The sequence below is a fragment of the Bombina bombina genome, chromosome 6, assembly GCF_027579735.1.
Source record: "Bombina bombina isolate aBomBom1 chromosome 6, aBomBom1.pri, whole genome shotgun sequence".
Taxonomy (NCBI): domain Eukaryota; kingdom Metazoa; phylum Chordata; class Amphibia; order Anura; family Bombinatoridae; genus Bombina; species Bombina bombina.
In genome coordinates this window covers 326,644,011-326,788,189 of record NC_069504.1, presented here as the reverse complement: position 1 = coordinate 326,788,189, position 144,179 = coordinate 326,644,011, and positions in this window count along the sequence as shown.

Genomic DNA, 144,179 nt, shown 5'->3' with positions numbered 1-144,179 from the left:
GGCACCATGTTATACAGACATGCACAATATAGCAAGGACTATCATTTTTACTAATGTTTATTTCAGGGTGACATGAAATCAGTTTAAGTGAATTAACCTTAATTTTAAAACTGATAATCATCATTTTAAAACTGGTAATTGTTATATGAGGACTAGATTATTATTACACTTTATTTATAAAGCGCCAACACATTCTGCAGCACTGTCCATGGGTACAATTCATATAATTAAAAGAATGATACAATACTTGTAAGAGACAAGACAAAATTTGCCAAATAAATACTGGAGGAACTGAGGGTCCTATTCCTGTGGGAACTTACAATCTAGAGATCTGTCATTCCTCTGCTGGGAACACATTTGATACCATTGGATTAAAGGGACAGTCTAGTCAAAACTAAACTTTCATGATTCAGATAGGGCATGCAATTTTAAACAACTTTCCAATTTACTTTTATCATCAAATTTGCTTTGTTCCCTTGGTGGTATTTTTGAAAAGCTAAACCTAGCTAGGCTCAAACTGATTTCTAAACAGTTGAAAACCGCCTCCTAGCTCAGAGCATTTTGAAAGTTTTTCACAGTTAGACTGTGCTAGTTCACATGTGTCATATAGATAACATTGTGCTCACTCCCGTGAAGTTATTTAGGAGTCTTCACTGATTGACTACACTGCATGTCTGTCAAAGGCACTTAGATAAGGAGGCTGTCTGCAAATGCTTAGATACATGGTAATCACAGAGGTAAAAAGTATATTAATATAATAGTGTTGGTTATGCAAAAACGGGGAATGGGTAATAAAGGGATTATCTATCTTTATAAATAAGAAAAATTTTGGTGTAGACTGTCCCTTTAAGCACCTAAGTTGTAAGTGGATAAGCAGAATCTTCCAAAGAAAAGAACAAATTTAAATTAAACTTACAAGAAATTTGATTTGGAAGTATTAGCACATTATGGTACCAGCTATAAAGGGCTTTTAACAATAAAGTACATTTAATATAAAAGAAAATAGTTCTTCTGAAACTTACTGAGGTGAATGGCCTAGATGCATAGGCACTACTGAAGTTAGCAAGGGGGCTGTGAAGCTGTAATCATGGTCAAAATGAATTGAGTATAGATTTACCTATATTTTTTTACTGACTCATTAGTGGGTGCTTATACTATTAGTGTCCATAGCAATATGAGGCTCTAACCACATACAATTTCCCAAACTAAACTGGAGCCTTTTATAATGTGGAAAACAAGTGTATTCTCAAAAACTGTGGAAACACACCCAAATGAAAGGATGGCCGTAGGTGTTCTGTGGGGGTCAAGAGGTTTTTCCCTACACTAATGCAAATGATGTGGAAATCATAAAGAGTCTACTGCCCTTGTGAATTATATCTACTCACTGTTGTGTCTCACTACTGGAAAGCTGACACAGTTGCCTTATATGTTTTGTAAAGTTTTGATGATGTTTTCTTCGAGAAGTGGTGGGAACAAATTCTCTTCGAATTGTACAATGTTTCAATTTGCGAGGTTGTCTCCAGTTAAAGGGACAGTCTAGTATAAATTAAACTTTCATTATTCAGATAGGACTTTTAATTTTAATCAACTTTCCAATTTAATTTTATCATCAAATTTGCTTTGTTCTCTTGGTATTCTTAGTTTAAACAAAACATAGGTAGGCTCATATGCTAATTTCTAAGCCTTTGAGGGCTGCCTCTTATCACATGTTTTTAAATCTCTTTTCAACACAAAGAGACAGAAAGTACACGTGGGCCATATAGATAACACTGTGTTCAGGCACAGGGGGTTATTTAAGATTTAGCACACAACCATGCTAAATTTAAGACAATAGATAATAAACAGTCACAGTCATGTGATCAGGGGGCTGGAAGAAGGTTCCTAGATACAAGGTAATCACAGAGGTAAAAAGTACATTAATATAACAGTGTTGTTTATGCAAAACTGAGGAATGGGTAATAAAGGGATTATCTATCTTTTAAAACAATAACAATTCTATGGTAGACTGTTCATTTAAAGGGTAATTTTATACAAAAAATTACATGCTCTAATATGTTAGAGCATGCCATTTTAAGGCTATCAACCCTAGACTACTGTGTGTTTAACCCCCACAAAGGGGTTAAACAAACAGTAGATGTAACATCCTCTGTTCCTTTAAGACTCACTTACCTTTTTTCCATAAATATTAGGATTGCCCAGAATACTTTGCTTAGTATTCTGGGTACTTCCCACTTTTGTATCTAGCCGATCCTCATTCTTTGTTAAAGATTCCGCTGTGAAATCCTCACTTGTATTGTGCTTCAATTTCCTATAGCCATTTGTTGTGACTACGTCTTCCAGTTTACTATTTAGTAGTTTAGTTGTCCGAACTACTCCAGAGGCGTAACCTGTTACCAGCTTCTCTGAGTTTCTCTACATCGAAGCCAATGAGTCTCTTCGGTGACGTCACCGTCAGCTGCGCTCTAACTTCCTGGTTCTCCGGACAACGGACGAGCTCCACGAATTGCTTTGCGATTGCCACTTGACTCCTCTCTTTCATTACCGTCTCTCACAGTGAGTTTCCCTTTTCCATGCTCTGACTGTGTGCTGGTTTAATGCTTGCAATGCTAATTTTTATCATACATCAAAATCCATACAATATTATTTCTGAGAGCATTTTCCATGAATCTTGCAAATATGTTTTGTATTGAGAGTTGATAAGTACATACTTAAGGGATATCATCTATCTGAACACCACAGATTAAGTTGTTTAAATATAAATATTCTATATAAAAATACCTTACATATGTAACTGGGATATTTAGATATGATATAACAGAACATATATTAGAAAACACACTCATTTAACTACAACTTTGTATGTTCTAACTAAACTTGTTACAAATAATTAAACTGATAGATATCAAACTCATTAAACAAGTTTTAAGTAGAAGAATTAAACTTCTAACTCTGATACTTATTTGGGTTAATACAGTAGAAGTGCTGCTAGGGAATCCCAAAGCACTGCTGGTCCCGAGCATAAAACACCACTGATCTAATCAGCAGCGCTAGTTGCATGACTCAGATAAGGAGCTAGCGCTGCTGATTGGATCATCAGTGTTTTCCGCTCTGGACCATCAGTAGTCTGCGAGTCCTGAGTGTGTGTTAAAACATAAAATAGTCTAGGGTTGATAGTCTTAAAATTACATGGTATAATGGATTAGAGCATGTCATTTTTTTTCTATAAAGGCGTTTTAAGACCGTCATGTTTATGGGAGTATTTGTGCTTGTTTGAGATGAATGTGAGTGATGTATATGGCTGTATGGGTACTTATGGATAGATAAAGACCTTTAAATTGCCATCATTCTTGACAAGAGTTTGGGACTGCACTACAACTGCTTTTATACTTGCCACTGAAAATGATGCAAAATGTATTACAGATAATAATATTATACAAACTAAATATAATTAATAAGCTCAAATGTAAAAGAAAAAATATTGCATATACACTTTTAGTTAAGGTAATGATCCTAAGCATTCATGTCACCACCTCACTTTGTTGTCTTAACCTATTCTAGTTGTTGGCTTTTGTTATGACCTGCTTTAACAAAATGGACACATGCCTTCACCTTATATTAGATAAATGTTTTATTATGCTGTCCCTAACTTGCATGTGGAAGCTAAAACAAAGAACTCTTAACAAGGAAATGATCGTTTACAAAGGTAAGAGATTGAAAACAACCTGTAATTATTAACTGTGTGTTCAATAGATGATTCAATCAATTAGAGGGTTCAATGCATTAGTACCATAGCCTTGTGTATTCGTTAAAACACTAAATTATAAAACCAATATAACTGGAAAATCTGGTTTTCTTATACTGGCTGGGTGAACCTTTGGAAAACTTAGACAGTCTTTTGTGATAGTTTTCAAAGCAATTGTAAAAAGAAAACTAAACAGCCAATGTATTATTTAAAGACACTGGCTGCCTAGTGTACTTAAATTGAGTATTCTAAGTTAGCCAATAATATCTAGCATGGTAAACTGTACAAAGTGCCAGGCAAAAGTGGACCCTAATGCTGAGGTATGGATTTTATAGTATTCAACCTCTGGCTCTAGGTTAGTCTCTGGATAGTAGCAGTAGAAATAAGCAGTCACCTTATCGATATTCCAGTTAGGCAGAGTAGGCTATTATCTGTAACATATGTCAGCCTAACCACTGGAATATCTCTGGAGCCTGCAAACTCTCATAATCTAATATCAAAGTACACATAGGAACCAATAACAGAGCTTATGGCAAAGTTCAAACACAGTTATTAGTCCAAATGGTGTTATAGCAGGAGCAGGATCCGTAAGCAAAACACAGGGCAAGCAGAGGTCAAACATAAGAATCTGACAGAAAAGATTAAGTGCACCAGATGCATCAACAGTATGTGGGCAACCAACTGCAAAGATGCCTTAAATAAGAAACTAGGAATGAAAAAGACTACCAAGTCATGGATGACGCACAAGGACAAATTGCATAACTGTCACATCAAGATTTACATGACAACACAGGTGAAAAATAAAGATAAACAGAAAACTGTTGTAAACAAACTTAGCTGCATGAGCAAACCAAGAAATTATGTTGTGCACAGAATTTCACATCAATTTGAGTAAATTCTCTTATTTATATTTGGTAAATGTTTAAAACCTCAATTGAAAACATAAATGAACCTTTTGATATTCATATTTTAGCTGTGTACAAATTTAATATATTGTTATTATTATTAATAGGAAAATGAAGTCATACCACTTAAATGCCTCAAAAAACCTGCTTTCAAAATGAATGGTTACAAGCAATTTGGGCCTGATTCTCTAAAGCTCTGTTTTGGGAGAGATTATCTTATAAGATCCATCAGCACTGCAAGGTCACTCTGCTCAAATGAGATTATCTAAAATCATCCTCCAGCACTGATAAATACCTCCCAAGATTTTAGAAAGGCAAATTCTGCCCTATGTCTCAAAGCACCCAATTCTCTAAAGCTCTCCAATGTTCTCTGTCGGCCAACATTTTTTTAATAGCTGTGTATCTGGCTGAAAGGCATAACCTGAAGTTACCTAAAAATGAAGTTAGACCACCTAAATAAATGGGTAAAAGATAATTACTTTTTAGAGCACTTAACAACTTAACAACACACAACCAATTTGCTTCAAATTTTCAACATATTCAGTTACTGAGAGCACCCACTAAACTGATAAATTTCACAGAAATTTGCTCACTCGATGTAATGACACAAACACCTATAGATAAATGACTTATCTGGGATTATTTTTAGGGGGGTCACTGTTTGTTTTCAAAAAGCCCATCTTTGATTTTTTTATTTAAACACACAAGATAATTAAATTATTGCTGCCACTGTGACTGCATAGTGTGCTCATGCAGGCACAGAATTGCATGATCGCTGCTTTAATTCTTAGGGCTGTAGCGTATCATGTCCGCCAGACATCGCTGAATGCCGACAGCATACACTGTCTGCATTTAACATTGCACAAGCAGTTCTAGCGAACTGCTTGTGCATTGCAGCCCCCTCGAGATTTGTGGCCAATCGGCTGCTAGCAGGGGTGTCAAGCAACCCGATCGTATGCGATAGGTTGGCTTAATATCTGCAGCCTTAGAGGCGGTGGATGAGTTAAAGAGTAGCGGTCTTAAGGCCCGCATGGAAACAGGCGTATTCAGGGCCATTCGGCCCTTGGTAATTCGGCCACCTAGTATTGAGACACATGTGTTATTCAGGTTGACCAGTAGGTGGTGCTGTTCTGTTTATTTCACATTTAGTGTTGCAACAAAATCATTTTAGTACCATTTTAATTTTTCATATTGCATAACTTCATCAAAAGCAAGTGCTTTCTACACAGCAGCATTTATTAACTCCTGCATCACCTCACCACTGACATCTCCTGTCTTCTGACAACCACATTTACCCTCTACACACACCTCACTCCTCCTGCACAAAATGCTGCAGGCTCTCACTCAGTTGTTTCCTGTTATGTTGTGCACCAAACTCCACCCTTCCCTCAGCACATCTAAAACAGTAGACTCCAGTTACTAAACTACTAGTACTGCTCCATTCTGTGGCTCTGCTCACACTGATTCTACAACTTTCTCTTGACTCCTCAGTGTACCATTACATCCTGGCAATCAAGTAAGTCACCTAAGTACACTTTGTACAAGCCAGCAGTCACACACAGCAGTTCTTTAAATAACCCTATAACTGCCAACAGCTCAAATTATTCATCTCATTTTAAATTTTTATACTTTTCAGTGATGATTTTCACTAACTGAACCTGTATGATTTCTGCATTTTTAATAAACCTTTATGTCACACTCAAATTACCATGCAGTATTTTCAGCCCTATAGCAGCAAAAAGAATTATATTTCCTTACCCTGGAGGTTCTCTGAGAGTCAAATCTCTACATAAAGACCCCCTGTCCTTATGGCCCCACTGAAATCCACAAACCACATGAGACTAGTGATTAGACTCCTGGCCTTGCATTTCCTGTTAGTCATATGCACACAAGAGACCTCAGATCAGACCTTATTGCACTGAAAACCACATGACAATAGTTAAAAACCTAACATGTTTACATATTCTTAACCTGATGGTTAGCACAGCACAAGGTGGATATAACAATAGAGTAAGACAATGACAATCAAAGGGAAGAGTGTTTTAACATTAGCTGCCCTTTTATTATATGTACTAGTGTAATATGCACTCAAGCATCGCTGCCTACAGTTTGAATTTGACAAATCTTGCCAAATAGATCTAATAAAATGGATATCCCCAAGACAGCATTTTGGCATGTAATTACTCAAAATACCTTCATGGAAATTAATTTTTAAGGACAAATACTTCTTTTAATCAATGCATATAAATGAATGACAAAATAATATTTTTTAATGACGGAGTCCATTTAAAGGGACATTTAACGCTTAATAAATGTTAAATAGAATGATATATACAAAGCAAAGATTAGCCTGTCAATAGTATTAGTTGTTTATTTTAAAAAATAAATGTAAAGTTTTACTGTCCACAAAGCAATGTATTATGTATGCCACAATGGTGTAACCTAGATTTCCATCTCTGCTGAGACCAATTAGGGAACGTTATAAATCAGTCACTAGAGTATGCAAGGTATGATTATGTACGATATAGCATTGTAAAGTCTGTAGCCTGCATTTCCCCTTCTATCAGGAATTGTAAAGCCCACAGTTGTAAGAATTGAATTGTATCATTGTATCAGGACTTCTTTACTTGAAGAAAATATTCAAGATTACAGCATGGGATAATCCCTTTTTAAGTATTCAGTATGTTTTCAATATGAAACCATTTTATTTGTAATTTAAAATATATGGTGAATATTTAGACACGAGAAGTATGATCTATCTAATGTATAATCATTTAACTGATAGTAAAAAAAGATTGGTCATTTAACTGTGTCGCTGTTTATATACTCATGTCTGTTTGACATTTTTCCCATTTCTTAATGACTTATTTCTAAGTGTTCAGAATTACTTTCCCGTTCTCATTGTTTTTGTTTATTATCTTTTACTATTTCAATTTGAGTGTGAAAATATTCTCATCAAATGTAACTTCTGTCTGTGAAATTTTGTTGTCCAATTACAGAAATAATTTATTAATGTCATGGTGAAGCAGTATTTTCCCGCATGAATAAATTTGCCATTTAGTGCAGTCATGTGAAACTCAGCAACTTGTAATTGGAATCACTGCTTGCCCTGACATAGCTGCCAGTTTTGGCAACATAAATTAAAGTTTTGACTAATATTCACCCAAAGGAAAGCAAATCAAATCATAAAATGACAGTATTTGAGTAACACATGTATTTATCTTGGTACTGTGTACATTTTTGCAAATAAGAAAGCCATACATATGTAAGTCAATCTGTTTCTCCAAAGAATGTTTTTTTTTTAATTCTTACATCTTTAAGAAACTATCAACCAGATTACGCGTTTTGAGTGCTATAGGGAAATTAACGACCGCAGCATTTTCGGTATTTCACTCCCTATAGCGCTTGTATTATGAGTTTAAAAAAAGCCGGCGTTTGCGGGCGATATGGCAGCGTTGTGCTGCATACCGCACACAAATACCAGGGCTGCTTTGAGCTGCTGTTATGAGCTCGTGCATTATTTCCCCATAAACAACAATGGGGAAAGCCGGCTAAAAAAAAGCCTAACACCTGCAATCACGGAGCGTAAAGCTCCGTAACGCTGCTCCATTGATGTCTATGGGGATTTTTTCTTTATGTTTAAACCTAACACCCTAACATAAACCCAGAGTCTAAACACCCCTAATCTGCTGCCCCCTAAATCACTGCAACCTAAATTACAGTTATTAACCTCTAATCTGCTTCCCCCAATGTCACCGCCACTATACTAAAGTTATTAACCCCTAAACCTAACCCTAAGTCTAAACCTAACCCTCACAAAACCCTAACACCCACTAACTTTAGCATAATTAAATTAATTCCAAATAAAAATTACAATTAATACCTAAATCATTCCTATTTAAAACTAAATAAATACATACCTGTAAAATAAAAACTAAGCTAGCTACAATATAACTAATAACTAATAGTTTTATATTGTATCTAGCTTATGTTTTATTTTTATTTCACAGATAAGTTTGCATTTATTTTAACTAGGTAGACTAGCTAGTAAATAGTTATTAACTATTTATTAACTACCTAGTTAAAATAAATACAAATTTACCTGTAAAATAAAACCTAACCTGTCTTACAGTAAAACCTAACATTACACTAAAATTAAATAAATTATATTAATCAAATACAATTAACTAAATCACACAAAAAAATAAACACTAAATTACACAAAATAAAAAAGAAATTATCAAATATTTAAACTAATTACTCCTAATCTAAGAGCCCTATTAAAATAAAAAAAGTCCCCCAAAATAATAAAACCCCTAGCCTAAACTAAACTGCCAATAGCCCTTAAAAGGGCCTTTTGCGGAGCATTGCCCCAAAGATATCAGCAATTTTACCTGGCAAATAAAATACAAACATCCCCTCCAACGGTAAAAACAGCAATTCTATCTAAAAAACCTTAGCTACCCATTGTATTTGGATAGGCATTGCCATTAAAAGGGCATTCAGCTCAAGGGGGGCGCAGGAACATGGCTGACTAAACCCTGGCTCCTAAGCCCCACACCAGATGCTCACTAAAATTGGAGGATTCAGACTGCCCAAAATATGCACTAAACCTCGGGTAATAACTTGTGGAGACACCCGGGATAACTTAGGAGAGCAACAAGAATTTTTTTACTGCGCCAAACGATTGCCGAACACTGCGACGTGCCTGATCACATGGGGCCTTTGGGTCCGGAACTCTCTGACGGACTACTAAGGTAATCGAGGCCCCTGGGGATTTGTTGTTCCACCCAGGCCACAGCGGAGAAAGGAGAATTGGGGACTGGTACCCCAGCAGAACCTGGCGGTAAGAGGATGCCACAGAAGCCGATCACCACAAGCGGGCCATCCGCTTTCGCGGTTAGTCACTGCCACAAGTTCTCAACAGGCGCAACTACCTGAGGCTGCTCTCAGCTAACAGCGGAGCACCAGAGGGCACACGAGCAGAGCGGCCAGGAGAGGGGATAGGCCGAGTACCGCACTCTGGGGAACTACACCAGGTAATTACCGCATATCAGAGGCCTACGCCTCGTGGGGATACTGCAAATACAAACTTGCCTACCTGTGTGGGACCGCTGTGATCACTGCACTTGCCGGTTTGCTCAGGCTGCTGGCTGCATATATCTTGCCCTATACTGCATGAAAATTAAAAGGGGGAAAAAAAAAAGAAGCAGGATAGATCATTTGGAACTGAAAATTACTTTATTACTAGCATCAGTGCCAACACAAACTGAGACAAGAAAGAATGAGCACAGAGGTGACATATTAGAGTGGTTGGGTTACATGTTCACACAACAGGATACCTCTTAGATACCAGTACACATTTTGAAGGGGGGTTATAATTATCTGTGGTCTGTTGATCAGAACAAAGACACTGTCCCTTGAAGGCATCCGGTTTATAGAATCTGCAAACAGTCATTAATAGGTGAAATACCTTTATTACAAGCATGTCTAATAGGAAAAACACTAAAGGAGATAAAGGCCCAAAAAGTGCTGACCTTGCTAACTACATCAAAATGGTTAACTCGGGGCTTGACATTGGTGGTTCAGACTCTTCCACTTTAGACCCAAAACCTGACCTAGCGGGCTCTGTGTCTGGCACTCTGACCCAAGAACCTTTAAAAAGGGGGGATCTTAACATTATCTCTTATAAAGCGGATATAAACATGGTTCTGTTGGAAATGAGATCTATGTTTGGGGATCTGAAAAAAGACTTTCACCAGATAAGCCAGCAAGTGCAGACACTTGAGAAGCAACAGGAAACTCTGCAAACCCAGGTGACATCTAATTCCCAGCACTCCTGTGAACAGGAGGAGGATATACAATTCCTGTTGTCTAGAGTAGAGGACTTAGACAACAGAGGGAGAAGGAACAACTTGAGAATTCGAGGAGTCCCAGAGATGGTCAACAATACTGCCTTAGAGGGCTATTTACAAGATTTATTCCGCACCATTAAGGGCACACCAAGTTCAGCTGACATCCCATTAGAGAGAGCACACCGAGCCCTCCGCCCGAAACCCTCCTCTAAAGCGCCCCCAAGAGATATCATCATCAAATTTCTCAGTTACATGGACAAGGACACAATCTCACAGAAAGCAAGGGCTATCAAGGATCTCACTCACGCGGGCATCCCTATACAAGTCTTCTCAGACCTGAGCCAGGTTACTCTTCAGAAGCGGAGGGATCTCCGATTCATCACCAGCCATCTTCAAGCACATAGGATTCAATACAAATGGGGATTCCCCGTGTGTATAATTGCCTCCCGAAATGGTAAACAAGCCATATATAGAATACAAGGAGATCTGAGAGATTTTTGCAGAACTCTAGAGATTGATATGCCATCTTCTGCTGAGGGAGCTGTCCCTTCATGGGATCAAAATATCCAAGAAATTGCATCCGACAGATAAACAATACAGTATACATTTAAAGGATAATATGAGAATTCTGGGTTGCTGTGGGAGGCTATCCCAAATGACATTTGAGGAATCAGATAAGTGTTATGCCTTCCAACTGTGTTATTCTGTTTTATGTTTCTCTGAAGCATTTTATTCTTGTAACTATATGCAAAAGTTGTTATTCATAAAGTGATTTGGCGGGACTAGCGGGCTGCATGGGAACCAGACCCGATAGAGGTCCCCAAGAGTATAGGTAATCATGATAACACATGTAAGAAATAAGGATTGGTACCTGGGGAAGCTAAAACTTATATCAGGTAAAACTGCAAGTTAAGATTACAAATAATTCATTAGATAAAACCACTGCCCCCATACATTCATTAGCCACCGGTACTGGGAAATGTGTGGAGCTGGCCATATGTTGAGTAGAAGGCACATAGGCCCAGACTTCATTATAAACTCCGGCTCCTCATTATTTTCACTAATACTTCGAGGCTCCTGATAGCATTACCGACTTAGCATAGACATGCTATTTACACATAGCCAACCCATAACATACTCTATTAATACCACCCGCACTTGTTAAAACACTTACGGCTAGATTTAGAGTTTTGTCGGTAAGGACCCGCGTAGCTAACGCCAGCTTTTTTCTGGCCGCACCATAAAAATAACTCTGGTATTGAGAGTCCACAGAATGGCTGCGTTAGGCTCCAAAAAAGGAGCATAGAGCATTTTTAACGCCACTCCAACTCTCGATACCAGAGTTGCTTACGGACGCGGCCAGCCTCAAAAACGTGCTCGTGCACGATTCCCCCATAGGAAACAATGGGGCTGTTTGAGCTGAAAAAAAACCTAACACCTGCAAAAAAGCCGCGTTCAGCTCCTAACGCAGCCCCATTGTTTGCTATGCGTAAACACTTCCTAAGTCTGCACCTAACACCCTAACATGTACCCCGAGTCTAAACACCCCTAACCTTACACTTATTAACCCCTAATCTGCTGCCCCCGCTATCGCTGACCCCTGCATATTTTTTTTAACCCCTAATCTGCCGCTCCGTAAACCGCCGCTACTTACATTATCCTTATGTACCCCTAATCTGCTGCCCCTAACACCGCCGACCCCTATATTATATTTATTAACCCCTAATCTGCCTCCCACAACGTCGCCTCCACCTGCCTACACTTATTAACCCCTAATCTGCCGAGCGGACCGCACCACTACTATAATAAAGTTATTAACCCCTAATCCGCCTCACTAACCCTATAATAAATAGTATTAACCCCTAATCTGCCCTCCCTAACATCGCCGACACCTAACTTCAATTATTAACCCCTAATCTGCCGACTGGAGCTCACCGCTATTCTAATAAATGTATTAACCCCTAAAGCTAAGTCTAACACTAACACCCCCCTAAGTTAAATATAATTTTAATCTAACGAAATAAATTAACTCTTATTAAATAAATTATTCCTATTTAAAGCTAAATACTTACCTGTAAAATAAACCCTAATATAGCTACAATATAAATTATAATTACATTGTAGCTATTTTAGGATTAATATTTATTTTACAGGCAACTTTGTAATTATTTTAACCAGGTACAATAGCTATTAAATAGTTAAGAACTATTTAATAGTTACCTAGTTAAAATAATAACAAAATTACCTGTAAAATAAATCCTAACCTAAGTTACAATTAAACCAAACACTACACTATCAATACATTAATTAAATACAATACCTACAATTACCTACAATTAAACCTAACACTACGCTATCAATACATTAATTAAATACAATATCTACAAATTACTACAATGAAATAAACTAACTAAAGTACAAAAAATAAAAATGAACTAAGTTACAAAAAATAAAAAAATATTTACAAACATAAGAAAAATATTACAACAATTTTAAACTAATTACACCTACTCTAAGCCCCCTAATAAAATAACAAAGCCCCCCAAAATAAAAAATGCCCTACCCTATTCTAAATTACTAAAGTTAAAAGCTCTTTTACCTTACCAGCCCTGAACAGGGCCCTTTGCGGGGCATGCCCCAAGAAGTTCAGCTCTTTCGCCTGTAAAAAAAAACATACAATACCCCCCCCAACATTACAACCCACCACCCACATACCCCTAATCTAACCCAAACCCCTCTTAAATAAACCTAACACTAAGCCACTGAAGATCTTCCTACCTTGTCTTCACCATACCAGGTTCACCGATCGGTCCAGAAGAGCTCCTCCGATGTCCTGATCCAAGCCCAAGCGGGGGGCTGAAGATGTCCATGATCCGGTAGAAGTCTTCATCCAAGCGGGGCAGAAGAGGTCTTCCATCCGATTGAAGTCTTCATCCAAGCGGGGCAGAAGAGGTCTTCCATCCGATTGAAGTCTTCATCCAGGCGGCATCTTCTATCGACATCCATCTGGAGCGGAGCGGCAGCATCCTGAAGACCTCCGATGCGGAACATCCATCCTGGCCGATGACTGAACGACGAATGACGGTTCCTTTAAATGACGTCATCCAAGATGGCGTCCCTCGAATTCTGATTGGCTGATAGGATTCTATCAGCCAATCGGAATTAAGGTAGGAATATTCTGATTGGCTGATGGAATCAGCCAATCAGAATCCAAGTTCAATCTGATTGGCTGATCCAATCAGCCAATCAGATTGAGCTCGCATTCTATTGGCTGATCGGAACAGCCAATAGAATGCGAGCTCAATCTGATTGGCTGATTGGATCAGCCAATCGGATTGAACTTGATTCTGATTGGCTGATTCCATCAGCCAATCAGAATATTTTTTTATTTTTTGTACTTTAGTTAGTTTATTTCATTGTAGTAATTTGTAGATATTGTATTTAATTAATGTATTGATAGTGTAGTGTTAGGTTTAATTGTAACTTAGGTTAGGATTTATTTTACAGGTAATTTTCTAATTATTTTAACTAGGTAACTATTAAATAGTTCTTAACTATTTAATAGCTATTGTACCTGGTTAAAATAATTACAAAGTTGCCTGTAAAATAAATATTAATCCTAAAATAGCTACAATGTAATTATAATTTATATTGTAGCTATATTAGGGTTTATTTTACAGGTAAGTATTTAGCTTTAAATAGGAATAATTTATTTAATAAAAGTTAATTTATTTCGTTAGATTAAAATTATATTTAACTTAGGGGGTGTTAGTGTTAGACTTAGCTTTAGGGGTTAATACATTTATTAGAATAGCGGTGAGCTCCGGTCGGCAGATTAGGGGTTAATAATTGAAGTTAGGTGTCAGCGATGTTAGGGAGGGCAGATTAGGGGTTAATACTATTTATTATAGGGTTAGTGAGGCGGATTAGGGGTTAATAACTTTATTATAGTAGTGGTGCGGTCCGCTCGGCAGATTAGGGGTTAATAAGTGTAGGCAGGTGGAGGCGAGGTTGAGGAGGGCAGATTAGGGGTTAATAAATATAATATAGGGGTCGGCGGTGTTAGGGGCAGCAGATTAGGGGTACATAGCTATAATGTAGGTGGCGGCGCTTTGCGGTCGGCAGATTAGGGGTTAATTATTGTAGGTAGCTGACGGCGACGTTGTGGGGGCAGATTAGGGGTTAATAAATATAATACAGGGGTCGGCGGTGTTAGGGGCAGCAGATTAGGGGTACATAAGTATAACGTAGGTGGCGGTCGGCAGATTAAGGGTTAAAAAAATTTAGTCGAGTGGCGGCGATGTGGGGGGACCTCGGTTTAGGGGTACATAGGTAGTTTATGGGTGTTAGTGTACTTTAGAGTACAGTATTTAGGAGCTTTATAAACCGGCGTTAGCCCAGAAAGCTCTTAACTACTGAGTTTTTTCTGCGGCTGGAGTTTTGTCGTTAGATTTCTAACGCTCACTTCAGACATGACTCTAAATACCGGAGTTAGAAAAATCCCATTGAAAAGATAGGATACACAAATGAAAAAGTATGGAAAAGTCGCGGCTGAAAAGTGAGCGTTAGACCCTTTTTTGAGTGACTCCAAATGCCGGAGTTAGCCTAAAACCAGCGTTAGGAGCCTCTAATGCTGGTTTTCACGGCTAACGCCAAACTCCAAATCTAGGCCTTAATGTTATACGAAACAACCGGATCGGTATGTAAAAAGTCCTTTTGTTATTGCATGGGGTCTCTCATTAAGTTAACTGCTGTGGTTGTTGTTTTTGTTTCCTAAATGTGGTCAATCTGAAGAGAGTAAATGTCACAATGCTAAGGAAAGTTATATTAACCAGACAAATGTTATTCCTTCCAACTGTGTTATTTTGTTGTATGCTCCATTATATCTTAAGCACCTTACTCTTATCACTGTATGCAAAATTGTTACTAATAATGTGATTTGGAGGGTTCCGTGGGCCACAAAGGAACCTGACCCGGTTGATGACCCCTAGTTTACAGGCAATTAGATTAAACATAATTAAGGGGTAAGGGCTGGTACAGCTACCAATATGGGGTGTAGTCTAGAGCTGGTCACATGTTAGGTAGAAAGCACAATGGTCTAGATTTTGGTATAAACCCCAGCTCCCCATTAGCTTGACTACTACCATAAGGCCCCTGACAGCATAACAGACTGAAATAGCAGTGCTACTCACATAGACGCTATCAACAACATGCTCTACTAATCCCACCCGCACTTACTACCGCACTTATGGGAATAGGACACAACCGGGTCTGGGTGTAAAAGTTCCTTTTTTTGGTATTGCCTGCGGACCTTTATTATGTCTTCTTTTGAGTTAAATAATGTTGTCAATGTTCTTGTTTCCTAGATGTGGTTAATATTAAGAGTGTAAATTCCACAATGTTAGAGAAAGTTATAATACAGAACAATTTTACCCTCTACTGCTACACCTATTAGCAGGCCTGTCTGGATTCTTGTCCTATTTGGGTAACACTGATACCTCCTTACTAACTATAATAACTTTATTTTCTATTTACTAACGGCATCTGGTGTGGGGATACTGATCCCACATTAATACACCTTTTCTATCTTTTCCTTTCTGCTGACCTCGCAGCAGGTCACCTATAGCTTCGACTTTACTAACTGACACCTATACTAGACACCGTAGTCGCTTATAGCAGGTACTAAATATCTTACTCCCGGTCAGGAAATATTATTTTTTGGACTAGGTGTCTAGAACCTACTCTTTAACATATTCTCTCCTTTCCTTTGCTTTTTTTTCTCTTCTCTCCTCTTCCCTCCCCACTCCATTATGTCTACAAATAGAGCACATGGTTTGTCACTGATAACTATTAACGCAAAAGGGTTGAATATCCCTCAAAAAAGAACATGATTAGGGACGCCATTAGAACACAATGTGATGTGCTGTTTATACAAGAGACACACTTCCGCAGGGGCAAAGAACCAACTTGGCCCACCCCCAAATTTCCGACCTCTTATTTCGCATCAGGACCCACAAAGAAAAATGGAGTGGGTATTATGTTCAAACATTCATCCCCATTTGCCCTTACACACATGGAAAAAGACCCAGATGGTCAGTATTTGATTTTGGTGGGCACCCTGTTCCACAGAGTGGTCACTTTGGTAAATGCCTATTTCCCAAACCAAAGACAGAATAAATTCATGTCCATTCTCACTAATAAAATTTTAGAACTACGTAAAGGCGCTTTAATCTTAGGAGGGGACTTCAACCTACCCCTCGACCCCATACTAGACACATCCAGAGCACTGAATTCTATTCCCAAAAAAGTTATCAGACAATGCAACTCTAGACTGGAGGAGCTGGCGGTACATGACACATGGCACATTCTGCACCCTCTTAGACGAGATTATACATTTTTCTCACACCCTCATGACACTTTCTCCAGAATAGACTATTTCTTTACAGACCAAATTACCTTAGCGGGACTCATGAGCACCCAGATACTCCCAGTGACGTGGTCAGACCACCCCCCAGTGATTTGCAAACTGAACTGGCCTTCTAGGCCAGATTGCCCATTTATCTGGAGGTTTGATGAGTTCATGATTAAAAATCAAGTCATCAAAAATAGCATAGAGAAAACATTAACAGAATATTTCCAACATAACGAGACAGGGGAAGTACCAGACCAGGTGGTGTGGGAGGCGCACAAATGTGTGCTCAGGGGAGAGTTAATCAAACAAAAGGCCCTTCAATCAAAACAAATCAGACTCAGGTACACATCACTTCTAACCAAGATAGAAACAGCTTAGGAAACAGATACAGGACATGCACACCACAGACCATCAAAAAGCAGCTCTAAAACTGCAACAGAAGGACTTTGAGTTTTGGGACAAACCAGGTAAATTGCTAGCGAGAGCTCTGAAAAGAAAATAGTTAAAATCCCATATTCATTCTATGCTCAACCAAAATAACCAGACATGTACAGACAGCCCTTCGATAGCTCAGGTTCTGAGATCATACTATCAATCCCTTTATAATTTACAAGATAAGGAAGCATCTCCCCAAGGACATGACAAGGACACAACACAAACTAAAATCGACCAATACTTAAATTCTCTTACACTCCCCAGACTATCTGATGATGAGAGACAGGGCTTAGAAGCATGCATATCAGTTGAAGAGGTGACCAAAACTATAGATAGCTTACCAGCCGGTAAGAGCCCTGGCCCTGATGGCTTTAGCGCTAAGTATTACAAAATATTTAAAGAAATACATCCTTGTTTAACTCTATTGGAGATACCCAGGGATTCCCCTCTTCCATGCTCCTTGCGCATGTCACCACTATTCCTAAACCAGGAAAGACAACTGATCGCCCGGAGAACTTTAGACCAATTTCTCTCCTTAACGTGGATCTGAAGATCTTCGCAAAAATACTTTCCACAAGATTGAATAAATATTTGCCGCAACTAATATCTCCTGATCAGGTGGGAATACCATAAAAGCTGCCCTACTGGTGAATTACGCAAAACAAAATAATATTCCATCCATATTGATCTCCACAGATGCCGAGAAGGCTTTTGATAGGGTCAATTGGGCCTTTCTTAAAGCAGTACTGTCAAAAATGAACTTTGGTCATTCCTTTATTCATAGGGTTTTTTCCCTCTACACAGAACCCACAGCACAGGTTAAAATTAACAACCTACTATCTGACCCCTTTAAAATAATAAACGGTACACGGCAGGGATGTCCCCTGTCGCCCTTGCTGTTCACCCTTATGATAGAAACACTAGCACAAAAAATTTGTGACAATCAAAAAATTTCAGGGATAAAAATAGGCACACAAGAGCATAAATTATCGCTATATGCAGATGACGTCCTTCTCTCAGTGACAAACCCTTTAGTTTCACTTTCTGAAATTCTTAGGGAGTTTGAGGATTATGGTAGGGTGTCTAACTTTCATCTAAACCAAACGAAGTCAGAAATACTGAACATAAATTTACCTCAGAAGGTTCTAAGCCAAATACCAGATATACGTATTAAGACTAGCACACTTAAATATCTAGGGATCCACCTAACACCAAAAATAAACAACCTCTATGAAGCAAACTATACACATTTACTAGCGTCAATATCAGGAGATTTGTCCTCCTGGAAGAATAAAAAAAATCTCCTGGTTGGGCAGGATTGGATTTGTAAAAATGAATATCCTTCCCGTATTCTATACTTTTTACAAACTCTACCCATCCCATTTCCTGCTCAATACCTCTTAAAGCTCCAGGGACTCATGGAAGAATATATCTGGGGGGGAACACGACCCCAAGTTTCAAAAAAGACTTTATACCTGTCTAAGGATAAGGGAGGGCTGGGTATTCCAAACCTCATAATGTACAAGAAGGCTATCAACCTACAACATCAAATAGAGTGGAGTACCAACTCACAGGATAAAACATGGGTTCAAGTGGGTAACTCAATTTTGGGGGTACAGAACATGGGCTCTCTAGGTTGGATCTCAAACAAAAATAGGCCTAGCACAGTCAGCCAATACCCTTTCCTACGGGAATTCTTCCAACAATGGGACAAGACTCTAGTTGAACATATATTTCCACCTTCCCTTCCCCTTTAATGCCATTTGCACAAAACCCAGATATTCTGTTCACTAAGGCCCAACAGATGAATGTGAACAAAGCACAAATAGATCAAACTATGTTCCATAGACTCCTGACAAGTAAGAAACTTAAAACCCTAGAGGAACTGAACAGCTCAGGCTTGAATATCTCATGGTATTTTCATAGACAGCTGCAGCACTATCTCGTAACACATAAAAGAGTAGAAAACATAACCAGACAGCTAACTTATCTAGAAATGCTTTGTTTGTTACCCAACTCCCCGAAACATTTAATCTCAATCCTATATAGACTCTTAACATCCCACAAAGAGACTTGCACGCCCACATTTCTACGACAGTGGCACCATGAACTGGACCAGACTTTCACTGACGTAGAGTGGCAAAAAATATTTAGAAACCACAGCAAAGCATCCATTTCAGCGAGAATTCTGGAAACCAATTACAAGTTTCTGTCACGCTGGTATTTAACACCTGTTAAAAAAAATCTACAAGAAAACAGATGGGAAGTGTTGGAGGGGATGTGGTGAGCCTGGCACGGCCCTACATATATGGTGGTCTTGCAACTTAATAAGGACATTCTGGCAATCTATATTAGAGACTATGGACTCTAAACTAAACATCACCTTAAATAGGCACCCTACCCTTTTGCTCTTCCATGGCCTACTTAAATTAGTAGAAAAACCAAAACAATATCTACTTTATGTCATGCTTAATACCGCTAAGTCCCTTATCCCTAATAACTGGAAATCGGTTAAAATCCCTCAGGCAGCGGATTGGGAAAGTCAGGTAGATAGATACTTGTCTCTGGAAAGATACAGATACCTAACAGATGATAAAATAGAAATACATGAATATATGCTAGAATACTGGAAGCCCCTGACTAGGTGATAGATGTGCTCTTTATCTTTAACAATACCAAAATTCGAATGGAGAACATCCAAATTGCCCCTCCCCTTCCCTCCTCCTCACACCCCCCCCCTTTTTTTTTTCTTCTTTTCCTCTCTCTACTTACTTCTACTTACTTCTAGATCTTGCTTTCTCCTCTGTATTCTTTTCTTTTTCTCTCTTTAATTATAGCTGGCACGCGCCAATGGTTCTGGTGCATGCCAATATTTAAACCTTACTTGGGTGTACGTTAACACACCCAAAATTGTCTAATTTTGATGGTTTAATGGTTAAGTATTAAGTTCTAGATTTAACATGAAGCTATAAACGAAACAATTTCAGGGGAATTATTGGACAATAGGAGTAAGCACTGTGGTTGTGAAATCCAAACATATGGACATATTTGTACCCACATGTACTTTGCTTATAACACTACGGACTAATGCTACCTCGGTTATCTTGCGAGGGCAGGCAGAAGAGTAATGTACATTCCCTGTATAACATCAATAACTATGTACTTCTGTTGTTTATGTATTTTCTTTGAATAACCCAATAAAGCTTTTAAAATTAAAAAAAAAAAAAAAAAAAAAAGGGCATTCAGCCCTTTTACATTGCCCAAACCCTAAGCTAAAAATAAAACCCACCCAATAAACCCTTAATAAAACCTAACACTAACCCCCGAAGATCTACTTACAGTTTTGGAAGACCGGACATCCATCCTCATCCAGCCGGCAAAGTCCTCATCCAAGCGTCAAGAAGTCCTCAACGAAGCCGAGAGAAGTCTTCAGTCAAGCGGCAAGAAGTCACCATCCATGCGGGCAGAAATCTTCATCCAGATGGCATCTTCTATCTTCATCCTTCCAGGGCGGAGCGGGTGCATCTTCAAGACATCCGGCACGGAGCATCCTCTTCATACGGTCCCAGCCGTACACTGAAGGTTCCCTTTAAGGGACGTCATCCAACATGGCATCCCTTGAATTCAGATTGGCTGATAAAATTCTATCAGCCAATAGGAATTAAAGGGTAAAAAATCCTACTGATACAAAAACAACAAAGTCCGGAGCTGCAGTTAAAATTTCTGTTTCTTTATTTGATCATTTAAAAGCACTTATATGCACAGGTACATAGCATGCCCTTAGTGTACAAAGAAACAGAAATTTTAACTGCAGCTCCGGACTTTGTTGTTTTGTATCTGTGGGCCATTTCCTTTGCAGCTTTGGCAGTTTGGTGCATCTCTGGAGGCCGGACACACTGTGTTTTAAGTGTTGGAGAAAAGGTGCAAGGTATTCCCATAGTACCCACTACTGCTGTTGTGATTGCATTACCTGGAAACGTTTCCCCCTCGGAAGCCGGCCACGTCCTCTGACGTCATTCAGAGCCCTTGAGTGTGAGGTGGATGCCTGTGCTGCGCAAAGCAGCTACTAGCTTGTGGGAGTGGTGCGGCTCCAAGCAAAGGGACGGCGGACCGCTTTGAGCCTAGGAGAGAGGTCTCCCGAACGGCTCTACACACATCGGGTGTCTGCAGGAAGGCCGTGAAGAGAGGGTAAGTCCCCTTAGGGATAAGAAAGAGCAGTGGGGTTTTGGAGTTAATCACCTTGCATGTTGAACATTGAGTGCACTTGGCACAAGGTTCCCGTATCTACTCCACAGGAGGGACTTTTTGCATCTCTAAAGGGTCTCCCCTTCATTGGGGTTACTGTTTGTTTTAAAAAATCCTACTGGCTGATGCAATCAGCCAATAGGATTGAGCTTCAATCCTATTGGCTGACCCAATCAGCCAATGGGATTGAGCTCACATTCTATTGGCTGTTTCAATCAGGATTGGATCAGCCAATAGGATTTTTTACCCTTTAATTCCTATCAGCCAATCGGAATTCAAGGGACACCATCTTGGATGATGTCCCTTAATGGGAACCTGCAGTGTACTGCAGTGTACGGCTGGGACCAAATGAAGAGGATGCTCTGCGCCGGATGTCTTGAAGATGGACCCGCTTCACGCCAGAAGGATGAAGATAGAAGATGCTGTCTGGATGATGACTTCTTGCCGCTTGGATGAGGACTTCGCCGGCTGGATGAAAAAGGATGTCCGGTCTTCCAAAACTGTAAGTGGATCTTCAGTGGTAAGTGTTAAGTTTTATTAAGGGTTTATTGGGTGGGTTTTATTTTTAGCTTAGGGTTTGGGCAATGTAAAAGAGCTGAATGCCCTTTAAAGGACAATGCCCATCCAAAGGCCCTTTTCAGGGCAATGGGTAGCTTAGGTTTTTTAGATAGAATTTTATTTGGGGGGTTGGTTGTGTGGGTGGTGGGTTTTACTGTTGGGGGGTGTTTGTATTTTTATTTGCCAGGTAAAAGAGCTGATATCTTTGGGGCAATGCCCCACAAAAGGCCCTTTTAAGGGCCATTGGCAGTTTCGTTTAGGCTAGAGGTTTTATTATTTTGGGGGGGGGGGGGGCTTTTTTATTTTAATAGGGCTATTACATTAGGAGTAATTAGTTTTAATATTTGATCATTTCTTTTTTATTTTGTGTAATTTAGTGGGGTTTTTTTTGGAATTTAGTTAGTTGTATTTGATTAATGTAATTTATTTAATTTTAGTGTAATGTTAGGTTTTACTGTAAGACAGGTTAGGTTTTATTTCACAGGTAAATTTGTATTTATTTTAACTAGGTAGCTAGTAACTATTTAATAACTAATCTACCTAGTTAAATAAATACAAACATACCTGTGAAATAAAAATAAAACATAAGCTATATACAATATAACTATTAGTTATTTTGTAGCTAGCTTAGGTTTTATTACAGGTAATAAGTATGTATTTAGTTTTAAATAGGAATTTAAAATGAATTGTAATTTTTATTTGGAATTATTTTAATTATGTTAAAGTTAGTGGGTGTTAGGGTTACTTTAGGGTTAGGGTTAGACTTAGAGTTAGGGTTAGACTTAGGGTTAGGTTTAGGGATTTATAACTTTAGTATAGTGGCGGTGACATTGGGGCAGCAGATTATTGGTTAATAAGTGTAGTTAGGGGGCAGCAATTTTGGGGGCAGCAGATTAGGGGCTAATAACAGTAATGTAGGTTGTGGCAATGTTAGGGCCAGCAGATTAGGGGTTAATAAGTGTATGTAGGTGGCGACGACATTGGGGGAAGCAGATTAGGGGTTAATAATATTTAACTAGTGTTTGGGATGCGGGACTGTGGCGGTTTATGGGTTAATTGGTTTATTAAAGTGGCAGCGATGTCCGGAGTGGCAGATTAGGGGTCAATAATTTTATTTTAGTGTTTGCGATTCGAGAGGGCCTCTGTTTAGGGGTTAATAGGTAGTTTATGGGTGTTAGTATACTTTGTAACACTTTAGTTATGAGTTTTATGCTACAGCTTTGTAAGGTAAAACTCATAACTACTGACTCTAAGGTGGTGGTACAGATCTTGTAGTTATAGGCTGTACTCGCAATACCGGCGCTGTGGAAGTCCCATTGAAAAAGGACTTTTTAAAAAGTGCGGTACTTACGTTGTGTGACGGCCAAAAAGGTGTGCGGTACAGCTATACCTGCAACACCTGTAATACCAGCGGTAGTGAAAAAGAGCCATAAGGATGCTTTTTCACTCATAACGCACAACTCGTAATCTAGCTGACTGTACTTTATAGCCCTTTTAATAGATCAGATATTGTCATCTTTCTTGGTTGTTAAACTGTCAGTTGCTCAACTATTTTAAAATGTATATGTGGTTTATTTAAATTTATATTTATGTGCATTACACAGTATTTTGAAAAACTTAAGAAAAGTAGAATGTTGAGGCTTTTACTGTAAAAATAACATAGACACCATTTATGAAGTAGTAGGAAGGGAGGAGATTCCCAACCAGGAAACCTGTCTGCCCACATTTAAGGCATCTGCCAACTGCATTTACCATTGCACAAGTAAGTGCTTGTGTAACCACTCCCACTGCTAACAGAGCTTGCCAATCAGCCCAGATTAGTCAGAAATGATTTAATTCCTCCACCTAAGAAACCATAAATCTTCTGGTATTTTATATTGAGGTTGCAGCCTTGCATGAGTAACTTGGAAGCTTCATAAATGGAACGCTACGAGGGGGGGCGTGTCCGACTACCGACTGAGATGGCTGCTTACTAACTAGGACTCAACAGAGGAGCGTTTAAAACCACGTTTTTTTACTCTTATATACCATATACCAAACTTAATTTAAGATAATTAGTGTTTGTGGAGCAGTTTTGTGTATTATTTGCTGTTTGATTTCAGCCCAGCAGACCAGAATGTATGAGGTACGCAGCGGAGGCCTGTTGACGGCCTGGAACCTCATCCACCCCTCCATAGTTCTGATGCTATCAGATATTACCAACCAGTTGTGCTGAAGAATGGACCGCACTATCTACACCACCCTTTCACACGGGTAAGAAGACAATTTGAGGCCAGATCAAACCTGCGATAAACTGTATACAACAGTGCATCTATAAATTTTGCAAAGTACAGTCCTCATACCATCACGTCCTAAGCCCATTTGAGAATAAGATGGTGGCGGTAAATAATTGGCAAGAGTCGATGATCCAACTACTTGACAGACGCTTTGTCGAACTACATGAGAAGAATCCCCTTTACTTACCTGCGGTTACTTGGGTGAGACAATTGCCTTGTTTTTTGGTTTAGGATGGAGGGGATGCGGCCGGCCCCTTGCAAGAGGTCATGGAGTCTCTGCCTGCATTTAAGGGGTATCCTACTATGGGAACGGCAAAACAACCAATCTTACAGCATGTCAATTTCCCACCTGAAGATGTGTTATGCTTTGCTGTGAGACACTGGAGACACTTACTGCAGCTGTCGGTAAACTCCTTCAACAGCCCAGGAGTTGGCTAAATCTATAACTTTAAAGTTTGATAGAGACACGAGTCCTATGGTTTGCTTTGTTTTTTTGTGTGCTTTTTTTCCAAGATATTTGACTCTCAAAATATGTTTATATAGCCTATAGTTGTGTATGCCTGGCTTTAATAGTGATAGTTATCTCTCTGATAATAGTCTAGCCTGTGTTTAATAGAAAGTTATCTTTATCTGTTAGAGGGATGGAAAATTTTCTTTACATAGCAGAAGAGGTCTGCAGTAATACATAAAGGCCTATTTATTAAAGGTCTTGTGGACCTGATCTGACAGTGTGGATCAGGTCCACAAGACCTCGCTGAATGTGGAGAGCAATACGCTCTCCACATTTAACATTGCACCAACAGCTCACAAGAGCTGCTGGTGCAACGCCGCCCCCTGCTGACTCGCGGCCAATCGGCCACCAGCAGGGAGTTGTCAATCAACCCGATCGTACTCGATCGGGTTGATTTCCGGTGATTCCTGTCCGCCTCATCAGAGTAGGCAGACAGGGTTATGAAGCAGCGGTCTTTAGACTGCTGCTTCCTAACTGGTGTTTCTTGTGAGTCTGAAGACTCGCCAGAAACACGGGCCCACAAGCTCCATTCGGAGCTTGATAAATGGGCCCCATAGCATCATTAGTGTATATATGATGAGTAGGGTTTACTCTGTATTTCCTCTTTTACAAATGACAAGCTACAAATGTATATATGAAAATTTTCAGATTTAAAGTTTGAGACCTATAAGGGGCGATAGTAACTTTACAGGGGCTATATTTTCTTTTAGGTACAGTTTTTTTAGTTATGTATAGTTTTCTGTTTATATTCTGCCAATGTTTTTGATCATATTATATGTAGGTGTGACATGCTTTTAGACATCAGCAGAACATTGTGTGTCACTTAATATTTTCTTAAGATGAAGATAGGTTTAAAACTTTATAGACAGAATCCTTCTATCTAGATAGTTTATATTATTTAATCGCTCCATGATACTACTACAATATGCACTGGGGTATACACCAGCTTCTAGGATTGTACTAAAGACTGAATATCAGGTTATAGTAGTTATTTATTTCTTACCCTCAATATAGTACACTCATATATTTTCAAGGGTCCAAGAAAGTTTTGGGGCTCCTTTATAAAATTTATACTTGAAGTTCTCTATTACCCCTGTATTTATGTTATAAGCTATAGCAGGTAGTGACAACCCTTTTCTTTTTTACTAAGATAATATTACATGGAGAACTTAGAGCTATTTTGTTAACCAGCATTTAATTATATCCCTACATAGTTAGATTTATTAATCTGGCCACATCAGTTATTTTTTATTAGCTAATATACCCTATAGACATTAGCTCCAAGAGTGAATGTTTTTAGTTTTAAAGGGTCAGTAAACATAGAAAATAATGTTATATAATTGTGCACATAGTGCAGAATTATATAACATTATATTATTGCTAGATTTATATAACCTAATATTGCCTGCAAAGTTTTATTAAAAAATACTGTTTTCCAGACCCGCTCTCTGTGCTCTTCTGAGCGGGTCTGTTTTTTACACAGAGCGCATCTGGCCTGCTGTCTAGTCACAGCCGGCCCGACCGCGCCATTACATTTAGTAAAGTTCGTTCCTGCTCTGTCTGACAGCGGGAGCGAGCTGCACTGAGTGTAATGGCGTGGTCAGGCCGGGCTGTGACTAGACCACTGGCCAGATGCGCTCTGTGTAATAAACAGACCCGCTCAGAAGAGCACAGAGAGCGGGTCTGGAAAACAGTATTTTTTAATAAAACTTTGCTTTTTAAGCCTAACGCAAAACTCGTAATCTAGCCGATAGTATTTACATGATGATTACAAATTTTACTTGTTCTGAGTTGGCAGAGGTGGGGGTACTCAGTACCAGTGAGTACTCCCACAAAAAAGCCCTGGATATATCAGAACTAAATGGATTCAGGTTTTAAAGGAACAGTGTACCCAAATTTTTTCTTTCGTGATCCAGATAGAGCATGCAATTTTAAACAACTTTCTAATTTATTCCTATTATCAAATTTTCTTCGTTCTCTTGCTATCTTTATTTGAAAAGAAGGCATCTAAGCTTTTTTTTGGTAGAGACTCTGGATAGAACTTTTTTTATTGGTGGATGAATTTATCCACCAATCAGCAAGGACAACCCAGGTTGTTCACCAAAAATAGGCTGGCATCTAAACTTACATTCTTGCATTTCAAATAAAGATACCAAGAGAATGAAAAAAAATTGATAGTAGGAGTAAATTAGAAAGTTGCTTAAAATGTCATGCTCTATCTAAATCACAAAAGAAACATTTTGGGTTCAGTGTCCCTTTAAGTGTTTTTCCATTTGCAAATTATGGGCCAGATTACGAGTGGAGTGCAAACATTTGCACGCAAGTGATAAGGGGCTTATCGCGGTGTTTGCTCTTGCCACGTTTAGCAATCTAATTATGAGTTTAAAGTAAACCCGATTACTTGAGCTCAATCACAATTTATGCTAAAATGATTACTGGGACTTTAGAGCTCTGGTAAACTGTTTTGCAAAAGTAATAAGTTGCACGAAACACATAAAAAATACATTGCAAAGTATAGTTACACTCATAATAACACTATCTAACAAACAACTTTATTTCTAGTAAGTGCAATTTATCTTGTGTGCAAACTCTTTTAATAAAATCTACACTTGAGTCTTTTATGCGCTCTCTCTTTTTATCTTTCCATGTATAATATATTTAATTATAGTGTAGTGTTAGGTGTAATTGTAACCTAGGTTAGGTTTTATTTTACAGGTACTTTTGTATTTATTTTAGCTAGGTAGTTATTAAATAGTTAATAACTATTTAGTAACTATTCTACCTAGTTAAAATAAATACAAACTTGCCTGTAAAATAAAAATAAATCCTAAACTAGCTACAATGTAACTATCAGTTATAGTGTAGCTATCTTAGGGTTTATTTTACAGGTAAGTACAGGGAGTGCAGAATTATTAGGCAAGTTGTATTTTTGAGGATTAATTTTATTATTGAACAACAACCATGTTCTAAATGAACCCAAAAACTAATTAATATCAAAGCTGAATAGTTTTGGAAGTAGTTTTTAGTTTGTTTTTAGTTATAGCTATTTTAGGGGGATATCTGTGTGTGCAGGTGACTATTACTGTGCATAATTATTAGGCAACTTAACAAAAAATAAATAGATACCCATTTCAATTATTTATTTTTACCAGTGAAACCAATATAACATCTCAACATTCACAAATATACATTTCTTACATTCAAAAACAAAACAAAAACAAATCAGTGACCAATATAGCCACCTTTCTTTGCAAGGACACTCAAAAGCCTGCCATCCATGGATTCTGTCAGTGTTTTGATCTGTTCACCATCAACATTGCGTGCAGCAGCAACCACAGCCTCCCAGACACTGTTCAGAGAGGTGTACTGTTTTCCCTCCTTGTAAATCTCACATTTGATGATGGACCACAGGTTCTCAATGGGGTTCAGATCAGGTGAACAAGGAGGCCATGTCATTAGATTTTCTTCTTTTATACCCTTTCTTGCCAGCCACGCTGTGGAGTACTTGGACGCGTGTGATGGAGCATTGTCCTGCATGAAAATCATGTTTTTCTTGAAGGATGCAGACTTCTTCCTGTACCACTGCTTGAAGAAGGTGTCTTCCAGAAACTGGCAGTAGGACTGGGAGTTGAGCTTGACTCCATCCTCAACCCGAAAAGGCCCCACAAGCTCATCTTTGATGATACCAGCCCAAACTAGTACTCCACCTCCACCTTGCTGGTGTCTGAGTCGGACTGGAGCTCTCTGCCCTTTACCAATCCAGCCACGGGCCCATCCATCTGGCCCATCAAGACTCACTCTCATTTCATCAGTCCATAAAACCTTAGAAAAATCAGTCTTGAGATATTTCTTGGCCCAGTCTTGACGTTTCAGCTTGTGTGTCTTGTTCAGTGGTGGTCGTCTTTCAGCCTTTCTTACCTTGGCCATGTCTCTGAGTATTGCACACCTTGTGCTTTTGGGCACTCCAGTGATGTTGCAGCTCTGAAATATGGCCAAACTGGTGGCAAGTGGCAACTTGGCAGCTGCACGCTTGACTTTTCTCAGTTCATGGGCAGTTATTTTGCGCCTTGGTTTTTCCACACGCTTCTTGCGACCCTGTTGACTATTTTGAATGAAATGCTTAACCCCTTAAGGACCAGCGACGTACCCTGTATGTCGCTGGCCTTTTTTTGGGACTTGATTTTTTTAAAGCGCGGTCTTTCCACCAGCATTGAGACTGCTCTATTCCACAAAGCCTGCTGGAGGGAGGGCATTAATATTGTGTTCTTGCTAGACTTGTGCTATTATGTCCTGAAAAAACCCTTAACAACCAGTGACATACAGAGTACATTGTGGTCATTAAGGGGTTAATTGTTCGATGATCACTCTTCAGAAGCTTTGCAATTTTAAGAGTGCTGCATCCCTCTGCAAGATATCTCACTATTTTTGACTTTTCTGAGCCTGTCAAGTCCTTCTTTTGACCCATTTTGCCAAAGGAAAGGAAGTTGCCTAATAATTATGCACACCTGATATAGGGTGTTGATGTCATTAGACCACACCCCTTCTCATTACAGAGATGCACATCACCTAATATGCTTAATTGGTAGTAGGCTTTCGAGCCTATACAGCTTGGAGTAAGACAACATGCATAAAGAGGATGATGTGGTTAAAATACTCATTTGCCTAATAATTCTGCACTCCCTGTATTTAGTTTTAAATAGGAATAATTTAGTTTATGATAGAAATTTTATTTTGATTTATTTAAATTATATTTAAGTTAGGGGGTGTTAGGGTTAGGGTTAGACTTAGGTTTAGGGGTTAATAACTCTAGTATAGTGGTGGCGACATTGGGGTTGGCAGATTAGGGGTTAATAAGTGTAGGTAGGTGGCAGCGACATTGGGGATGGCAGATTAGGGGTTAATAAATATAATGTAGGTGGCGGCGATGTTGGGGGCAGCAGATTAGGGGTTCATAAGAATAATGTAGGTGTTGGCGGTGTCCAGAGCGGCAGATTAGGGGTTAATAATATAATGCATGTGTCGGCGATGTCGGGGGCGGCAGATTAGGGGTTAATAAGTGTAAGATTAGGGGTGTTTAGACTCAGGATTCATGTTAGGGTGTTAGGTGTAAACATACATTTTATTTCCCCATAGGAATCAATGGGGCTGCGTTAGGGAGTTTTACCCTGCTTTTTGGCAGGTGTTAGACTTTTTTCAGCCTGCTCTCCCCGTTGATTCCTATGGCGAAATCGTGCACAAGCACGTTACACCAGCTCAACGCTGACTTAAGTAGCGCTGGTATTGGAGTGCGGTAATGAGCAAAATTTTGCTGAACGCTCACTTCTTGTCTTTTAACGACGGGTTTGTAAGAATCTGTAATACCAGCGCTGTAGGTAAGTGAGCGGTGAGGGAAAACTGCTCGTTAGCACCGCACAGCCTCTAACGCAAAACTCATAATCTAGGTGTATAGTTTTTATCAATAAACTAAGACTGTATTAATTATCAAACAAATAGGTTGATCAAAATCTGGCACATTTTTTTCCATATAACAATTTATGAACATTGGCCGATATTGGCCTACACTACAATTGGAGTGTAAGAATATGGTGCTAATGAGGGCTAACATGGCTCAAGTGAAATCAATAGCGCTGCTATTCTAGCATACATATTACAATTGGGAAGTACACCATATTTGCTGTGAAAGCCTCAGCCATGCTGGCATCTGGAGGTCAGATAGCATGTGTTACTGCTCTAACTTCCTTTCCCTTTATGGCTTCTATAGGGGGTGCGCTACAAAAGCATGTTCTTGCTTTTTTGTTCGCACGCTAACCTGAAAAGTTTGCTAGGCCAAGTGCGCTAGAGCCAGAGGTGCATTAAGAAATACTTTAAATAGTATTTTTCTTCACTCTGAAAATGTTCACAGCTTATTGAGTTTAAATATAATTTTGAGAGAATTGTCCTTGTATTTAAAATGTTCAACAAAGTTTGTCAATTAAAGTGTCTGGAGGGTCCCTTGAGGGAATCTATTAACATTAGGTGACCTCAATCAGATGAGGTTATCAAATAATGATGGAGCTCTATTAGCCCTATATAAAGCAATGCCGGCTGACCTACATGAGCCGAATATTAATCACCATAAAAGATATTATATAATATTATTCTGCCCGAAATTACTAAATCAGTGCTATTTTGTTTTTGTCCTTAAAGGAACAACTACAAATTTAGTAGATATTCCTACACTTTTGTAAATACTCTTTTGTTTACTAAGTGTGAGGTATTTCAACAGCGTGGATCAGAAGATATTAATTAAATAAAGGTTTGTATAAAGTAACCTGTTGCTTCCTTTTTGTAAGTGTGAGGCCAGCTTGCAATATTGATAAAATATAAATATACCGTTCAAAACTTCAAAAGATTCTCTAAAATCAAGTCTATGAAGTGAACAGAAAATGTTCAGTATATACCTTATGCGTTTCGAAAGATATGTTTGCCTTCTTCATCAGAGGAAATTTAATTTATGGATACTACTAGCGTTGGCTTAAGATGGGGGCTGCAGACCAATGGGGAAAAAACTGTCTGATCGTGTCTACCGTTTAGTTAAAAGTCTGATTGGGCAGTAGCGGGTCACATGATGTATTGGCCTGTATGTATAAAAAAATGTGTAAGAAGCAATTTACTGATACTTAGTAGCAAAATGTACACGTGTATAAATGTTTATATACTGGTGTGCATCGGGTCATGTGTTACGAAGTACCTTATGTGTGAACGAGATAGAAAAGATGCAATATGTGAATTTCCCGAAATTGTAATGATAGAAATAGCGGCATGGCCATACCTTTAAATATTTGTAAAAAAAAGAGAAAATGTCTGATATGCTATCTCTTTAGGCTTTTGTCAGTGTAATCTTTAATGCCTTGGGCTAAGCAGTGTATATCATGCTACTTTTGTAATGAAGAGTCTCTCACAAGCAGCTATCAGTCTTTCTTTGTCAAGTATACAATATGTGTCGAAGTAGAGCTACTGTGGCTATTTTCAAAATGGGTCTCTTATATATTTCTATATTGACTCTGTATCCTTTCCCTGAGTATTATGGCAAGATTTCTTTCATGTAGCTGACTAGCAAGGAAATAGAAACGCTCACTCACCATATCATCCGTTGTATATGGACACTGTCCAGATTAATGATCTGAAGTCAAATTTCCCAGCTCTCTGAGCTTATGGCTACCTATGCCTGTATGAATGTTTGGCTCCTTGGTGCCGTATGTGGTAAACTCCTTGATTGCGATCCAAAAATTGCAGGAGAGTGTATTCTGCCTTATTTTTCATCCGGCAGTCTGGGCATGAGTGTGTCAAGAAGCAGAGTGAGGGAATCCTACCGCAGTTACAAAAGGCAGCAGGTGAGAGGGATTGGAGGAGAGCAAGATAAGGAAAGCAGGAGGGCGTGTTAGCTGAGAGGGCATATAAGGAAGGGGACAGGAGTAAGGCTCATAATAATTTTGTTTTCTCTATTTCAGGTAGAACGTTTTTCTGAAGATGTCTGCAAGAAACAGGAAGATGCCAAAGAAGTTCCTCAACGCCATTGACACCATATGGCAGACTAGAACAAGCCAGGCCCACAGGAAGCTGAAGAAACTGGAGAAGGAAAACAGCAAGGAAGCACAGGCGGAACAAGTAGCAGGGATCAGTGAGGTACTCTGTGCTGTGGTCGGACTGCAAGCGGTAACAGGAGGGGGAGCAGAAAAAAACAAGGTAAGCAACACGGTGGGCACAGCAGAGCGACCAGGGAAGTCAGGTAGGCAAGTTGCACCGGATGGTGCTTGCAGCGACGTACCCCTATTTTCGGAGGATTCTGATAGCAGCATGGGGGTCCCCGAGTTATTTAGGGTCAGGGGTAGCAATAAGGGTGCTCAGGAGGGACAGCGTGCGGCGACAGAGCCCCAGATTATGCCCAGTAGCAGTGGTGGGAGGGCAGAGGCCAGGTGTGGCAATAGCATCCCCATGAAAGGTGGGCGGTCAGATCACATGCGGGGGCGTGGCCTACACACGAGAGGGACGAATATCGGGTGGCAGCGGCGGCCATCTTGGGACTCAAGCGATGAGCAGGGGGGACCTCAGCTACACTGCAGCAGAGAAAGGCCTGACAGTGTGGGAGAGTGGAAGGTAGGTAGCGACTGGGAGTGCAATGATGCAAATGGGGTAGGGGACAGGGGAGAGGCGAGGGAAAAAAGAGACAGGAGAAAAAATAGTTGCGGTCCTGGTTAGCCGAGCTGTTATGAGAAAAAACGGCAAGCAGAGTCGGGACATGAATCTGAGGGGGAGGAACCAATAGAGGGTAGCGAGGAGGAGATAGATATGGAGGGTAGAGGCAAGGGAGGACAGAAGAGAAGCAGAAAGTTATACATATATAAATGTATATAATAGAAAAGAAGGGGGCACAAGAGTGCAAAAAAGGCTAAGGACTGTAGAGGATGTAAGCAAGACCCCCAGAATACTCAGGGACACAGAAGGGAACACATATGTTTTAGAAGAAAAGTAAAAAGGGATAGACAAAGGGGGATATGCAAATAAGGCGAGAACCAGGGTAAGGAAGGAACAGTACGTGATAACCAGGGGAAAAGAGTCAAATAAAAATGCAGATTATTACCATAATAATGACAAAATAATTTTGTTACAGAAAAGCAAAGCAACAAAGGATAGAGAAGCCACACCGGAGCGGAGGCCTGCAGAAAGGGGCGCGGAAGGAGGCAGCAGCAGGGGAGCACAAGTCGCAAGTGGAAGTTGTGGCAAGCAGCATGGGGAGGAGAGCAGGATGCAACCGAAACAAGGTATGAGAATTATGTACTGTAGAAGCAATGGGTTGGATAGTTCATCAGAGTGGGATTCGGAGGATGACATAATTCAGGGCGAGGGTAACAGGAGAATATTAAAGTTTGTAAAGAAAATATACGCCAAACAAGGAAAGAAAGGAGAAAGGGACATAGCAGGGGCAGGTGATTATAACGAAAGTGAGTTCAATGCAGACAATGAGGTATCAGGGACAAAATTGATGCCCTTAACTACACATTTAACAGCAAAGATAATAGTAAGGGCACAGAAAGGAAAATATGTGGATGTATTTGACATCACAATGGAGGCAATAGCTTTAAAATCAAGGAGCAAGGAGGGTAAAAACAGGAAAATGAAGCTGTCATTTCCTGAATGGGTAAAAGGGGATCCCCATATACAGTGTTACATTACAGAAAATCCCGAAAAAGTTAAGGACATGTTAAGATACATACATTTTATAGCAGAATGCTATACCACATACGGGGGGTTTATATGGAAAGACTATGATTGGGAGTTTAGAAGGGGTAACATACAGTTGGGTGATAAAGGGAGAAAAGATTTTGGTGTAAAAATATTGGATATGTGGACAAGATTGGTCAAACCTATGGATACACAAATGCAGAGTAGGAGTGTGCCAGTAGTGCAAGGAAGGACACCAAGGAATGGGGGAAAGGAATGTTGGGCTTACAATGAAAAATGTTGTGACAGGGGGAACATGTGTAAATTTAAGCATTTGTGTAGATACTGTGGCGGCATGCATGCGGGGTAGATTTTAGAAGAAATAACAATGGAAATGCAAGCAAAATGTTTTTTCGTGGCCAAAGGGGAAATAGTTTTGGGGGATCAATGGGGAATGGCCAGAACGCCATTGAGGGTAAATAGACTGTTGAGGGAATTAGAGGCGTATGAGATTGAAGAGGACAGAATAATGCTAGAAAAAGGTTTAAAAGAGGGTGTTATGGGGGGCGGAGCCGGAAGCTGCCATGAGTGCAGTGTAAATCCGGAGCTCCGTGCACTATGCCCAGAATAAATGATAAGAATTTGGTGATCGCTGATTAATATATATAACAAAGGGCAGATATGGACGTCTGAATCTTTACTGACGAGGCAGAAGCTGCTTGCGATGCAGAGGAGATAGCAGAACTGCATTTACAGACCTTGGTGTTCCGCACCTCACATAACTACGCCATTGCTGTCACCGGAAGTGAGGCTGAAGGGCTGTCGCCGTTATCTAAGCAGGGACTATGGTGGTAATTTGCCAGAGGATACCGGGTAGCCCAGCTCAATATCGCATCAGCCGCACACTGTATTAGCCCTACCGAACCTGTGCAGATACTGGGCTATTGGATGTAAGACGGGCTACACTAATAGAACAAGGTGAGATCACGCTGTGGGGCAGAAGTCTCTCTGTTAACTGTGAGATACTGATTCATTTGTCTGTCAATCTGGCAAGGCTGAACAGCAAGCATATAGCATAGAATCAGCACCGGAATAGTTGAGCTGGGATAGGAGCAAGTTTGATCACTGTATGGAGGCATTGCTTTATTATTGACTTTGCTACTATTACCTACTAACAAATAGACATAATTTGCACAATTGCATGTCAAAGGGAGAAGGAAATAAGCTGCTTGTAGCAACACAGGTTGTTGAACTGTTTAACCCCTTATATACCAAGAGAAACTCACAGCACAAGCGGGGTTAACTCCCTTAACTACTGTCCAAATCACTGAAATACGCTTGCGCTCAACATGGCCGCTAGACGTGTGGTTAGAGCTGAGAAGTCAGTTAAACAAACACCCATCAAAACACTTCCTATGACTTCTTTCCTGCAAAATGCTGACTCAAGGGAGAACTCTCACACAGATATCAACCAGGGGGAACAATCTCCAAACCACAATACACAGCTTAGCAAGATGCCTCTAACCCCAGAATCACAACTCCCTGCTGCCTTGCTCAGAAATCTACCTTCAAAACAAGATATTACGGACATAGTCCGCACCTGTATAAGAGAAGAGCTGGCGGTAATGTCACAAGACATCCATGCACTGGGATTCCAGGTAGAATCGCTAGAGAATAACCAGAACAACTTAAGGAGGAGGTTTCTACCCTGACTGAGCAAGTAACATCACAGCAAGAAGTCATTAATGGCCTTCAAGAGAAACTTGAGGACTTGGAGAACCGCAGTAGGCGGAAGAACCTGAGAATCAGAGGAGTCGCTGAAGATCTCCTGCCATATGATTTTCCAGTCTATCTACCTGCTCTGTTCCAGCATGTGAAAGAAACGTCACATACAACAGATATACAGTGGGTAAGGGCGCATAGAGCCCTTCGCCCGCGGCCTCCGGATAATGCCCCACCTAGGGATATCATCATTAGATCCAAGAACTTTCTAGAGAAGGAAATGATCCTGAATCAATCCCACAAGAATCAGCCGATAAGATTTAGAGGGATGGTTCTTCAATTCTACCAGGATCTATCATATGAAACTCTTCAAAGGCGAAAGGAATTTTCACCGTTGACCACAACACTCAGGAACAAAAAGATCCCCTATAGATGGGGCTTCCCAGTGCAAATTTGGGATGTAATAAATAATTCTAGATTGATTTGCAGAACCCCAGATGACATTCCTGACTTCTGCTCAACACTAGGACTCGATCCTATAGAACCAGTGGTGGCAACCAACACCAAGCAGCCCTCCACAAAGAGACCAAGCGGACAGACATCGGCTTGGCACACGGCTACCTCCAAAAAAGGGAAAGCTAATGTTGCCTCACCAGCAGGCCTGAAGGTTCCTGACCAGCTTAGCTCCACCAACATCACCTGAGTTATAGGACTTCAGTCTAGGTTTTAGACCTGCAGCTTTAATGCAAGTTTTAATGCAAGTTTTTTTTATTGCTTATTCATATCTGTAATACATGTGGTTTAAGATTTACTTTTTATATCAGCAGCAAATTTAGCTTTACCAAGGCCCTTACTTTTTGAAGGGTGATTTTGCCGACATGGAATCTTCAGCCAAACTGTAAGCCACCCCTTTAGTCATAATTATAGCAGCGAATTTATATATTAATCTAGGATCTTTATGATTTAGATTAGCACCCTTCTTTACCTTCTTTATATCAATTCCACATGGTACTGATGACACCAGTAAGCTATTTTTCTTACTAATTCTATTTACCGAAGTAGATGACTTTCTAAAAGAAAACTTTTTGGGCTAGTAACCAGCATCCCCAATAGTTCACTCTCGATATGCCCTACATTAGGACGAGAGGCTTTTATGTTTATGTTTGTTCAACAACAGTTATTTTATCTTGTTTTCTTAGTTGCAATCTGTTTTTGTTTGCACTGTTTGTAATGTTGAAATTTAGTTTTACAGGAAATGAAACCCGCAGTATGACCAATTCAAGATTTTGCACCAGGAACCAGGCCGCATTCCTCAATACTCTGGTACTCAAGTAGGTAAAATGACACAACCTAAACGTAGCTACACATACTATTTGACCCTAGTGACGCAAAATGCCAAGGGCTTAAACTCACCAGCCAAACGCTCTAAAGCAATGCTGGATCTTGCAAAACGACATGCAGATATTGTGTTTCTGCAGGAGACACATTTTAGACATAAAAGGGAACCCAAATTCTATGGGAAATCATATACTACACATTTTCACAGCTCGGGTCCTAGTAAAAAAGCGGTAGTTAGCATACTAATTAGAAAGGACCTTCCTTTCTCATTAACTCAGGTGGACAGGGATAGAGAAGGCAGATTCCTAGGCATTACAGGGCTACTATATGGCCACCCTATAACCTTAGTGAACGTGTATGCTCCAAATAACAATCAGATCCCTTTTTTTCGTAGTGCGTTTAGGAGAATACTTGACTTAGCAGTTGGGCCGATATATTTAGCAGGTGATTTTAACTTCCCTTTACAACCCGCAAAAGATAGCTCTAACCCCAACATTACAGTGTCAAGAAAGACTTCCACATACTTGTGGAAAAATTTAAGAGACCTTAATCTGTATGATGTCTGGCGCCTAATCCACAATGACAAAAGAGACTATACTTTTTTTTTCCCATCCAAACAAAACGCACAGTAGGCTAGATTACATATTCACTAACCAGAAAGGTCTCCCCTATGTTCACAAGTGTGAACTTTCACCTACCTCATGGTCTGACCACTCAGCAGTTAAATTAAAATTCTCATGGCCAGAGACACCATCTGAACCATACATGTGGAAATTAGATGAAACCCATTTACATGACCCAAAACACGTAGATACCCTTACCACACTCATATCGGAATATTTTAAATTCAATACTAACGCCATAGCAGATAACTATAAAATTTGGGAGGCACATAAATGTGTTGTTCGTGGAGAATTAATAAAAAAGAAAGCGCAGGCACGGCAACATGCTCGTTCATTGTATAGGGAATTATCTGAAACCTTTTTAAGACTTGATCATACATTCAAATTAAATCCGACTGACCCCATAATAACACAAGAATATAACTCGGCACGAGCAGCTCTAGATAAATTTTTAGATATAGAACATCAAACACTTCGTAGGAAAACGAACAGTCTATTCCATTATGAAAGCAACAGAACAGGTAAGCTCTTAGCTCGCGCATTAAAAAAGTAACGATTCAAGTCATTTATTTAGGAAATTCAGGACCCCCAACATAAACCTACAGTAGTCACCACCAAGGACATCCTACAGACCTTTCAGGGGTATTATGCCAATCTTTACAACATAACTGACACACATCCTTCTGTGGAACACTTATCAAACCTTACTTCCTATATTGCGCACAGCCAGATCCCTAAAATCACTAAAGACCAACTAAAAGATTTAAATCTACCAATCTCATTGCAAGAGTTAAAATGTGCAATTACCTCATTACCCAAGGGGAAAAGCCCGGGCCCTGATGGTTTCTCATCTAAGTATTATAAAACCTTCTCTTCAATCCTAGTCCCAGTTCTCACTTCCCTCTTTAATGAAGTCTCTGAGAGCAATCCTTTTCCTCCCTCAATGCTGGAAGCCCAAATCTCTATACTCCCCAAGCCGGGTAAGCCCCCGACAATACCGGCAAACTTTAGGCCGATTTCTCTACTTAATGTAGATATCAAATTTAATGCTAAAATCATTGCGACCCGAATTAACATCCTTCTACCTTCCATAATCCATATAAACCAAGCTGGTTTCATACCAACGCGTGAAACTAGAGACAACACCTCCAAAATTCTGACTTTAATGGAATATGCACACAGACAGCAGGCCCCCTCCGTGTTCATATCTATGGATGCGGAGAAGGCCTTTGACAGGCTGGATTGGCTCTTTCTAAAACAAGCCTTATTTGGGTTTGGATTCGATCAGGAAATGGTGGGAAAGATTTTTGCCCTTTATAATAAACCACAAGCTAAAATTAAGTTAAACGACACTATCTCTGACACATTACAGATTTCAAATGGGACCAGGCAAGGCTGCCCACTCTCACCGCTACTTTTTGTACTTTCAATGGAGATACTAGCCTCTTATGTGAGAAATAATGCAGACATTACGGGCCACACTATAGGGAACACCGAATATAAAATAACACTATATGAGGATGACGTATTCGTCACCCTCACAAACCCTAACTCATCTATCCCTGCTTTCATGCAACTATTACGAACATACGGACACTATTCTAACCTGCGAATTAATGTCGCAAAGTCGGAATTGCTGAGTGTTCATTTAGAGCCTGTGGCAATAAAAGATATTCAAAAGCAGTTCCACTTTAGAATCCAGGAGAAAGCAATAAAATATCTTGGTGTTTACCTGTCCCCAGTCCTGCAGGAAATGTTAACATTGAATTATGAAGCCCTTTCAACGCATATTACCTCCATGTTTAGAGCGTGGAGTGATACATTTTTATCATGGCTCGGCAGACTTAATGCAATTAAAATGATAATTTTGCCCAAAATATTGTACCTCCTACAGACCCTGCCGATACCCCTCCCAGACCGTATGATATATCGTCTTCAGAAGATGTTAAACTCCTTTATATGGTCGCATAAGCGACCACGAATTGCTACGGCCACAATATACCGCCCCAAAGAGTTGGGAGGATTAGGAGCCCCAAATATATTACACTATAGGTTTGCGACTTTCCTAGCTAGAATAGTGGACTGGTGCACACATGCAGCCAGTAAAGAGTGGGTTCAGCTGGAACATCACTTAACTACCAATACTACCTTAAGTGGCCAATGCTGGCTTCCTTCCAATCATAGAATAATATTAAGTACGACCCCAACAATCACAAGAGAAACCTACAAAATTTGGGATACAACCATAAAGAAACACAAACATATTTCTACAACACACTCAGCCTTAACCCCGATGTTAGGGAACCCCACGTGTCCAATACAACTTAAGGCTCTTGGTCAAGATATTGTGGGGATTGGCGAAGCATTGCCAGCCTATAAATTTTTTCAAGGTGAGAAAGTTAGAACACAGACCGAGATTATCTCTGACTGTGGAGATATCTTTCAAAACTGGCTAGCGCATTCTCAGATCCATCATTTTCTATCTACGCACCCTTTCAAAACACAACTGACACGTGCTTTAACCCCTTTTGAAAACTTATGTACGGTACCGCTACCTAGCAGGGGCATTCTCTCTCTCGCACATAAACAAATAGTAACAACTTACTCTAATTCCATGCCCACTTATGTGGCTAAATGGGAAAAAGAGACAAGAGACACTCTACCTACACAAACATGGTTATCCATATTCTCCCACATGAGTAAATCCTCCTCATCTATATCCACACTGGAAATTAACTTGAAATTAATGTATAGGTGGTATTACACCCCAGCGCGCTTGCACCAACTCTTTCCTAACACCCCAGCACTATGTTGGAGAGGCTGCCAAGACATAGGGACACAATTCCATATATGGTGGCATTGCTCAATAGCGAGGGAATATTGGGAAAGAAATTCAAAAAGTGTTAAAAATCCCCTTGGCTCATAATATTTGGATCTTCCTTTTTAATCATTTCCCCAAAATCAAGTGCAAGCTTAGACTCGCATTATTAACGTTAATGATAAACTCAGCTAAAAAACTAATACCCCTTAATTGGAAAAAGAAGGAGCTCCCAACAATCATGATATGGAAAGATACGGTAACACATAACCTACACCTAGAGAGATACCACTATGGACAACAAACCGATTAGACGATTACTCTTCTATTGGTTTTATATGGGAGGAATACTTGAATGCTGGAATGACTGACTCCCAAACGACGTAGAATATGGGCATGACTGGGGGGGGTGGTAGGCTGCTCTGACTCTAATTAAGGTCACAGGGCCCACTTGATTCTCCTACTTGGTAGCTTTATAGATTCTTAGGACTTAACAGGAACGCTTGATCCTAAGACTTTAAGGTAGCCACTTTTCCATGACGGCTGGTATCCTGGTGCAGTATTACTAATATTGGTAGAACATCAATACCAATATTGTTAGCGATATTATGGTCACTATTATGATGGTCACTGTTGTTATTTTCTTTTCTATTATTATTATCATCATCAAGGTATTCTCATTTACTGTTTACCTTCATATTTACTTTGTTATTGCACTTTACCCTGCAAAGAAGGGCATTATACTTTGTTTATTCGAATACGGAGAACTGAAAAAATTACAGATCTAGAGATTAACACTTTCTTTGACTACAAATGCAAAAGGGACCTTGGAAAGGGTCCTCAGCCTAAGGAGGCATATATCTCTTACTCTTGAATGACTATATTTTCAATGTAAAGTGACATTTTGCTTCTGTACCTGAACTTGCAAGGATTGTGGCAATGTGTGCTCACACCTATGCTCTGTATCTTTCTATTTTTCTTTAATAAAGCTTGTTTTGACAAGTTAAAAAAAAAAAAAAGAGCGTGTTATGGTACTGGTAACAACAGAGGTCACAGACAAAACAGTGTACAGCTCCAAGGTAAATTTAGGAAACCGAAGTCAGCAATAGAATTCCCAGAAATACTGCAAGAAAAATTAAAAAAGGAAGTAGAATTGGGGCGAATGGCAGGGCTATTTAAAGAAATGCATATTAAGGGATTAGTGGTATCTCCATTAGGGGTGGTCCCTAAGAAGGAGGAAGGGGAATTCAGGATGATGCAGCACCTGTCTTACCCCAAAGGAAAGTCTGTGAACAATGCCATAGATAAATTGGATTCATCAGTGACATATCGATCCTTTGACACAGCGATAAAGCTGGTCAGAGAAACAGGAAATGGCGCGTTAATGGAAAAAATAGACATAGAAGCAGCATTTAGATTACTTCCATTGAACCCATAAATCTTTAGGCTCATGGGATGTAAATTTAACGGTCAGTTTTATGTTTTATGTTGATAAATGCCTACCAATGGGCTGTGCAGTATCATGCGCTATATTTAAAAAATTCTGTAAGTTTTTGCATTTGTTGTTAGCAGCAAGGACAGAGTCAGACAGTATAATACACTATTTGGATGACTTTATGGTAGTCGGTCCGGCTGGATCTAGATTGTGTGAAAAATTGAAGGAAGCATTACTGGATATGTTGGAGGAACTAGGGGTACCAAATGCAAAAGAAAGATCAGAGGGCCCCACAACTAGATTGACTTTCCTGGGCATAGCAATTAATATGATAAAAAAACAATCGGCTAGATTACGAATATTGCGTTAGGCTTAAAAAGCAGCGTTGGCCGGTCCCAACGCTGCTTTTTAACGCCCGCTGGTATTATGAGTCTTGCAGGTACAGGTTTAACGCTCACTTTTTTGGCCAGACTCGGAAATACTGCAAATCCACTAACGTCAATTGCGTATCCTATATTTTCAATGGGACTTGCATAACGTCGGTATTACGAGTCTGACCAAAAGTGAGCGGTAGACCCTCTCCTGTCAAGACTGGTACCACATTTAAAAGTCAGTAGTTAAGAGTTTTACACTACAACGCCGTAGTATAAAACTCTTAACTAAAGTGCTAAAAAGTACACTAACACCCATAAACTACATATTAACCCCTAAACCGAGGCCCTCCCACATCGCAAACACTAAAATAAATATTTTAACCCCTAATCTGCTGAACTGGACATCGCCACAACTATAATAAATATATTAACCCCTAAACCGCCGCACTCCAGCATCACAAACACTATTTAAATATTATTAACCCCCTAATCTGCCGCCCCAATGTCGCCGCCACTATAATAAAGTTATTAACCCCTAAACCTAAGTCTAACCCTAACACCCCCTAACTTAAATATAATTTAAATAAATCTAAATAAAATTACTACAATTAACTAAATTATTCCTATTTAAAACTAAATACTTACCTATAAAATAAATCCTAAGCTAGTGTAAAGATCTCAATAAATTGAGGATATGTCAATACTTCCCCAAATTAGGTTAAAGCAGACTTGCAGGTTAAAAGCAATCCCTATACAATGAGGTAAAATTATGATGTTGTCTCTTAAAGGTAACCAAGGTATGTGTAGAGGTCACCCCTGTGAGATTAGTATATGCCTTGTGTGCATAACACTTATATAATGAGGGTTAGCATAACCTTATCACATGCGGCAGGTTTCATCAAATATCAGCACATGATGTAGGAGGTTAACAGCTTATGAGTAAAGTTCAATACGGCTAGTACATAAGAGATATGAACTGATAACAAAGGATAAGGCTTGGAATCGTAGGCAGGATAATGGAAAGCTTTAACCTTGTCCTTGGAGTCCGGTGAGTTATCACAGTGAAGCGGTGTGTCTGCGTCTGTGAGCAGGGAGGCTGTGAGCGTCTGAAGCACAGCGTGGAGCAGCAGGCGATATCTGATGATGTAATGGCTCCTCCGGATCTCTGGTTACAGCTGATGCCTTCAGAGCATAGACGAATGGTGAGACAGCACGGAGGATTCCTTGCTGCACAGCAATAGAGCTGGATAAAAAGCGGACAGTTTCTTGAGAGTTAGGTAACACAAGACAAAAGGTGAGAAATAGCTGAGGCGTGTAGCTTGAGTATTCAGGAACAAATGCAGAAGTATTCTCAATCAACCAGCAATGAGGGCTGGGAGGAGATTGTATAAATAGGCAAGTCAATTAAAGAGGCAGGACCCTAATCCACATCACAGGCAGTTAACCCTTACAGCTAGCTACAATATAACTAATAGTTACATTGTATCTAGCTTAGGGTTTATTTTTATTTTACAGGTAACTTTGTATTTATTTTAACTAGGTACAATAGTTATTAAATAGTTATTAACTATTTAATAACTACCTAGTTAAAACAAATTTACCTGTAAAATAAAACCTAACCTAAGTTACTAACACTGCACTAAAATAAAATGAATTACAATTAAATAAAATTATCTAAAGTACAAAAAAAAACAGACACTAAATGACAGAAAATAATAAAGAAATTACAAGATTTTTAAACTAATTACACCTAATCTAATCCCCCTAACAAAATAAAAAAGCCCCCCCAAATAAAAAAGCCCTACCCTACACTAAATTACAAATAGCCCTTAAAAGGGGCTTTTGCGGGGCATTGCCCCAAAGTAATCAGCTCTTTTACCTGTAAAAAAGATTACAAATCCCCCCAACATTAAAACCCACCACCCACACAACCAATCCTACTCTAAAACCCACCCAATCCCCCCTTAAAAAAAAACTAACACTGACCCCCTGAAGATCATCTTACCGGGAGACATCTTCACCCAACCGGGCCGAAGTCCTCAACAAAGCCGGGAGAAGTCTTCATCCAAGTCGGGCGAAGTGGTCCTCCAGACGGGCAGAAGTCTTCATCCAGACGGCATCTTCTATCTTCATGCATCCGGCGCGGAGTGGGTCCATCTTAAAGACATCCAACGTGGAGCATCCCCTTCTTCTGACGGCTAAACACAGAATTAAGGTTCCTTTAAATGACGTCATCCAAGAGGGTGTCCCTTCAATTCCGATTGGCTGATAGAATTCTATCAGTCAATCGGAATTAAGGTAGAAAAAATCCTATTGGCTGATCCAATCAGCCAATAGGATTGAGCTTGCATTCTGTTGACTGAGTGGAACAGCCAATAGAATGCGAGCTCAATCCTATTGGCTGATTGCATCAGCCAATAGGATTTTTTCTACCTTAATTCCGATTGGCTGATAGAATTCTATCAGCCAATCGGAATTGAATGGATGTCATCTCTGATGACGTCATTTAAAAAAATCTTCATTCTGTGTTTAGCCGTCGGAAGAAGAGGATGCTCCGCGTCGGATGTCTTGAAGATGCACCCGCTCCGCGCCGGATGGATGAAGATAGAAGATGCCATCTGGATGAAGACTTCTGCCTGTCTGGAGGATCACTTCGCCGGCTTGGATGAAGACTTCTCCCGGCTTTGTTGAGGACTTTGGCCCGGTTGGGTGAAGACGTTGTCAGGATAGGTAAAGTCCAGAGTTAGACCCAAATGCTATAATGAGGTTAATAACACCCTAGCACAGTGAGTATATACCAGGACCTGACCCTGCGACAGCTGTAGTATAATATACTCACAGTAATAGACTGGAAGATGGCACAGCAGGGTCAGGAGAAGAAACTTCGTGTAGATAGGATTAATCAATAGAGTAATCAGGCAAGCGATGTTCAGCAACGTGTAATCAGACAGGTAAGGTTAACCAATAGAATAGTCAGGCAAGCAATATCCAGTAACGTGTAATCAGGCAGGTAGGGGTTAACCAGTAGAGTAATCAAGCAAGCAATATCCAGCAACGTGTAATCAGGCAGATAGGGATTAACCAATAGAGTAGTCAGGTAAGCAATGTCCAGCAACGTGTAATCAGGCAGATATGAGTTAACCAATAGAGTAGTCAGGTAAGCAGTGTCCAGCAACGTATAATCAGGCAGGTATGGATTAACCAATAGAGTAGTCAGGTAAGCAATGTCCAGCAACGTGTAATCAGGCAGGTATGGGTTAACCAATAGAGTAGTCAGGTAAGCAGTGTCCAGCAACGTGTAATCAGGCAGGTAGGGGTTCAGAGTTCAGAATAAGGAGGCACAGGTTCAGAATAACACAGGTATAACTTGTACTCACTTAGCCAACGAGTGAAAACAAACAGGCACTGATGAGAGGAAACGCCGGAATAAGAAGGCCTCCTGACGTCATCAGAAGTGCCGACAGGAACAGGGTTGCTAAGCAACCAAGAAAGCGCTACCGCGCTGAGACAGAGGCAGAAGAAAGCGGTCAGCAGCTGAGCGATCGCGACAGTGCCCCCACCTCAAGGACCCCTCCGGGGAACACGAACAGGCTTTGAAGGATTCTGGGCGTGAAACTGTTTGATCAAGGCAGAGGCACGGACATGAGAAGCAGGTTCCCAAGAACGTTCAGTGATGGGATATCCCTTCCAATGGACCAAATAGTATAGACGGTTACCCCTTAATCTGGAATCAAGAATTTGACTGATCTCAAATTCTGAAGTACCATCCACAAGGAACGGAGAGGGAACTCTACATTTGGTGGAAAACCGGTTAGAGACTGCTGGTTTAAGAAGAGATACGTGAAAGACAGGGTGAATCTTCAAGTTGTCTGGTAAAGCCACCCTGTAGGCAGTAGAACATACCTTGGAAACAATCCTGAATGGTCCGATGAATTTGGGGCCCAATTTAGCACAGGGTTGTTTGAGTCGGATGAATCTGGTGGAAATCCAAACCTTGTCTCCAGTCCGAAAAGAGGGCGCCTTCCGGCGTCTGCGATCAGCAAATCGTTTATACTTTCGAGTAGAGAGAAGAAGAATTTCCCGAATCTTCTTCCAGTGTTTACAAAGACTTCTCACTGTACGATCTGCTCCAGGAACTCCAGAACCTCCCGAAGACATAGGAAAAGTTCTAGGTTCGAATCCATAGGCTGCCTTGAAAGGAGAAGTCTGTAAAGAAGAGTTGAAGCGGGAATTGTAAGCCAGTTCTGCTAAAGGAAGAAGTTGAGACCAATTGGAGTGCTGATGATTAACATAGTGCCTGAGATAGGACTCAAGAGATTGATTTACCCGCTCAGTTTGACCGTTGGACTGAGGATGATGAGCAGTAGAAAGAGATATGGTAACTCCAAACTGTTTGCACAGGGATTTCCAAAATCTTGAGACAAATTGAACTCCTCGATCAGAAACGATGTCCAAAGGAAAACCATGTAATCTGGTGATATGGAGAATAAACAATTCAGCGAGTTTCTGGGCCGATGGTAATCCAGTTAATGGAACAAAATGAGCTGCTTTGGAAAACCTATCTACCACCACCCATATGGTCTTGTTTCCAACAGAATTAGGAAGATCTGTAATAAAGTCCGTGGAAACATGAGACCAGGGATAATACGGAACAGGCAGAGGTTGTAAGAGACCAAGAGGTAAAGATGAAGACTGTTTATTTGAGGTACAGGAATGACAAGCTGCAACATAATCCTTGACATCTTTGCTCATCGAAGGCCACCAGACATGTTGTTTGAGTCTCCACAAAGTATTACGCACTCCAGGATGTCCAGACAGAACATTATTATGAGCCCAACGAAGAAGTTTTAGGCGGAATTCAGTAGGTACAAACAAGATCCCAGGAGGTATGTTATAAGATGAAAAAACAGAAGCTTGAGCAGACTGTAATGCTTGTAAAGGAAACATAGATAACTGAGCCAGAACTTTAGCAGGGCGGAGAATGGGTTCAGAATCCAGAAATGTAGAATCAGAAGCCAGAAATTGTCTAGACAAAGCGTCTGCTTTCGTATTCTTAGAGCCAGGAATATAAGAGAGGACAAAATTAAATCTGGAGAAGAACAGAGCCCATCGGGCTTGACGTGAGTTGAGGCGTTTGGCAGTATGAAGATACAGAAGATTTTTATGGTCTGTGAGTATAAGAAATGGTTGAACAGTGCCTTCCAGCAGATGTCTCCATTCTTCCAAAGCCATTTTAATAGCTAACAGTTCTTTGTTACCAACGTCATAATTCAGTTCGGAAGTATTGAACTTCTTGGAGAAAAATCCCACAGGAAGGATCTTGCTAGAAACAGGATTCTGCTGAGAAAGTACTGCCCCAGCAGCAATCAGAGAAGCATCCACTTCAAGAATGAATTGGAGAGTCGGAACAGGATGGCAAAGAATGGGAGCCGAAGTAAATGCAGACTTTAGAGATTCAAATGCCTGTAAGGCTTGATCAGACCAATGCTTGCAATCCTGACCCTTTTTAGTAAGAGCAGTAAGGGGTGCCGAGATGTTAGCAAAGTCCTTTATGAACTTACGATAGTAATTGGCAAACCCCAGGAACCTTTGAAGAGATTTTAAGGAGGTAGGTCTAGGCCAATCTAGAATAGCCGACAGTTTGTCAGACTCCATCTTGAATCCAGACAGTGAAATAATGTAACCCAGGAAAGGAATAGATTCTTGATGAAAAGAACACTTTTCAAGCTTGGCAAAGAGAAAATTTTCACGTAATCTCTGGAGTACTAATGTAACATGATGAATGTGATCCTGTACAGTCCGGGAATAAATCAGAATATCATCAAGATAGATAATAACAAATTGATTAAGATAGTCTCTAAATATTTCATTAACAAAATGTTGAAAAACTGCAGGGGCATTGCATAACCCAAAAGGCATAACTAAATATTGTCCAAACCTAGTGTTGAAGGCAGTTTTCGACTCGTCCCCTTTACAAATTCTGACCAAATTATATGCCCCACAAAGATCCAATTTGGTAAAGATGGAAGCACCCTGGAGACGATCAAATAATTCGGGAATGAGAGGGAGTGGATAACAATTCTTGATTGTAATTTAATCAATGCAAGGACGAAGACCTCCATCTTTCTTTTCCACAAAGAAAAAACCTGCCCCTACTGGAGAAGAAGAAGGACAGATAAAACCTCGGGCCAAATTATCCTTGATATATTCCTCAAGTGAAACATTTTCTTGACGAGAAAGTGGGTAAGTTTTACCCTTAGGTAGAGGTGCTCCTGGTAATAAGTCAATGGGACAATCAAAGGTCCGGTGAGGAGGTAATACTTCAGCATCTTTTTTAGAAAAGACATCACAAAAGAGAATGATATTGTTCAGGCAAAGAATCAGGAATGTCTAAAACTGCCACAACAGTACTAGAAGTTTTGGGAGCATTCTGTAGACACTGTGTGAAACAAGAAGATCCCCAAGCAACAAGCTCTCCTTTAGACCAGGAAAAAACTGGATCATGTAGTTGAAGCCAAGGAAGTCCCAGAATGAGAGGAAACTGTGGGGAAGAGATGATGTCAAAGCAAATGGTTTCGGAATGAAGTACTCCTACAGACATGAGAAGTGGAATGGTAGAATGTCGAATGAAACCAGAGCCTAAAGGTTGACCACTGACAGTAGTGACCTTAATTATTTGGCTCTTGGAAAGCAAAGGAATACGTAAAGCATTGACAAACTCCGAATCCATAAACATTCCTGCAGCTCCAGGGTCGATGAGTGCTTGAGCCTGAAATTTGGTGTTGCCAAAGCGGACAGTAACTGGAACAAACAGCTTGGGATTGAGGGAAGAAAAAGAACTTCGGCTTAACTCAGTCCCTCTTCCTGGAGTTAAGCCCTGGCTTTTACTGGACGAGTTGGACAATCTTTTAACATATGCCCCTTAATACCGCAGTAAAGACATAGTCCCAGATTATGCCTTCTGAGACGTTCAGCTTCGGATAATTTAATAGCACCAACCTCCATGGGTTCACTTGACTCAGAGATAGAAGTATTTGGAGAATGAGGCATAGGACGAAAGGAAGATCTGATAAAGGATCTTCTGTTATGGTCACGTTCATGGAGACGCTCAGAGTAACGAGCATCAAGCTTGATACATAAGTTGATAAGATCTTCTAGAGAATCGGGAAGATCCCTATAAACCAATTCATCTTTCAAACGATCACAAAGACCTTTACGAAATGCTGCACGCAGGGCCCCATGATTCCACATAGTTTCAGCAGCTAAAGTCTGGAATTCTATAGCGTATTGTGCTACAGAAAGAGATCCCTGTCTTAAATCTAAAAGTCCTGCTTCAGCCGCCGCTGATCTACCAGGTTTATCAAACACAGAAGAAAATATAGATACAAAAGTGTCAATATCCTGGAGCAAAGGATCATCCTTTTCCAACAGTGGAGAAACCCAAGCCAGGGCTTTACCCTTCATAAGAGAAATTAAAAAGGTGAACTTGGAGGAAGAAGAAACAAACATCTGAGGATTATTTCTGAAGTGAAGGCGGCACTGATTAAGAAATCCTCGACAGTCTTCAGGATTGCCGTCATATTTATCCGGTAGTGGAATTCTAGGAATAAATTGTTCTGCAGGTTGTGGCGGATTAAATGCAGGATTAGAGCTGGCCGCAGGAACAACAGGTGTAGCAGAGACTTGAGAAGGTGGAGACAGATTATGCAGGAGAGCAGTTATTTGATCCAATTTAGAATCCAGGGATTGCAGGTGTGCAGAGTGGGTTCCAAGAAGCTGTCCCTGTAGAGCCACAGCTCTGGATAACTCACCAGGGTCCATTATATGGCATGTTTGTAATGTCAGGATAGATAAAGTCCAGAGTTAGACCCAAATGCTAGAATGAGGTTAATAACACCCTAGCACAGTGAGTATATACCAGGACCTGACCCTGCGACAGCTGTAGTATAATATACTCACAGTAATAGACTGGAAGATGGCACAGCAGGGTCAGGAGAAGAAACTTCGTGTAGATAGGATTAATCAATAGAGTAATCAGGCAAGCGATGTTCAGCAATGTGTAATCAGGCAGGTAAGGTTAACCAATAGAATAGTCAGGCAAGCAATATCCAGTAACGTGTAATCAGGCAGGTAGGGGTTAACCAATAGAGTAGTCAGGTAAGCAATGTCCAGCAACGTGTAATCAGGCAGATATGAGTTAACCAATAGAGTAGTCAGGTAAGCAGTGTCCAGCAACGTGTAATCAGGCAGGTATGGGTTAACCAATAGAGTAGTCAGGTAAGCAGTGTCCAGCAACGTGTAATCAGGCAGGTATGGGTTAATCAATAGAGTAGTCAGGTAAGCAATGTCCAGCAACGAGTAATCAGGCAGGAAGGGGTTAACCAATAGAGTAGTCAGATAAGCAGTGTCCAGCAACGTATAATCAGGCAGGTATGGATTAACCAATAGAGTAGTCAGGTAAGCAATGTCCAGCAACGTGTAATCAGGCAGGTATGGGTTAACTAATAGAGTAGTCAGGTAAGCAGTGTCCAGCAACGTGTAATCAGGCAGGTAGGGGTTCAGGGTTCAGAATAAGGAGGCACAGGTTCAGAATAACACAGGTATAACTTGTACTCGCTTAGCCAACGAGTGAAAACAAACAGGCACCGATGAGAGGAGACGCCGGAATAAGAAGGCCTCCTGACGTCATCAGAAGTGCCAACAGGAACAGGGTTGCTAAGCAACCAAGAAAGCGCTACCGCGCTGAGACAGAGGCAGAAGAAAGCGATCAGCAGCTGAGCGATCGCGACAGACGTCTCCCGGTAAGGTGATCTTCAGGGGGTTAGAGTTAGTTTTTTTAAGGGGGGATTGGGTGGGTTTTAGAGTAGAGTTGGTTGTGTGGGTGGTGGGTTTTAATGTTGGGGGGAAATTGTAATTTTTTTTACAGGTAAAAGAGCTTACTACTTTTAAGGGCTATTTGTAATTTAGTGTAGGGTAGGGCTTTTTTATTTGGGGGGGGCTTTTTTATTTTGTTAGGGGGATTAGATTAGGTGTAATTCGTTTAAAAATCTTGTAATTTCTTTATTATTTTCTGTAATTTAGTGTTTGTTTGTTTTTGTACTTTAGATAATTTTATTTAATTGTAATTAATTGTATTTAATTTAGGTAATTTATTTAATTATAGTGTAGTGTTAGGTGTAATTGTAACTTAGGTTAGGTTTTATTTTACAGGTACATTTGTCTTTATTTTAACTAGGTAGTTATTAAATAGTTTATAACTATTTAATAACTATTCTACCTAGTTAAAATAAATACAAAGTTGCCTGTAAAATAAAAATAAACCCTAAGATAGCTACAGTGTAACTATTAGTTATATTGTAGCTATTTTAAGGTTTATTTTATGGGTAAGTATTTAGTTTTAAATAGAAATTATTTAGTTAATTGTAGTAATTTTATTTAGATTTATTTAAATTATATTTAAGTTAAGGGGGGTTAGGGTTAATAACTTTATTATAGTGGTGACGTTGGGGGCGGCAGATTAGGGGTTAATAAATTTAGTTAGGTTGTGGTGAGATTGGGGGCGGCAGATTAGGGGTTAATAAATATAATGTAGGTGTCGGCGATGTTAGGGGCAGCAGATTAGGGGTTCATAAGTATAATATGTAGGGGGCGGCGGTGTCCGAAGAGGCAGATTAGGGGTTAATAATATAATGTAGGTGTCAGCGATGTTGGCGGCAGCAGATTAGGGGTTAATAAGTGTAAGATTAGGGGTGTTTAGACTCGGGGTTCATGTTAGGGTGTTAGGTGTAGACATAACTTTTATTTCCCCATAGGAATCAATGGGGCTGCATTAGGAGCTAAACGCTGCTTTTTTTTTTCCCAGCCAGCTCTCCCCCATTGATTCCTATGGGGAAATCGTGCACGAGCACGTTCAGCCAGCTCACCGCTAACGTAAGCAGTGCTGGTATTGAGGTGAGATTGGAGCAAAATTTTGCTCTTTGATCACTTTTTTGCGGTTAACGCCGGGTTTCTAAAAACCCGTAATACCAGCGCTGTCTGTAAGTGAGCGGTGAGCTTAAACTGCTCGTTAGCACCCCACAGCTTCTAACGCAAAACTCGTAATCTAGGTGAATGTGAGTCACCAGAAGAAAAGATAAGGAAGGCAGGCCAGATGATAAGCGATATGTTGGGGAGAAAGAAAGTGATGCTTAGAGACATGCAGCGGTTGTTGGGGGACGCTAAATGTTGCGTGCAGGGTAATTCCAGTGGTCAGGATATTTAAAAGAAGATTGGAGTTGGGTACAGTGGGGGTAAAAAAGCCAGAACACATGGTTAGGCTGTCAAGAGCAATGAAAGTATGATACTCATTTCTAAAAATGACTGTGGCCAATGAGGGTAGCAGCAAAGGAGCTAGAATTGTACATGGACGCGACAGGTAGTGCAGGTTTTGGAGCATATCTGCAGGGTAGATGGTGCACAGGCGAATGGCCGGCGGCCTGGAAGCGAGATGGTTGGGTTAAGAACCTAGCATTACTAGAATTATTTCCCATTGTTGTCTCAGTTGAATTGTGGGGCCCGCTGCTGGCAAACAAGAGCATCATATGCTTGTCTGATAATCAAGGGGTGGTAGACATGTTGAACAACCTATCCGCATCATCAGGGCCAGTTATTAAATATTTTAGATACTTTGTATTAAAATGTCTACACTATAACATCTGTTTTAAGGCGAGACATATTCCTGGGTAGTGGTGGATGCATTATCTAGATTTAGTTGGGAGCTATTTAGAAAATATGCTCCCAAGGCAAGAAAGGATGGTGAATGTTGCCCTATCTCCTCTGGCAGATTGGGAGTAGATAGAAGGCATACAAAAGTTTGTTGAAAGATCAGTGGCCCCAAAGACATGGAAGACATACATTGGGATCAGTAGTGTCAGTTTAGGGGAAGCAAAGCAGAAAATGAATGGCTGTGGTCTTTAAAGGAGAAGGGGATGAAGAAAGGACAGTTAGGTTTAGTATTGGCCGGACTATAGTATTTTTCAAAGTTAATGAGCAGGGAAGATTTAACAAAATCATTTATAGTGAGAAAAATAAGTAAGGCATGGCAGGTGGGAGAGGAGAGAAAAAAAGGATAACTGGGAACCAATAACAGAGGAAAGATTAGAACGTATGTTAGGGTGTCTGAAGGAGGTAATAAACAGGACATGACAAATGGGGTGGAGGCGGACAATGTTATAGTATACGGTGACAGCGTTATGGTATTGATAAGAAAATCAAAGACGGACATGGAAGGTAAAGGGGCATGGGTAGCTATAAAAGAACAGGGGGGATAGCATGCCCAGTTGCTTGCGCGGTGGAGTTATTGGCGATAAAGAGAGAAGAAGGGCGATTGTCTCTAAGGCATAAGGATGAATCTAGTTTGACAAAATTTCAGTTTAAAAGAGTAATGGAAATGACGGTAAATAAACTGGGATGGAAACAACAAAGGTTTGCCTCTCATTCAATTAGTATAGGGGCTGCATCTAGCGCAGCAGAAAAAGGGTGTTCGGTGGAACAAATAAAAAGCTTAGGGAGATAGAAATCCGAAGCATATAAGGCATATATCAGGTTAAAAAAGGAATAAAAGAAGCATAGAAAGTCAGGGAGAAAGTAAGAGCAGTCTCAATAACAATGATCACAATAATATGACGGATAAAAAGGTGTCAGTAGTGCATGGAATGTTTACACGTTGCCTTATTTGTTTTTCAGGCGGGGCACTGAGAGTGTGGGTGGTGGTACATTCTTATGTGTACTGGGCAAGAGCTAGGGTAGCAGCATGTTCTTGTATATGCGTTGCTTTGTGTGAAGTTGGAAATTTGATGTGGTTGAAAATTTGATTTATTGACAAGTTGCTCTTACAAGATATTTTGCTGTGACGCAAAATATAAATTCAAATTAAAAAGTGACTTTTCCATTTTATTGTCATATCAATGTGTTGTGTCTTTATTTCAGGTGACAAATACAAAACGAAACATTGAGTGTGACAAAAGGGGAAGGTTTTAAAAATGAATGGTGATAGAGAAGTATAATGGTTTCAAAAAATTGTTGGTTTATGAGGGAGGAAAAAATGGAGCCGCTAAGCCTTACAAAAAGCAGAGGGAGGGAATCCGACCGCAGGGCAATTAAGGCTGGGGCTCCTTTTCTGACGAACAATAGGTAGGGCTGGGGGGGAAGGTAGGAGAGTTAGATAAGGCAGCAGGTGAGAGGGATTGGAGGAGAGCGAGATAAGGAAAGCAGGAGGGCGTGTTAGCTTAGAGGGCATATAAGGAAGGTGGACAGGAAGTAAGGCTCATAATAATTTAGTTTTTTCTATTTCCCCCCCACCCACCCTGCATTAGGAGCGATAAGAGAGAAAGACGATACATTGGAGACGTCACATAAGAAACCGAGAAAGAGCAATTTGAAATGCTAGCCATTTGGTTGGATCTATGTAAGACTGTCCGTGTTTCCCATAAGGACGTTAAACAACTGCAGCTGGAGGTAGCGGATGATGCAAATCAGTCTAAGCTAACCAAAGGCGTTAAGATGCTGAGCAGTTATAGCTATAATGAAGAAGTAACAGTGTTGGAAGTATTGCGATGAAAATGGGGCTGGCACACGAGCAAGGCATAGAGGGGGCGGGAGGATCCCACTGCATATTCAGCCTGGGGCCGTGATCCGGTGGTCTAGTTGCTGGGCAGGCTATGCAGTGGGTTCTTTCGTATCTCCTCATGCTTCGCCACAGGGGTTTGTGGTCTCCCCCTGATGCGTGGCCCCATGTTCTTTCTATATGTGTTGCCTTGTGGGAAGTTAGAAATTTGATGTAGTTGAAAATTTGATTTATTGACAAGTTGATCTTACAAGATATTTTGCTGTGATGCAAAATATAAATTCAAATTAGTGACCTTTCCATTTTATTGGCATATCAACGTGTTGTGTCTTTATTTCAGGGGACAAATACAAAACAAAACATTAAGTGTGGCAAAAGGGGAAGGTTTTAAAAAAATTATTGTTATAGAGTAGTATAATGATTTCAACAAATTGTTGGTTTATGATGGGAGGAAAAAATGGAGCCTCTAAGCCTTAAACTCCAGCTGGAAGCGGATATTGCCCTGAAAGATCTGCTTAAAAAATGAAAAGTTAAGCATAGATTCACCTGAGGTGAAAAAACTGAGTCCTAGATTTAGAGTTTGGCGGTAGCCGTCAAAACCAGCGTTAGAGGCTCCTAACACTGGTTTTTACCGCCCTCTGGTATTTGGAGTCAGTCATTAAAGGGTCTAACGCTCACTTTCCAGCCGTGACTTTTCCATACCGCAGATCCCCTTACGTCAATTGCGTATCCTATCTTTTCAATGGGATCTTTCTAACTCCGGTATTTAGAGTCGTGGCTGAAGTGAGCGTTAGAAATCTAACGAGAAAACTTCAGCCGCAAAAAAAAGTCAGTAGTTAAGAGCTTTCTGGGCTAACACCGGTTTATAAAGCTCTTAACTACTGTGCTCTAAAGTACACTAACACCCATAAACTACCTATGTACCCCTAAACCGAGGCCCCCCCACATCGCCGCCACTCTATAAAAAATTTTTAACCCCTAATCTTCCGCTCCGTACACTGCCGCCAACTACGTTATCCCTATGTACCCCTAATCTGCTGCCCCTAACACCGCCGACCCCTATATTATATTTATTAACCCCTAATCTGCCCCCCACAATGTCGCCGCCAGCTACCTACACTTATTAACCCCTAATCTGCCGTCCGCACGCCGCGGCCAGCTACATTATAGCTATGTACCCCTAATCTGCTGCCCCTAACACCGCCGAACCCTATATTATATTTATTAACCCCTAATCTGCCCCCCACAACGTCGCCTCCACCTGCCTACACTTATTAACCCCTAATCTGCTGAGCGGACCGCACCGCTATTATAATAAAGTTATTAACCCCTAATCCGCCTCACTCCCGCCTCAATAACCCAATAATAAATAGTATTAACCCCTAATCTGCCCTCCCTAACATCGCCGACACCTAACTTCAAGTATTAACCCCTAATCTGCCGATCGGAGTTCACCGCTACTCTAATAATTTTTTTAACCCATAAAGCTAATTTTAACCCTAACCCTAACACCCCCTAAGTTAAATATAATTTTATTCTAACGAAATTACTTAACTCTTATTAAATAAATTTTCTTTCATGTAATTAGCAAGAGTCCATGAGCTAGTGACGTATGGGATATACATTCCTACCAGGAGGGGCAAAGTTTCCCAAACCTCAAAATGCCTATAAATACACCCCTCACCACACCCACAATTCAGTTTTACAAACTTTGCCTCCGATGGAGGTGGTGAAGTAAGTTTGTGCTAGATTCTACGTTGATATGCGCTCCGCAGCAAGTTGGAGCCCGGTTTTCCTCTCAGCGTGCAGTGAATGTCAGAGGGATGTGAAGAGAGTATTGCCTATTTGAATGCAGTGATCTCCTTCTACGGGGTCTATTTCATAGGTTCTCTGTTATCGGTCGTAGAGATTCATCTCTTACCTCCCTTTTCAGATCGACGATATACTCTTATATATACCATTACCTCTGCTGATTCTCGTTTCAGTACTGGTTTGGCTTTCTACAAACATGTAGATGAGTGTCCTGGGGTAAGTAAATCTTATTTTCTGTGACACTCTAAGCTATGGTTGGGCACTTTGTTTATAAAGTTCTAAATATATGTATTCAAACATTTATTTGCCTTGACTCAGAATGTTCAACTTTCCTTATTTTCAGACAGTCAGTTTCATATTTGGGATAATGCATTTGATTTAATCATTTTTTCTTACCTTCAAAAATTTGACTCTTCCCTGTGGGCTGTTAGGCTCGCGGGGGCTGAAAATGCTTCATTTTATTGCGTCATTCTTGGCGCTGACTTTTTTGGCGCAAAAAATCTATTTCCGTTTCCGGCGTCATACGTGTCGCCGGAAGTTGCGTCATTTTTTGACGTTATTTTGCGCCAAAAATGTTGGCGTTCCGGATGTGGCGTCATTTTTGGCGCCAAAAGCATTTAGGCGCCAAATAATGTGGGCGTCTTATTTGGCGCGAAAAAATATGGGCGTCGCTTTTGTCTCCACATTATTTAAGTCTCATTTTTTATTGCTTCTGGTTGCTAGAAGCTTGTTCTTTGGCATTTTTTCCCATTCCTGAAACTGTCATTTAAGGAATTTGATAAATTTTGCTTTATATATATGTTGTTTTTTCTCTTACATATTGCAAGATGTCTCACATTGCATCTGAGTCAGAAGATACTACAGGAAAATCGCTGTCTAGTGCTGAATCTACCAAAGCTAAGTGTATCTGCTGTAAACTTTTGGTAGCTATTCCTCCAGCTGTTGTTTGTATTGATTGTCATGACAAACTTGTTAAAGCAGATAATATTTCCTTTAGTAAAGTATCATTGCCTGTTGCAGTTCCTTCAACATCTAAGGTGCAGAATGTTCCTGATAATATAAGAGATTTTGTTTCTGAATCCATAAAGAAGGCTATGTCTGTTATTTCTCCTTCTAGTAAACGTAAAAAATCTTTTAAAACTTCTCTCCCTACAGATGAATTTTTAAATGAACATCATCATTCTGATTCTGATGATTCCTCTGGTTCAGAGGATTCTGTCTCAGAGGTTGATGCTGATAAATCTTCATATTTATTTAAAATGGAATTTATTCGTTCTTTACTTAAAGAAGTACTAATTGCTTTAGAAATAGAGGATTCTGGTCCTCTTGATACTAATTCTAAATGTTTAGATAAGGTATTTAAAGCTCCTGTGGTTATTCCAGAAGTTTTTCCTGTTCCTAATGCTATTTCTGCAGTAATTTCCAAAGAATGGGATAATTTGGGTAATTCATTTACTCCTTCTAAACGTTTTAAGCAATTATATCCTGTGCCGTCTGACAGATTAGAATTTTGGGACAAGATCCCTAAGGTTGATGGGGCTATTTCTACCCTTGCTAAACGTACTACTATTCCTACGTCAGATGGTACTTCGTTTAAGGATCCTCTAGATAGGAAAATTGAATCCTTTCTAAGAAAAGCTTATCTGTGTTCAGGTAATCTTCTTAGACCTGCTATATCTTTGGCTGATGTTGCTGCAGCTTCAACTTTTTGGTTGGAAACTTTAGCGCAACAAGTAACACATCGTGATTCTCATGATATTATTATTCTTCTTCAGCCTGCTAATAATTTTATCTGTGATGCCATTTTTGATATTATCAGAGTTGATGTCAGGTTTATGTCTCTAGCTATTTTAGTTAGAAGAGCTTTATGGCTTAAAACAATTATTTGGTTCTCAGTTGGATTCCATTATTTCAACTGTTACTGGTGGGAAAGGAACTTTTTTACCACAGGATAAAAAATCTAAAGGTAAAAACAGGGCTAATAATCGTTTTCGTTCCTTTCGTTTCAACAAAGAACAAAAGCCTGATCCTTCATCCTCAGGAGCAGTTTCAGTTTGGAAACCATCTCCAGTCTGGAATAAATCCAAGCCAGCTAGAAAGGCAAAGCCTGCTTCTAAGTCCACATGAAGGTGCGGCCCTCATTCCAGCTCAGCTGGTAGGGGGCAGGTTACGTTTTTTCAAGGAAATTTGGATCAATTCTGTTCACAATCTTTGGATTCAGAGCATTGTTTCAGAAGGGTACAGAATTGGTTTCAAGATGAGACCTCCTGCAAAGAGATTTTTTCTTTCCCGTGTCCCAGTAAATCCAGTAAAAGCTCAAGCATTTCTGAAATGTGTTTCAGATCTAGAGTTGACTGGAGTAATTATGCCAGTTCCAGTTCCGGAACAGGGGATGGGGTTTTATTCAAATCTCTTCATTGTACCAAAGAAGGAGAATTCTTTCAGACCAGTTCTGGATCTAAAAATATTGAATCGTTATGTAAGGATACCAACGTTCAAGATGGTAACTGTAAGGACTATCTTACCTTTTGTTCAGCAAGGGAATTATATGTCCACAATAGATTTACAGGATGCATATCTTCATATTCCGATTCATCCAGATCATTATCAGTTCCTGAGATTCTCTTTTCTGGACAAGCATTACCAGTTTGTGGCTCTGCCGTTTGGCCTAGCTACAGCTCCAAGAATTTTTACAAAGGTTCTCGGTGCCCTTCTGTCTGTAATCAGAGAACAGGGTATTGTGGTATTTCCTTATTTGGATGATATCTTGGTACTTGCTCAGTCTTTACATTTAGCAGAATCTCATACGAATCGACTTGTGTTGTTTCTTCAAGATCATGGTTGGAGGATCAATTTACCAAAAAGTTCTTTGATTCCTCAGACAAGGGTAACCTTTCTGGGTTTCCAGATAGATTCAGTGTCCATGACTCTGTCTTTAACAGACAAGAGACGTCTAAAATTGATTGCAGCTTGTCGAAACCTTCAGTCACAATCATTCCCTTCGGTAGCCTTATGCATGGAAATTCTAGGTCTTATGACTGCTGCATCGGACGCGATCCCCTTTGCTCGTTTTCACATGCGACCTCTTCAGCTCTGTATGCTGAAGCAATGGTGCAAGGATTACACGAAGATATCTCAATTAATATCTTTAAAACCGATTGTTCGACACTCTCTAACATGGTGGACAGATCACCATCGTTTAATTCAGGGGGCTTCTTTTGTGCTTCCGACCTGGACTGTAATTTCAACAGATGCAAGTCTCACAGGTTGGGGAGCTGTGTGGGGATCTCTGACGGCACAAGGAGTTTGGGAATCTCAGGAGGTGAGATTACCGATCAATATTTTTTGGCCTCTTCTGAAGAGAGAATCGTTCATTTGTTTTCAGACAGACAATGTCACAACTGTGGCATACATCAATCATCAAGGAGGGACTCACAGTCCTCTGGCTATGAAAGAAGTATCTCGAATTTTGGTTTGGGCAGAATCCAGCTCCTGTCTAATCTCTGCGGTTCATATCCCAGGTGTAGACAATTGGGAAGCGGATTATCTCAGTCGCCAAACGTTGCATCCGGGCGAATGGTCTCTTCACCCAGAGGTATTTCTTCAGATTGTTCAAATGTGGGAACTTCCAGAAATAGATCTGATGGCGTCCCATCTAAACAAGAAACTTCCCAGGTATCTGTCCAGATCCCGGGATCCTCAGGCGGAGGCAGTGGATGCATTATCACTTCCTTGGAAGTATCATCCTGCCTATATCTTTCCGCCTCTAGTTCTTCTTCCAAGAGTAATCTCCAAGATTCTGAAGGAATGCTCATTTGTTCTGCTGGTAGCTCCGGCATGGCCTCACAGGTTTTGGTATGCGGATCTTGTCCGGATGGCCTCTTGCCAACCGTGGACTCTTCCGTTAAGACCAGACCTTCTGTCTCAAGGTCCTTTTTTCCATCAGGATCTGAAATCCTTAAATTTAAAGGTATGGAGATTGAACGCTTGATTCTTGGTCAAAGAGGTTTCTCTGACTCTGTGATTAATACTATGTTACAGGCTCGTAAATCTGTATCTCGAGAGATATATTATAGAGTCTGGAAGACTTATATTTCTTGGTGTCTTTCTCATCATTTTTCCTGGCATTCTTTTAGAATACCGAGAATTTTACAGTTTCTTCAGGATGGTTTAGATAAGGGTTTGTCCGCAAGTTCTTTGAAAGGACAAATCTCTGCTCTTTCTGTTCTTTTTCACAGAAAGATTGCTATTCTTCCTGATATTCATTGTTTTGTACAAGCTTTGGTTCGTATAAAACCTGTCATTAAGTCAATTTCTCCTCCTTGGAGTTTGAATTTGGTTCTGGGAGCTCTTCAAGCTCCTCCGTTTGAACCTATGCATTCATTGGACATTAAATTACTTTCTTGGAAAGTTTTGTTCCTTTTGGCCATCTCTTCTGCCAGAAGAGTTTCTGAATTATCTGCTCTTTCTTGTGAGTCTCCTTTTCTGATTTTTCATCAGGATAAGGCGGTGTTGCAAACTTCTTTTGAATTTTTACCTAAAGTTGTGAATTCCAACAACATTAGTAGAGAAATTGTGGTTCCTTCATTATGTCCTAATCCTAAGAATTCTAAGGAGAAATCGTTGCATTCTTTGGATGTTGTTAGAGCTTTGAAATATTATGTTGAAGCTACGAAATCTTTCCGTAAGACTTCTAGTCTATTTGTTATCTTTTCCGGTTCTAGAAAAGGCCAGAAAGCTTCTGCCATTTCTTTGGCATCTTGGTTGAAATCTTTAATTCATCTTGCCTATATTGAGTCGGGTAAAACTCCGCCTCAGAGAATTACAGCTCATTCTACTAGGTCAGTTTCTACTTCCTGGGCATTTAGGAATGAAGCTTCGGTTGACCAGATTTGCAAAGCAGCAACTTGGTCCTCTTTGCATACTTTTACTAAATTCTACCATTTTGATGTATTTTCTTCTTCTGAAGCAGTTTTTGGTAGAAAAGTACTTCAGGCAGCGGTTTCAGTTTGAATCTTCTGCTTATGTTTTTCGTTAAACTTTATTTTGGGTGTGGATTATTTTCAGCAGGAATTGGCTGTCTTTATTTTATCCCTCCCTCTCTAGTGACTCTTGTGTGGAAAGATCCACATCTTGGGTAGTCATTATCCCATACGTCACTAGCTCATGGACTCTTGCTAATTACATGAAAGAAAACATAATTTATGTAAGAACTTACCTGATAAATTCATTTCTTTCATATTAGCAAGAGTCCATGAGGCCCACCCTTTTTTTGTGGTGGTTTTGATTTTGTATAAAGCACAATTATTCCAATTCCTTATTTTATATGCTTTCGCACTTTTTTATCACCCCACTTCTTGGCTATTCGTTAAACTGAATTGTGTGTGTGGTGAGGGGTGTATTTATAGGCATTTTGAGGTTTGGGAAACTTTGCCCCTCCTGGTAGGAATGTATATCCCATACGTCACTAGCTCATGGACTCTTGCTAATATGAAAGAAATGAATTTATCAGGTAAGTTCTTACATAAATTATGTTATTCCTATTTAAATCTAAATACTTACCTGTAAAATAAACCCTAATATAGCTACAATATAAATTATAATTATATTATAGCTATTTTAGGATTAATATTTATTTTACAGGCAACTTTGTATTTATTTTAACCAGGTACAATAGCTATTAAATAGTTAATAACTATTTAATAGCTAAAATAGTTAAAATAATTACAAAATTACCTGTAAAATAAATCCTAACCTAAGTTACAATTAAACCTAACACTACACTATCAAGAAATTAATTAAATACAATATCTACAATTATCTACAATTAAACCTAACACTACACTATCAATAAATTAATTAAATAAAATACCTACAATTATCTACAATTAAACCTAACACTACACTATCAATAAATTAATTAAATACAATATCTACAAATAAATACAATGAAATAAACTAACTAAAGTACAAAAAATAAAAAAATATTTACAAACATTAGAAAAATATTACAACAATTTTAAACTAATTACACCTACTCTAAGCCCCCTAATAAAATAACAAAGCCCCCCAAATAAAAAAATGCCCTACCCTATTCTAAATTAAAAAAGTTCAAAGCTCTTTTACCTTACCAGCCCTGAACAGGGCCCTTTGCGGGGCATGCCCCAAAGAATTCAGCTCTTTTGCCTGTAAAAAAAACACATACAATACCCCCCCCCAACATTACAACCCACCACCCACATACCCCTAATCTAACCCAAACCCCCCTTAAATAAACCTAACACTAAGCCCCTGAAGATCTTCCTACCTTATCTTCACCATACCAGGTTCACCGATCGGTCCTCGGAAGTGTTGATCCAAGCCCAAGCGGGGGGCTGAAGAGTGACCCCATAGCAAACAATGGGGCTACGTTAGGAGCTGAACGCGGTTTTTTTGCAGGTGTTAGGTTTTTTTCAGCTCAAACAGCCCCATTGTTTTCTATGGGGGAATCGTGCACGAGCACGTTTTTGAAATCCATCATCGGGCTGAAGTCGGAAGTCCATCATCGGGATGAAGTCTTCTATCAAGCCGCATCTTCAATCTTCTTTCTTCTGGATTGGAACAGCCAATAGAATGCGAGCTCAATCTGATTGGCTGATTGGATCAGCCAATCGGATTGAACTTGATTCTGATTGGCTGATTCCATCAGCCAATCAGAATATTCCTACCTTAATTCCGATTGGCTGATAGAATCCTATCAGCCAATCGGAATTCGAGGGACGCCATCTTGGATGACGTCATTTAAAGGAACCGTCATTCGGCGAGTAGGCGTCGGTTGAAGAGGATGTTCCGTGTCAGCTTGGAAGAAGATGGCTCCGCTCCGCTCCAGAAGAAAGAAGATTGAAGATGCGGCTTGATAGAAGACTTCATCCCGATGATGGACTTCCGACTTCAGCCCGATGATGGATTTCTTCAGCCGCCGCTTGGATCCAGACTTCAGCCCGAGGATGGACGTTACTCTTCAGCACCCCGCTTGGGCTTGGATCAACACTTCCGAGGACCGATCGGTGAACCTGGTATGGTGAAGATAAGGTAGGAAGATCTTCAGGGGCTTAGTGTTAGGTTTAATTAAGGGAGGTTTGGGTTAGATTAGGGGTATGTGGGTAGTGGGTTGTAATGTTGGGGGGGGTATTGTATGTGGTTTTTTTACAGGCAAAAGAGCTGAATTCTTTGGGGCATGCCCCGCAAAGGGCCCTGTTCAGGGCTGGTAAGGTAAAAGAGCTTTGAACTTTTTTAATTTAGAATAGGGTAGGGCATATTTTTATTTTGGGGGGCTTTGTTATTTTATTAGGGGGCTTAGAGTAGGTGTAATTAGTTTAAAACTGTTGTAATATTTTTCTAATGTTTGTAAATATTTTTTTATTTTTTGTAACTTAGTTCTTTTTTATTTTTTGCACTTTAGTTAGTTTATTTCATTGTATTTATTTGTAGATATTTTATTTAAATAATTTATTGATAGTGTAGTGTTAGGTTTAATTGTAGATAATTGTTGGTATTTTATTTAATTAATTTATTGATAGTGTAGTGTTAGGTTTAATTGTAACTTAGGTTAGGATTTTTTTTACAGGTAATGTAATTATTTTAACTATTTTAGCTATTAAATAGTTCTTAACTATTTAATAGCTATTGTACCTGGTTAAAATAAATACAAAGTTGCCTGTAAAATAAATATTAATCCTAAAATAGCTATAATATAATTGTAATTTATATTGTAGCTATATTAGGGTTTATTTTACAGGTAAGTATTTAGATTTAAATAGGAATAATTTATTTAATAAGAGTTAATTTATTTCGTTAGAATAAAATTATATTTAACTTAGGGGGGTGTTAGGGTTAGGGTTAAAATTAGCTTTAGGGGTTAAAAAATTTATTAGAGTAGCGGTGAACTCCGATCGGCAGATTAGGGGTTAATACTTGAAGTTAGGTGTCGGCGATGTTAGGGAGGGCAGATTAGGGGTTAATACTATTTATTATAGGGTTATTGAGGCGGGAGTGAGGCGGATTAGGGGTTAATAACTTTATTATAGTAGCGGCGGCGTGCGGATGGCAGATTAGGGGTTAATAAGTGTAGGCAGGTGGAGGCGACGTTGTGGGGGGCAGATTAGGGGTTAATAAATATAATATAGGGGTCGGCGGTGTTAGGGGCAGCAGATTAGGGGTACATAGGGATAATGTAAGTAGTGCCGGTTTACGGAGCGGCAGATTAGGGGTTAATAATAATATGCAGGGGTCAGCGATAGCGGGGGCGGCAGAATAGGGGTTAATAAGTGTAAGGTTAGGGGTGTTTAGACTCGGGGTACATGTTAGAGTGTTAGGTGCAGACGTAGGAAGTGTTTCCCCATAGCAAACAATGGGGCTGCGTTAGGAGCTGAACGCGGCTTTTTTGCAGGTGTTAGGTTTTTTTCAGCTCAAACAGCCCCATTGTTTTCTATGGAGGAATCGTGCACGAGCACGTTTTTGAAGCTGGCCGTGTCCGTAAGCACCGCTGTTATCGAGAGTTGAAGTTGCGTTAAATATGCTCTACGTTCCTTTTTTGGAGCCTAATGCAGCCATTCTGTGAACTCTCAATACCAGCGGTATTTAAAAGGTGCGGCCAGAAAAAAGCACGCGTAGCTAACGCACCCCTTTGGCCGCAGAGCTCTAAATCTAGGCGTGACAATGGACCGAACAAGTAAAAAGTAACTTTTATTAGTAATATGGATAAAATTACTTTCAATAAAATCAAACACTTGACAGTATCACAGCCAGTGAAACAGCCTACAAAACATCACCCATATTCAACATGTTTCGTGCCATTACGGCACTTCATCAGGGATCGCTGGCGAAGTGCCCTAACGTCACGAAACATTTTGGATATGGGTGATATTTTGTAGGCTGTTTAACTGGCTGGGATACTGTCAAGTGTTTGACTTCATTTAAAGTCGTTTTTTCCGTATTACTAATAAAAGTGACTTTTTACTTGTTCGGTCCATTGTCAATTGGATATTTTTTCACCTCAGGGGAATCTATGCTTAACCTTTAAATAAATTACACTGTTTGTGGGCATTGGGTTTTTCCCTCGTATTACAAGTTGAAAGTAAACGTGATCGCTTGAGTGCAGTTATGGCACGTCAGGTTAGCATGACCTCAGAGCTCTGTTTAACTGTTTTGCGAAAAAGTGTCACAAACACGTCAAAAATACATTACAAAGTACAGTTACACTCATAATAACACTATCTAATAAAAATTTATTGCACAAAAAAGTTATGAGGGCTCAAACATATGAGGTCTCAGGTGTTAGAAAAAAAAGGCAAGCAAAGTGCATTAACATAAACATCATAAATATACATATCTAAAGATGTATATATATATATATATATATATATATATATATATATATATGTGTGTGTGTGTGTGTGTGTACATATGTATTTACATGTGTATATATGTATTTATAGACATATATACATAATATAAACACATAAATACATATGTACACATATATATGATGGATATATATGTGTGTATGTATATATGTGTATGTATATATATATATATATATATATATATATATATATATGTGTGTATATATATATTATATATATTATGTTATATGGGTAATTTGAATCTCACATATTAAGCATATTGAGGGTAGCCTTAATTCTAGTATCAAATGTTTATAATGCAGCATTCCACAAGTTTCTTTGTATAAGTTGTTACATATGGTTCTAATATAACATCCTCTCTTTAAATGGTTATATGGGCATATTCTGTTATGTGCTATAACAACATTCTTATATCCTGTGGGCCCCTTATGCAGATGTGAAGTTAACTACGTTTTTTATATATTTCCTGTGACCTCATGCATGACGTATACATCCCTATAAAGTCTTTGTGTGTTCTTCAATAAAGGGGACTCTTGTGAAAACACTCAGTTGCATGTGTGTGTGATTTCAGTGGTCACCCCAGGGCCCTGAAGAAAACGTGTGCCGCACCCTTATCAGCCAGAGCAGAGCTAAGGAACAAAAGAAGTAACCCTACAAAACTGGTGTCAGACACGTGGGATGAAACAGGAAACTCTTAAGTTTCATTTTACATAGGAATAGTTGGGGAATATATATGTGAATCTTTGGTAGATTCTAAAAGAGGAATAGTAGATTTCTTTGGTAGAAATCAGGTTAAATATATATATGAATCTTTGGTAGATTAAAAAAATAAAAACAATAAAAAGGGAATAATAGATTTCTTTGGTAGAAATCAGGTTATATTAAGTCTGGCTGAAGGGTTAAACCACACATTTTCTTGCTGCTTGCATTTGAAATACGCTGTATGGCTAACATTGCTTTAAAGTTATAAGATAAATACTGCATTGTTTATATGAATTCTTATGCTGCTTGCTTTCTAAATATGCTGTATGGCAAAATACTGTTTATTGTATAAAGTGTTAAGGAAGTAAAATACTGCTTATTGTATAAAGTATTAAGAAAGTAAACTGTTGCTTATATGTATTGCTGTTTCTGAATGTTAGTTAAAACGCTACATTTTTTCTGGTGAAGGGTGACCTTTGACCTAGAGATAATTAATGCCAGAAACTACTGAAAGGGTCAGCATATTGATATTTTTTTCTCTCTCTCTTGTTGTAAACTTAAGCATTAAGCACAATAACTGGTAACGGAGTACAACCATTCTAGTTAATGTGGTTTTTGCAAAAAGATTCAATAATTAATTGCTCTTAAATGTAAAGGTATTGTATTTTTTTATTTTTATTATTTTTTGTTATTTTTTATTTTTTTGTATTGTATTATATTTTGTTGTAAAAGTTTTAAAAGATAAGTTAGGAGTTGAGAATGGGCAAATCCCAGTCTAAACAATTTCCAACACCTAGACCAGGAGAAAAATGTAAAGATTATGTGGGAAGGGTGTCGCCCGATGGGTTTATGTATATTATTCCTTGGGTTCAGAATATGGCAGATTGGACAGAAGCTATGAGAAGCTCTGATCCATTCCCCAGAGAGGGGGATAATGATAAATTTCATATGAATATGGTAAAAGGGTTGTGTCTAGGTGATGAAGAAGCATTTCCATGGTATAAAGGTGATCCAGGGTGGAATATTGATTATATGAAAAAGGGTGGGGAAAATTGGCTGACTGTTGCTCCATACTGGCAATATATTGATATAGATGGGAATAAAAAAAAGGGTAAAAGTGAGAAGCAAAGACAGAAAGCATATTCACCCCCTTGCCCCATATAATGCCCCTCACCTACCTTTGCCATCATATAACAGACTATATCCTAGCCTCCCATCCCCTAGTGACATAGATCTAGAGACTATTGCTATTGCCTCTGCTCAGGTACCCCAGGAATGGACCTTGCCAGGACCTTCTGTAACTCCCCGATACCAGGTCACTAAACCCCCAATTATGCCCAAACCCCTGATTAAGGTTGAACCAGTAACACCTTCCTACCCCCCTACAATAACCCCACAATATAAAAGAGGGAATGAAGAAGTAGAGGAGGAGGAGGCAGCTGTACCAGAAGCTAGTATGCCATTTCTTACTGTTGGAGACCAATTAATTATTAAACCTTTGTCCCCGGGTGAATTAAGGGAAATTACCAAGGGAGCCCCAAACCCCCGTCAACATCCATCAGCTTGTATTATGTATTTAAAAATAATGTTACAAGGACAAAACATGACACAGACAGACATAAGAATTATCATTGATGCACTTCTAGACTATGACCCTGAATCAGGTTGGGAGTGGGGTAATGTAAAGAGTATTAGTAAATTGAGTCGAGATCCAACAATTAACTATGCCCTAAACACACGTGAAGGACTTGATGAAATGTGGACAGAATTAAGTATAGAAATGCATAGAATATGGAAGGATAAACAAAGTATGTCAATTGCACTAGCGTGCAAACAGAATACAAAGGAAACAGTAGTAGAATTTGTTAAGCGTTTTTATAAATGCTGGAAGGAAGAGGCTGGAATGGAATCAGGAGATGCAATGGGCTCTCTGAAGGTCCAGACTTGCATTAGTAATATGCAATCTCAGCTTTCTTTGTTGGTGAAACAACTTGTCTCTGATTGGCCGGAGTTGACTCCAGCAGAATTCTTGAAAAGAATTCATGAAAAAGAAGGGGCAGGTTGTTTTGACATCAGGAAATTAGAAGGAAAAAACGCTGCTTTTTATCAAAAGCAGAGTTTACAACATTGTGATCCATTCCAGGCCAGGGAAAGGGATAATACAGGGAGTAATAGAATGTTTGTGAGAGGTAGAGGGAGAGCTAGAGGAAGAGCTAGAGGGAATTATACTTCAAACAGAACACATTGTTTTAACTGTGGGGAACAGGGACATTGGAAAAATGAATGCCCAAAACCCCCTAATAATTCTGGTCCCCCTTACAATCCCCAACAGTATAACAGACAGCCTTACATAGCCCCTGCACCCATGGAGGCACCCAAACACAACATACAATGGCCATAGGGGTGCCTAGAAGGTAGCACTCCAATTTTTCCAGTGGTGTCAACAAGTTATCATGAGCAACCGTACTTAGTCCTAGACGTAGAGGGAGAACCCCTACCATTTCTAGTAGACACAGGAGCTACATGCTCTGCCTTATGCTCAGATATGTATGATGACATTACTGAAAAATCTGAACCTTCTTTAGGGATTAATGGAGTGCTGACTCAGACTCGCATCACACCGCCACTTGAAGTTAGGGTACCCTGTACTGGCCAACAACTTTTGCACCCATTTCGTATTATAACTGGGTGTCCCCTTAACCTTTTGGGTCGTGATCTTATGGGTCCCCTTGGTTTGAAAGTAGCTGTCACTAGACAGGGTGGGTTAGACGTGAGTCTAGGGTCCACTAACCTGTGTTTTTTTAATGACATATTGACAGATGTCCCATCCTCTGTATGGGCATCTTCAAAACTTGACGTTGGTTTTGTTCAGTGTACCCCATATAAAGCCAGATTAAAACCTAATACTACTCCAGTGTTTATTAAACAATATCCATTGTCTAGAGAAAAGAAAGAAGGGATAAGACCCATTATAGAGGAATTCCTTAAACAAGGAATCCTCCGTCCAGTAGTTTCTCCCTATAATACCCCCATAAATCCGATCCCAAAGAAAGACAATGAATATAGGTTAGTACAAGACCTAAGGGCAATTAATGAAATAGTAATCCCAATTGCCCCAATAGTTGCAGATGTTACAACCTTACTCACAGCCATTCCACATGACGCCTGTATATTTACAGTCATTGATTTAGCTAACGCATTTTTTTCAGTCCGATTGGACCCTGAGACACAGCTACTTATGGCTTTTTATTATGATGGGCGTCAGCTTACCTGGACACGCCTCCCTCAAGGCTATGTGGCCTCACCTGCGGTCTACTCGCTGGTGCTCCAACGTAATTTGCGGTCATGGACTCCAAGCCAAGGTTCCGTCCTCCTTCAGTACGTCGATGACCTACTGTTGTGTAGTCCTAACCAGGAGGCTAATACAGTAGATACAATAAGTCTGTTAAAACACCTTGCTGCTGAAGGTCATAAAATAGCAAAACATAAGCTACAAGTAGGAGTGACAAAAGTGGATTACCTTGGTTTTGTGCTTTCCCAAGGCCACCGGTCCATTAGTCCCAAACGAATCCAAGCGATTCAACAGATCCCAAAGCCAGTTACTAGAAAGGACATGCTCACCATTCTAGGTATGATTAATTATTGCAGACAATGGATTCCTGAGTGCTCCCATCATGATTCCATTCTAAGGCAAGCCACAAAAGGGGATAGCCTTGAACATATACAATGGACCACAGACATGACTAAATCCTACATAGCTCTGAAGACTAGCATTATTAGTGCCCCTGCTTTAGGACTACCTGATTATTGTAAACCATTTCACTTGTATGCAAGGGACAATTGTAAAACCATGGCTGCTGTCTGTGCCCAAGAGCATGGTGGAGGCAATATGCGTCCCGTAGCTTTCTTTTCCAAAGTAGTTCCAATACCGGTACAAGGGATGCCGGCGTGTCTCCGAGCATTGGCGGCTTGCGCCATGGCTGTAGAGATGTTTGAAACAATCACATTAGGCCATCCAATAGTACTACACACTAGTCACCAAGTTTTACATCTTGTAAAAAATGTCACTACCCAACACATGACTTCTCAAAGACTTTCTGGTTATGAATGTATATTACTGAATAATACAAATCTGACTATTAAATATAGTAGTGTATCCTCAGGGCCAACTCAAATACTTAGTGCCTTACTTACAGGATCACCAGACTTTCCAACAGATCATGATTGTATAGAGGTAATAAACCACATTACCACACCAAGACCTGACTTGATGGATAAACTTTTTGACCATGCTGATAATGTGTTTGTTGATGGTTCTTGTTCCCGACCTAGTGACGGTATTTATAAGACAGGCTATGCCGTTGTGCAACTACCAGACATTGTTCTAGATGCAGGCCCCATTCCTTATCCTTCTGCACAAGCTGCAGAATTAATAGCACTCACAAAAGCATGTAAATTGTTTGAAAACAAATCTGTTAACATTTACACTGACTCTCGCTATGCTTTTGGGGTTGTGCATGATTTTGGTATGATATGGAAACAACGTGGTTTTGTTTCAGCAGATGGCAAGACCATCTCTCATACAGACCTGATTAATGACCTTTTAGAGGCCATACAACTCCCAAAGGACATAGTGATCATACATTGCGGTGCACATACATACAAGTCTGACCCTATTTCCTTGGGTAATGCACTTGCAGATAAAATTGCTAAAGAGGCTGCTTATGTTTCTCATACACCCAGATCCACCATCCGTATGTATGCTGTTTTAGCCCCACCTTCATGTCCTACAGACCATATGCTTCTTGAACTCCAGGGACATGCCACTCCTAGTGACATATCTTTCTGGACTACTAATTGGTTAACTTTAGATGAGAATGGCTTGTTTTCTAAAGAGGGGAAGGTGGGCATACCGGAAAGCAGTGCACCACTCTTTATAGCACAAGCCCATGGTGTTGGACACCTAGGTATAAAACCAACAACTAACTTGTTGAAGCAATCTTTCTACATTAGAGGTATAGGTGATCATTGCAAGGCATATATTAATAGATGTGTATATTGCTTACAGACCAATGCAACCATTCCCAATAAAGCCCAGCATGACCACTTACCCCCACCTACAGCCCCATTCACACATCTACAAATTGATTTTACACATATTCCAAAAACTGGCACTAAACAATTATATCTGCTTGTAATAGTTGACCAATTTTCTAAGTGGCCAGAAGCTTTTGTTACCCAGAGGGAAGATGCAAACACAGTCGCTAAAATTTTAGCCACTGAAATAATTCCCAGATTTGGTTGTCCGCTTCAGATTAATTCTGATAACCGTCCAGCGTTCATTAGTAAAATCACACATGAGTTAGTAGAATGGTTACAGATTAATTGGAACTTTCACATTCCCTACCATCCTCAAAGCTCAGGGATTGTAGAAAGAATGAATCGCAATATCAAGGAAAAACTTTTAAAAGCAACAGCAGGTACATGGGTTAAATGGCAAAACTATTTACCTGCGATTTTAGCAGAAATCAGAATGACCCCAAATAGGACAACCAGGTTGTCTCCATTTGAGGTCCTAATGGGTAGACCATTCCCGACTCCATGGGTAAAAGGCCCACTTATTATTAAAAATGGTGATTTAGATTGAATTAAGGAACAATATGTAAAACAATTGATTGATAAATTGAATGGCATCTATGGTGATGTGTCTTCCCGTTTACCTCTTCCCTCACAGGAACCAACCCATCCTTTCAAGCCTGGAGATCTGGTCTGCATTCGCCAGCTGAATAAAGCAAAGAAAGGAGGTTTCCCGTTCAGCAAGCTAGTCACTGTGATCGCTGTAACCAGGACTGCCGTACTGACTGACGACAAGGACATCTGGATACACGCTTCACGAGTGAAACTCTGTCCAAAGAGAGGAGAAGCGGGTGACAAGCTATCGGTCACCCCTCACAAAGGAGAAGTGGGTGATAAGGTATCGATCACTCCTCACAAAGACCAGGATGATGATCTCAATCATGGATCCAAGACATTTCTGCAAGATCTTCCTTTTCCTAATGGGGATATTGATCTTTGTGTATATCCCAATAGTATTAATAACGGCATGTTATTACTCACCTGAAGATGCTGAACACTTTACACCTATTTGTTTACTATTATTAACCATTGTTTAACTGTTACATGTCTTGTACTTTATGAAAGAAAATATCAGGTATGATACAAGATGCAGAAAAAGTTCAACTGCAAAATTTAATTAGAGGTAGACCCAGATAGTTTATATTGTAGGAACATTACAGGTTATGTGATCACGATGTGATCAAAGAGGGGAATGATGGATATATATGTGTGTATGTATATATGTATGTGTATGTATATATATATATATATATATATATATATATGTGTGTATATATATATTATATATATTATGTTATATGGGTAATTTGAATCTCACATATTAAGCATATTGAGGGTAGCCTTAAATCTAGTATCAAATGTTTATAATGCAGCATTCCACAAGTTTCTTTGTATAAGTTGTAACATATGGTTCTAATATAACATCCTCTCTTTAAATGGTTATATGGGCATATTCTGTTATGTGCTATAACAACATTCTTATATCCTGTGGGCCCCTTATGCAGATGTGAAGTTAAATACGTTTTTTATATATTTCCTGTGACCTCATGTATGACGTATACATCCCTATAAAGTCTTTGTGTGTTCTTCAATAAAGGGGACTCTCTTGAAAACACTCAGTTGCATGTGTGTGATTTCAGTGGTCACCCCAGGGCCCTGAAGAAAACGTGTGCCGCACCCTTATCAGCCAGAGCAGAGCTAAGGAACAAAAGAAGTAACCCTACAATATAGACATATATAAGTGCATTGGAGCCCTTTGCAGCTAAGTAGATAAAACATGTAAAAACATATGTATACAATATTAATTTTTAATAAAGTGTAATACTATGTATTTACTGTAAATATTTCACATTCCAATGTTCTGCACATAGTGGAATATGCCATAAGTATTTATAAATAGATATTCCCATTTATATATATAATTGACCATGCATTGGGATCTTGCCCTCATGTATTGGGATCTTGCCCTCAATGCCTCATGCCCTCCCAGTCGTACAGGCCATGCACCAGAATGTACCCTTTTTTCATATGCCACAGTTATTTATGCTTTATCGTTTTCTTTCTTTTTCTCCTTTCACAGGGTAAAAGATTATCAATTATAAGTAATAAATAGTATTTAAATAAAGCAAATGAATAAACATACATCACTACAATAATTTAATAATTCTCAGGTTACAATGAATTAGAAATTTTACGAAATAAATTAATTTGTAGTCACATGTTTAAGAGTGAAACAGAAACTATACAGTATATTATGGCAGATCATATGGAAATAGATCTTTGTTGACCCATAAAAACAGGTTTACAGGAATTAACTAGCTAAAACTTGTGTGGCCATAATAGATAAATAAACCAAAAATTGATTAGCTCACAGTAATCACCTTGTATTAATTTAATACCATAGTGGTCACAGAACAGATTAGGAAACATCACCCTTCTCATTAGAGAGGTTGCTCTTGCTATGTGTAAAAAAATACCCTTGTGTTTTTTTTTCTCCTCCTTTTTCACTTATAGTTTATTATACAGAGCATATGCATATCTAATCATATACATTTGCTTTTTGTTATAGTAAACTAGAATATTTAGCTGGTCAAAATCATTATTCTTTTTCTATTACACAGTAGAACCTTTCTGTAGTCAATTTTGCTTGGCTTTGTGATTGAAATATATATTTTTTTCTCCTCAAACTAATGGTATTTTTGTTAATTACTTCTGTTCTTAACATCTCTGCTAAATAGAGATTGAGGTTGTGGTAAACAGGCAAAAAAACACATCTATTAATAAGCACATCCTAGCAACAAGATTTGTAAGGTGAAGTAGCCATTCATTACTATAAAAAGAAATACTGCTGAATACATAATTGCATTTTCTATATATGTACAAGTATGCACACATTTTTCTGCATGGATGAATTGTTTTATAATTATCATTACTCAAATTAAAATAACAGGTCACAGTACAATGAGCTAGATTCATAGACACTCGTAAGGTTGTCGAGGGGACTTGTAAAAGAGAGATTGTTTTAGATATTCATTAAGCATCACTTCACCTGTGTTTTCCACAGTTTATTTAGTGGGTGTTCCTGCCATTAACATACAGAATGTAGGGCTAGATTACAAGTGGTGCACTATTGCTAACGTGGGTCGCAATTACCAATATCGTGACTCCCCTTATTTACACAGGTATTACAAATTGAAAGTAAACACGTTTTTTTCAAGCAGAAACTAAATTAGCTCATATCAGGTTCACGCAAGTGAAGACTTGGGGGGTCAATTTATTAAAGAATGGGCTGTAGCAAATCATGTCCGCCCGGCATCACTAAATGCCGACAGCATACGTTGTCGGCAATTAACATTGCATAAGCATTTCACAAGAAATGCTTGTGCAATGCGCCCCCCTGCACATTCGCTGCCAATTGGCCACTATCATCCCGATCGCGTCTGATCGGAATGATTGCAGTCGGCCACTTAAAAGGTGGTGGACAAGTTAAGGAGCAGTGGTCTTACAACCTGAAACCTCGGGTGGAGCAAGCAGCATTGGCTGCTTGATAAATCTTCTCCCTAGTGTGAAGTGTAAAGGGTTAAAATAAATGTGCACCAAACACAACATAAATGCATTAAAATAAAGTGTTAAACTCATATATACACTATGTGACACTATGTGGTGTCTGTAAACACTTAGTCTACAACTGCTGTGATTGTGCCCTCAATTTGTCATAGCTACACTTTAAGGAACTAATTCTGTATGTACCAATTTTGGTTAAATTAAATATGGTACAAATATGTTTCCAACTGTCAAAGAGTTCATGTCTGTACCATTTAATCTCCAAACAAAGGTAACATCACTTGTGTGATTAAAAGGTTGAGGGGGATCGGTAGTTCAAGGTTACCAAACCCTGCAAGTGCACCTGAGCGTCATTATTTCCCAAGATGATAAACAGTTATTGTATACTTAGGCTACATAGGGTTATCCACAGTGATCTTAATGATTCAATTAGCACATAGGCCTAGATTGTGATTGGCGCGGTAACTATTGTGCAAGCGAAAAGGGGTTTATTGCGGGCGCTTGCACACGTCGGAGGTAGCGCATGTATTACAAGTTGAAAATGAAGTTGAAAATAAACAACTTGGTAATTTACCGAGGCAAGGTTATCTTAGTATACTCGTATTAAGATTTAGGGTTCGCATGTACGATTTGACCCAATCTCAATGATGTGCACTGACAAACCTTTTTCTGTATCTATAATAGCTAGTGAGTATCCACTACCTATGCCGCCCATACAGGACATCACAGTGTTAGCTAACCCATTATAGTCTTGATAGTGACCATATGCTCACTATAAGGCTATCATTTGAAATTTAGGATATAGTATCAGATGCTATGCTGTTAGCACTTTATACGGTCTATTATCAGTATTGACATAGCTATACAGCATAGTTTAGGCGTTCTCGCATTACTCATATAATAACTTGAAGTAACCATACAGGGATAATATTATAGGGAATGTACGTTGTAGCATGCTCCGATCAAAATCACTACATCAAGGTTAAGGGATAACTAATGTATACACAACAAAGTTTTTTTCTGAACAGATTGCTGTTTGTGGATTGTTTAACAAACACCCACTGTCAGCCTATGTTTACGTTAAACGCCAATTTTGTGTCATCTTGTACCATCGAACAAATTGTGGTATAACCATAGGGGAATATGTGTTACAAAGTAACTATTTCACAATAGGGCCAATTATACGTATATGGGTATATTTGATAGCAAGTAACTGAATATGCTTATTCTTGAATATTGCGGAAAACAAGATTGTGCAATATGTATGAGCACTCATTTTCTTTGTTCTTCACGCCCATTTTTCTGCGATGCTAGCATTTCCCTACCAATCACGATATGTACTAGCAATACACATCCACGGACCGGCTGTGAATAACACAGTCAGATCATACGGAGGACGATACTTAATATTACCCTACGATTATGAGAAGATTACAGGGAATACATGTTTGAGTAAATCCGGAATAAATTATTTCCCTGATACGAGGGCTAACAGAAAGTTATTGATAATGCTTAGACCTATATATACATAAGGTGTCAGCTTTGTTTTTGATTTCCGCACATTTCTGTGATGTCACCACTTGTCCTCCAATCGCGATGCACACAAGTCACATATGTCTATGAACGGGCTGCAAACAGCACAGATAGGCCTCATGGAGGGTGTTGCTCAGTACTGCACCACGATTGGAGGATGCAAGGTTTCTCTAACTGTATTTAAAGGGTGGCATTTGGAGCTTTGGCTTGCTACCGCTCACATTGACAAAGGCCACTACTTAGGCCGAAACGCGTTTGTGTACTTTTAGTGGAATTTCATGCTTTTCACCCCTGGCTCCTGATGCCGACGACTGCAGCTATTGGACAGGAAACAGGGGGGTGAACGCATGTATTTTATTTTAGCTTTGGTTGGTGAAATTTATTTCACATTATAGAGGTTGTATCCTCATTTTTAACACATATCATTAAAAGTAAAATTTTCAACGTAATCACAACCTCTTTACTAGGAAAGAGTGCTCACTTAACCCTAATCCTTTTTTTCTTTTTGTATATAAAGTTGAAAATGAACCCATAAAGTCACATAAATGGGGTGAGTATTTGTTCTCTCACAATTTTCTCTGACTGAGGAAGAGGGTAAACCCGAAACGTCACATGGAATAAAGGTGACCTGCTTGAAAAATCCTGGTGAGTGCCCTTGATGATTTATTACTACTTATTTTTTTGGAAGCACCCTGGGTGGCTGATCATGATTCGTGAGTATTGGCTTTAATGCTTTTGTCTATATAAATATATATGAATATATGTGTGCACATATGTGTTTTTGTATTTATATATGTATGTACGGACATATAAACACACAAATACATATGTATACATATATAGACTTATATATAAGTACATTGAAGCTCTTGGCAGTCAAGTAGCTGAAAACATACAAAATCATATGTGATGACCAAGGTTAACCATCCCTGCACCAGTCAATTTTTTGCATAGAAAGGGTTAACAGACCCATTTCTCCTTAACCAATTTGTCACAGTCTTGTCACTCCAGGCAACCCTGTGACTTAGTTCAGTGAGTGCAATGGTTAACAGCACTCTCTAGTCTGCTCTAGACCTAGAAAAAATGCCCCAATCTCCCTGTTTAATGCCATCCACACTAAACTATCTTTATACTGCCACCACTTAAGATTTATTATAAGGGAAATCTTAAGGAAAACCCACCCCAAAAAAACAAACAAAAAAAATCTATTCTAAAACTAAACTACAAATAGCCCTGAAAAGGGCTTTTTGTAGGGCATTGCCCTAAAGCGATCAAGCTCTTTTTCTTTAAAAAAAAAATAAATACTTCTAACATTAACCACCCCCCAAAAAAATAACTATCTGAAAAAAACTAATCTAAAAAGTGCCCTGAAATGAGCATTTGGCTGGGAATTGCCCTTAAAGTGACATTTAGCTCTTTTTCAGCCCAGATAAAAGAAAGACCCTAATCTTAAAAAAATCAATCCAAAAAAACAAACCCTAACACTAAAGCCTAAGATGGTACTCACCAAAGATAATAATGAGGGCGCTCCTTCTTCATCCCAGCAGTGGTCCTTCTTCATCCGGCAGTGGTCTATCTTCTTCCCAGCGTCTGCAGTGGTCTTCATCTTCAGAGCTTGAACACGGAGGTCCTATTCATGTGGTCACCAGCCTCACTTTATAAGGGTACCCTTGTTTTCCATTTGGCTAATTTGCATGTTCAAATTCAAATCAGTCAATAGAATGAAAGCTTTTTTTTCACTGATGCTGTGTTGCAGGTTCTAAACATCACACAGGCACTTAATATTTTAATGTTTATATTAAGAGCATCAAGATGATAACTTTTACTCATAAAGCAAATGTATAAACTTAAATTACATTTTTTTTATTTACTAACTATATATATATATATATATATATATATATATATATATATATATATATATATATATATGTTTAGAACTAGTGCTACCAGGCTACTAAAGTACTGCTTATATTTAATCATTCATATGTAAGGAGGTGCAGACCCTTTAAGATTAGTATTTAAAAAAATATAGAAGAGAGAAATACATTTTTATATCACTTTGATTGAATTCAGCACACTTCAAGTTCATTTAAAACCACCATTTGGTTTCTTTAATTATCAAAAGTTAGTGCACACAGAAGTCTCCTCAAGTATTCACTACTGATGGGAGGATCGAAATGACAGGAAATACAGCAGGAGCCTTGAGGTATCAGCTGTGAAGGTAACAGACCTAAAGAGCGTCGGAAGCCGCGGTCGAAGTTATGCTGATTTAGAGGTACGTGGCTAAGGTATCTGCATGGCAGAAGAATGCAACCACGTAAGCCTCATACTTTAAGTACCTGTTGATCCAATACTGCATTGTCTGATATTCTTGAGGACAAATCTGTTTGATACTTTTGCTTGACAGTTCCTGTGTTTACCTGCATACACGAAAGTCAATCTGGTATTTTGTATCTATCAGTTGCAACTGTATCTTCTGTGGACTGTTGGCTGCTTTAACTGGTTCCTAACCTTGTTAAATCTGCAGTGTTCTAAATAAGCTTACTTGCTTCATGCATGAACTAACCATACCCTTAACTAGATGTTTGTTGGAATGGGGTTATCTGCCTACCACATGTATTTGTGATACTGTTTTCTGACAGAGGACTAAGTAACTATTTGAGAAAGCTCTATTGTTGCAATATTGTTTAATGCGTCACGTGTTGTATATGTATATGCGTTCTACTTCTGTGTGCACTAACTTTTGATAATTAAAGAAACCAAATGGTGGTTTTAAATGAACTTGAAGTGTGCTCAATTCCCTTTCTATTTCTGAAATCAAAGTGATATACGTTTTTTGATTTCTCTCTTCTATATTTTTTTTTAAATATATAAAAGGGTGTGCTAAACCAAACATTGTGGATTTGTATTTAAAAAAAGGGAGACTGAACTGACCATCTTCCATTGGCTAAAGTACCACACCCAAGCTCAGGTGTACAAAAAGCAGGAAAGATTCAGCCCATAAAGGCAAAGTACTATAGTGTTAGGACCAGTCAACATTGGGGCACCTTGTAAGTTGGTGAGTGATTTAACAGAATATGGCCATATTGTGTTGTTTATTTGTTTTATATGTGTGCCAATAATAAAATAAAATCATTAAACTCATTATGGCTACTGTAAGTTATATTTTTTTAATTATTATTATTATTATTTAAAGCTAGACAAATACTTAAATGCTTATCTTTCTAAGCAAGAGCACAATGTAGGTGAATTTATTTTTAAATGTAATTTAATAACTGTGATGGAACAGCATTTTGACATTTTTTAAAATGCTGTACTGAGTACAAATTTGCCATCATGATTTACAAAGGGCTTTTCATTGGGACAGTACCCTTGTACCAAAGGTACATATTTGCATTTGAAAGGTACAAACTGCAAGGGTACCATCCAATATGCAACAATGTTAAAGGGTAAAGTGGGTGTACCTTTAAGGGTACTGCCCCATTGGCAAGCTATTTAATAATGTGTTTTAATCTTATTTTACTGTAAATATTTACCATTCCAATGTTCTTCACATAGAACATATATATATTTGCTCTCTCTCTCATCCCTTCTCTTTTGCTCTCTCTCCCTTCTCTTTTGCTCGCTCTCTATCTCTTCCCCTCTCTTTTGCTCTTTCTCTCTCTCTTCCCCCCTCTCTTTTGCTCTCTATCTTTTGCTCTCTCTTTTTCCCCTCTTTTGCCTTCTTTCTCTCTCTCTCTCCTCTCTTTTGCTCTCTCTCTCCCCCTCTCTTTTGCTCTCTATCCCCTCTCTTTTGCTCTCTCTCCCCCTCTCTTTTGCTCTCTCTCTCTCTCTTCCCCCTCTCTTTTGCTCTCTCTTTCCCCCATCTTTTGCTCTCTCTCTCTTTCCCCTCTCTTTTGCTCTCTCTCTCTCCCCCTCTCTTTTGCCATCTATCCCTCTCTCTTTTGCTCTCTCTCTCCCCCTCTCTCTTTTGCTCTCACTCTCTCTCTTGCTCTCTCTTTCCCCCCACTTTTGCTCTCTCTCTCCCCCCTCTATTTTGCTCTCCCTCCTATCTTTTTCTCTCTCACTCTCTCTCTCTCCCTCTTCTCTTTTGCTCTCTCTCCTTCCCCCTCCTTTCTTTTGCTTTCTCCCCTCTGTTTTGCTCTCTCCCCTCTGTTGCATTCTCCCCCGTCCGGCCACGCCCACTCATCATGTCTGCTGGCCACTCCCCCCATCACGGCACGCTCACACGACTACGCCCCCATCACGGCACGTCCAGCCACGCCCACATCGCGGCATGCCCAGCCACACCCCCTCCATGGCAGCTTTCTCTGCTTCTCAAGGCCAGGTATGTTTGTCGTTGCACAGTCTCTACTGCGCATGACTGCATCTGGCCTTTTATTATATAGGATACTTATATATATGTGTATAGAAATATATATTTAAAAAGAAAAAGAACATTTTCTTCTATGTTAAGATTATTGGTATCTGAAATATTCTTAACTACCTTCAGGTTTAGCGCTGAAGGCCTAGCATAGTGTTAACATAGGTTAGCGAGCAAGTGATAAGTGTTAGGGTGTTTGTTCTGCGTGTTTTATTGAAGTGGACAATTTACTTTCAATTTGTAATAAGTGCGCTAACCCACTTGCGTTTGAGTGCCACTTGAACTCTGGCTGCTAGTTGAATGAATTGCCCAATGTATGGTATCTACCACATTAAATGTATGTTTGTAAGTTAATAATATTCACTACTGCTTTATTACAGTAAAGTAGTCTCGCTGGAGAATGAAAAGTGTCTTGGTAATCTCACATATGTGAATGAGGGGCTGGGTGTGGGTGATCCAGGTATTCTTGTGGCCTTGTTTTGGTTTTCCACTTACACTTTGGCCCAGCATGCAGAACTCATAAAGCCTCTGCAACCCTTTGTCAAGTACCTCGCTTCATAGCCATGTCTCACTGTTTCAAAGCAGATGAGATTGTATTGTTTTTCTTTGTCTTTTATTTCCCTGTTACTATTTTTAAGTCTTCGTTTATTGTGTATGTTCGTGTGTGGATTATTTTTCAATTTTAACTTTTTTCCCTTCACATTGCAACTTTTTCTTTGCATGGAGAGGCAAAGGTTACAAGATAGATGCAGCTCATCGATATAAATTTGGGCAGGTAAAAAAATAAATAATTCTTTACAGTCTTCACCAACCTTTCCAGCTTCACTTCCTATTTATCCTATGGGATTAATTTACTAAAGCTCACTCATTTATTCATTCTCAAGTGAATTTGCTCTGTAGAATAACCAAGAAATTTGAGAGAAATTCAAATGAGGTCTGTGATACCCAATGTGATGGGCAATGTCTCTGATCTTTAGGGGGATATTTATCAAAGCGACAACTAAGTTGCATTCACAGGCATCAATACGCTTACCAAACATTGCAGTCACGGAACTGAATACGATCTCCTTATTTATCAAAAAAGCCATCAAAAACATGCGCGTCAAGTACGGTGCGAAGAGCAACGGACTGGTGTTAGCTAACAGTCATCAATGTCGCAGCTATTTGGGTTTTTCCCAACTTTATTTATACCATTTCATTACTATCCACGAATAAGGATATTTCTCTTTAGCACATTATTGTATATAGTGTAAATGTATTCTTTTTCTGAGCAGGACTAATTGCGAATATAGCAAGTAGCTACGTATTTGGTGCAAAGTGGAGAGTGAATTATTAGAATTCTTTTTAAGATTGGACATACATATTTTACTATGTATATATATATATATATATATATATATATATATATACAGTATATATATATATCAATGTAAATATTTGCATAGGAAATTAGCACATATAGGCAAGTATCCACGCTTGCTTTTCCCTATATGTGGATACGAGGATACTTGCCTATATGTGCTAATTTCCTATGCAAATATTTACATTGATTTAATTTTGAGACATGGAGGATTTTAATTTCAGTTTTTTATCTCCCCCCATAATTTTAATGAATTATATATATATATATATATATATATATATATATCACTGCAAATATTTGCATAGGAAATTAGCACATATAGGCAAGTATCCCCGCTTGCTTTTCCCTATATGTGGATACGGAGATACTTGCCTATATGTGCTAATTTCCTATGCAAATATTTACATTGATTTAATTTTGAGACATGGATGATTTTAATTTCAGTTTTTTATCTCCCCCCATAATTTTAATGAATTATATATATATATATATATATATATATATATATATATATATATATACAGTTGTGCTCATAAGTTTACATACCCTGGCAGAATTTATTATTTCTTTACCATTTTTCACAGAATATGAATGATAACACAAAAGCTTTTCTTTCACTCATTGTTAGTGTTTGGCTGAAGCCATTTATTATCAGTCAACTGTGTTTACTCTTTTTAAATCAACAGAAACTACCCAAATGACCCTGATCAAAAGTTTACATACCCTGGTGATTTTGGCCTGATAACATGCACACAAGTTGACACAAAGGGGTTTGAATGGCTATTACAGGTAACCATCCTTACCTGTGATCTGTTTTCTTGTAATCAGTGTGTGTGTATAAAAGGTCAATGAGTTTCTGGACTCCTGACAGACCCTTGCATCTTTCATCAAGTACTGCACTGACATTTCTGGATTCTGAGTCATGGGGAAAGAAAAAGAATTCTCAAAGGATCTGTGGGAAAAAGGTAGTTGAACTGTATAAAACAGGAAAGGGATATAAAAAGAAATAAAAAAAAAATGCAAATCAGCAGTGTTCAAACTCTAATCAAGAAGTGGAAAATGAGGTGTTCTGTTTGATAACATACTGCATTCATCTTGCCATCAATTCTGACTAAATGTCCTGTGCCTTTGAAGCTCACACATCCCCAAAACATCAGCGATCCACCTCCGTGTTTCACAGTAGGAATGGTGTACCTTTCATCATAGGCCTTGTTGACTCCTCTCCAAATGTAGCATTTATGGTTGTGGCCAAAAAGCTCAATTTTGGTCTCATCACTCCAAATGACTTTGTGCAGAAGGTTTGAGGCTTGTCTTTGTGCTTTTTGGCGTATTGTAAGTGGGATACTTTGTGGCATTTGCATAGTAATGGCTTTCTTCTGGCGACTCGACCATGCAGCCCATCTTTCTTCAAGTGCCTCCCTATTGTGCATCTTGAAACAGCCACACCACATGTCCTGTATTTCCCCTGAAGTTATTTGTGGGTTTGTCTTTGCATCCCGAACTATCTTCCTGGCAGTTGTGGCTGAAATTTTAGTTGGTCTACCTGACCGTGGTTTGGTTTCAACAGAATCCCTCATTTTCCACTTCTTGATTAGAGTTTGAACACTGCTGATTTGCATTCTCAATTCCTTGGATATCTTTTTATATCCCTTTCCTGTTGTATACAGTTCAACTACCTTTTCCCACAGATCCTTTGACAATTCTTTTGCTTTCCCCATAACTCAGAATCCAGAATCGTCAGTGCAGCACTGGATGAAAGATGCAAGGGTTTGTCAGGAGTCCAGAAACTCATTGACCTTTTATACACACACACTAATTACAAGAAAACAGATCACAGGTGAGGATGGTTACCTTTAATAGCCATTCAAACCCCTTTGTGTCAACTTGTGTGCATGTTATCAGGCCAAAATCACCAGGGTATGTAAAGTTTTGAGCAGGGTCATTTGGGTAGTTTCTGTTGTCATTATGATTTAAAAAAGAGTAAACACAGTTGATTGATAACAAATGGCTTCAGCCAAACACTAACCATAAGTGAAAAAAAAGTTTTTGTGTTATCATTCATATTCTTTGAAAAATGGTAAAGAAATAATAAATTCTGCCAGGGTATGTAAACTTATGAGCACAACTGTATATGTGTGTGTGTTATATCAGATATCTTTTGCAAACATATTTACATGTCCTTAAGTTCCTTTTTTTGTTCTAAACAATGTTGTCTGTCATATCTCTGTGTTTATATATACCGCTATATGTATATAGTGTAAATGTATTATTATTCTGAGGAATAATAGGAATAATTGCAAATATAACATGTAATCAGAGTATCATATGTATTTATTTGCAATCTATGAATATTTTAAATTGATAGGAAAGTAAACATTTAAGTTGCACTAGTGGGAGCTAGCTGTTAATTGGTGCCTGCACACATTTGTCTCTTGTTATTGGCTAAATAGATGTGTTCAGCTGGATGCCATTAGTGCAAGGCTGTTCCGTCAGCAAAGGATAACAAGAGAATGAAGCAAATTTGATAATAGAAGTAAAATGGAAAGTTGTTTAAAATTGTATGTTCTATCCAAATCATGAGAGAATATTTTGGGGTTTCCTATCCCTTTAAGAACTGGGACAGGTTTCTCTCTGCACCTGTCTAACCCCTCCTGATTGCAATCTATTTTTAAAAAACACCTCTTCACAGGTGTTATAAAATGGGCTGGCATATAAAATGACATTTCTTACTGAAATTTTTTTTCAAGAGAAGGAAGAAATACACTGAAAATAGCATGGCAGTAAAGAGGTGATTTTAATTTCTGCTGTATCTGATTCATGACAGTTTAAAATTAGGTGGGCTATCCCTTTGAGCTATCAGTTTATGATTATATTTAATCAAACATCAATTCGAATTTTAAAATCCTTGTCAAAAATATTACACTGTGTGTCCTAATGTCAGCATTAATGTTTATATTTAATACTAATTTCACATATACTGTACATACTTTCACAGTATAATACATAATGTAACAAATGGCACTTACAAGTTCTGATGAGTGATCAATGACAGAAGTATCGAGCAATTTGATTCATTAGTGTTAGTTTATTATGTGTATTTGAATCAGATTGTCTGTTGTCATAAATCATGTGATTATGCATATTCCAATCAAAAGTGGTGGAAAAATTCACTAGTGTGTTATTTATTTTGGAGTTTGCGTCATAATTGGTGCGAAAAGTGTTGCGTCAAATATGGCACGATGTGGGACTTGTATTACATGGCTTAAACATTGTGCACATAGATTTTTCCAAAAATAAAAAGGAAGTTAACTATATTATGTTGTGCATTTGTTTAATTTTTATCTCTATATCTATTAGTGAGACAAGTTTGGGGCAAAACTTTGCACCAAATATGTAAATATAATATTGTCTCCTTAATTTGTAATGAGAGACAAAGTCATAGCATAATCCATCAGTAGTAATGTATTTTTCATTTTTATCCCTATATCTACTAGGGCACTAAATGTGGAGTAATAATATTGTTTGATTTAGAAAGGGTAAACAATTTTAATAAAGTTTCCAATTTACTTTTATTATGTAATATACTTCATTCTCTTGCAGCATCGAGCATAAGCTTTCTGTGTTTTCAGACTCCCATTGAGTTCTATGGCATCCGCGACCTGAAGGGAGGCGGATTGAAAACCAGGTACACTGAGTCAGAAAAGGCGCAAGCGTAACTGTAGAAATTTTGATAACTTCGTGAGAGCTTCAAATAGTGTCGAATATGAGGGCGAATGAAAACGATTCCGCTCAAATTTCACGGGTTTTCAACTCGCATCGATGTACGTCGGATTGAGATTGCGGGATCGTATGTTACGTCACAAATTGATACATTTGCTGATGTTGACGCTTTGATAACTACAGCGGATCAATCTTGTGACAATTACAACGTGGAATTCCAGCATATTTTCAGTTGACGCTTTGATAAATATCCCCCTTAATGTTTATATTTTAAATGGTTAAATTAACAATAATTCTTATGAATTATTTCTATTTAATTCATAACCTGTTTAACTGGTGGCAAAGTGACACACAAAACATTATTATGAGCACATTTTTAACTTTGAAACCAATTAATGATAATTCAAACTTTTATGCCCACAAGAGATCAGCTTCTTGTGCCTAATAGAGAAATGCACATTTTTAGTTATTATATTGTGTATGAGGATTCTTGGTTTGTTTGCTTGTTGAATGCAGTTATCACATTTGAGATTAATTTATTTACACTTCTTTACATGTATAATAAAAATATACTGCTTAGTTACATAGCAAAATAATTTGACATAGCTAGCAAAATACACAATATAAAAAGGTTACTAATAAATATGATTTTTATTAGTAAACCATATTTAAAATGTAACATATATCTAATATTATTAAATTAAGAGAAATAAGGCACACATATCTCTGTGCTTCAATTTGTATCAAAAGGCAACTATTAATTAGAATTCGATACCAACTTTAAATTTAAAAAACAAACAAACAGTGCCACATCCTATTCTTGCAGCTTAAAAAAATAAAAAATGAACCCCAAATCTCCTACTTTAATACTTATACCAACATTGATTTTGTTTCTTCTGGATAACAGGCTAGTTAGGATTTCTTGTTGTGATTGGTCTTAGCTCATTCCAGCAATCCTGGTTGGTTTGAACATGCTGGTCAGTGTGGGGATATAGTGTAGTGGTAGTCTGGTCAGTTAGGGCTTTTTGCTGCCTTATAGTAGAGAAACACATTTTCTACTTATGGGCTAGATTGCAAGTGGTGTGCTATTGTTAGAGTGGGTCAGGATAACCAATATCATGCCCCCACTAATTTGTGTGCATTTTACAAGTTGAAAGTAAATGCATTCGCTTAAGCCCAAACAAACTTAGCGCATATTGGGTTTACGCGAGTGGAGACCTAGGACTCCATTTATTAAGCAGTGGATGCTGCTTCGGAGCCTCATCGTAGTTTAATGTTAGTATAGGTTTTTTATTTTGGGGTGTTTTTTTAAGTGGGGGTTTAGTTTTAGAATAGGCATAACTGTTTTTTTTATTTTTGGTAATTATTTTTTTTGTGTAATGGTAGCTTTTTTTCATGTGATATTAGGTTTAGTTGTTTTTTTCAGGTAAGGTTAGTTTTTTTGTTTTTTTTCGGGTAAGGTTAGTTTTTTTTGGGTTTAACAGGTTAGGGTGGTTAGCTGGGTATTTTGCGTGGGGGTTATGGCGGATTAGGGGTTAATAGTGTAGTGGGAAGTTTGTAAAATAGTGTAGTGGGGTAGTTTGTGGCGGGTTAGGGGTTAATAGTGTAGTGGGGACTTTGTGGTGAGCTATGTGGCGTGTTAGGGACAAATAGAGTAGGGGGCTTATGGAAATTTGGTTGGCATGGGAGTATGGGTGTGTTTTTTCCACTTCTCTCTCTCGATTGAAGTCTATGGGGGGTAGTACGTTAACGTTGTCATGATATACTAAATGCTGCTCTTTGCACATGTCGGGTTAGCAACCGAGTGAAAAACATTTACTTTCAACTTCTAATATGCGTGTCAGGTAGCAGAAATCGAGCGGAGATAGTGTGCGAGCAGGAGCAGTAATTAAAGCTCCACTCGTAATCTAGCCCTTAATATTTTATAAATTATTTTACTGTGTATTTACTGAAAATAATTTACATTCCAATGTTCTTCGGTATTTTAAAATATATATTCCTGTATATATCTGTATATATGTATAACTATAAATATATATATATATATTTTTTTTTAAATAATCTGATTATAAAACATCATTACTGGAGGATATGTACAAGGTAGAACCACAACTGCAGAGTAGACCCAAGTATACAGGGATAGAAATTTAGAAAAGCTTTTAGACAAACTTGCTGAGAATTGCAGACAGATTGTTATAGCAAGCTTCTGAGAGGCAGGGAGGCTCGAGTAAACAAAGTAAAGTGTGCAAGAACACAGTAGTTTGTATGATAACCAGGCACAGAGACTATTGAGTTTGGCTTTCTTAAATGGACATGATACCAAAATGTTGTACACTTGAAAGCGATGCAGTATATCTGAAAAAATCTGGCTAGAAATATCACCTGAACATCTCTATGTAAAAATGAAAGATACTTTACCTCAAAAAGCATTCACCCCCCAATGTAGGACTTTTAGCAGCCAATCAGTATGCCTGTCCCGCGACTTGCAAGGGAGCATGCGTCATGCACACATGTTATTTCCCTATTCAGTTTAAGGAAGTTTACTATGAAATATCATGAGATCACAGTTCATGACCTCACCACTGCTGATGCTGATAGGCTGCTTTTCATTTCTTTATTTTTTTTTACCTGCAGCTGGGCAGTTACTGAAAGATAACTTTTTACCGAACCCTTACTCTGGTGAGCTGAGGAAATTGTGAGGTAAAATATCTTCCCTTTTTTACATATCAGCCAATCAGATTTTTCCTACCTTAATTTCGATTGGCTGATAGAATCCTATCAGCCAATCGGAATTCAAGGGACGCCATCTTGGATGATGTCACTTAAAGGTACAGTCATTTAGTCGTCTGATGTCTTCAGGATGCTGCCGCTCCGCTCCGGATGGATGAACATAGAAGATGCCGTCTGGATCAAGACTTCTGATGGATGGAAGACCTCTTCTTGCCCCGCTTGGATGAAGACTTCTGCCAGTCTGGATGTCCTCTTCTGCCCCATCGGATGAAGACTTCGGCCCGGCTGGGTGAAGACAAGGTAGGGAGATCTTCAGGGGGGTAGTGTTAGGTTTATTTAAGGGGGGGTTGGGTTAGAGTAGGGGTATGTGGGTGGTGGGTTGTAATGTGGGGGGGGTATTGTGGTTTTTTTTTACAGGCAAAAGAGCTGTTTTCTTTGGGACATGCCCCGCAAAAGGCCCTTTTAAGGGCTGGTAAGGTAATAGAGCTGTTAACGTTTGTAATTTAGTATAGGGTAGGGCATTTTTTTTATTTTGGGGGCTTTGTTATTTTATTAGGGGGCTTAGATTAGGTGTAATTAGTTTAAAATTCTTGTAATATTTTTTTATTTTTTGTAATTTAGTGTTTGTTTTTTTGTACTTTAGTTTAGTTTATTTCATTGTATTTAATTGTAAGTACTTGTAGTTAATTTATTTAATTTATTTAATGATAGTGTAGTGTTAGGTTTAATTGTAACTTAGGTTAGGATTTATTTTACAGGTAATTTTGTAATTATTTTAACTAGGTAGCTATTAAACAGTAAATATCTATTTAATAGCTATTGTACCTAGTTAAAATAAATACAAAGTTGCCTGTAAAATAAATATAAATCCTAAAATAGCTACAATGTAACTATTAGTTATATTGTAGCTATATTAATAGCTAGTAGGGGGCTTAGATTAGGTGTAATTAGTTTAAAATTCTTGTAATATTTTATTATTTTTGGTAATTTAGTGTTTGTTTGTCTATTGGTACTTTTCTGATGGATGGAAGACCTCTTCTTGCCCTGCTTGGATGAAGACTTCTGCCGGTCTGGATGTCCTCTTCTGCCCCATCGGATGAAGACTTCGGCCCGGCTGGGTGAACACAACTCAAGGTAGGGAGATCTTCAGGGGGGTAGTGTTAGGTTTATTTAAGGGGGGTTTGGGTTAGAGTAGGGGTATGTGGGTGGTGGGTTGTAATGTGGGGGGGGGTATTGTGTTTTTTTTTACAGGCAAAAGAGCTGTTTTCTTTTGGGCATGCCCCCCAAAAGGCCCTTTTAAGGGCTGGTAAGGTAATAGAGCTGTTAACTTTTGTAATTTAGTATAGGGTAGGGCATTTTTTTATTTTGGGGGGCTTTGTTATTTTATTAGGGGGCTTAGATTAGGTGTAATTAGTTTAAAATTCTTGTAATATTTTTTTATTTTTTGTAATTTAGTGGGGGGTTTTTTGTACTTTAGTTTAGTTTATTTAATTGTATTTAATTGTAGGTACTTGTAGTTAATTTATTTAATGATAGTGTAGTGTTTGGTTTAATTGTAACTTAGGTTAGGATTTATTTTACAGGTAATTTTGTAATTATTTTAACTAGGTAGCTATTAAATAGTCAATAACTATTTAATAGCTATTGTACCTAGTTAAAATAAATACAAAGTTGCCTGTAAAATAAATATAAATGCTAAAATAGCTACAATGTAACTATTAGTTATATTGCAGCTATATTAGGGTTTATTTTACAGGTAAGTATTTAGTTTTATATAGGATTCATTTATTTAATTAATTTAATGATAGTGTAGTGTTAGGTGTAATTGTAACTTAGGTTAGGATTTATTTTACAGGTAAATTTGTATTTATTTTAGCTAGGTAGTTATTAAATAGTTATTAACTATTTAATAACTATTGTACCTAGTTAAAATAAATACAAAGTTGCCTGTAAAATAAATATAAATCCTAAAATAGCTACAATGCAACTATTAGTTATATTGTAGCTATATTAATAGCTAGTAGGGGGCTTAGATTAGGTGTAATTAGTTTAAAATTCTTGTAATATTTTATTATTTTTGGTAATTTAGTGTTTGTTTGTTTTTTGGTACTTTTCTGATGGATGGAAGACCTCTTCTTGCCCCGCTTGGATGAAGACTTCTGCCGGTCTGGATGTCCTCTTCTGCCCCATCGGATGAAGACTTCGGCCCGGCTGGGTGAACACAACTCAAGGTAGGGAGATCTTCAGGGGGGTAGTGTTAGGTTTATTTAAGGGGGGTTTGGGTTAGAGTAGGGGTATGTGGGTGGTAGGTTGTAATGTGGGGGGGGGTATTGTGGTTTTTTTTTACAGGCAAAAGAGCTGTTTTCTTTGGGGCATGCCCCGCAAAAGGCCCTTTTAACGGCTGGTAAGGTAATAGAGCTGTTAACTTTTGTAATTTAGTATAGGGTAGGGCATTTTTTTATTTTGGGGGGCTTTGTTATTTTATTAGGGGGCTTAGATTAGCTGTAATTAGTTTAAAATTGCCGGTCTGGATGTCCTCTTCTGCCCCATCGGATGAAGACTTCGGCCCGGCTGGGTGAAGACAAGGTAGGGAGATCTTCAGGGGGGTAGTGTTAGGTTTATTTAAGGGGGGTTTGGGTTAGAGTAGGGGTATGTGGGTGGTGGGTTGTAATGTGGGGGGGGGGTATTGTGTTTTTTTTACAGGCAAAAGAGCTGTTTTCTTTGGGGCATGCCCCGCAAAAGGCCCTTTTAAGGGCTGGTAAGGTAATAGAGCTGTTAACTTTTGTAATTTAGTATAGGGTAGGGCATTTTTTTATTTTGGGGGGCTTTGTTATTTTATTAGTGGGCTTAGATTAGGTGTAATTAGTTTAAAATTCTTGTAATATTTTTTTTATTTTTTGTAATTTAGTGTTTGTTTTTTTGTAATTTAGTGTTTTTTTTTTTTGTACTTTAGTTTAGTTTATTTAATTGTAGGTTAATTTAATTTATTTAATGATAGTGTAGTGTTAGGTTTAATTGTAACTTAGGTTAGGATTTATTTTACAGGTAATTTTGTAATTATTTTAACTAGGTAGCTATTAAATAGTCAATAACTATTTAATAGCTATTGTACCTAGTTAAAATAAATACAAAGTTGCCTGTAAAATAAATATAAATGCTTAAATAGCTACAATGTAACTATTAGTTATATTGCAGCTATATTAGGGTTTATTTTACAGGTAAGTATTTAGTTTTAAATAGGATTCATTTATTTAATTTATTTCATGATAGTGTAGTGTTAGGTGTAATTGTAACTTAGGTTAGGATTTATTTTACAGGTAAATTTGTATTTATTTTAGCTAGGTAGCTATTAAAGAGTAATTAACTATTTAATAACTATTGTACCTAGTTAAAATAAATACAAAGTTGCCTGTAAAATAAATATAAATCCTAAAATAGCTACAAATGTAACTATTAGTTATATTGTAGCTAGCTTAAGGTTTATTTTACAGATAAGAATTTAGTTTTACCTTATTATAGTAGCGGTGACGGTGCGGGCATGAGGTTAGGGGTTAATAATTGTAGGTAGGTAGCGGCGATGTTAGGGAGGGCAGATTAGGGGTTAATAAAATGTATTATAGTGTTTGCAAGGCGGGAGTGCGGCAGTTTAGGGGTTAATACATTTATTATAGTGGCGGCGATTAACGGTCGGCAGATTAGGGGTTAATACTTGTAGTTTGATTGCTGCGACGTTGGGGGGGGGGCAGATTAGGGGTTAATAACTATAATGTAGGGGTCGGCGATGTTAGGGACAGCAGATTAGGGGTTAATAGCTATAATTTTAGGTTGCGGCGATATCAGGTCGGCAGATTAGGGGTTAATACTTGTAGTTAGATTGCGGCGACGTTGGGGGGGAGATTAGGGGTTAATAACTATAATGTAGGGGTCGGCGATGTTAGGGACAGCAGATTAGGGGTTAATAGCTATAATGTAGGTGGCGGCGATTAACGGTCGACAGATTAGGGGTTAATACTTGTAGTTAGATTCCGGCGATGTTGGGGGGGGGAAGATTAGGGGTTAATAACTATAATGTAGGGGTCGGCGATGTTAGGGACAGTAGATTAGGGGTTCATAGCTATAATGTAGGCGGCGGCGATATACGGTCAGCAGATTAGGGGTTAATAAGATAATGCAGGTGTCAGCGATAGCGGGGGCGGCAGATTAGGGTTTAATAAGTGTCAGATTAGGGGTGTTTAGAGACTCGGGGTACATGTTAGGGTGTTAGGTGCAGACTTAGTGTTTCTCCATAGGAAACAATGGGGCTGCGGTGTTAGGTTTTTTTTTCAGCCGAAACTCCCATTGTTTCCTATGGGGAAATGCCGAATTTTGCCGAGCTAATTCGGATTTATTCGGAAATACGGCAGCTTTTTCGGATTCATTCGGTAGATTCGGAAGTATTTTAATTCGGAAATTCGAATCGATCCGAATTTCCGAATTTACCGAATTTTCCGAATTTCCGAATAAATCCGAAATGAACCGCACATGTCTACAGGATCTCATGTATTAGGCAAGATGTAAAAGGCAGGGATGCCCTCTAAGGGAGAAAGGTGAAGTGAAGCTCAGTAAATTTGTGATTTTGATCTTAGAATGAGGCCCCTTTGCCAAATCACAAGTGTCTATGAATCTAGACCATTGTTGCAAGTATGGCTGCTATAGCGTGCTTAGTGCACATGCACATTCATGAGCCTATCTCAGTATGCTCTCATGGAAAGGATCATAGCTTGACTAGTCCATGATTTCCTTTATAGCTTTCCCTAAATGCCCACAGCAAGTAGGTTAAGTAAACTTACTCAACAAGAGCTACAAAACATTCAACGTTTTGAGATTTAACAGTAAACTTCTATAAATATCTTTTGTGTATGTGCAGACATATTTATATCTCAAAAAATATTATAAAAAAATGCAGATCTGTATACTATAGATGAGGTAGAGCAAGGTGAAAATGAGTAGGAAACTTGCTGACATCTAAAAATAAATTTGATTTTTTTAAAATAAATACTTCTCCGTCTTTCTGAAGGGTTGTCTTCAAATTGGCATGACACTTGTATTGCTTTATCCAATCATAAATTGCATCACAGCATATAAAAAAAACTTTAGGCAAATTAGTTCAGTACTAAATTTGGTTTTGCTTTACTAAGCACAAGATTATATTTCAGCTTTTGTTTAAAATATGATTTACAGCTATTTTTATACATAAGGATACTATTGTTTTATTAAGTATATTCATCACATGTTTTCATAAGGCTTCAAAGAATAAGCTAATAGTTAACAAACAATTTACTATGTCGAGTTTATTCCTGACAGGACAACATTATTAAGATCATGGTTTGATTATGTTTTAAGTTGTGATTAAACTTTACAAGCGTACTGTAAATATGTCTTGTTTTTCCTATTGTTTATTTAAGTTGCTGGGTGCTTTGGATCAGTGATTTGGAACTTGCAGTGACATTGATCATTGTTTTCTGTTTTGAATGCTTGAAGGCTAATGCCAGTTTTAAAGACAACATGGTTTGGTTCCAAATAAATTTGTAAATCTGTGCATAATCCCTACAGTCTTTATTAAAGTAACACATTTGTATTTGCCCCTTTGAATTCAAGGTTTTAGAAAAGTGCTGCACTAAAGGAACATTAATGATTCAGATAGAGCATGTAATGTTAAGCAACTTTCTAATTTACTCCTATTATCAATTTTTCTTCGTTCTCTTGCTATCTTTATTTGAAAAAGAAGGCATCTAAGCAATTTTTTGGTTTAGTACCCTGGACACCACTTGTTTATTGGTGGGTGAATTTATCCACCAATCAGCAAGAACAACCCAGGTTGTTTGACAAAAATGGGCCGGCATCTAAACTTACATTCTTGCTTTTAAATAAAAATACCAAGATAATGAAGATAATTTGATAATAGGAGTAAATTAGAAAGTTGCTTAAAATTGAATGCTCTATCTAAATCACGAAATAAAAAAATTGGGTTCAGTGTCCCTTTAAACTCCTCTTACTCTTGCGTAAACTTTTTACCTATCCCGTGCTCCCTAGAAAGGCAAAAAACAAATTCTGTAACTTAGGTGCTCTTCAAAATGCTGCAAAAATGCTGCAAATTAAATAGCTGGTTTAGTGTTTCTCAACCTTTGTCCCATGCACCCCTAACAGGCCAGATTTTAATTATAGCTGAACTAGAGAACCTGGCCCGTTAGGGGTACTTGAGGACCGTGGTTAAGACAATGTGCAGCATTTCAAAGAAAATCTGGCAAGGAGCATTTTATAAGCACAATTTTTACCCAAAAGCAATAGGTGTTACATTTCCCTTTAACTGGAATGGATTACTTTAATTACTCCAGTAGGACCACAGTACAGGTAAGCAATTAAATATGCATATTTTTTTTTATGAAAAAGTACCTGTTTTTTGCAATCTCTAGTCTAGACTACCCCCAGCCTGCAGAGGCTACAGCCAATCAGAGACCATAATACTCATGCAGGGCTTGCTATGCTCATAATAGCTTATAATCTGATATTACAAGTCAATGGTAAAACAGAATTACCAGAGAATGTTTAGTGCTGCTGACATCTATTTAGCGAGGACGCGCTGAACATTGCTCATATTATATAATAAAAAATACTAGATATGTGCATGGCGAAAAAATTTGGTTCGGTTTGGATCGATACACATTTTTTTTAATTTCGGTTCGGATCGATTTGAATTCGGAAAAATTCCGTTAGGATTCGTTTTGGATTAATTCGGATTTGAATAAATTCGTCTGGATTCGGTTCGGTTCGGAAATTCTGAATTTCGGTAAGTGTTAGGTGGGATTAGGCTGTGTATTAGACTAGTATTATGTACTGTATATTAGGTGTAACCCATAGCAGAGTGATATAACCTAATATACTGTACAATACTAGTGTAATCCATGGTCATCCGAATCTACCGAATAAATCCAAACTAATTTGGATTTATTCAGTAAATTCAGCACTATTTTAATTCGGAAATCCGAATCGATCCAAATCCCGAATTTTACGAATTCGGCCGAATTTCCGAATCGATCCAAAATGAATCGCACATATCTAAAAAATACTCAGCACACCAAATAGATCAGATGAAATATAGTGATATTTAATGATACCATACAGTATAAACAAATATGAATACTGTGAAAAGTACTCAGCCTATCATCATTCAGACTTACATACAGCACATACACTCTACAAACAAGCGCACCACACTTATTTCCCTTAGGCGTCCCTAGGGGAATGGAAAAAAGGCGTCATCTCCAAACTGGTCACCGTTCAACGCAAAAAAGGCACAAAAAGCACAGGGGCTCAAAAAGATACTTTGTAATCCACATAACGTGAAACAATAAACGTAATTTCATTGAAGTTTCTTACAAAGTCGAATCCCCAGCTACTATAGTGTCTAATGTAATGCCATGTAGAAAGGGCACTCCTCTCCTCCTGAACCTCGCACACCAAAAATTAAATGTGCATAAAAGAGCACTGTTGTTGTTAAATACTCCCCATCATAGTGTATACTATATGTCCATATCTGAAATAACAGCTTCCCAGCACTGCACAATAGTCTCTGAAACAACTGCTGTGGATATGGTGTATAGTTTAAAGCTGGTAGCGAGAGTGTCAGCTACGGTATATAACCCACCCTTAAGAGCCTTAAATTGCCATTTAGGTGTCACGGCCCATAAAGAAAGAAGGGGGTATACTTGCGTTTCCTTCTGCTGATTCTCTGAACAGGTCAGTCCACTTCCTTAAGTTTGAAAGTTACCATAAAGTCCCGTAAAGGTACACTCTGTGAGCTTGATGCTATATACCAATAATCTACTCCATAGGCAGGTTCAGCTGTCTGGATATAGGAGAAATCCCGGCAACAAGACCAATAAACACGGGAAACTTGGGATGACTGCCTCGGTAACACACTCCAATACACACGTTTTGAGGCTCCGCCCTTTTTCAAGGAGTGTACTACATAACAGTGTCCATCTCCTCATATAGTTTATGTGCGCTATTTGATTGGATAGAAAAAGACACACCTTTCATACATGGAAATTATCCACACAATGCTATAACCTATAAACAGTGAACAGTATTCAAATACACTTTATTTAAACATAGGGGAATTCCTAATATATATCTATATACTAAGTGAACATATGTCAAAAATGTCTGCAGGCCTCATATTTGTTTGTATAAACAAAGATACCTATACCTCCTATACCTCCAAATGTTTTCTTTCGTGATTCAGATAGAGCATGCAATTTTAAGCAACTTTCTCATTTACTCCTATTATCAAATGTTCTTCATTCTCTTGGTATCTTTATTTAAAAAGCAAGAATGTAAGTTTAGATGCTAGCCCATTTTTGGGGAACAACCTGGGTTGTTCTTGCTGATTGGTGGATAAATTTACCCACCAATAAACAAGTGCTGTCCAGGGTGCTAAACCAAAAAAATGATTAGATGCCTTCTTTTTCAAATAAAGATAGCAAGAGAACGAAGAAAAATTGAAAAATAGGAGTAAATTAGAAAGTTGCTTAAAATTGCATGCTCTATCTGAATCATGAAAGAAAAAAAATTGGGTTCAGTGTTCCTTTAATGCGGTTAACCACAAGGATAATTTAAGACATGAAGCACCAGCAACTCACTATGACCCAAAGGAATTACAATAGCAATCATACTCTTAGAGGAAACCTATTTTTTAGGAAAATAACCTCTTTTTAGAGCACACAAAAGATCTATAAAAAAAAAAAAAGATAATATCTCTATTCAGCCCCCTGGGTGCTAGGGTGTTGAGTCTCCTAATCCATTAGGCTTTCTTTCTGAAGAGAGTATTTTGTCTATCCCCCTTTTCTAGGAGGTGGAGCATCATCAACAATTTGAAACCTAAGTTGACTCTTATTATGTGAATGGGTCATAAAGTGATGTGTAACGGGAGCATCTATATCTTCATTGTTAATGGCTGCCTTGTGTTGTCTAATATGATCCCTAACACTCTGTGTGGTCTCACCCACATACACCAGCTCACATGAGCATTTAATTACATATATTACATAACTTGAGTTGCAAGTATATGTATTCTTAATCCCAATCTTACATCCAGTATGGGAATGTGTAACATAATCACCTTTAATAAGGGAATTGCATTGTGCACAATTATAACATGGGGAGGAACCCTTTTTTTGCAGGGGTTGGGTCTGATTTGTAGAACCCAAATCCGCCCTCACAAATTTATTCCTGAGGTTCCTAGTCCTTTTATATGAAAACAGTGGGGGATATTTAAACACTTCAGATATTTGGGGATCCTCTTCTAATAGGTACCAATGTTTTGATATCATAGATATTAATTTTCTACTGTGTAGGCCATATTGTGTGACCATAAGAGGGCACAGACAATTTGAGGTCAGTACTTTGTCTTGGAGATAACAGGGTTTGTCTATCTGTTGTACTCTTACCAAATTATCTTGTAAAATAAAGTTTTCCACTCATATTCACAAATTAAATGCAAAATATCAGTTTATTAATTAAATAAATGTATAAAAAGTGTTTTAAAGAAATATGGTATATTACAAGGCGCTTGAATGGGAATGTGTGTGTATATATATATATATATATATATATATATATATATATATATATACATGCACACATGCAAATATATACACATATATATACATCTTTGAGTCATTCCCAGGATATTGTCATATATCATAACACTTTAAAACACCATTTTCTATTTTATAATAGAAATACTGTAAATAGCATTGCTCTTCTCTCAAAAGAAAATGTAACAATGCTATTTCAAGTATTTCTTAACACAATGACCGCTTTAGTGCACTTGGCAGTCCTTTTGAACCTCCAAATGTTGAGACTTTTGCTTCAGCAAAAAAGTTTTTCTTTCAACTTGTTATATGAGAGCTATAATAGGACAGCTATTGATTTAACTTGAGCGTTGTTAGTACTCAATAGCGCTAATGTTTTTGCTCCCCTCTTGTTATCTAGCCCAAATTGTTGCCACATTACTTGTTATGACAAATCAGACCATATATACTCTATACTCACTGTAATGGCTCTTTAAAGGCCTATGAAACCCAATTTTTTTTCTTTCATGATTTAGAAAGAGCATGCACTTTTAAACAACTTTCCAATTCACTTATATTATCTAATTTGCTTCATTCTCTTGATATGCTTGGTTTAAAAGCATATCTAAATAGGCTCAGTAGCTGCTGATTGGTGACTGCACATAGATGCCTCATGTGATTGGCTCACCCATGTGTACTGTTATTTCTTCAACAAGGGATTTCTAAAGAATGAAGCAAATTAGATCATATAAGTACATTGAATTTTTTTGGGTTTCATGTCCCTTTAACCCTAACATAAATCGGCTTTCTAAGTAATTGTACTAAACATAAAGCTCTATTTCATAAATATTTTTGTTTTACAGATTCAAAATGTATTTATCAATCATAATGAAACAAAATATTCAAGTGTTAAATTTCCATTGTTCATAAAGTTTTTTTTAACTTTTTATGCGTAGTAACTTTTTTTTTTTTAAATTAAACTCACTAAAATAAATTATTGAATATTGTAATATTTTGTTCTTATTCAAGCTATTCTTTTTCTTTTATAGAAAAGTAATAACATTAATTTTCTTTCAAACTTGCAGTATAATTTCAAAACTGTCACATTAACCACACATAAGTATTAGATTTGAATAAAATACAGAACACAGAAATGTTGTTTTGCTGAAGGCAGTCATCAGGCCATACAAAATGTAACTACTTTGCCTTTCTAATTTTGTTTTTCCAATTCAAATTATTCAAGGCAAAAATAGACAACAAAGTGTTAGCATACACTGATTTGTGTAAGAATTATCTAGTGTCATCATTCTCTTGGACTATGACGGAAATAAAGAACCTACAAATTATGTGTATTTTGTGTTTGGATTTAAAAAAAATGTATTATTGTTTAAAAGGGTATTTATTTATATGCATTGCCTAATTTATTTATTTTTTTGTAGTATTGCTATTTTAAATAAAAAGTTAAATAAAAAAAATATATCTTCAGAGATTTTTTCAGTTATAATTTTATTATAAAATAAAGGTTAAAAAAAAATAAGTTTTTCCATGTATTGAATTATTTAAAGGGACATGAAACCCACATTTTTTCTTTCGTGATTTAGAAAGTGCCGTAAGTCGGATAAACCAGCGATGTCCAGAAATCTGCGTAAGTTTCTGGAGTCGCCAGTGACTTACGGCACTTTAGAAACTGCCGGCGCCTACAAAACCTGACTAAGTTATAAAATCACCCGTACTGTTTAACACGCCTCCCAAACATAGCCCGACACGTCTAACCCTATATCCGCTATCCCCCTCACTATACTAACAATAAAAAATGTATTAACCCCTAAACCGCCGCTCCCGGACCAGCCGCCACCTAATAAAGTTATTAACCCCTAAACCGCCTCCCCGGAACTCGCCGCCACCTACATTATCTATATTACCACCTAATGTGAGCTCCTACCCCCAGTGGCGTCACTAGGGGGGGGCGGGGGGGGCGGGCCGCACCCGGGTGACACCCTCCAGGGGGTGACACCAAAAAAAAAAAATTTTTTTTTTTTTTTTTTTTTTTTTTTTTTTAATTTTATTGAAATTCAAAGAAATACAATTTTGAGATGCATAGATTATTTTATTAGAGGCTGGCATTTGTGAACATTAGTGGGACTGGGGAAGTTGTAGACACACAATTTTTTTGCCCCTTGAGCCAGTGCTGCAATTTCAACAAATAGTTTTCCTGGCTGCTTTTGCTTGTTTGTACTTTGCTCCTCCCCTGCCCAATTTCACTATGAATGTTGTGGGTGTGCCGTGGGGCTTGCAAAGTTGCGCTGCTAGCCTAAACCTGCCTGCCTATCTGTGCTCACTGCTCAGTGACATGCGGCCCAGGGCTGTGCACTGACAGACTTGGAACAGAGTCAGAGAGCAGAATTTTCATAGTTTGCGCGCCTAAACCTTTTCTTCAGTGATTTATTTTAGAGTGCTCTGTTTATCTTTCATTTGATGTTCTGCTGAGCCAGGGAGCAGCTCTAGGCATGAGCTTCCTAATTAATGCAGTGCAGTTTACATATTTTGTATGTGTGTGTCTGAGTTTTTGTGTGTCTCAGTGTTTTTGTGTGTGTGTCTGAGTGTGTTTCCGAGTGTTTGTGTGTGCATCCGAGTATGTTTTTAAGTGTGTCTGAGTGTTTGTATGTGTGTTTGCCTGTGTTTTTGTGTGTGTCTGCTTTCTGGGGGGGGGGGGGGGGTGACACCATGACTTACCGCACCGGGTGACACCAACCCTAGTGACGCCACTGCCTACCCCGCCGCCACCTACATTAACTACCCCCTAATGTGAGCTCCTACCCCGCCACCACCTACATTACCTACCCCCTAATGTGAGCCCCTTACACCGCCGCCATCTATATTACCTACCCCCTAATGTGAGCTCCTACCCCGCCGCCAGCTATATTAAAATTATTAACCCCTAATTTAATCCCCCTACCCCGCCGCCAGCTATATTAATTACATTAACCCCTAATTTAATCCCCCTACCCCGCCACCAGCTATTCGTCGGGAAGTCGTCCTGCCGGATGGATGTTTCGCTTTGGAGGAGCGGAGAAAGAAGATTGAAGATGCAGCTTGGAAAAAACTTTGCCCCGATGGAGGACCTCTTCTCTGCCGCTTGATTGATGACATCGCTTGATGGAAGACTTCTTCTTTGCCGCTTGGATGAAGACATCGCCGGATGGAAGACTTCTTCTCTGCCGCTTGATATATAATATAACGATATTAACCCTAATATAATTAGGGTTAATATAGTTAATAAATATAATATAATAACTATATTAACTATATTAACCCTAATATAATTAGGGTTAATATAGTTAATATAGCTGGCGGCGGTGTAGGGGGATTAGATAGGGGTTAATGTATTTAATATAGCTGGCAGCGGTATAGGGGGATTAGATTAGGGGTTAATGTATTTAATATAGCTGGCGGCGGTATAGGGGGATTAAATTAGGGGTTAATGTAATTAATATAGCTGGCGGCGGGGTAGGGGGATTAAATTAGGGGTTAATGTAATTAATATAGCTGGCGGCGGGGTAGGGGGATTAAATTAGGGGTTAATAATTTTAATATAGCTGGCGGCGGGGTAGGAGCTCACATTAGGGGGTAGGTAATATAGATGGCGGCGGTGTAAGGGGCTCACATTAGGGGGTAGGTAATGTAGATGGCGGCGGTGTAAGGGGCTCACATTAGGGGGTAGGTAATGTAGATGACGGCGGTGTAAGGGGCTCACATTAGGGGGTAGGTAATGTAGATGGCGGCGGTGTAAGGGGCTCACATTAGGGGGTAGGTAATATAGATTGCAGCGGTGTAAGGGGCTCACATTAGGGGGTATGTAATGTAGCTGGCGACGGCGTAGGGGGGTCACATTAGGGGGTTATACTTTTAATGTAGGTGGCGGCGGGGTCCGGGAGCGGCGGTTTAGGGGTTAAATACTTTATTAGGGATTGCGGTGGGGGATCGCGGTTGACAGGTAGATAGACATTGCGCATGCGTTATGTGTTAGGTTTTATTTATCAGATCGCGGTTGACAGGTAGATAGACATTGCGCATGCGTTAGGTGTTAGGTTTTATTTGGCAGGTAGTTTAGGGAGTTACGGGGCTCCAATAGACAGCGTAAGGATTACTACGGCTGCATTTTGTTGCGAGGTGAAAATGGAGTAAGATTTCTCCATTTTCGCCACGTAAGTCCTTACGCTGTATATTGGATACCAAACTGTGCGGGTTTGGTATACCTGCCTATGGGCCAAAAAACTACGGCCGAAGGCAGAAATATACGAGCGTAACTTCTAGGTTACGCCGTATATAGGATACCAAATCCGAGCAAAATTTTGGAGTCGCTGGCTTCTGCGGGCGACGCTGTATATCGGATCGGGCCCCATATATTTATTTCTGTTTTTAGAAATTTATTTTAAAATCCAGTTATACTGAATGCAAATGCAGCAAATATTTGGAAATGTAACAGCAAAAAATAATATAGAAATCAATGTAATATTGTATAACTTACGTTAGAAACATATGAATTGTATTAGAAATATATGAGGGAAGTAATATTCCTGTTAACACATTTTTTCATCACAAACATCACCACAAATACATTTTATAAGGCTCATTTTGTTGTGACATACTTGGGTATACAACATGTCACCTGGCATATTTCACCATGTCATAACTTGGATGTGATATTTCCCTACGGCCCTATATCTGGCACATGATTCCATGACACCTTTAAAAAAAAAATTTAAAGTTTGTGATTGGTGAAGTGTATAAATATTAGAATTTCTCAACTCCAACTCTCAAATGTCACTAACCAACTAGGTTGAAAGATCTCCCTACCTAAGTACAGATGAGTCAGTCAAAGTGAGTGAGCGGTTTACAAGCCCAGGCTGGTCATTAGTATCTGGCCTGTTTGAGGTTCTTGAGGTTAGATAATAATAATAATAATAATAATAATAATAATAATAATAATAAAAGGGCAAACCACTGAGTACCCCTTGCTAATGCTCCAGGTATTCCCAGGGACACTAATGCATTAGAGAATTTTTAGATCAGATTGTCCCTTTAAAGGGACAGTCTAGTCAAAATTAAACTTTCATGATTTAGATAGGGCATGCAATTTTAAACAACTTTCCAATTTACTTTTATCTTCAAATTTGCTTTGTATTCTTTGTTGAAAGCTAAACCTAGGTAGACTCATATTCTAATTTCTAAGCCCTTGAAGGTCGCATCTTATCTCACTGCATTTTTACAGTTTTCACAGCCAGACAGCAAAAGTTAATGTGTGTCATATAGATAACATTATGCTTGCTTCCGTGGAGTTATTTATGAGTAAGCATCAAATGGCTAAAATGCATGTCTGTCAAAAGAATTGAAATAAGGGGGCAGTCTGCAGAGGCTTAGATACAAAGTAATCTCAGAGTTATTTTTTTTTAAGATAACCGTGTTTGTTATGCAAAACTTAGGAAAAGGTAATAAAACTATTGTCTATCTTTTTAAACAATACAAATTCTAGAGAATTTCTTCACAAACACAGTAAAAGTTGAAATATGTATTTAGTAACTATAAATGCATAGTCCATACTGCTAATGTTCTTTCCTCAATTAAAAATATAGCTTCCTTCAAACATTATTTGATTAAATAGGTAACCCCTTTTCATACCCCCTGAAACAAGGCACAGAGCCCCTGATGTGAAGTATGTAAATGTACATTTGTTTAAGCCTGTTCACAGAGTAACAACAACTAGACAAACTAGTTGTAACTGAGAGTACAACAAAGTTTAAAGAGAGAATAATTCCACTTATATGTAGTGCAGATTTAACTCTACTTACTTCATAAAGTGTCTAAATGTTAAAAACGTTCCAAATCATTCATACCTTAAAGTTTTATTTAAATCAACTAGGAACTCACACTCATACAGTAGCAAAGGCTGTGAATTAAAACCACTTAAACTTTGTGGATTGCATAATAGCCATTAAATATCTGTGTTCACTATTAAGTTATCCTCAGTCCGTTGTAAATTCAGATTAACTAAGCCCTTACAATCCGAGGGCTATATTAATTTTTAACATATTATCATAAAGGACTTGAGGATAGAAGTTAAACCACTTTATCAACTTATTTTCCACAAAAGTAAGCAAATTTAAAACAACAACAACAGGAGAGACAAAGCTGCCCCTGTCGGACCCCTGACGCGCGTTTCAAGTACGCTTCACAGAGTACTTGCTGTTGAAGTCAACAGCATCTAATGTTGGGCAAGATTACATAAGCGACGACACCGCAAAAGCCGCCGCCGCCGTTTTTTATGCGGTTTTGGTATATAAATACGCTGCGTATATTTCCCCAGTTAGCCGCTATTTTTACTCCCATAAGATAACATAGAACCGCGTCGCAAATCGGTATAACATATTCAGCACAACGACTTACGCAGCGAAAATGGAGACATTTCACTACATTTTCACCTTGCGACACATAGGCAGGTGCAGCAAGCCTTTCGCTGAGTATGTGAGCACCGTAATTCCCTGAAAATAGTAACTAACACCTAACGCATACGCAATATCCATAGCGCCGGTATTACAGGTTGTATGGTGAGGCTAAAATGCTTGCGTTCCAGCCTATACCGACACGATCCATTCCGCTATCTGAGACCAGTAGTTATGAGTGTTGCGCAACAAAACTGTTACACAAAACTCATAACTAAAATGTTACAAAGTACACTAACATCCATAAACTACCTACTAACCCCTAAACCAAGGCCCTCCCACATCGCAAACACTATAATAAAGTTATTAACCCCTAATCTGCCACACCCAACATCGCTGCCACTAATAAAAGTTATTAACCCTTATTCTGCCACTCCCTTTTAAGGGCAATGCCCATACAAATGCCCTTTTCAGGGCAATGGGTAGCTTAGTTTTTTTTAGAGTTAGGTTTTTTATTTTGGGGGGGTTGGTTGGGTGGTGGGATTTGCTGTTGGTGGGTCTTTGTATTTTTTTACAGATAAAATAGCTGATTTCTTTAGGGCAATGCCCTACAAAAGGCCCTTTTAAGGGCTATTGGTAGTTTATTGTAGGCTAGGGTTTTTTTATTTTGGGGGGACTTTTTATTTTTATAGGGCTATTAGATTAGGTGTAATTCTTTTTATTTTGGATAATTTACGGCTAGATTACGAGTTTTGTGTTATGAGTAAAAAAAGCAGCGTTAAGGCTCATAATGCTGCTTTTTTACTACCGCTGCTATTACGAGTCTTGTAGGTACAGCTGTCCCGCACACTTTTTTGGCCGTACTTACACAATTTGCGTAAAGACTTTTTTCAATGGGACTTCCATAGTGCCGATATTACAAGCTTTTTTTTAGGCCAAAAAGTGAGCGGTACAGCCTATCCCGCAAGATTCGTAATGCATTCTAAAGTCAGTAGTTATGAGTTTTATACTACAAAGCTGTAGCATAAAACTGATAACTAAAGTGTTAAAAAGTACACTAACACCCATAAACTACCTATTAATCCCTAAACCGAGGCCCTCCCACATCGCAAACACTAAAATAAAATTATTAACCCCTAATCTGCCGCTCCCGAAATCGCCGCCACTAGAATAAACATATTAACCCCTAAACCGCCGCACTCCTGCCTCCCAAACACTAGTTAAATATTATTTATCCATAATTTGCTGCCCCAAACATTGCCGCCCCCTATCTACATTTATTAACCCCTAATCTGCCGCCCCCAATGTCGCCGCCACTATACTAAAGTTATTAACCCCTAAACCTAAGTCTAACCCTAACCCTAACACCCACTAACTTAAATATAATTAAAATAAATTAAAAATAAATTAAAAGAAAACCTACTATTAATAACTAAATAATTCCTATTTTAAACTAAATACTTACCTGTAAAATAAACCCTAAGATAGCTACAATAAAACTAATAGTTACATTGTAGCTAGCTTAGGTTTTATTTTTATTTTACAGACAAGTTTGTATTTATTTTAACTAGGTAGAATAGTTACTAAATAGTTATTAACTATGTAATAACTACATAGCTAAAATAAATACAAATTTACCTGTAAAATAAAACCTAACCTCAGTTACACTAACACCTAACATAACACTACAATTAAATAAATTACCTAAATTAAGTACAATTACCTAAATTAAATACAATTACCTAAATTACAAAAAAACAAACACTAAATTACACAAAATAAAAAACAAATTACAAGATATTTAAACTAATTACACCTAATTTAATAGTCCTATAAAAAAAACCAAAATAAAAAAGGGCCTTTTGCAGGGCATTGCCCCAAAGAAATCAGCTCTTTTACCTGTAAAAAAAATACAAACACCCCCCCAACAGTAAAACCCACCACCCACACAACCAAACCCCCCAAATAAAACCCTAACTAAAAAAATCTAAGCTCCCCATTGCCCTGAAAAGGGCATTTGTATGGGCATTTAGCTCTATTGCTGCCCAAACCCTAATCTAAAACTAAAATCCACCCAATAAACCCTTAAAGAAACTAACACTAACCCCTGAAGATCCACTTATAGTTTTGAAGAGCCGACATCCATCCGCAACGAAGTCGGGAGAAGTCCTCAGCGAATCGACAAGAAGTCCTCAACAAAGCCGGGAGAAGTTTTCAGTCAAGCCGGGAGAAGTGGTCCTCCAGACTGGCAGAAGTCTTTCCCAGACGGCATCTTCTATCTTCATCCATCCAGTGCGGAGCAGCTCCATCTTCAAGACATCCGGCGTGGAGCATCCTCTTCTACCGACGACTCCCGACGAATGAAGGTTCCATTAAATTACGTCATCCAAGATGGCATCCCTTAGATTCCAATTGGCTGATAGAATTCTATTAGCCAATCGGAATTAAGATTGAAAAAATCCTATTGGCTGATGCATTCTATTGGCTGTTCCTTCTATCAGCCAATCGGAATCTAAGGGACACCATTTTGGATGATGTCACTTAAAGGAATCTTCATTTGTCGGGAGTCGTCAGAAGAAGAGGATGCTCAGCGCCGGATGTCTTGAAGATGGAGCCGCTCTGCGCCGGATGGATGAAGATAGAAGATGCCGTCTGGATGAAGACTTCTGCCCGTCTGGAGGATCACTTCTCCCGGCTTGGATGAAGACTTCTCCCGGCTTTGTTGAGGACTTCTTGCCGCTTCGCTGAGGACTTCTCCCGGCTTCATTGAGGATGGATGTCGGCTCTTCAAAACTGTAAGCGGATCTTCAGGGGTTAGTGTTAGTTTTTTTAAGGGATTATTGGGTGGGTTTTAGTTTTAGATTAGGGTTTGGGCAGCAATAGAGCTAAATGCCCTTTTAAGGGCAATGCCCATACAAATTCCGTTTTCAGGGCAATGGGGAGCTTAGGTTTTTTTTAGTTAGGGTTTTATTTGGGGGGTTTGGTTGTGTGGGTGGTGGGTTTTACTGTTGGGGGTTGTTTGTATTTTTTTTTTTTTTTTACAGTTAAAAGAACTGATTTCTTTGGGGCAATGCCCCGCAAAAGGCCCTTTTTAGGGCTATTGGCAGTTTAGTTTAGGCTAGGGTTTTTTTATTTTGTGGGGGGCTTTTTTATTTTGATAGGGCTGTTAGATTAGGTGTAATTAGTTTAAATATCTTGTAATTTGTTTTTTGTTTTTTGTAATTTAGTGTTTATTTGTTTTTGTAATTTAGGTAATTGTATTTAATTTATGTAATTTATTTAATTGTAGTGTAAGGTTAGGTGTTAGTGTAAGACAGGTTAGGTTTTATTTTACAGGTAAATTTGTATTTATTTTAGCTAGGTAGTTATTAAATAGTTAATAACTATTTAGTAACTCTTCTGCCTAGTTAAAATAAATACAAACTTGCCTGTAAAATAAAAATAAACCCTAAGCTAGATACAAGTATTAGTTATATTGTAGCTAGCTTAGGGTTTATTTTACAGGTAAGTATTTAGTTTTAAATAGGAATTATTTAGTTATTAATAGTATGTTTTCTTTAGATTTATTTTAATTATATTTAAGTTAGTGGGTGTTAGGGTTAGACTTAGGTTTAGGGGTTAATAACTTTAGTATAGTGGCAGCGATTTCGGGGGCGGCAGATTAGGAGTTAATAAGTGTAAGATTAGCGGTGTTTAGACTCAGGGTTCATGTTGGGGTGTTAGGTGTAAACATAAAATGTGTTTCCCCACAATAATTAATGGGGCTGCATTACTGAGCTTTACGCTGCTTTTTTGCAGGTGTTAGTCTTTTTTTCAGCCGGCTCTACCCATTGATTTCTATGGGGAAATCGTGCACAAGCACGTACAGCCAGCTCACCGCTGACTTAAGCAGCGCTGGTATTGGAGTGCGTTATGGAGCACAAGTTTGCTCTACGCTCACTTCTTGTCTTTTAACGCCAGGTTTATAAAAACCTGTAATACCAGCGCTGTAGGTAAGTGAGCGGTGACAATAACGAGCTAGTTAGCACCGCACCCCTCTTACCGCAAAACTCGTAATCTAGCCGTTAGTTTGTTATTTTCTGTAATTTAGTGTTTGTTATTTTTTGTAATTTAGTGTTTTTTATTTTTTGTAATTTTAAAAAATTTTTTTTAGTAGTGTTAGGTTTTTTTAATTGTTAGTTTAAACTTAGTTTTTTAAATTTCACAGGTAAGTTTTTATTTATTTTAAGATAGGGATCTTGTAATTTTAATATAAATTTAGGGGGTGATAGGTTTAAGGCTTAATAGTTTAATTCATTTTTTTGCGATGTGGGGGGCTGGCGGTTTAGGGGTTAATAAGTTTGTTTAGTGGCAGTGATGTGGGAGGCCAGAGGTTTAGGGGTTAATAACTGTATTTAGTGGCAGCGGTGCTGATGAGCGGTGCAATAGGGATTAATAGCTTTATTATAGTGTCAGCGATGTTGGGGTGCGGGAGAATAGGGGTTAATAACTTTATTATAGAGGCGGCGATGTCTGGGAGAGGTGGAATAGGGGTTAATAACTTTTATTAGTGGTGGCATTGTCGGGAACGGCAGATTAGGAGTTAATAACTTTATTTCGGTGTCGGCGATGTCGGGTGCGGCAGATTAGGGTTTAGACTTGGAGTTTATGTTAGGGTGTTAAGTTTAAACGTAACTTTTTTTTCCCCCATAGGGGTTGCCTTACAGCAAACACCATTCCGCGCCTCAGGTGTTAGTTTTTTTTCTAAACCTTCTCCCAATTGATGTCTATAGGGAAAGCATTCACGAGCACTTCAAAGCAGCCCTTGGATTTTGTGCGGTATGGAGCTCATCACCACCATATCACACGCATGAGGCAGCTTTTTAGAAACTCGAAATGGCAGCGATATGGAGGGTGAAATAATGTAACTTTTGTTGCATTTGTTTTACACCCTCTATAGCACAAAACTTGTAATCTAGGTGTAATCTAGGTGTAATTAAATTACTAAACCCCCTAAATTAACCCCAATTACCTAAATTAAAAAATACAGTTACAATGAAAATAAAAAGCTAACATTACTTAAAAATAAAAAAAATAAAAAAGTCTAGCATTACAGAAAATAATAAACAAAATTATCCAAAATAAAAAATTAAACCTAATACCTATGAAAATAAAAAAGCTCCCCCAAAATAAAAACACCCCCTAATCTAATGCTAAACTACCAATAGCCCTTAAAAGGACATTTTGCAGGGCATTGCCCTAAGTTAAACAGCTCTTTTACCTTTCAGTAGCTCTCATCCTATTGGCTGATTTGAATTTGAAGAATCAAATCAGCCAATAGGAATGCAATAGACGTCATATTTAAACGTGTACCTTGAATTCACTATTCAGTGTATGGCGGTGATTGTACAAAGAGGATCCTCCACACTCTATGGTTTCGCGGTCACCCGTTCTGCTCCTCGCTCATCTCCGCTCCCCTTCGGTCCTGGATGAAGAAGGAAATGGTCCCTCATTTCTGGACATCGCTAGTTTATCTGACTTACGGCACTTTATGAACTGCCGGCGCTGTATATCTGATACCCCGATGTGCGAGGTGAAATTATGGGTGGCGCGGGTTTCAGCAGTTGCACTGATGCTTGCGTCGCATATGTAATATCGCCCGTTATGTGATGTTACTAACCCAGCACATAGACTCATATGGCCAGCAGTCCTAAAATGACATTCTCTAACAAATTAGAGCATGGTATTTTTGCACTAAAATGTCACCTTAATTGTTTTATAATTGTTTTAGAAAATCATATTGAGAAATGCTGTTTGTTTTTTTATTTGCTCAGAAAATAGAATTGTGAGAATGTGCTTTCTTCAGAAAACAAGTTTGTGTATTTTAGATGTTATTTTTTCATCTGCATACACACTTTTTTAGTAGTAGTATTGTCTTTTGAGATGCATATTTCAAGCACTTTAGGATTATTTCATTTTTTTAGTGCTTGTCCATTGTGCTGAGTAAAGGATGATTTTTGCTTGTGGTAGTTTTATTGTTACTTTGGGTGTACTATCATTAAAGAATGCAATTATAAGACTTACTGGGGCATATGTATCAAGCTCCGAATGGAGCTTGATGCCCGTGTTTCTGGCGAGCCTGCAGACTCGCCAGAAACAGCAGTTATGAAGCAGCGGTCACAAAGACCGCTGCTCCATAACCTGTCCGCCTGCTCTGAGTACGATCGGGTTGATTGACACCCCCTGCTGGCGGCCCATTGTCCGCGAGTCTGCAGGGGGCGGCATTGCACCAGCAGCTCTTGTGAGCTGCTGGTGCAATGCTGAATACGGCGAGCGTATTGCTCGCCATATTCAGCGAGGTCTGGCGGACCTGATCCGCAATGTCGGATTAGGTCCGCCAGACCTTGATAAATAGGGGCCACTGGCTCATATAACAGAATGGCTGCTGTAACAACTCATTTCTCCTTTTGCAAAGCATCATGGCTGCTGGAATAGCTCTTTCTTCCTGTTGTAAAGCATCATGGCTGCTGGAATTCCTACTGTTTGGCAGCGAAAGCACACTGTACATTGCATCTTGTTCCTGCTTCTTTGCTGGTGTAATGCTGTTCCTGCTGGTCTTCCTGACAGTGTTCCTGGCTCTGGGGACTACTGCTGTGTCCTTTATACCCGCTTTTGCTTTTCTACATAATGCAGCCATGGAATGATCCTGTGACCCATAAGAGTTTGTGAGCATTGTTCACTGCTGCTGCATAGTAAAGTATTCTGCAGAACTTTACTTTCCTGGATCTGTTTTCACTCTGCTAAGTTAAAGTTCATTGCTGCTGCATACCCAAGTATTCTGGAAGAATTGTGCTCTCCTGTATGCACTCTGCCTTGCAAAAAGTACTTAGTTGCTGCCTTCCAAAGTATTTAGCAGTAACTGTGTTTCCTCTTATTTGCCTCTACTTGTTTTGTGTTTATCTTCCTTCACATCAGTCTGACAAGTAATGACTTCATTTTTTGTTATTCCAGTGTAAGCTACATTTTGTTATTAAATAATATTATTCATCATTTGCCTACAGCTCTGTTATCTAGGATCCAATAAACTGCACCAGAAGCATTACAGTTTTGTTTAAATGTATATGAGAATATAATAATTTATCTGAACACTATTTAGTAAATGATAGGTTTGGCTATGTACATATTTTTTAATCATACATTCAATTTTACATAAACTTCTAAAGCTTGCAAATGTCCTAACCTTCCAAAGACAGGGTAATGTTAGATAGCATTAGATTGGTACATTAGATCACTGTGGTATATAGTCACCTACACCACTGGAGAACAGGAATACTCTTTTGCAAACTTTACTTAGAGGAGAAAAACACACTCATTTAAAAAATAATTAAATTGCATAAAACTCTAAATATATTTCTTTTTTTTTTAAATTCTTTATTTCTATCCAACAGTGTGCACAGAGAAACCAAATCACATAACTTTGCGCCACGCAGGGCTAGATATTATACATTTGTATAAAGACCATCTATTGATAATAAACAAAACTTGCTACTGCCATGCTTCCATAATATATCTGTACACACCTATGGCTTTTTTTTTTTTTAAATATATTTTAAACAAAAACACCCTAAACATACTAAACAATAATAAAAACAAAAAACAAAAAAAAAACCTCTCTGAATGTGTAGATATCATCCTTTTTAAATCCTTTAGATAAACATATATTATCGGTAAGTTAAACAAGAAAGAAAGGAAAAAAAAAAAAAAAAATTTAATTCAATTAAATTATCTCTCTCTCCCTACCCCCCCCCCCGACCCCCTCCACCCGCCTAGCCCTGAAGACCCCTGATTAACTGGCCCTGGACTTCCATTCTCACTATGGGGTGGGATTGGATGATTATTCTCTGATTATCTACCCTCCTATCTACTCCACTGTTGGGGAAGAATGCTTTTTAGTATAAGTAATATAAACTCCGGGGAGTTTTGGATTGGGGATATAAATTGAATTTGTGCAGTAAGTGGCCAGTCCCTGATAAACTTTAGCCATTTGTAAAAGAAGCTTTTTAATGTATGTTCCGTGCAAGTCTTCATGTTGAAGAGCTCCATTGTCATTTGCAGCTTTATAGTATATATAAATTCTTTAAAACTGAGGGGTCTTGTGGATTTCCAGTATTTAAATATAATGTTACGTGCTACCAGTATTGCTGTGTTTATAAGCAATTTATCTGCTTTTGGGGCCACTTCGTTGCAGAGGAGGAACACATTAACAGGTGCCAAAGAGAATCTATTCTGTAGATATTTGTTAAGCCAGAAATTAATTTCCCCCCAAAATTGTCTGGTTTTTGGGCATAGCCACAGACAATCAATAGTATCTGCTTTTTCAGCGCTACATTTATAACATTTACACTTACACTCCGTTTTTGCCCATTTGTTTATTCTATCCGGCGTCAGGTAGTAGTTATTCAACAATTTAAATTGTGATTCCCTGAAACTGGTAACCGACGTAGCTGCTTCTGCATTGGAAATGCTGTTTTTAATATCCTGTATCTGTATATGTGGGAACAATCTATTTACGTATCTTTTGATGGATTCAAGGTGAATCGCCCCCGCTTTTACACGTAATAGATCATACCATACTGAGATGGACCTTTTTCCAGCTTTGTACAATTTGAGAGCTGATTCTATTTCCTGCCAGCCCCTATCTATACCAGCTACTTGGTATTGCTGATAATAGTAGCTTCTGCATTGAAGGTATGCGTAGAATTTTTAGATACTAACTGATATTTATACGCCAATTCTGCAAATGTCTGTATGGATGATGAACCATCTTGTCTAAGCTGGGACCAGTTTATTAAACCTCTCTCTCTCCAAACTTTAAAGATCGGGTCATATACGCCCGGACTAAAATCAGGCATGCCCACAATGGGGCTGTATTTAGAAATTTGGAACTGCTCATTCAGGGTTAGGCAATATTTCTGCCAGGCCCTGATGATATTCTGAATCGTTATTAACCCAATAACATTACTTGGCATTTTTTTCCTGTCAATGTGTAAAACTGCCTTGAGGTCAAATGGTGATATTACTTCTGACTCAAGCTTATAGTATGTAACGTAATCTCCCTCCACTAACCAATCCGCCGCAAATTTAACCATTGCCGCTAGGTTATAATCTTTCAGGCAAGGAAGCGAAAGGCCGCCTTCTTGTCTTCGTTGTACCATCCTACTCATTGCCAAACGAGGTTTGGCCTTATTCCATAGAAAATAGGCTATTGATTTATTATATTTTTGAAGGTCTGTCTTTATTATAAATAGTGGGAGATTCTGTAGTAAGAATAAAATTTAGGAAATACAATTGTTTTAATTACCATTATCTTTGCTGATAGTGATAAATTGTATCTATTCCATTTTGCTAGAGCCTCCGGCAGTCTCACAAATACACTTTCATAATTTAGTCTGTACCAGTCATGTGGGTTCTTGCTAATATACAGACCTAGATATTTTAACTGCTCTACTTCTTGAAATCCATGGTTAGAAAAGCTGCGATTATTTTTTTGTATCCAGAGTAGTTCTGATTTATTTCGGCTTACCTTGTATCCAGAGAATTTGCTATATGCCTCTATCATATTTAAACATTTTGGTATACTTTCTGGTGTATTGTATAGAAACAAGATCAAATCATCGGCATATAATGATATTTTTACGAATTGTTTACCAACTCTAGCGCCTACTAATTCCTGTCTCAGGAGAATTGCCAAGGGCTCAAGAGAGATGTTAAATAAAAGTGGTGACAGTGGGCAGCCCTGCCTTGTCCCCTTTTGAAGTGAAAGTTGTGACCGGGTTTATTATAGATTAGCTTAACCAAGTTAAGAAAATTTCTGTGCAAGCCAAATTTATCTATTGCCGTAAATAAATGGTCCCAGGTAATAGCATCAAATGCTTTCTCTGCATCTAAACCCAGGAGGGCCAAATCACCTTCACACTTTTTATTATGTCTGTAGTTTTTATTGTAATAATAGTCTAAAGTTACAAGGATACGTCTAATGTTTCTTACTACATTTCTGCCAGGCATGAAGCCTGCCTGGTCCTGATGTATAACTTCTCCAAGCACTTTTTTAAGTCTCTCTGCAATTATAACCATCAAGAGTTTGTAATCGACATTCAGTAGAGAGATAGGCCTATATGACCCAAGTTCATCATGGCTCTTACCTTTCTTGTGGATAAGTGTAATAATCGAGTCTGTGAAGTAGTTGGACTGTTTATTATTGCTTATAAAATATTCATTGAATAATTTTTCTAATGTGCCAGTTATGTTTATTTTCATGCTTTTGTAGAATTCTGCTGGTAGCCCACCCGGCCCTGGTGTCTTATTATTTTTCAAGTTTTTGATGGCATTGAAAATTTCAACTTCCGTTATTCCTTGATTAATTTTATCTAAAGATTCCCTCGAGATCTTAGGTATTTTAATTTTTTGCCAAAATTCTACTTTTGCAGATCCGTCAATTTTTTCACTGGTATATAGTTTTTGATAGTATTTAAAAAATGCCTGTCTAATTTCAGATGCCTGGGTACAGTGTCTGTCTCCTTCTCTTACACTTGGGATTATGTTCCTGTTATTTTTTATTTTACCCATTTTAGCCAGGTGTCCCGCAGAAATGCCGAAAGGGCCTTGAAATGTAGATTTAGTTTTCAAGTCTGCAGAAGCCCAGCACTGTTTTAGGAAGATTTCTCTTTCGGCTTTTGCCTTGTTATACTTGTCCCATGTTGTCAGTTGGGGGTTATTCAGGTACGCGTTATATGCATTCTTCAGATAATTGGCTAGCTGTAACTCACGAGCCTTATTTTTTTTTTTAATCTTGGACATATATGCTATGATCTCTCCGCGAATTACAGCCTTCCCTGATTCCCATAAAGTCTCAGTTTTTTCAATAGATGTAACATTCTCTTTTACAAAGTTTTTCCATGTCATGGCCAACCAATTACAAAATTTGCTATTCTTACTCATGTATTTTGGGAAAAAACCTATTGTTATGTGATGACTTTCTGAGTTTTATTTTCATACCTATAATAGCATGATCTGATAGAAGGATTTCATTGATTGTAGCTACTACTTCATATTTAAGGACAGACTTATCGACCAGAAATAAATCTAAACGAGAGAAGTTTTTAAATGCTCTGGATTCGCATGTATAATTACGCTCGTCTGGATGTTGTATTCTCCATATGTCGTGTACCTCTATTGTTTTTATGAATTTTCTAAATAACTTAGCTTCCTGCCTGTATACTTGCATATTTCTCTGCCTATGTCTATCGATGACGGGGTTCAGTGTCATATTAAAATCTCCTACAATTATCAGGTTTTGTCCTCGTAATGGAAAAAGTTTTTTTTCCAGGTTCTCCCAGAATTCTTTATCATATTTGTTTGGGCCGTACACATTACAGAACGACCATGTGATTTTATTTATTCTTATCTGAGTTATAATATATCGCCCTTCTGTGTCAATGTTGCTATTAATTATCTCATATTCTAGCTTTTTGTGGAGCAGAATTGCCACCCCCCCTGCTACGTTTTTCACATGGTGTTGCTATAATTTCCTTTACCCAGTTAACCTTAAGTTTTTCTATCTCTGGTTTCTTTAGATGTAGTTCTTGTAAGAACATGATATCTGCTTTTTGTTTTTTAAGAAATTTAAGAATGTTTTTCCTTTTGATTGGGGAGGTAATCCCTCCCACATTCCATGAGGCTAAATTCACTCTATCCATAAACCTTTAAAATCCCTGTTTTAACTGATCAGACCATGCAGCTATAAAACCCCTAAAAAGAAAAAGCATGGGGGACCAGAGGGAATTCATTAAAAATAAGAAGTGGGGGAGAGGGAGAGGGGAGAGGATAAAGGAGAGAGAGAGAGAAAAAAAAACATAAAAAAAAACAAAAAAACAAAAACAAAAGTAAAATAAAATAATAAATAACCCCCACAGATAACACAACCTGGGGTCCGGGGTACCTTCTCCCACAGAACTCCCAGGGAGAAAAAAAAAAAAAAAAAAAAACACAAAAACAACACACAATTTAAAAAACCAGCATCTATAATAAGTACTCTGCTTCCGCGCAATGCCTGAAGCCTTTTTGTTAGTTGAACCTATTGTGGGTATACATAAATTAGTCCTCTCTAGCTTTATATGCATCGACCTTAATCGGTCTAGCTTACTCTCTATGTTCAGTCCTGTACGGGACTATAATTAATTCTTACTGCCTACTGCTTTTGTTTTTTTGAGTTGGTATTTCTAAGTTGTTTTCAGAAAAAAAAGATTTAGCTTCTTCGCTATTATTTAAGGCCATATTATTTCCCTCTGTATCTTCAACCACTATTTTTGCCGGGTATCTTAAGCTAGCCTTGTAATTATTCTTTATTAAAGATGTACAGAAAGGAGCCATGACTTTTCTTTTCGTGGCCGTTTTTATGGAATAGTCCTGAAAAATATGAACTTGATTTGTTCCTATAAAAAAGGGGTTATGCTTTCTATATGCTCGCATTATTTCCACTTTTTCTTGGAAATTCTAGTATTTTACCATGACCATTCTTGGCCTTGTATATCCATCCTGATACTTTGTACTAGAGCTTGTTCTATGCGCTCTTTCTACTTGCAGTTTGCCATTTTGTATAGACATCCCCAGTAAATTAGGTAAGGTTACAGCTGCAAATGTAATTAAGTCTTTATACTCATTGCCCTCAGGTAGTCCTAAAATACGTATATCTTCTAGATCTTCAATTTTATTTTGTAAAGATTTTATTAGGTCTACTGTTTCTTTGTTAGTTGCCTCCTGAGTGTTATAAGCATCCTCTATATTCGAGACCCGTGTCTCTACTTCAGACAGACGCTGTGCGAATTGTCTTATTTCTGCTGTGAGGCCGCTAATTTCTTTTCTAATTGAGTCAAATTGGGGAATTATCAGAGTGGCCATTTGGTCTATTAAGGTTTGGGAGTCTTGTGTATAACTAGCTTCACTTGTATCTAGTTTTTCTGAGGAGTTTTCCTGTAGTAGTTTGGATTTTTTATCTTTTTTTACTGGCATAGCTGGAGATTTATTTTTTGTATTTGTAATATACCTTTCCATGTCCCCTTCAAAATAAAACGTGATGTTATGTGATATAAGTATATTTCGTGATATGTGGGTACTTATTAGTGACTCAGTGAGATGGAGTAACCCACTACTTTTTTTTTTTTAAACCCCCCCCCCCTTTCTGTGCACCCAAACAAGAAAAAAATTGGAAAAAGAAAAAAACAAAAAAAAGAAAATGTGGTCAGTGTTAATAAAACAAAAGAATACTAAACTAGCTTGTACCTCTGGGATACATAATTGTGGTGTGTATTTGTGCTACAATTAAACCTTCTGTCTTAGAAGGTGTGGTTTGTGCAAAGAAGTGCTTGCACTTAATGACTCTGGGGCTGTAAAGTTAACCAGTTAATGGATGGAAAATAACCAGTCTACTGAGTACTCTCTCCTTTGTTTAAGCCAATTTAACCTAGTACAAGACAATTGAAAATAACCTACTTGCTGTTTTTTGGTTCTTTAAACAAGCAAACTAATATCAGACCAGAAACCTTACAGGATTTTTGCTCAGTTTCCCTTATACCCACATGGTTATAACATCCTAAACAACATTTGACAGAGAATTGTTTAGACAAGATAGAACCAGGCCACACTTATGAGGATCAAATTGCTCCTCTGCCATCAGTTCTTAAATTCTTAAGGCCAAGCTGCAATCAACAGACAATTACATGATAGTACATTCTGGTTTTCATACTAATTAACCACAGGCTAAAACCATAATTATGTATATCTATGACCGTCCTTTTAACCGTCCTTTTTTCAGTAGAGACTATCTTTACTATAAGCTATATATACACAGTTGTGGGTAACTTCTCGCCAGATATAGCTGGATATAGTTAGAGAGTCTCAAATTTGTTATTTTCTTCTTTCTATAGTATAGCCGACAGCTGTTTTTTATCTTTTCTTTATATGTCTCTCAAAAAGAACAAACAGCCAAAGTTGGCTTGAACAATAGGGAGCCGCTGGTAGTTTTGCGGCTTACTTTAACACATGCTATAGTTCTCTCCCAGATCGTATGACATAGTAGGAAGTAGGATAAACTATTATATTCTTTTCTGCGTGTAGTGGTAATGTTCAGCTTTCAGGTTCACCACCCCATCAGATATTATTGCATTCGTTTTTAAAGTTATTTACCAGACACGCAGCCTATTGCCAATAATAGAAAACAGTGCAGTTTAAATTGTGTGCCAGACACACTGTGTGCGCTGCACACTATACTTGCGATTTCCTTGTAGTCCGCAGTCGTTTCTGCCCTCCCTGGCCGCTCTTCGTGGAGACCCGATGATGGCAGTTTTCCCACCAAGTGCTGCTCTGTTCAGGACACCTCACCAGGGGATGCCGGAAACCACTGCAGGGAAATTCCACCAGGGAGCGTTGCTTTTAAGACCAGCGGTCTTCTTGGATCACGCTGCCTTTACCCAGGTTTGGGCCGTTTCAGGCCAGGGGCACTTGAGCTTCTGGCACACTGCGTGTCTGAGTGTCTGAGTGTATGAATGCTGGGGGAGCCCCCGTAGGCTGAAATCTGCTGGTATCAGTGCTGGTATCAGTGCCACCTGATAATACTGGCATGCAGCTCTGAGCGTCTAAGATCGCTTTCTTCTCACCTGCAGCAACGCTCCTGTTGGCGGATGTTTCTAACGCTACTGCCCGGGGAGGATAGTTGTTTCTAGCTGCAGACGGTGGCCTCCATATTGCCAAAACTCTAAATATATTTCATGTATCTCCCCCACTGTTCAACAAAACAATATTTTTAATTTGTTTCCTTAATTAAAAATAGCCATACTATTATGACTTCATAATTTTTCTATTAGGTTAAGTTTTTGAGATACACTACTTGCGCTTCAGTAATACTGTTTTAGGGGCCGATTTAACAAGCCTTAAGTCTTAAGACCACTGCTCCTTAATTCGTTGGCCAAATCTGAGGCGGTGGACAGCAATCAGCCTGATCGGATACGATAGGGTTGATTGACACCTTTTTTACTCTAACGGCAAATCTGCAGGGAGAGTCATTGCACAAGCATTTATCGATGTGTGGCGGACATGAATCTTCAGCGGATCATGTCTGCTCGCACCATAATAAATCTGCCCCTTAGTGAAAAGAAATATATCAGCAACCTGATATTTTCTTGATACAACATGAATGACAGTTTTTTTCATTCAATCAATCACAAATAACACAAAATGAAAAAACATACTATTAAAAGTTCTATCCAAAATAGTGGCCTATTCCCTTTGCTTGTCGCTTGTACTGCTGTTCTGGAGCATCACTTGTCATTCATTGCCCAAGTTTCCAGCTTTTTGGTTACACAAGAAGCCACGCTCAACACCTTTAAAAGCTTCCCAAGCTGATTTTTCATTACCCTTCGGCTATATCTTAAGAGCTGGGAGATTTAAATGTCATATTCATTTTTAACATAATTAGATGTAATTATTTTCAAGTCAGAACATTTCATTGTTAAGCAGTGTTATGGGTGCTGTCATATTGGAACCTATGTTTCACTGCAGGTATCTGAATGAGAGTTGCTTCACAGGTGCAAACACTGGAATGTAGTGAAAGCTAGATTTCAACATGGTGGCTCCAATGACTAGAAGAAGGTAATGAATAACCTCAATACTATGAGTATATGTATTTAGTGTTCAATGTTTAATAGGAAATAAATTGAATGCCTATAACAAGAGGATAAGCTAAAACAAATCTTGAATGTTATTAGAACTTCTACTCATTACTCTTTTTTCACATGACTCTACAAGCATATTATATAACTTAGAACTGGAATTCAAGCAGAAAGAATATGATTTGAATATAAATGGATCACATATAATGGCTAGGAAAAATATTGATCCAGAACACAAGATACGTCTAGCACCTGTGTAAAAAGGTGTGCACACTTTAGTGATCACTGCAAGGACTCCCTACAACAACAAAAAACAAATTTAATGAATTTCTCAGGAGATATTCATTATACATTAGCTAAATGTGTTGCTACATGGTGGTACTGCTGTATTTTTGTGTTTACAGGCAAAATATTGAGGATTAGCTGAAAATGAATAAAATACAAATTCAGCAATGCAAAGAGGTACTTACCAAAAGTCAAACAGTTACTTGATGAATAACTCCAAGATGAACAGTTAGTGGTCAGACTGTCTTGGATTGTGGAGCAATCATTGCCAACCAATCACGCAACTAGGCACCTGGAACTCTCCGGCTCCACAATTTCTATAAGGTACTGTAAACCTTCTTCAACTCATTGTTGAGACTTTTCTGGCTATTATTCACATATCTGAATGAGGTGCACATTATAACATCATTGGTCTTATATGTTTAGTAATCTATATAAGTATAATTTGTATTTTTTTCTTATACCACCTTGCAAGGTATATTTTATTGATATATATTATATCGGTATATGTTTTTATATTAACTTGTTCTCTTATTAAAGTGTATTAACTTTTCAACTTACTTTTATATAAGCTGTTTTTATTATCCACTTTGGGTTTATCACATCATTACTTTATTTTATTATAGCCCTTATCTCAATTCACTTTTCGTTTAGCGCTCACCTATACTGTTTGTCATAACCTTACCGTGTTATACACAGACATAAATAGGGAAAGACAGTGACTGTCAAATGGTAGGAGGAGTCGCTAAGCGGTGGGTGGGTGTGCAATGCCAAATTACAAAGGGAAAAGGATAAGAGAAAGGGAATAGAGGTTTAAGGGGCACTATCATCCACTATAAAATATATACCTTTATTTAATTTTATTCCATTAAAAACCACCAGGTTTGGGAAATAATTTAGATTCTCAGTCAGTGAGCTATATCAGAAAATGAATTGATTACATTTAACCACAATTACTGCAGTTGTGAGTATAAAGGTTGCCCTGATACCCTATATAAAAAAATGATAATTTACAATCCTAAACCAGTTAGCTCACAGTGATGCACATTCCATATATGCCCAGCCGATACTCAGGATACCTCGGCGTCGTTCTGGAAGCGTATATGTGGCTTCCTGGCACTAATTACAGACACACAAACATAAAATAGCACAAATGCATTTCTGCCCATAAACGGACCTTTGTCAGTGTGAAGTTGTCTTGAATTTGACAATACATGAATGCTAGATCCAAGTCCTCACTTTTTAAGCTCTAAAGGTCACACCTACTATGAGGCGCCATCACTTCTAACCCTATCAAATGGCTAATCATAATATTCCTCCTTTAATTATTATTAACCAATAATTATTCAGGATATGGTGGGTGTGTTGTTATCTCCGCCTCTATCATAGTGCTGTCATTATAGGTCCGCCCATTTGATGTTATCATGGGCTTATTTATGATTATGCCATCTATAGGTACAGTATATGTGACTTGTAAATTTAACACTGTGCATATTATAGTTACTGAGTACTTAATGGACATATCTGGAAAACCGCAGAGATACGTATTTGTAAATTTGTAAACTATTCATTTATGAACTCGAGTAAGACATTGTGTCACTCCCTCTGTGTCAGTTCCCCCATTATTGGTTAGGGGATAGTGGGCGTGTTTTGTTTCTCTGCCCCATCATGAGGGCAGTGTAAACATAGCTAATACCCGGTATTTGAGATTATGCCAGACAAGATAATAGCGCCAAATATCAGATTCTAGATAAGGCAAAGTTAGTCTAGATACATGATTCCTCAATATATAGGCTTATCATGGCGATATATAATGCATAAGATTCACAAACCAGATAGTCACTACAGATTTTATATGTAGCAATGATCCTTTCAGGTAATGATTATCTATAATTTGTCTCGACAGACTATATTCATTCACTTTGCTACCTATAGATCTTACTCTATAAAATTCAATAACTATAATTGGGGAGCTTCATCATAGCTTTGGCTGTTATGATTATTAATAACTGGGTTTACATCTTTATTTGAAGCATTCTATCTCCTTTCTACTTATGATTATCCTATATAATAAATGATCTATAGGATCCTTCATAGTTAGGGATTTAACTGATATATATATATATATATATATATATATATATATATTTATATATATATATATATATATATATATATATATATATATATATATATATATATATATTGTGTTATTCCATATAACTGTAGTATTCATCTTTGGACATAAGTTTATATATTGTCAGGTGGCTGAAAAGATGAAATATATTTTGTACATAAGTACATACTGACACCTTTGTTACCAGGCTATTACAACTAGTTATATTACTGTCTAATACATTTTAGACTACTGACAAACAGTTAATCATAAATATACCCAGTAATTATTGCATTCATTCATGCCATTTGGAAATACCGTATTTAGCAAAAATATCTATTTGGTTTCTTTTTGTAACAGGGTATTTTCTACAATGCACATCTTCAATTCACATATGTAGGAGCCTTACTCGGGTAATAAGTAAATACAGGGGAGCAGGCCACCAATGGACAGCTTTTCTTTCCCTGTGATGTAACGAGGTGTGTCCCACCCTCACATATGAAGACATAAGGAGTTAGCAAATCATATTTAGGGCATTTATAAACACCTCCATATAGAGACTCCTCTGATTTCTACAAAGCATCATTAAACAATTTTACACACATAAAGATAGTAAACCTCCAGAGGGGAAAAACAAGCTCACTAGTGTTCATAGGTACAATACCAGCTCCATGATGAGACGAACTGAGCTTCAGATCATATAAGTATAGGCTATCAGAGATGTGCATATCCAACTACAAAATATTTATTAATGCAGAATCAAATATAGTTAGTGTTGCCTAAATGTGAACTGTCTAGAATACCACTTTAAATATATATGTGAAGTCTAAAAATACGTAAGATTCATAGTTCTTAGTACTAGAATCACCAACTTAGTGTGGATCTAATTATAAATAAATGCAAACCAATAAAACAACTAATCCCATATAGTGCTATATTAAAATGTGCAATACAATACTAAGAGTATTCTAAATAATATGGAAACAAGCATATGTGTAATATAAAATGAATCCGTGGTCATATGAGAACTCTAGTGAAATTATAAAAGCCAATCTTGTGATGTGTAGTCTTGTGGTCTGATTGGTTACCAGCCGGCTGGAGGAATATTAAAAAAAACAAATTCTTCCTGTATTGATGTGTTAGTATAGATTTACATAACTGTTTCAAAGGGGATCACTTTTAGCGCCCTCCTTAATTTGTTCACCTGTTTCCTACGTTTTGGAATCATTCGGGAGGCTCCAACCCAGGAGTGGCTTTCCCCATATATTATTCCTCTAGCGCACTACACTACCTTTTGCATCTAAACTATTTAGTTATACAGATATATATATATATATATATATATATATATATATATATAATGTTTTTTTGGTAAAATTGTCACGGCACGGCTGGTCACTTACCCACTCCTGGCTTCCGGTAGCATCCTAGAGGTGGTGTGGTGATGGTCTCGGCCTCCCGGGCCTCCTATCGCTGTCCTGAGACTGTCTTACCCTCTCCTTCTCGCCGCCGAGTTTAACGGCAGCGAGTGCCGTCAGGTTGAATGTCGGCCGCCACGCAAACTCTGCGTTTGAGCATAGGAAGGGAGAAGGGGTCTGATGGAGGAGAGCAGGCCAGGGACTCTGAGAAAAACCAAGATGGCGCTGAGTCTCTGACCTCCTCTTATTGACTTTGCTTGCTCCACCTACTGGGGTCAGGTAACCGGTCACGTGAATTAATTTCCCTATAAATTCTCAGCACGCCCCCTAGTGAGTGCTTGGTTATTTTCCTTGCTTCCTGGTTCTGGAGTTCTTCCCTTGTATTTCGTCTGTGTTAACTCTGATTTTGTTATACAGATTTCCTGGTACCTGACTTCAGATTGTTTTGACTACGTCTTTGCCTTTGCCCTTTTATTATTAAAGGCCTCCGTACCATCACTGACCTTTCAGGATCCTATTCCCAAATCCAGGTTTTCCTGAGGGTTGTGATTGTAAGGAAGTGCTGTTCCGCTGCAACTGGGTTCCAATATAAAAATCAAGACCCTTCGGGGGTTGTCAAAAAAATATATATCTACAGTGTAACTATATATATACATGATTATATAAAGGTATAAATATATTTATATATATATATATATATATATATATATATATACTGTATATATAGAAACATCTATTTATAATAAGTTTTTTTTATAGCTCTTAATCATGTCAAAATAATAGCAGTACACAGGCTGAGGACCAGGACACAAGTGAAACAGAAGGAAACAACACAATATAAAAACTGAACAGAACCGTGTTGAGCTGATATTTAGATGTTCTGTACACTCATTAGAAGCTTAAAGGGATACTAAACCCATTTTTTTCTTTCATGATTCAGATCGCTAGTTGCTTAAAATTGCATGCTCTAATTTACTCCTATTATCACATTTTCTTCGTTCTCTTGTTATCTTTATTTAAAAAACTGAAATCTAAGCTAAGGAGCTGGCCCATTTTTGTTTCAGTACCCTGGTTAGCGCTTGCTGATTGGTGGTTACATTTAGCCACCAATCAACAAGTGCTATCCAGGTGTTGAACCAAGAATGGGTCGGCTCCTACACTTACAGTCTTGCTTTTCAAATAAAGATAGCAATAGAACATAGAAAAATTGATAATAGGAATAGATTAGAATGATGATTAAAAATGCATGCTCTACCTGAATCATGAAAGAAAAACATTTGGGTTTAGCATCCCTTTAAGTGATTTAGTTGACTTTTTGCCACCATTGTGACACTGTACCATGCAGGTGATAAAAGTTCATGATGGGTTTCTATCTCTTTCTTTAAATCATGAATCAAAGTATGAGACCCCTCACTAATAGGAAATTGCCATAAAAAGGCAATCACCTACTAATTATATTTACTATAATGCAGTTCTAAAAACAGGGCACACCATGCACAAACAAAACATCTCACCCACAAGTAACAAAACTTCTATAACATATAATTCTGAACATATAACACAAATATTGTGTTTTGTACTCCTGATAATTTTAAATATTTGGAATGACTTTGCCCATTAACAAATCTATATATTATATGACTATCATATTTAATGTCTTTGACCATTTTGTTGGATCATTTAAAATAATAATAATTTCTCATATATAACACCCCAAAACAAAACACTGTAAATGCGCTTAAAAACAATGACGTTTGTTAAACTATTTATGTGTGGAAAGTTTTTTTTTTTACATGTCCTTGAGGCATTCTATCACTGAAACCTAAATCTATTTAGTAATTTTAGATACTGTAATAAAAACACTTGATAGCTTCAATAAGTAAAAATACTTATCTCAATAAATACTGAAAACATTCTTCAATATGTTCCATAGTTTATAATAATTATTTTTGGACTGGGTCTTCCAGTTTCTTTGGTAACCCACACTGGAAATGTATATTCATGGCAAAACCCTCCAAAGCAATTGTTGCTATTAGGCATATACACACATCTTTCTCTGTTTCCTTTGATTCACATTCTTGATCACCTTGTAGAAACCCCTACCTCACAACATTTGTGACTATCAGGCATTCAGGGGGGGAGGTCTGTCAACATTTTGTGGGTGGGCATTCATTGGGTGTATCTGAGCATTTTGTGGGCATGTCTGGGTGCTCCATAGGTGGGACTAAGTAAAATTCTTCAAATAGAAACAAATGGCTGTCTCAGAGGGACAGCGGGAAAAATCTCAGATTCAGAGACTGCCCCTTTGAAATAGAGACAGTTCTGGAAGCCAGTCATTTTCATCTGATCCTTCTAGTTTTGGCAGTTTGTGCATTTAACCCTGATCAAGGCCTAATTAAAGCAAAGTAATTCATCTTAAATGGGCATTAAATTGTTGGGCACAACTACACTAGAATAGTTACTACTCGATATACTACTGTTTTTTTTCTGTAATTGTATCACTATGCTATTGTTTTTCCTCCCGTTTACTGTAGCTCTCTTCAAAGATATTCTGATATTTTAACACCTTAAAGTTGCCAGAAACTGATGTTCCACCACTTTGTTCTAGGGGCTGCCATTTTGGAGTTTAGGTATTTTCACAATTTTAAACAGAAGCAGTGCGTTTTTACAGATCAGTGAGACTGCTGAATTTTTGACAACTGAATAATGAGTTTCAAGCTAGGGTGACTTATACAGAGCAGGAACTTTAATTTTTGCAGCAGTTACACAGTAAATTTAAAAAGTGTGTAAAAAAATACAAAAAATGTAAACCTCACAAGCTGTAGTATGCACACTTACCCCAAACAAATGGTATGGCTGTCAAAAAGCTAACAGACATGATGATTTTCATATTCCTTGCCATGGTTTCAGCTTTTATTAATTAAACATGGTGCCGATTTAACCTTGTGCAGGCAGACATGATCCGCATGTCCACCGCACATCGATAAATGCTGACAGCATACGCTGTCGGCATTTTTCATTGCAATGCTTGTGCAATGCCGCCCCATGCACATTCACGGCCAATCGCCTGCTAGCAGGGGTAGTCAATCATCCCGATCGTATCTGATCGGGATGATTACTATCTGCCACCTCAGAGGGTGTGGATTAGTTAAGGAGCAGCGGTCTTAAGACTGCTGTTTCTTAACTCTTGTTTCCTGAAGGATCACGTGGAAACTGCAGCATACGGGACATGATAAATCAGCCCCATAATCTAAGCCTGTAAACAGGTTTTAACCCTGTGTGATGGAGTGTATAAACTCATCCCTGTAGAAAGGGTTACTTTCTCTACAGGGAAAAATACTATCCTGAAAGAAATGAAATTCTGTAAGTCTTGCCAGCTCACTGCTGAAAACATTCCTATTGGTAACAGGCAGACAACAAAAAGCCAATTAACAACAGCTGAGAACAGTTAAAGGACTATATAAGGCTGCTCTTGCAAGCAAGGTTAGATTCATTTGGATCTCAGACTGGAACATAGCAAGACACTGGGAGAGTTGTCTTGGATAGCCTGTATTTAAATGCCTAATGTTTTATCACAAGAACTGGTAGGATTATATAAGTTGTATTTTTTTTTCTAAAGCACATGACTTTGTATATGTATTGTTGGTTTCTTTTGCTTGTTTGTTTAACTACAAAAGGGTGCTTTTTAACACTTGAACTGCTGACTGAAAGTAAAGACTCTTGTTTAAAAGTGAAAACTTCTTTTGCATCATTCTGTTTGTGCTAAACAATTTCTGACAAGACCCACTCCATTACACCCTGTTTAAGCAATATTTTAATAATGTGTTATTTCTAGACTGTTCAGTCAGACTATTTCTGCCAAGGATACCTCCTTGAGTAGAGATCCTATGAAGTCTGCTATGGAATATGAGTTTGAGTTTATTCGCTTGACCTATAGAGGCCTATTTTCTCAAGCCGTCAACCGCAAATACGCCGGAATTCCGCAGCGTAATTGTGGCAAGCTTGATTCGACCTAGTTATCAAAGCCTACAGACCGGCAAAAGTTGAAATTTGTGATGTAATATACGATCCGCCGTTCTCAATCCAACACAGATCGATGCTTACGTCATTACAGATGTTCCGAATACAAATTTGGCACTATCTGACACCTTTTGCAAGTTAACAAATTTCTAACAGGTATGCTCGCCACTATTCCGGCTCAGCATACCTGGTTTCAATCTGCCACCCTGGAGGCCGCGGATGCCAAAGGAATCAATGGGAGTCTGAAAGCAGCGAAAGCTTATGTTCGATGCTGCCAGATATCCCATTGATTTCGATGGTAGAAAACAAATTCCGTTTACACCTAACACCCTAACATAATCCCAGAGTCTAAACACCCCTAATCTGCCGTCCCGACATTGCCGCAAGCCAAATAAATTTTATTAACCCCTATCCCACCGCTCCCGGACCCCGGCGCAACTGTAATAAAATGATTAACCCCTAAACCCCTGGCATCCCACATGACTACCATTAACTAAACCTATTAACCCCTAAACCGCCAGCCCCCCACATCGCCATAAACTAAATTAAGCTATTAACCACCTAACAACCCGCTAACTTTACATTAAAATTACCTCATCCCTATCTTTTAATAAATTAAAACTTACCTTTAGAATTAAAATAAACTATATTAAACTATTAATTAACCTACCCTAACTATTATACTAACATTACATTAAACTATATCAAACTATTAATTAACCTACCCTAACTATTATACTAAAATTACATTAAACTACCAATTAAATTAACTATATTACATATTAAAAAACCCTAACCCTACTCAAATTATTTAAATATACTATTAAAAATTATTAAATTACAAAAAATAAATAAAGGCTAAGTTACAAAAAATAAAAAACACTAAGTTACAAAAACAAGCAAACCACAGTATCAAAAATAAAAAAGAATTACACCTAATCTAATAGCCCTATCAAAATAAAAAAGCCCCGCCAAAATAAAAAAAAACCCTAGCCTACAATAAACTACCAATGGCCCTTAAAAGGGCCTTTTGCGGGGCATTGCCCCAAAGAAATCAGCTCTTTTACCTGGACAAAAAAATATAAACACCCCCAAAATTAAAACCCACCACCCAACTAACCAAACCCCTCAAATAAAAACCCTATCTATAAAAACTAAGCTCCCCATTGCCCTGAAAAGGGCATTTGTATGGGCATTGCCCTTAAAAGGGCATTTAGCTCTTTTACTGCCCAAAGTCTCTAACCTAAAAATAAAACCCACCCAATAAACTCTTAAAAAAACCTAACACTAACCCCCGACGATCCACTTAAAGTTTTCGAAGACCGGACATCCATCCTCATCCAAGCAGCAGAAGTCCTCATCAAAGCCGGCAGAAGTCTTCATTCAAGCGGGCCGAAGTCCTCATGGAAGCCGGCAGAAGTCTTCATCCAGACGGCATCTTCTATCTTCATCCATCCGGCGCGGAGCAGATCCATCTTCAAGACATCCGACACGGAGCATCCTCTTCTTCTGATGGTCAACGTAGAATGAAGTTTCCCTTTAAGGTACATCATCCAAGATGGCGTCCCTTACATTCCGATTGGCTGATAGAATTCTATCAGCCAATAGGAATTAAAGGGGAAAAAATCCTATTGGCTGTTGCAATCAGCCAATAGGATTGAGCTTGCATTCTATTGGCTATTCCAATCAGCCAATAGAATGCGAGCTCAATCCTATTGGCTGATTGGATCCTAGAATTCTATCTGAATGTAAGGGATGCCATCTTGGATGACGTATCTTAAAGGGAAACTTCATTCTATATTGACCATCGGAAGAAAAGGATGCTCCGCACAGGATGTCTTGAAGATGGATCTGCTCCATGCCGGATGGATGAAGATAGAAGATGCCGTCTGGATGAAGACTTCTGCCAGCTTCGATGAGGACTTCTGCCGCTTGGATGAGGATGGATGTCCGGTCTTCGAAAACTTTAAGTGGATCGTCGGGGGTTAGTGTTAGGTTTATTTAAGGGTTTTTAGGTGGGTTTTAGGGTATGGGCAGTAAAAGAGTAAAAGAGCTAAATGCCCCTTTTAGGTCAATACCAATACAAATGCCCTTTTCAGGGCAATGGGGAGCTTAGGTTTTTTAGATAGGGTTTTCATTTGGGGGGTTGGTTGTGTGGGTTGTGCGTTTTACTGTTGGGGAGGGGTGTATTTTTTGTATTTTTTTTCAGGTAAAAGAGCTGATTTCTTTGGGGCAATGCCCCGCAAAAGGATCTTTTAAGGGTCATTTGTAGTTTATTGTAGGCTAGGGTTTTTTATTTTGGGGCGGCTTTTTTATTTTGATAGGGCTATTAGATTAGGTGTAATTGTTTTTATTTCTGATACTGTGGTTTGTTTTTTTTGTAACTTAGTGTTTTTTATTTTTTTGCAATTTAGTAATTTTTAATTGCAGATTTAAATAATTTGAGTAGGTTTAGGTTTTTAAATATGTAATATAGTTAATTTAATTGGTAGTTTAATGTAATTTTAGTATAATAGTTATGGTAGGTTAATTAATAGTTTAATATAGATTATTTTAATTCTACAGGTAAGTTTTAATGTATTATAAGATAGGGATGAGGTTATTTTAATGTAAAGTTAGCAGGTTGTTAAGTTTAGGGGTTAATAGCTTAATTTAGTTTATGGCGAAGTGGGGGGCTGGCGGTTTAGGGGTTAATAGGTTTAGGTCTTGCAGAATGTGAGACCTTATCAATACAAATCTAGTTGCTAGATAATAAACTTTTGGACATCCCTTTTGGGAGCAGGTTGTTTTTAGTTCTGAAGCAGATTTCATAATCAAAAATATTACTGCAGAAAAAAGTGCTTTCTTTCTCATGGTTGAAAGAATAAGCTTAAGAGATATTGACAGAGTTCAAGCATTATTAATCCCCTAAGATCCATTCCCATGTTAGATTTGGAAGATTTGGACTTGGCCCTTCAAAAATAGTTTTCTAAGTCTAAGGATGCTCAATGTCCTAGACATATCTGGCCAGTTTTATAACTTTTATTCTCCATTGGGAAGACTGAGTTCAGGAAGATTTATTATTATGGATAGGTGAGCACTGCAATTTTTTACACATTGTAGAATTAATGTTTCCCTTTGCATTCATTGTGATGTCTACATGCTTCTATATAATGTTGAATTTAAGGTATGCAATATATACAAATACATAACTGCATTAAAAAGATTTTAAAAACCTTTATACCCTCTGGAAGGGCATCAGGCTCCAAATTTCAAAAGTCTGAACAAGGGTGCAATACTCTAGAGTATTTATAAAAGAAATGACTCCAAGTACAAAGCAGCCCAAACTCACTTTCTCCGGGTAATTGACAGGCCCTGCTTTCATGCAACAGAAGGGGGCAGTAAAATTGTATTCAAGTCTAAGAGAATCAATATTAAAATGCTTATATATTCAAATTCAAATGTTGTGTTTGAGAATAAAATGTTACATGAGATAAACAGAACAATTTTAATTTTTTTTTGCAAAAATCAATGTCAAATGTGCATTAAACATTCCCCATTCCATTTGAAATTATCAGATATAGCCAAGATTCTTTTTTGTTTTGTTTGTTTTTTTATAAATCTTTATTGAAGCTTTCCAAGAATAAACAAGTACATACAAGTTTAGAGTACATTCACCTAGATTACGAGTTTTGAGCACTATAGGGAAAGTAAAGAACGCCACAAAAGTTGCGTTACTTAACCCCCTATAGCGCTGCCATTACAAGTTTAAAAAAACCCGGCTTGTGCGGGCGATATGGCTGTGTTGAGCTCCATAGCGCACACAAAAGTAGCAGTGTTTTGACGTGCTCATGCACGCTTCCCCCATAGACATCAATGGAGAGAGCCAGCAAAAAAAACACCTACGATCGCGGAAAGAAAAGATCCGTAACTCAGCCCCATTGATGTCTATAGGGAAAAAAATACAGTATAAACTTAACACCCTAACATAAACAGTCCTAATTTGCTGCCCCTGACATTGCCGACGCCTGCCTACAGTTGTTAACCCCTAATCTGCCGCTCCAGATATCGCCGCCACCACCTAAATAAAATTATTAACCCTTAAACCTCTGGTCTCCCACATCACTACCACTAAATAAACCTATTAACCCCTAAACCGCCAGCCCCCCACATCGCAACAACCTAAATTAAACTATTAACCCCTAACCCTAAACCTAACCCTAACACCCTCTAACTTTAAAATAATAAAAATAGACCTAAATTAAATTTACAATTATTAACTAAATAATATCTATTTAAAACTAAATACTTACCTGTGAAATAAAACCTAAGCTAGCTACAATATAACTAATGGTTATATTGTATCTAGCTTAGGTTTTATTTTTATTTCACAGCTAAGTTTGTATTTATTTTAACTAGGTAGACTAGTTAGTAAATAGTTATTAACTATTTACTAACTACCTAGTTAAAATAAATACAAACTTACCTGTCAAATAAAACCTAAGCTACCTTGGCTGGATGTGTTTGTGGGAAGCTCCTGGCTTGGAGATTTAAAAAATTGGAAATAATTCAATATTTTAAGCTTTTATTTCCTACTATAAGACTCAAGACTACACACACATCTTTCTGATAATGAAATATCAAGAGAGGCATTGCTTTGAAGATACCCAAAAACCTAAGCTCTTCATCAACATCATGCAGTAAGCGTCGCCATCTTGCCGACTAGGCCCTTACTACATTGCAATTCTTTATTGCCATAGCTCCAGGCGACCACAACATGATCCCCTCACATATTGCATAGCAGCTTCTAGACCGCACAAATAAGAGCAGAAAAGGGGTTGCGGCTAAGCGATTTGGAGGTATAAATCTAGAACCTAACTACTTGTGGATCACGCTCCATGCATAATATCACTATGGAGGCACTGGAGGCCTGGGAGCAATATACCCAGCAGATCATTGACCGGCACTTTCAGAGTCTCAAGATATGCCTTATATCTCTACTATCCTACCCGGCACGGCCACCACCACAGGACACGGATGTTACAGTGCCTGAACAGGGAGATAGAAGCTGTGGCACCCTGGGGCTCACATGTCAGGTGGATTCAGGCAATGGCATCTACTTATCAAGCCGTCAACCGCAAATACACTGGAATTCTGCAGCGTATTTGTGGTGAGCTTGATTCCCCTTAGTTATCAAACCCTACAAACCGGCAAAAGTATAATATTGTGACGTAACATATGATCCGCCGGTCTCTGTCCGACACAGATTGATGCTTATGTCATTACAGATGTTCCGAACGCAAGTTCGGCACTATCTGACTACTTTTGCTAGTTAACAAATAACTAGCAGGTGCGCTCGCCACTATTCCGGCCCAGCGTACCTGGTTTTCAATCCGCCACCCTGGAGGCGGCGGATGCCATAGGAATCAATGGGAGTGGGAAAGCAGCAAAGTTCATGTTCTCTGCTGCCCAATATCCCATTGATTCCTATGGTAATGTTTACCTAACACCCTAACATGTACCCCGAGTCTAAACACCCCTAAACTGCCGCCCCAACATCGCCGCCACCTACATTATATTTATTAACCCCTAATCTACCGCCCCTACACCGCTGCCACTTAAATTATACTTATTAACCGCTAATCTGCTGACCCTACACCGCCACCACCGCCACCTACATTATACTTATTAACCGCTAATCTGCTGACCCTACACCGCCACCACCTACATTATACTTATTAACCCCTAATCTGCTGCCCCAACACCGCCACCACCTACATTATACTTATTAACCCCTAATCTGCCGCCCCGACACCGCTGCCACCTACATTATGCTTATTAACCCCTAATCTGCCCCACCCTACACCGCCACATCTACATAACACTTATTAACCCCTAATATGCCCCCCCACACCACCGCCACCTACATAACACTTATTAACCCCTAATCTACCGTCCCCAACGTCGCCGCCACTATATTAAATTTATTAACCCCTAAACCTAAGTCTAACCCTAACACCCCCTAACTTAAATGTAATTTAAATAAATATAAATAAAATTACTATCATTAACTAAATTATTCCTATTTAAAACTAAATACTTACCTGTAAAATAAACCCTAACGGCTAGATTTAGAGTTCTGCGGCCAAAGGGGTGCGTTAGCTACGCGTGCTTTTTTTTCTCCCGCACCTTTTAAATAACGCTGGTATTTAGAGTTCACAGAATGGCTGCGTTAGGCTCCAAAAAGGGAGCGTACAGGCATATTTACCGCCACTGCAACTCTAGATACCAGCGTTGCTTACGGACGCGGCCAGCTTAAAAAACGTGCTCGTGCACGATTCCCCCATAGAAAACAATGGGGCCATTTGAGCTGGAAAAAAAACCTAACACCTGCAAAAAAGCAGCGTTCAGCTCCTAACGCAGCCCCATTGTTTTCAATGGGGAAACACTTCCTACGTCTGCACCTAACACTCTAACATGTACCCCGAGTCTAAACACCCCTAACCTTACGCTTATTAACCCCTAATCTGCCACCCCCTCTATCGCTGACACCTGCATATTTTTTTTAACCCCTAATCTGCCGCTCCGTACACCGCCGCTACCTACATTATACCTATGTACTCCTAATCTGCTGCCCCTAACACCGCCGACCCCTATATTATATTTATTAAACCATAATCTGCCCCCCACAACGTCGCCTCCACCTACCTACAATAATTAACCACTAATCTGCCGACCGAACCGCACCGCTATTCTAATAAATGTATTAACCCCTAAAGCTAAGTCTAACCCTAACCCTAACACCCCCCTAAGTTAAATATAATTTTTATCTAATGAAATAAATTAACTATTATTAAATAACTTATTCCTATTTAAAGCTAAATACTTAACTGTAAAATAAACCCTAATATAGCTACAATATAAATTATAATTATATTGTAGCTATTTTAGGATTTATATTTATTTTACAGGTAACTTTGTAATTATTTTAACCAGGTACAATAGCTATTAAATAGTTAATAACTATTTAATAGTTACCTAGTTAAAATAATTACAAAATTACCTGTAAAATAAATCCTAACCTAAGTTACAATTAAACCTAACACTACACTATCAATAAATTAATTAAATAAAATACCTCCAATTACCTACAATTAAACCTAACACTACACTATCAATAAATTAATTAAATACAATACCTTGGGCTTGGATGAAGATTTCGGAGCCAGGACGGATCGGTGTGATACCCGGCGAGGTGAAGATAAGGTAGGAAGATCTTCAGGGGCTTAGTGTTAGGTTTATTTAAGGGGGTTTGGGTTAGATTAGGGGTATGTGGGTGGTGGGTTTTAATGTTGAGGGGGGTATTGTATGTGTTTTTTTACAGGCAAAAGAGCTGAATTCTTTGGGGCATGCCCCACAAAAGGTCCTTTTAAGGGCTGGTAAGGTAAAAGAGCTTTGAACTTTTTTAATTTAGAATAGGGTAGGGCATTTTTTTATTTTGGGGGGGCTTTTTTATTTTATTAGGGGGCTTAGAGTAGGTGTAATTAGTTTAAAATTGTTGTAATATTTTTCTTATGTTTGTAAATATTTTTTTATTTTTTGTAACTTAGTTATTTTTTATTTTTTGTACTTTAGTTAGTTTATTTAAATGTATTTATTTGTAGGTATTGTATTTAATTAATTTATTGATAGTGTAGTGTTAGGTTTAATAGTAGGTAATTGGAGGTATTTTATTTAATTAATTTATTGATAGTGTAGTGTTAGGTTTAATTGTAACTTAGGTTAGGATTTATTTTACAGGTAATTTTGTAATTATTTTAACTAGGTAACTATTAAATAGTTATTAACTATTTAATAGCTATTGTACCTGGTTAAAATAATTACAAAGTTGCCTGTAAAATAAATATAAATCCTAAAATATAATTTATATAATATAAATCCTAAAATATAATTTATATTGTAGCTATATTAGGGTTTATTTTACAGGTAAGTATTTAGCTTTAAATAGGAATAATTTATTTAATAATAGTTAATTTATTTCGTTAGATTTAAATTATATTTAAGTTAGGGGGTGTTAGGGTTAGGGTTAGAATTAGCTTTAGGGGTTAAAAAATGTATTAGAATATCGGTGAGCTCCGGTCGGCAGATTAGGGGTTAATGCTTGAAGTTAGGTGTCGGCAATGTTAGGGAGGGCAGATTAGGGGTTAATACTATTTATTATAGGGTTATTGAGGCGGGAGTGAGGCGGATTAGGGATTAATAACTTTATTATAATAGCGGCGCGGTCCGGTCGGCAGATTAGGGGTTAATAAGTGTAGGCAGGTGGAGGCGACGTTGAGGGGGGCAGATTAGGGGTTAATAAATATAATATAGGGGTCGGCGGTGTTAGGGGCAGCAGATTAGGGGTACATAAGTATAACGTACCTTGCGGCGGCATGCGGACGGCAGATTAGGGGTTAAAAAATTTTAATAGAGTGGCGGCGATGTGGGGGGACCTCGGTTTAGGGGTACATAGGTAGTTTATGGATGTTAGTGTACTTTAGAGCAGTGTAAAAGTGTGACATATTTTTTAAACTTTGCTTGTTTTTTACTCCCAGTGCAGGGGTAGTTTGTAGGAGGCATGGCATAACAGCACAATACATACTGTATGTGTGTGTTTGTGTGTATGTGTATATATATATATATGCTGTATTAGGCTACAATGTGTGATTTTTTTTAAATTTTGGGATGGTGGTGTGCCACAGGATTTTTTAATGTAAAAAAGTGTGCCACGGCAAAAAAAGGTTAAAAATCACTGCTTTAGAGCACAGTAGTTAAGAGCTTTATAAACCAGCGTTAGCCCAGAAAGCTCTTAACTACTGGGTTTTTTCTGCGGTTGGAGTTTTGTCGTTAGATTTCTAACGCTCACTTCAGCCACGACTCTAAATACCGGCGTTAGAAAGATCCCATTGAAAAGATAGGATACGCAATTGACGTAAGGGGATCTGCGGTATGGAAAAGTCGCGGCTGGAAAGGGAGCGTTAGACCCTTTCCTGACTAACTCCAAATACCAGAGGGCAGTAAAAACCAGCGTTAGGAGCCTCTAACGCTGGTTTTGACGGCTACCGCCCAACTCTAAATCTAGCCGTAAGATAGCTACAATATAACTAATAGTTACATTGTAGTTATCTTAGGGTTTATTTTAATTTTACAGGCAAGTTTGTATTTATTTTAACTAGGTAGAATAGTTACTAAATAGTTATTAACTATTTTTAAATACCTAGCTAAAATAAATACAAATTGACCTGTAAAATAAAACCGAACCTAAGTTACAATTACACCTAACACTCCACTATAATTAAATAAATTAACTACATTAAATACAATTAACTAAATTAAATTAAATTATCTAAAGTACAAAAAACAAACAAACACTAAATTACAGAAATTTAAACTAATTACACCTAATCTAATAGCCCTATAAAAATAAAAAAAGCCCCCCCAAAATAAAAAAAAACCCTAGCCTAAACTAAACTATCAATAGCACTTAAAAGGGCCTTTGGTGGGGCATTGCCCCAAAGTAATCAGCTCTTTTACCTGAAACAAAAAATACAAGCAACCCCCGCCAAGAGTAAAACCCACCACCCACACAACCAACCCCCCAAAGAAAAAACTAACTAAAAAAACCTAAGCTCCCCATTGCCCTGAAAAGGGCATTTGGATGGGCATTGCCCTTAAAAGGGCAGTTAGCTCTTTTGCAGCCCAAACCCTAACCTAAAAATAAAACCCACCCAATACACCCTTAAAAAACCTAACATTAACCCCCTGAAGATTACTTTACTGGGAGACGTCTTCATCCAAGCTGGGGCGAAGTGGTCCTCTAGACGGGCAGAAGTCTTCATCCAAGCCGGGGCGAAGTGGTCCTCCAGACAGGCAGAAGTCTTCATCCAGACGGCATCTTCTATCTTCATCCATCCAGCGCGGAGCGGGTCGATCTTCAAGACATCCGACGCAGAGCATTGGCTGATTAGAACAGCCAATAGGATTTTTTCAACCTTAATTCCGATTGGCAGATAGAATTCTATCAGCCAATCGGAATCTAAGGGACACCATCTTGGATGATGTCACTTAAAGGAACCTTCATTCATTAGGTAGTTGTCGGCCGAGGAGGATGCTCCGCGTGGGATGTCTTGAAGATGGACCCACTCCACGCCGGATGGATGAAGATAGAAGATGCCGTCTGGATGAAGACTTCTGCCCATCTGGAGGATCACTTCGCCCCGGCTTGGCTGAAGACTTCTGCCCATCTGGAGGACCACGTCTGCCCGGCTTAGATGAAGACATCTCCCGGTAAGGTGATCTTCAGGGGGTTAGTGTTAGGTTTTTTTAAGGGTGTATTGGGTGGGTTTTATTTTTAGATTAGGATTTGGGCTGCAAAAGAGCTAACTGCCCTTTTAAGGGCAATGCCCATCCAAATGCCCTTTTCAGGGCAATGGGGAGCTTAGGTTTTTTTAGTTAGTTTTTTTTGGGGGGTTGGTTGTGTGGGTGGTGGGTTTTACTGTTGGGGGGTTGCTTGTATTTTTTGTTTCAGGTAAAAGAGCTGATTACTTTGGGGCAATGCCCCGCAAAAGGCCCTTTTAAGGGCTATTGATAGTTTAGTTTAGGCTAGGTTTTTTTTTATTTTTTGGGGGGGGTTATTTTGATAGGGCTATTAGATTAGGTGTAATTAGTTTAAATTTCTGTAATTTGTTTATTATTTTCTGTAATTTAGTGTTTGTGTTTTTTGTACTTTAGATAATTTAATTTAATTTAGTTAATTGTTTATAATGTAGTTAATTTATTTAATTATAGTGTAGTGTTAGGTGTAATTGTAACTTATGTTAGGTTTTATTTTACAGGTACTTTTGTATTTATTTTAGCTAGGTAGTTATTAAATAGTTAATAACTATTAAGTTACTATTTTACCTAGTTAAAATAAATACAAACTTGCCTGTAAAATAAAAATAAACCCTAAGCTAGCTACAATGTAACTATTAGTTATATTGTAGCTATCTTAGGGTTTATTTTATAGGTAAGTATTTAGTTTTAACTAGAAATAATTTAGTTAATGATAGTAATTTTATTTATAGGTATGTAAATTAGATTTAAAGGACCAGTCAATACAGTAGATTTGCATAATCAAAAAATGCATGATAAGAAGACAATGCACTAGCACTTAATCTGAACTTCAAATGAGTAGTAGATTTTTTTAAATAAATTGCAAAGTTATGTCTTTTTCCACTCCCCCTGCATCATGTGACAGCCATCAGCCAATTATAAATGCATATACGTATATGCTGTGAATTCTTGCACATGCTCAGTAGGTACTGGTGACTCAAAAATTGTAAATATTAAAAAGACTGCGTACATTTTGTTAATGGAAGTAAATTGGAAAGTTTTTTAAAATTGCATGCTCTATCTGAATCATGAAGTTTAATTTTGACTTGAGTGTCCCTTTAAGTTAGGGGGTGTTAGGGTTAGACTTTGATTTAGGGGTTAAAAAATTTAATATAGTGGCGGCGACATTGGGGACGGCAGATTAGGGGTTAATAAGTGTTATGTAGGTGGCGGCGGTGTAGGGGAGGAAGATTAGGGGTTAATAAGTATAATGTAGGTGGCAGCGGTGTAGGGGGGGCAGATTAGGGGTTAATAGGTATAATGTAGGTGGTGGCAGTGTAGGGGCAGCAGATTAGGGGTTAACAAGTATAATGTAAGTGGCGTTGGTGTTGGGGGGGCAGATTAGGGGTTAATAAGTATAATGTAGGTGGCGGCGGTGTAGGGGCAGCAGATTAGGGGTTAATAAAGTATGATGTAGGTGGCGGCGGTGTAGGGGGGGGCAGATTAGGAGTTAATAATTATAATGTAGGTGGCGGTAGGCTCCAGGAGCGTCAGGATAGGGGGTTAATACGTTTATTAGAGTGGCGGTGGGCTACGGGAGCGGCGGTTTAGGGGTTAATAACTTTATTTAGTTGCGGTGGGGTCCGGGAGCGGCAGTATAGAGGGTAAACAGTTTAGTATAGTGTGGGTGTTTAGTGACAGGGTACCAATAAAGCTGTGAAAAAGCCGAAGAGCAGCGAGATCGATGACTGTTAGTTAACAACATTCCGCTGCTCATCGCCCCGTACTTGGTGCGCGGCTTTTTGACAGCTTTTTTGGTAACTTTGGAGAATGTATTCAGGTCCGCGGCAGCGATGTTAGGCGAACTTAGGCGAGCGTATTGGTGCCGTCGAATGCAAGTAAGTTGATGGCTTGATAAGTAGATGCCACTGTCTCAAGCAAATCGACCCTGAATTCCCTGCGCTCAAGTTCATTAGGCTCTGGCCGACTACTGTATGGGGCCACGGAAGTAGATTCGACAGCAGAGGAGACGTTTAGCTCTACAGGATCTCTGAATTAAGTTGACGCAATGTCTGTGGGGTCTTGCGACAGCCGACTCTATTCCGTTCCCAAAGCCTGCCATCCGGAGTCTGCTCCAAGCGCTGACCTCATGAAGCTTCACAGTGTGATGCAAGATGCCAGTCTCAAAGTAAGATTACAGCTTTGCCTAGATCAGGACTGTGCTTTTACCCAGACATGGTATGTCTGCTTTACACGTGGAACTTGTGTTGGGACTCTGGAGGTCTTTCAATGGGGAACTTGTTGGAGATTTGGTGGCTTCCCTTGCAAGTAAGACTGGGGCGACCAAAAAACAGGACATGGCTGTACACTCTGAAGGGTTAAGTTGTAGCACTACGTGTTGCGTCTCATTACCGCAAGCCCTGAGTGTCTACATTTGATCTTTGTTGTTATCCCACATATTCCTATTCTAAGATAAGGTTAAAAACTGCTCCACCTTTAATATATTTGCTAAGCTAGGTATGTTGCTTGGACTTATGTTTTATGTTTCCCTGTCAACACATACATTTGTATTGATTTATTGTTTAATTGTTAATTGTCATCATATAATTGCCTTTCATGATTGCCGTTACTGAGATTGTATTTACACTTTCATAGAGGTCCTTAACATAAGTCTCCTGCATGTATATTCCGCTTTACCACACAAGATAACTCTGGAGAGGATTACCAAGTTATGAGCCTATGAGTCCTAATTTTTTCCAATCCTCTGTTTGATATTGGTACTGAATGGTTAGCTTGCAAAGCATAGTGTTTATAAAATGGGATAATATTATTTTATGAGTATAGTTGAAAGCTATATTGATTGAAGTCAATGTCTAGTTTGTGTCTTAATCCTAATAGGAATTCCTTGCTCAGCTACTCTGTTCAGCTTAGTTTAAACATTACATTAACACCTAATACTAACAACCTATAATCATATATTATTATAGCCTTGCGGAGTAAGTTATCAGCCTATCATAATACAGATATTTTGAAGAGACAAGTTAGACCATAGTGGATCATATAGTAAGACTACCTGTGATTGAGATAGCTATGCATGATAGTTTAGGAATCTCATATAATCACACATTTCCCTGACAAAGCTAATCTACACCTCTTCGCACTACATATCCTACATCCCAACAATCCTATATCAGCTGTATAAGCAGGGAATATACTTAGTTGCCTTACAGCATATATTAACCTAGGTACCTTTGAAACGGGGACACTTTGAGGTCTATATAGATTGCTCAGGCATGCTTCTACCATCTCACAGCAGATATGAGCTGCTATGGCAGCACCTATGTCCTATACGCTGTTTGTGATATCCCTCCTGTAAAGGGCACACAATTAGGAATATGTAAAGTATAGCACTATTCATGCCGGAACTTTTATTACTGTCATGTTGTTGTCCTATACACTGGTATCACTGCTAACTCCACTTTTCATAAGTTACACGTGCTAGTCTGTTGCGTAGATATCTTGGGTTTATATAATATAGTTGGCTTGCTTGGTACAGCCTTTGTTTGTAGACCAACTATCATATTTGCTGGGGTGTTGCTCTAGGATACATATACGCTACCTTAAGGTACCGGAACATAACTAGTATTTTGAGCATCAGGGTAAATTAACATACACCGTATAATCTCTTGGTTATCTTTAGAGAAGTATTCTAGAGATAAGTATAATTACATTGAGGTTTAGACTCAGCAGTTAAACCATATTTGTTTTCCTTAACTATAGAGTTGAATTAAGTTACATCATAGAGAGCAGAGAGTAGATCTCACTTTGCTTGTACGACTGCTATAATTAGATGGAGATCTAATACCATTTTGGGCAAACCACTGCTCCTGTATGAACACGTTAAAATTAATTATTTTCTTCTATTTCTTCATAAGAACGTGATTTCTTCCCCTCAACCGGCGAGGGCGGGGGTGAGTCAGTTTCAACCTGAAGTTACAATAAATAGTGTTCAAAGTCTCACCTATTTGTTAAACCACGACACCTTATATGATATTATTGTCAATGACAGACACGCAGCAAAATAACCTGTATGGTCACATAAAAGCTATATCTCTCCAGCATCCAGCCAGATGGCAACCAGTCCTGTTCATACTGCTCTCTAGCTGAAATGTACAGTGTCAAATTACCTTTATCTCATTACAGGTGGCCCTCGGTTTACGACGGTTCAATTTGCGCCGTTTCAGAATAACGCCCTTTTTTTTTGCTATTGAAAAGCATTAGCACATGCATACATTAAAATAGCCAGTAGGTGGAGCTGTCCGCTTGTGTTGCAGCAAACACATGCAAAAAAAAGCAAGACAGACATGATCTATGGATCAGCTTTCAGAGGAACAAGATCTAGCAGCCACTTCCCTTAGCTGCAGACTCAATGCAGAGAACTGTTTGCAGAAAAAGTCAAGTAAAAAACGTTTTTGTTCATTAAACTTAGTTTGAGGATGAAACAGTCACTTTTTTGTGATTAAACACAGGCAGGCTAATCAGTGTATAACCAGCCCTGAGCAATGGATCCATTTTTAAAGGAACAAGATCTAGCAGCCACTTCCCTTGATGATGATACAGTCTGTTGTGTGATTATTTTGTTTTTGTTCATTAAACTTAGATTGATGATGATACAGTCTGTGTTTGTGTGATAATTTCATTAGGTGCGGTTTAGCAAATGATTTTGTTTATTAAACTTAGTTTGATGATGATACAATCTACAGTATATTTTTAGGTTTATAATGCTGTTTACCATTTAAAGTCTTCATTTCAAAGCTTTAAAAATAATGTATTAGGTGTTAATTTTGAGAGGGGCCTGGAACCTAA